The sequence below is a fragment of the Portunus trituberculatus genome, chromosome 24 (genome assembly GCF_017591435.1).
Source record: "Portunus trituberculatus isolate SZX2019 chromosome 24, ASM1759143v1, whole genome shotgun sequence".
NCBI classification, from domain to species: Eukaryota; Metazoa; Arthropoda; class Malacostraca; order Decapoda; family Portunidae; genus Portunus; species Portunus trituberculatus.
The window spans coordinates 19,379,489-19,514,488 of NC_059278.1; the positions used below are offsets into that span (position 1 = coordinate 19,379,489).

At 42.8% G+C, this 135,000-nt stretch overlaps 12 protein-coding genes across 27 annotated transcripts in view; 7 read left to right on the forward strand and 5 right to left on the reverse strand.

The window, feature by feature from the left end:
* The window catches only part of LOC123508131 (phospholipase A2-like), a 38,949-nt gene extending 36,313 nt beyond the window's left edge, over nt 1-2,636 (reverse strand). The window contains exon 1 of the mRNA XM_045261635.1: nt 2,503-2,636. The gene's annotated coding sequence lies outside the window, so the exon portion shown is untranslated. The remainder of the gene's footprint in view (nt 1-2,502) is intronic.
* Nucleotides 2,637-5,293: 2,657 nt separating this feature from the next.
* On the reverse strand, nt 5,294-28,459 carry LOC123508134. Of its 11 annotated transcripts, none has more exons than XM_045261647.1 (7): nt 28,437-28,459; nt 23,138-23,276; nt 19,603-19,676; nt 16,117-16,271; nt 12,302-12,391; nt 8,780-8,890; nt 5,294-6,970 (listed from the first exon to the last, which is right to left on the reverse strand). In XM_045261647.1, exons 2-7 carry the CDS (start codon nt 23,181-23,183, stop codon nt 6,790-6,792), a joined length of 657 nt encoding a protein of 218 aa, XP_045117582.1. In that variant the 5' UTR covers nt 23,184-23,276; nt 28,437-28,459; the 3' UTR covers nt 5,294-6,789. The 11 variants fall into 11 exon arrangements, with proteins under 11 accessions (XP_045117582.1, XP_045117574.1, XP_045117583.1 ...); XM_045261639.1 differs by lacking the exon at nt 28,437-28,459 and adding an exon at nt 26,395-26,603; XM_045261648.1 differs by lacking the exon at nt 28,437-28,459 and adding an exon at nt 26,557-26,579.
* A 2,230-nt stretch (nt 28,460-30,689) lies between these two features.
* LOC123508133 (heat shock 70 kDa protein 4-like) lies at nt 30,690-48,685 on the reverse strand. Of its 2 annotated transcripts, XM_045261636.1 has the most exons (17): nt 48,408-48,684; nt 40,490-40,609; nt 39,659-39,860; nt 39,118-39,315; nt 38,716-38,847; nt 38,454-38,602; nt 37,900-38,155; nt 37,649-37,756; nt 37,239-37,388; nt 37,003-37,128; nt 36,467-36,550; nt 33,215-33,259; nt 32,438-32,602; nt 32,092-32,274; nt 31,649-31,810; nt 31,077-31,250; nt 30,690-30,918 (listed from the first exon to the last, which is right to left on the reverse strand). In XM_045261636.1, the coding sequence occupies exons 1-17, from the start codon at nt 48,512-48,514 to the stop codon at nt 30,769-30,771; spliced, it is 2,511 nt and encodes an 836-aa protein (XP_045117571.1). In that variant the 5' UTR covers nt 48,515-48,684; the 3' UTR covers nt 30,690-30,768. The 2 variants fall into 2 exon arrangements, with proteins under 2 accessions (XP_045117571.1, XP_045117572.1); XM_045261637.1 differs by lacking the exon at nt 33,215-33,259 and having other exon boundaries at nt 48,408-48,685.
* A 2,642-nt stretch (nt 48,686-51,327) lies between these two features.
* Nucleotides 51,328-59,913, forward strand: LOC123508145 (serine/threonine-protein kinase PLK4-like). 3 transcript variants are annotated; one of them, XM_045261669.1, is made up of 13 exons: nt 51,328-51,568; nt 52,393-52,488; nt 53,104-53,314; nt 53,451-53,649; nt 53,900-54,053; nt 54,225-54,523; nt 55,971-57,315; nt 57,498-57,640; nt 57,830-57,945; nt 58,038-58,171; nt 58,323-58,538; nt 58,755-58,934; nt 59,066-59,706. In XM_045261669.1, exons 1-13 carry the CDS (start codon nt 51,533-51,535, stop codon nt 59,294-59,296), a joined length of 3,360 nt encoding a protein of 1,119 aa, XP_045117604.1. In that variant the 5' UTR covers nt 51,328-51,532; the 3' UTR covers nt 59,297-59,706. The 3 variants fall into 3 exon arrangements, with proteins under 3 accessions (XP_045117604.1, XP_045117603.1, XP_045117602.1); XM_045261668.1 differs by having other exon boundaries at nt 51,329-51,568; nt 54,225-54,559; nt 59,069-59,913; XM_045261667.1 differs by having other exon boundaries at nt 51,329-51,568; nt 54,225-54,559.
* A 2,087-nt stretch (nt 59,914-62,000) lies between these two features.
* LOC123508146 lies at nt 62,001-68,254 on the reverse strand. Its single transcript, XM_045261670.1, has 7 exons — nt 68,069-68,254; nt 66,019-66,106; nt 65,752-65,878; nt 65,447-65,568; nt 64,861-65,190; nt 64,488-64,704; nt 62,001-64,122 (listed from the first exon to the last, which is right to left on the reverse strand). Coding segments are annotated over exons 1-7 (1,632 nt in total). The 5' UTR covers nt 68,071-68,254; the 3' UTR covers nt 62,001-63,376.
* Nucleotides 68,255-68,819: 565 nt separating this feature from the next.
* LOC123508430 lies at nt 68,820-78,883 on the forward strand. Its single transcript, XM_045262167.1, has 11 exons — nt 68,820-68,944; nt 69,844-74,053; nt 74,231-74,411; nt 74,545-74,761; nt 74,919-75,074; nt 75,630-75,915; nt 76,332-76,501; nt 76,934-77,025; nt 77,364-77,529; nt 77,737-77,961; nt 78,288-78,883. Exons 2-11 carry the CDS (start codon nt 69,853-69,855, stop codon nt 78,354-78,356), a joined length of 5,763 nt encoding a protein of 1,920 aa, XP_045118102.1. The 5' UTR covers nt 68,820-68,944; nt 69,844-69,852; the 3' UTR covers nt 78,357-78,883.
* Nucleotides 78,884-84,036: 5,153 nt separating this feature from the next.
* On the forward strand, nt 84,037-91,747 carry LOC123508406 (tubulin beta chain-like). The gene is made up of 7 exons (XM_045262144.1): nt 84,037-84,125; nt 86,692-86,800; nt 87,300-87,410; nt 88,635-88,879; nt 89,639-89,946; nt 90,573-90,879; nt 91,521-91,747. Exons 1-7 carry the CDS (start codon nt 84,069-84,071, stop codon nt 91,731-91,733), a joined length of 1,350 nt encoding a protein of 449 aa, XP_045118079.1. The 5' UTR covers nt 84,037-84,068; the 3' UTR covers nt 91,734-91,747.
* Nucleotides 91,748-92,364: 617 nt separating this feature from the next.
* On the reverse strand, nt 92,365-100,198 carry LOC123508407 (trypsin alpha-3-like). The gene is made up of 6 exons (XM_045262145.1): nt 99,837-100,198; nt 99,208-99,400; nt 96,504-96,615; nt 95,161-95,290; nt 94,185-94,327; nt 92,365-93,719 (listed from the first exon to the last, which is right to left on the reverse strand). The coding sequence occupies exons 1-6, from the start codon at nt 99,892-99,894 to the stop codon at nt 93,549-93,551; spliced, it is 807 nt and encodes a 268-aa protein (XP_045118080.1). The 5' UTR covers nt 99,895-100,198; the 3' UTR covers nt 92,365-93,548.
* A 2,864-nt stretch (nt 100,199-103,062) lies between these two features.
* Nucleotides 103,063-104,536, forward strand: LOC123508244 (formin-like protein 15). Of its 2 annotated transcripts, none has more exons than XM_045261803.1 (3): nt 103,063-103,425; nt 103,797-104,004; nt 104,295-104,536. In XM_045261803.1, the coding sequence occupies exons 1-3, from the start codon at nt 103,238-103,240 to the stop codon at nt 104,451-104,453; spliced, it is 555 nt and encodes a 184-aa protein (XP_045117738.1). In that variant the 5' UTR covers nt 103,063-103,237; the 3' UTR covers nt 104,454-104,536. The 2 variants fall into 2 exon arrangements, with proteins under 2 accessions (XP_045117738.1, XP_045117739.1); XM_045261804.1 differs by having other exon boundaries at nt 103,066-103,425; nt 104,298-104,536.
* Nucleotides 104,537-105,674: 1,138 nt separating this feature from the next.
* On the forward strand, nt 105,675-114,221 carry LOC123508156 (ADP-ribosylation factor-like protein 6-interacting protein 1). Of its 2 annotated transcripts, XR_006675874.1 has the most exons (7): nt 105,771-105,806; nt 106,563-106,696; nt 106,828-106,915; nt 107,289-107,438; nt 107,556-107,640; nt 107,967-108,233; nt 108,305-114,221. XR_006675874.1 is itself a non-coding variant. In XM_045261692.1 (6 exons), exons 1-6 carry the CDS (start codon nt 105,786-105,788, stop codon nt 108,116-108,118), a joined length of 630 nt encoding a protein of 209 aa, XP_045117627.1. In that variant the 5' UTR covers nt 105,675-105,785; the 3' UTR covers nt 108,119-114,221. The 2 variants fall into 2 exon arrangements, 1 of the variants encoding a protein (XP_045117627.1); XM_045261692.1 differs by having other exon boundaries at nt 105,675-105,806; nt 107,967-114,221.
* A 2,709-nt stretch (nt 114,222-116,930) lies between these two features.
* On the forward strand, nt 116,931-130,155 carry LOC123508441. The gene is made up of 5 exons (XM_045262181.1): nt 116,931-117,082; nt 118,064-120,678; nt 120,868-121,011; nt 121,255-121,530; nt 124,363-130,155. The coding sequence occupies exons 2-5, from the start codon at nt 118,069-118,071 to the stop codon at nt 126,133-126,135; spliced, it is 4,803 nt and encodes a 1,600-aa protein (XP_045118116.1). The 5' UTR covers nt 116,931-117,082; nt 118,064-118,068; the 3' UTR covers nt 126,136-130,155.
* A 2,412-nt stretch (nt 130,156-132,567) lies between these two features.
* The window catches only part of LOC123508440, a 156,618-nt gene continuing 154,185 nt past the window's right edge, over nt 132,568-135,000 (forward strand). Inside the window, 1 exon segment of the mRNA XM_045262180.1 lies at nt 132,568-133,084. The gene's annotated coding sequence lies outside the window, so the exon portion shown is untranslated.

The window sequence follows — 135,000 nt, forward strand, 5'->3', positions numbered from 1 at the left end:
AGGTAATATAGGAGTTGCTTAGAAAAATGCACACACAATGAAGGTTGAGAAAAAAAAAAAAAAAGTTAGAAAAGGAAAAACAAACTACAGAACAAAGGAGAAGAGGGAAAAAAGGAACATTGTACAACAGACACAAGAAAAAAGAAAGAAAAAGAAGAAAAAAAAGAAATAGAAAAACTAGATACATACAAAAACCAGAAAAGTTAAAGAACAAACAAAATACAAAAAGAAAAAAAAAACGTGCAACCAATAAATAAAATAAATAAATAAAACAAATAATAAAAAGACAAAAAATATGCAAGAAAAACAAATAAAAGAAACAGAGAGAGAGAGAGAGAGAGAGAGAGAGAGAGAGAGAGAGAGAGAGAGAGAGAGAGAGAGAGAGAGAGAGAGAGAGAGAGAGGAAAACACGTAGAATAGAAAAGAAAGGAAAAGAAAGGAAAGGAAAGGAAACGGGGGAAGAGAGAGAGAGAGAGAGAGAGAGAGAGAGAGAGAGAGAGAGAGAGAGAGAGAGAGAGAGAGAGAGAGAGAGAGAGAGAGAGAGAGAGAATACTAGCAAAGAGAAAGGGAAGATGGAGAGGAGAGACAAATACGGTGAAAGCAAACCAGTTAAACTCTAAAACAGCTCCAGGAAGGCTTCAATTAAGAGTCAGCTGATGGAGGTTCAAGATTCGACACCCGTGATACCTGAGGGACCCACAAGCCAGCTTAGTGCAGGGCGAGTATCCTTCCCCAGTGTGAGTTTGGTTTCTTGTCTCTTTTTCCCGTTACTTTTCTTCGTGTTGCTCTTTTATGCTGTTACTTTGTCCTATAGTTGAGTTTCTGCACCACTTGACTCACCCTTTCCTTTCTGAGTCACCCTTTCCTCCTCCCTGATTCACCCTTTCCTCCCTGACTCACCCTTTCCTCCCTGACTAACCTTTTTTACTTGTACTTCCTTATCCACCTTAGTTCTTCTCCCTGACTTCACCCTTTCCTCCTTGACTTCACCCTTTCCTCCCTGACTTCACCCTTTTCCTCCTTGACTTCACCCTTTCCTCCCTGACTTCACCCTTTTCCTCCCTGACTTCACCCTTTTCCTCCCTGACTTCACCCTTTTCCTCCCTGACTTCACCCTTTTCCTCTCTGACTTAATCTAACTCCCCTCTGTCTTTGTCCTGTTGTCTCACTTAACGCAGCATAACCTTCGCCCCTGATTCACCCTTGTCCTCCTCTCTAACTCCCTATTGTCCTCCCTTACTCACCCTCCTCCTCCTGAGTCACCTTTTCCTCCTTGACCCACGCTGTCTTCTTCCTGATCCATCCTTGTCTTTCCTCACCCACTCTTGTCCTTCTTCCTGACCCATCCTTGTCCTCCCTAACCCATCCTTGTCCTCCTCTCTGATCCACTCTTGTCCTCCCTGACCGATTCTTGTCCTCCCTAACCCACACTTGTTCTCCTTGACCCATTCTTGTCCTCCTCCCTGACCTACTACTACTACTACTACTACTACTACTACTACTACTACTACTACTACCAATAAATAATAAATAAAAATAGGAACCAAATTAATGAGACGCGTAAAAACATCATTTCTTTCTCCCTGACTGTAATGAAGCTTCTTTTTCTGGGCAAGTGTTCGAATGAAGCCTGGTGAAGCCTCCTCGCATGGCCTCATTACCCTCCCTTGCCCTATCAAACACTGCCACTTATCTGATTACTTCTTGCCACTCTCTCTCTCTCTCTCTCTCGCGGCACTCAGAGAGAGAGAGAGAGAGAGAGAGAGAGAGAGAGAGAGAGAGAGAGAGAGAGAGAGAGAGAGAGAGAGAGAGAGAGCAAAATTGATAAAAAGAAATCTATTTTACCTTCCTTTCACGTTCTACTTCATTTTATTCTCTTATTTTCACCGTTCAGTTTTTCATTTTTCTCATATTTTCGTCCGCGATCAAAGACACGGACGAGGAAGAAGGATAGGAATGTGTGTGTGTGTGTGTGTGTGTGAGAGAGAGAGAGAGAGAGAGAGAGAGAGAGAGAGAGAGAGAGAGAGAGAGAGAGAGAGAGAGAGAGAGGCGGGTATTGATTGCTACTTCTACAACTCTACGGGTGTGCCTTCCTCACATTTCATTCGCAGTGAACGCGTGTGTGTTTGTGCGTCCCTTCCCCTCACTCACTCACTCTCTCTCTCTCTCTCTCTCTCCTCCGCCACTACGCTCAGCTCGTCCTTCTGTCCTTCCTTCTTTTCTCCTCCTTAGTGAGAACCCCCAGGGCACTACAACGGCATAGACCCCTGCTGGGGAAAGCGTTACAGGGAAGCTCTAATCCCTGTGTGTGTGTGTGTGTGTGTGTGTGTGTGTGTGTAGACTCCCAGCCACCACCGCCACGTTTCATGATTCCTCACATAAAACCAATATGGATTTCTACACTCTACACTTCTCATCTTGCTATATTCTACTTGTGGTGTTGTGCTCCAGCCCGCCCGCCGCCTTCCGCCCCGCCCGCGACACACGCCCGCAGCGGCTTACCTCAGAGGGGATGAGTCAAAGTTGCGAGGAGGCCGCGGGAGAGGGATGCTGGGTGCGCTGGCCCGGTCGGAAGGCCAGTGAGGCGACTAGCTACACGCGAGGCCAGCACACCAGCAGCTCTCCCTCCTTCTCTCCCTCCCCCCTTCTCTCCTCTCCCTCCCTCCCTCCCTCCCTCCTTCTCTCCTTTTCATCTCTTTCAGGAGCAGGGATCTTTTATAGGCGATTGATTGAGTCTCGAAGCCCTGGAGTGTAAGTGTGTGAGCTTTTCTCTCATCCAGTGCAGGTCCAGCTCGCCAAATGCCGTGTGTCGCCAGCAGCACGGGGCGGAGCGGCGGCAAGTGAGCAGGGGCAGTGTCGGGACAGTCAGGACAGGCGCGCTACATTGTGAAAACGAACGAGAAGCTGGAACGAAGGACTGCGGGGATGGGGGAGGGCGCGTGCGTCGCCGTACGGAAAACAAAAGCTTGCGTTGACCCCACAGCAACACTCGAGGGGATGCGTGCCCGTAAGTTAGCGGCGACGAGGTGCGGGCACGCGGCTGACAGCTTAGTAGAGAAGTGTTAAGGGTGAGAGAGTGGAGGAGCAGTGGTGTGTGGGAGGAAGGTTGTGGCGATATTGATCACTGACTGTGTTGAGGGACAAGGAAGGGAAAGCAAGTGCTGACGCTGTGGACAGGTGCACTAAGGGAGGGTGGCGGGGAGGGAAGGGAAGCAGGTTGGTGAGTGAGTGTACGAGTGACAACAGCGATAGGAGAGAGGGAGGGAGGGGTCGTAGATAAATACACTGGTTTTATATAGAATACAAGCAGGTGTGTGGAGGGGAAGGGTGGGAACGGACAGGTGTGCTGGGATGAGATACAGGTGATGAAAAGGGGACGGGAAGGGAGAAATGAAGAGGAAATGAAGCGAAAAACGAACTAAGAACACAATACCGACTTACTCAACACAAAAAACCTGCTAATGTGAGGAGAGAGAGAGAGAGAGAGAGAGAGAGAGAGAGAGAGAGAGAGAGAGAGAGAGAGAGAAAGGGGAAAGAGATGAGGAGGAAGCAGAAAGAAAGGAGAAAATAAAAAAAGTAACATCACGACTTAGCAACACAACGCAACACTGCCAATCACGTCAGAGCAATCACCATGAAAGTGACACACACACACACACACACACACACACACACACACACACACACACACAGACACACAGAAGCACCCTTGGGCGTCCTAAGTAAGACAGAAGCGTAATCTGGATAGGAACCTTTCATCTCGTCGCTGTAAGTCAAGTATAGACCAGCCACTGCGCCGCACGATCCTCCTTAAGACCACCTCCCTGAACCTTCCCGCCACCACCACCACCCAGCGGCTCCTTCACGCAGACACGCCCCGAAGGACAAGCAGAGGGAAAGGGAACGAGGTGGTTTGAAGGACTGAGCTAACAAATGAATACGTGAAATTAACTTTTGAATTTAGTAAGCAGAATAACTCTCTCCTGTTAACGCCTTCAGTAATGGGACGCATTTTTATCTTGAGTTTTGAGTGTGATTAGACGATTTTATTGACATTAAGAAGGGTTTATGAAGGTCAGAAGATTAATGGTCAGTCTTTACTATTTTAACCTTGAGTTTTGGGTGTGATTAGATGATTTTATTGACATTTGGAAGGGTTTATGGAGGTCAGAAGATATATGGCCAGAATCTTCACTATTTTAATTTCCCACATAAGTTTCTGGAGCTGCATAAAAACACCAAATAGTGCGCAGAATGTAAATGGAAACGCGTCATGATACTGAAAGGAATAGTGGTGTTCCTCGCAGACAGATAAGCTAGGAGAGGCGAAGGAGGGAATAGTGAAGGGATAGTTTGAAGTACTGAGCTGACTGAATACGTGTCATTAACTTCTGAACTTACTGATGAGAAATAACACTGTCCTTATGTTTTAATGGAGTTCATCGCAGACACACCAGCGGGAAGGACAAGTGAGCAAGGTTTGAAACGAGCTTATCTCTCTCTCTCTCTCTCTCTCTCTCTCGGCACCATTCAATTCACAAAACACATAGCAGTCAGAGAAATGAGGCTAAGTTATATTCACACCAACTCAATTCTAAACTCGGCCAAAGGAGAGAAACATTCGGCACTTGACACGGGGACACTGCGCCACTCATCAGAAAGGCTGGGCTTGAGGAGACTCGTAGCCGTCAGTCTTGAAGTTAAGTGACGTCAAATCAATTACCTTGAACTTATGACACGAAAGGCGCGACTTTTTGACACTGAAGCTTATGACTCAACAGGGAAGACGCAAAAACTCAACACTCAAATCAACGCACCATTTTTTTTTTTTTTTTTTTGCAGTTTGCCTTTTTCTCCAGGTTTTTTTTTCCAGTGGCCTTTTTTTCCAGTGTGCCTTTTTCCAGTGGGCCTTTTTTCTTAGTGTGCTTTTTTCCTAATGTGCCTTTTTCCAGTGAGCTTTTTTTCCAGTGGGCCTTTTTTCCTAGTGAGTTTTTTTTCCAGTGTGCCATTTTTCAGTGTTTTTTCAGTGGGCCTTTTTTTCCAGCGGACCTTTTCCCAATGGCCCTTTTTTTCCATTGGTACTTTTTTCCCAATGGCCTTTTTTTCAGTGACCTTTTTTTTCATTTTTTGTTGCCCTTGGCCATTCTCCCTTCTTGCGTAGAGAGAGAGAGAGAGAGAGAGAGAGAGAGAGAGAGAGAGAGAGAGAGAGAGAGAGAGAGAGAGGTGGTGGAAAGACGCAACATTATGGCAGTTTAGCTGAAGACAACAAGGAATGTATCATAAACGCACCAAAGAGAAAAGTATATTGTATTATCAGGGAACGGCAAGATCTACATGTATACAGACAAGCCAGTGGTTACACATACAGCTACACCTCTCAATACACATGCACCAGGAGTATACAAGGATATTAGTCTCTATATAGGAATAAGGGCGATACGATACACACTCCCTTACACTGTCTACGTGTGTGTGTGTGTGTGTGTGTGTGTGTGTGTGTGTGTGTGTGTGTGTGTGTGTGTGTGTGTGTGTGTGTGTGTGTGTTCTCCCCCACGTCAAGGGATTTAAGGCACTTGATCTGACAGCCGTGTGTGTGTGTGTGTGTGTGTGTGTGTGTGTGTGTGTGTGTGTGTGTGTGTGTGTGTGTGTGTGTGTGTGTGTGTGTGTGTGTGTGTGTGTTTCCGCGTCTGGCAGGAGGCGGTGAAGAGCTCCTGAGCCACGGGAGACTCTTGACGGAAGGGAATTAAGAGACAGGAAGAGACAGAGAAGACAGCTACACGTACTCTACTACTTAACATAGAGTCATACCGTCAGGCGCAGGGCAGACTGACACCAACACCTCCCTTTCCTTCCCTTCCCTCACGAGACATCAGGAAGCAGCTGTGGCGATGTGTATCAGAGGAGGGTGATGTCACGAGCTGTCATGTATCGGGGCCGAGGGAGGAGAGGGTGCAGAGTGGGATGGCCTCGTATGACCCTTACTGGGATGCCTGGCTTGATCTGGCTTAGGAGACGTGGATATTCGAGGCTTACTGGATGTCACGCTTGCGATCACATCATACCAACGTCACTGGGTCTGTAGATCACTCACTGTCTTGATGGTGTGGTGGGAAATGCTTGTGGGTTGAAGAGGACGAGGAGGTGCTAAAAGAAGGGTACCAGTTAAGGACAAGGACGAGGACGAGGAAGTGGCAGTAAAAGGGTACCAGTAAACGAGGACAAGGACGAGGACAAGGACGAGGAGCTGATGGTAAGAGAAGGGTACCAGTTAAGGACAAGGACGAGGACGAGGAAGTGGCAGTAAAAGAAGGGTACTAGTAAACGAGGACAAGGACGAGGACGAGGACGAGGAGGTGGTGGTAAGAGAAGGGTACTAGTAAACGAGGACAAGGACGAGGACGAGGACGAGGAGGCCAAGTAAGTGATAGAAAGCTTTTGTTATTTCTGCGATTCCTTCAGATGCCATTTGAGACAGAGAAGGATACAATAAGGGGGAGGTTTCAAGACATTCATCCAGTTCTTTTGGCTAACCCTCACGACCATGTTCAGGGACCACCATCTCAATAGACCAATTTTTTTCTCTTTTTTTTTTCACTCGTTTTTGTTGCCCTAGCCCAGTTTTTCCTTCTTACATAAAGAAACAGTGATTGCTAACTCTGGAAATTTGTTTGTCACCTTTGTTATATTATTTGAAGGCCTCTGTTACATCCTTTCATAATATACAATTCAATTACAAGTAAACGAGGAGGAGGACGAGGACGAGGACGAGTTTGTCAAAGGAAGCTTGTGTTATTTCCGCGTTTCCTTTAGATGCCGCTTGAGACAGAGGGCAGAGAGCTTCCCAAGAGAGGCGCCCACCCCGAGGGACAGGATAAAATAGATGTTCATAGTCATGGCGACGAGCATAAGGAGTGTGGAGCCCAGGTAGGTGAGCAGCTGCAACACGCCCACTCCCGCCAAAGCCAAGGATCTGCAAATCAACGCGGGTTACAACACAAGGGCGTGGTCGTGACGCAACACCTTCACACGCTGAAGTTACATAGTTTCATTACAAAAACACTTCAATATATTACTTTTTTTGACAAGCTAAGGATACAGAAGGAAATATTTAGTGTATGAAATGTGGAGGGAGAGAAAAAGTCAGTGAAAAGAACTTGATGGCCAGAGCAGAATAAAAAGATAAGAAACAACATCAGGGAAGAGTCGATCCAAAGGTCAAGCTTCCCGACCTACACTTGACCTGACCTATTCGAGAGACGTGCAGAGATGAGTTTTTTTTTTTTTTTTTTCATGTTAGAGGGAAATCTGGCCAAGGGTAACAAAAACTATGATAAAAAAAAAAGAAGACCTATTAATGATAAACCCCTTCAATACTGAGACGCATTTTTACCATGGATTTTCTTGGGTATGAGTAGATGATTTCATTTGCATTACGGAGGATCTGTGGAGGTCAGGGTCCGTATTCAGAAACGCTCTGCTCTCTCACCACGACTATTATCAAAGACCACAGAGATGATTAGCAGGGTTCTGAAGACTGTTTCTCCACTTAATAATGTAGGAATCTTGTCACTCTGCCTATAGAACCGTAAGAATACCTTGAAAAACTGGTGGAAATTTAAATAGAGCCTTTTGAAATAGTGGAGGTAAAGCACAGAAGTGTTTAAGAATACGAGCCGAGAAGATTAATAGCCACAGTCTTCACTATTTCAATCCCCACATTAGTTTCGGAAGCTGTATATATAGGATGGCCAAAAAGTAACCAGAATGTATATGAAAACACGGCATGGTACTGAAGGGGTCAAGTTGCAGGTTCCCAAAGAGGTCGAAGGAAATGCTGCCAGAAAGGGACTCCCGGGATGGTAAAGGAGTCACATTCAGTCATAAAATATCTTAGAACACTAAACCTCTTCAGTACCATGACGCATTTCCACATTCATTCTGGTTAATATTTTGGTAACTTTATACAGCTTTAGAAACTTATGTGGGGAATTAAAACAGTGAAAACTCTGGCCATTCATCTTCTCACCTCCATAGATCCTTCCTAATGTTAATAAAATATTCTAATGGTGCACAAAATTCATGATAAAAATACGTCCCAGTACTGAAAGGGTTAAAACAACACTCAAAAGTCACGGCAACACTTCAGAAAATTATTACCAACGTTTAAAGAAAAGTACGAAAAAAAATAATAAGACGTGTAAACTTGACATTACTCTTAAGGAAACACTTCAAGGCACTCTCAGCAACACAGCCATGACTCACAGTGGCACTCCAGGAACTTTCATAAATGTACAAAGAACACCATGAAAAAAAAAATAGTAATAATGATAAGAAAATCCTCATCTACTTCACAGAATACCTAACCTAACCTAACCTAACCTAACCAATATCACTGTAAACATTCCCCCTTTCACTTCACTCACTGCGCTGCTCATCTTTACCCATTCAAATCCCCGACACTTTGCATTCTCCTTATTCTTCTTGCTCTTCTTGACCCCTTTAGTACCATGACGCGTTTACATATTCACTCTGCTTTAATATTTGGCGATTTTGTACAGCTTCAGAAACTTATGTGGGAAATTAAAAATAGTAAAGACTTTGGGTATTAATATTCTGATCTTCATAGACCAATTCTAATCATACCCAAAACTCAAGGTAAAAAAAATGCGTCCCAGTAGTGAAGAAGTTAATCAGGAAACTAATATTTGTTGAACTATACGCATAATAAAATGTTTCAAAGTGTTTCGAAGTGTTTCAAGAGTGTCCTCCGCCTTCTTACCTGTACAGACGTGACGAGGAAGGCTTGGTGACGGCAGGGAGGGCATCCGAAGTGGCGTCCACGTCTTGTACATTATGAATAGTGTTGTAGTTCTTCCTCTCGCCGCCAATACTGTCGAGAGAGGAGGTAAAACATAACCATAGTGATCGCGTTGCTGTAAATATATGTCAGAGGGAAATTACTCATGTGAAAGGAAGATAAAAGTGAATAGTTTTGTAGTTAGTTCTTCCTCTCGCTAGCCAAACCGTCAAGAGGAAGCAGAGATGGGATAGAACATAGTGATAGTGTGGTAGTAATAGAGGAAGCTTAGACATGTGAAAATTAACTAGTGGATGAAAGGAAGATAAAAGTGAATAGTTTTGCAGTTAGTTGTTCCTCTCGCTAGCTAGACTGTCAAGAGGAAGCAGAGATGGGATACGACATAGTGATAGTATGGCAGTAAATATGTATTTGAGGAAACTTTAGATATGTGAAAATTAACTAGTGGATAAAAGGAAGATAAAAGTGAATAGTTTTGCAGTTAGTTCTTCCTCTCACAAGCCAGACTGTCAAGAGAACATAAACATAATGATCGTGTTGTAAATATATGTCAAAGGGAAATAAGACATGTGAAAATTAACTAGTGGATGAAAGAAAGACAAAATAATAAATAAGTGTGAAATATTATGAACGGAAATAAAACTATAAAAAAAAAACAGCACACACAGACACACACACACAGAAGAGATAACAAAAGCAAGCAGAAAATTAGTAATAAATAGAAGAAAAAAAATGCAGAATACAATTTATTAGGCAGAAAATAATAACGTAGCTTTCTCTATCGAAGTTAAAAGAACAAAAAAAGGGTGAATGCAATAACGCTTGGAACAGGTAAGGCAGGTAACAGGACACGGGAACACAGGAACACAGGGATGGACATTTAATTAAAGGTGGGGAATGAAAGGTTAGGTGAGGGAGAGCAGGGACACCAAGCAGGGCACCACGGGAACAGAACACCAGCCAGGGAACCAACTCTCAAATGACTTCAACGATATACTTTTAATTGTACCTTTGTCATAATGAAGGTAATCTCATAAAGGAGTATTGCATCTGCATATTCATTGTATTATCTTTAGTGGTGGTGGTGGTGGTGGTGGTGGTGGTGGTGGTGGTGGTGGTGGTGGTGGTGGTGGTGTAGTAGTAGTAGTAGTAGTAGTAGTAGTAGTAGTAGTAGTAGTAGTAGTAGTAGTAGTAGTAGTAGTAGTAACAGCCAATCAGGTATATTAGAGGCGGAACTTAACCTCGTACAGTTGGAGATACACAAACAAATGACAACAACAACAACAACAACAACACTACCTGGCCGCTTGCCGCTACCCCCACGGTATGCACACACCTGAGACACCTGGCCTGGGTCATTAAAAGGTCATTTCCTTGTGACCCTCTGAATCTAAGCCTGGCTGGGTCGAGCACCGATAACAACAGCTGGCGATGACCCGGCCACCGTTATCGTCTCTTCATCGCTCTTCCCTCTTCTATCTTTTCTTTCATCTCTCTTCTTTTCTTCTATTTTCTTATATCTTATTATAATATAGGTATACCATAGTAGTTGTGGTGGTAGTAGTAGTAGTAGTAGTAGTAGTAGTAGTAGTAGTAGTAGTAGTAGTAGTAGTAGTAGTAAGAGATGGTGGTAGTAGTAGTAGTAGTAGTAGTAGTAGTAGTAGTAGTAGTAGTAGTAGTAGTAGTAGTAGTAGTAGTAGTAAAAGCAGCAACAGTACCAGCAGTATCACCACCATTACTTTAATACTACCACTACTACTACTACTACTACTACTACTACTACTACCACCACCACCACCAAAACCTCCACCACCACCACCAACACTACCAACAACAACTATTTCCACACCTCTCTAGTTACACGTACACAAACAACTCCCCCTTCCCCCCTCCTCTCTCTCTCTCTCTCTCTCTCTCTCTCTCTCTCTCTCTCTCACGCCGGGTAGAACATTTCACTGCGTCAATACAAACCACGACAAACGCAGGTCATATTTTCCCTCCTTCTTTTCCTCTCCGGCGCAGAGGAACCATCAGGGAAAGTAAGTTTATTAGAGGCAGGAAATTACTGGCTTGTTATTTCCTTGTTAGCGAGATAATTAAAGTTCGCACGCATCATCCACCCCTGTCCCCCATTACTGCCACCTCCGCCACGCCTCTCTCTCTCTCTCTCTCTCTCTCTCTCTCTCTCTCTCTCTCTCTCTCAAGGTAGATAGATGGTTCGAGATAGATAGATTGATAGATACAGTTATAGTATTAGTTAGATAAATAGATAGATATAGTGTTAGATAAATAAATATATAGACAGATAAATAGATGCATACATACATATACAGACAAATAGATATATAGATAGATAGATTGACTGATGAATCTTTATATAGACAAGGATAAGAATAAAGAAATAGGAAGAGAGAGAGAGAGAGAGAGAGAGAGAGAGAGAGAGAGAGAGAGAGAGAGAGAGAGAGAAACAGGCAGACAGAAACATACATACCAAATCCATACGATAACACACACACACACACACACACACACACACACACACACACACACACACAGAGCCATTATCAGACCCCAGCCATTTCCCAAACACTCAACAGAATGGCCATTTCCGACCCAATCACTGCATGGTGGGGAAGGGGTGGTGGGGATGAGTGGGAAGGGACAGGAGAGGAGGAAGGGGGAGGAAGGAGAGAGAATTCACATGAGATTCGCATTGATGTAACACAGCGCAACAGAGAGAGAGAGAGAGAGAGAGAGAGAGAGAGAGAGAGAGAGAGAGAGAGAGAGAGAGAGAGAGAGACGATTTAAAGGTCGAGAGGAGGAGAAAAATATAAGAGGGCGAGGGAAACACCGCAGGATCACACAAGGCAAGGAAACACAGCAAATGAGGGAAGGATGAGGGGAAGATGAGGGGAAGATGAAAAGATGAGGGAAAAAGATAGAAGAAATATAGAAATAAAAAGAGAATAATCAGAGAGAGAGAGAGAGAGAGAGAGACTAGACACACAGACAAAAGTGAAAGGACGAAGAAAAGAAAGAAGAAAAAAAGGAGAATTGGAGAGGGATAAAAAAAGAGAGAGGAGAGAAGGATGGAGAGGAAATGATGTGCGAAACGAGAGGAATGCAAAATGAGGGAGGAGAAAGTGAGGAAAGAGAGGCAGGGGGGAGGGAAGAAGACTGAGTAATACGAGAGAGAGAGAGAGAGAGAGAGAGAGAGAGAGAGACTGCAGTTGGAAATCGTAGGAGGGAAAGTAATAATAAAAGAGAGAACAGGAAGGAAGGACGGAAGGAAGGAAGGGAAGAAGAAACCAGGAGGGGAGGAGAAGGAAGATAAAGGAAAAATGTGCTCAGAGGAGGGATGAAGGAAGGGATGCATCATGGAGGGAAGGAGGAGGCTAACAGATGCATACCTCAGAACTGGGAACGCAAGACAACAGAAGCATACCTTAGAACCAGGAAAGACAAGTAAACCGAGAACCTTACCTGAGAACCGGTAGCGTTGTACATTGTTTGCAAGCGCAGGAGGAACCACCACTGTTACCGTCTGACATGTACCGTCCCTCGAGGTACCATCTGAAATACACGTGCTTGGTTAGATAGGTAGATAAGTTGATGAGTGCAGGCAGGGTTGCCATATATTAACTATCAGCATTCCGGACATCTTCACTAATACCTGATTTAATATTGGAAAATCGATAAATAATTAAAAAAAATAAATAAATAAAATAAATAAGTAAAATAATAATAATAAAAAAAAAATTACCTTTGCAGCAGAAACAAGGTAACAAGGCCATAAACAAGCAAACAATAATCCAAACTGACGCGGATATCAGCGTAGGTCAGAGAGAAGAGACTGGCGCGCACCGTGAGGCGAGTCAGGCGATGAAGGGAAGGCAATGTAAGGCAATGTAAAGAAAACCAATCTTTACCTTGGTTGGAAGCATCGACTCCATATTTAGTTCTACATATAATAAGACCCTGTAAGTGGACTAACAACTGCCTTAGTGGGCCTTTTTTTTTTTTCTTCACTCTTTTTTTATGCTCTTGGCCAGCTTTCTCTCCTTACATAAAAAAAAGTAATAAATAAATAAAAATCAGTACAAAGATGTAGCAGAAACATCACCCACAGTTTAATAGTATATGCCACGCCACCACACACACACACACACACACACACACACACAAAGGCATCCCTGGCGCCCCGACCCGCCATCCCCCGTCAGCCCCGCCCCTTCACCCAGCAGCCAAGTGATTTAGGGATGTTTTTCGAGTGTTTCGAAGGTGTTTGCAGGTTTTAATGGCTCACTGTGTTGGAGTAGGTGATGGAGGTGGAGGTGGAGGGGTGGGGAGGATTGGGGGAGGGAGTGGAGGGAAGATGGAGGTGGTGAGAAAAGGTGCAAAAAAACTACTTCGGCTCTACATCACGATTTTTTCTCCTTTATTAATGGAGTATGATTTGTTTTTGTATTTTATTTATTGACAGGAATGCAAGTCAAGTTATAATCGGCAATGAGATCGTGTCTTGCTAAGTTTTTTTGTTTCTCGTTGAAATAACACTTTCGGCATTCTATAATTTTCACTTTTTTAATTACCACGCCTAGGATTGTTTTGGTGCTTGATATATGATTAAAAAGACATGAAAAACATGACCCAAGTAATAACATTCCATAAAGTTTAGTCTAACTATTCGTTTTTTCAAATAAAAAAAAATCACAACGGTACCGGAATAAAAAACAAAAATCTTTATACGACGAGGAATCTGCGTTTTCTTTATTTCGTTGGAAAGCAAAAATTTTTCGTATTCAGAAAATGTAACATGATGTAGTGTGGCTGTGCTTTCCCTCTCGACATTATGATGTGTTTGTGACCCCGTTAGTTTGAATACACACCGTTGGTTGGACATCGTTTAGTAAACAATCGACCCGGTAACGTTTTTATATTTTGGTTATTAGTTAAAGTATTTGTCGCGTCTAAAACTGTGGTGCATTCCAGTCTGGGAGCCTTTTTTCTTCTCGCGATTTTCAAAATGAATTACGTACGTAAATAATGAGCCACAGCTGCACCTCAGCTGTGCCTTCCCCTCCAGGTCAGTCCACCAATGTTTGCCTGCACTCTCTATGTATTTTCAGACCCAGAGAGTGAAGCAAAGCCAGAATCAACCCCAAAATAGATTAATAGCCCATTGTTGTGTTAAATAAGGCGATGGTTATGTATATTCCCGTTCAGACCGCCCATTGATTACCATGACCAGGACAAAGACACCGCCCCACCAACTCCCGTCCCTCCCCGTGTCAACTCGTCAACATTTCCTTCAATTCTCAGTGTTTCCCGGGTATTTTCTGATGTTTCCCACCTGAAATGTATAAAGTGGTGATGATAGAAAGAAGAAATGAGGAATGTAAGTGTGTGAGGGAGTGTAGTAATACCAGCGGCAGCAGCAGCAGCAACAGTAGCATTATTATCGTTGTGTGTGCGCACGCCCGCGCCCGTGTGTGTGTGTGTGTGTGTGTGTGTGTGTGTGTGTGTGTGTGTGTGTGTGTGTGTGTGTGTGTGTGTGTGCTATATGACCAAGGAAGAGGCCATCATCACTCCGCGGTGTCTCGCTAGAAGTGAGCTGTGCCTTGAGGCGACCTAGATGTATAATGAGTGGGTGACACTCCGGCGGCCGGCGGCTGTCACTGTCAGGCCGGTGGCAGTGTTCAGACCACAGACACGGACAGGCCGTCTCAACTTACCATTCACACCCTCTGTTAAGGCGGGTTCACACGTGTCACTCTGCAACTGAAATTGCAAGTCTGTAGGTTTCGACTGAATATCGATGCCTAACGACTGACATGTCGGTCTTGTTCAGTTGATTTGCGACTTTGTTTACGTTGTGACGTCACGGAGAAAGGTTTGAAAATGCGGTGTCCAGACGTAAATAAGATTTTGGAGTTAGTGAAGGAAAAAGAGCACATCTGGGACCCTAAAAATGAATTACACGGTAAAAACAAAGCTTACGCAAATCGACATCCGATGAGACAGCTGTCACTCTCCAAGAACTGCTCTCCTCTATGCAGGGTGTTGCTGGAGGTGAGGAGTGAATACTTGTGATTATTTCATTTGATAGCAATCGTCATCGTCACCAGAGGAAGACATCTTGTTGAGTAGCTGTTTGTTTACATTCATTTCCCGCCAACCAGCTAATACTTCCCAGTCGCTATGTGTGAACGTGTTCCGACTAGAAGAGCTCAGTCGATACTTCTAGTGACTTGCAATTTCAGTTGAATATTGACACGTGTGAACCTACCTTTAACCTTTAAGAGAACGGTGTGGTAACTTCACGAGAGAGAGAGAGAGAGAGAGAGAGAGAGAGAGAGAGAGAGAGAGAGAGAGAGAGAGAGAGAAGAGTGTTTGATGTTGTAACCTCACCACCACATCACCAATACAAAAGAAATATTATAATAATGATAATAATAATAATAATAATAATAATAATAATAATAATAATAATAATAGATGAATAAATAAATAAATAAATAAATAAAAATGTTCTGATGTGTTTACGTTAATATTCCTCGCTCCTCCTCCTCTTCCTCTTCTTTCTCCTCCTCCTCCATCACTTCTGTTCTTTATTTTTTTTAACTAAAGGAATCTAAAGCGAAACCAGAGCAGATGCCACCCGGTACACCCTCCCTTTCTCTCCCCACCATTTCAACCTATAGAAATATGACTTTTTAAATAGTAATTGATGGAAGCTGAAATTTCGGACATAAGAGAATTTTCCAACATACCTCTGGACGCAGATTTTAATACGTGAATTGTGGACATGTCTGGGAAAACTCGAACGTATGGCAACCCTAGATAAGTGGATAGGTTAGGTATGTATGCAGACAGTTAAGATTGCGTTTGGTTCATTGTTAGATAGTTAGATAAAAGATTTTAGCTTACTTCTCTACTACTACTACTACTACTACTACTACTACTACTACTACTACTAGTTAGATAAAAGATTTTAGCTTACTTCTCTTACTACTACTACTACTACTACTACTACTACTACTACTACTACTACTACTACTACTGCTGCTGCTGCTGTTGTTAATATTACTTACTACTACCATTACTACTACGACTACCATTACTACCACTACTACTACTACCACTGCTGCTGTTGTTAATATTACTTACTACTACCATTACTACTACGACTACCATTACTACCACTACTACAGATTATCACAACAACAACAACTACTACTACTACTACTACTACTACTACTACTACTACTAACACAACAACTATCACTACTACTCACACAACCAGACGAAGGAGTTCAAGAAGGCAGGCGGTGATGGCGAGAAGGAAGCAGGCAAGGGCGAAGGACGGCGTGTCGGAGGTGGTGAAGGAGGGCAGCAGAAACGCCTCCTTCACGCCGCCGTGCAGCAGAGGAACGTGCAGCATCTCCAGCAGCTGTGAGGGCAAGTAAAGAGACGCTGTGACGCTGTGAGGGTGGAAGTGTGTGAGGGTGGAAGAGTGGAGGGTTTTTGTGGCTGCCAGTGGTAAGGAGCTATGAATAGGGGCGATTTGGATGCTTTAGAGTAAGTAAGTGAGTGAGTGAGTGAGTGAGTGAGTGAATGAAAGGGAGTTGGGCAGATTTTAAAGGGTGTTATGTACAGTAGGATTTGATAATGTTGAGTTTGGTTTAATTTGGTGTAAGTAGAGTTGTCTTAGGTTAAGTGTGTGTGTGTGTGTGTGTGTGTGTGTGTGTGTGTGTGTGTGTGGAAAGCGTTTCGACGAGGTGAGAACACCTGAAAGAATAGCGCTAACTGCTGCCTCAAGTGTTTCAGAGAAATAGTAAAACGATAAATATCTCTCCCCACCCTCTCTCTCTCTCTCTCTCTCTCTCTCTCTCTCTCTCTGCACTTAGTCACTCACACACCTTCAGGGAACTCCACTCAGCCACTTAACCAATTGCACTGTGCTCCCCTTCCTCATTTGCAACACGAACACAACCCTAAGTGGCACGGAACCAATAATAAGGGCAGCGACATTATAACAATATATAAAACAAGATACAGGAAAAGATAACAAGACCCACACTACTTTGGAATCACACTACTTTTATTATTGCTACTACTGTTACTATTGCTTCAACAAGGTATAGGGAAAGATGATAAGACGCACACTGCTTTGGAATCACACTACTATTGCTACTATTACTATTGCTATTACTGTTACTATTGCTTCAACAAGGTATAGGGAAAGATAATAAGACGCACACTGCCTTGGAATTACACTAGTATTGCTATTATTGGTACTGTTACTGTTGCTTCGTTCGTCAGCAAGGCAGCACGTCACTACCCGTCTTACCGTCCCCAGGTCCTAGAAACAAGCTCAGTAATACCAACCTCCCTCACTGGCCATCGAGAACCTGGTTATGTGATGGGTTTTTTCCCTCGCCGTGGCTTGTCTGTTGTCTCCATGCAGCCTATGATAACCATGGGAACCTCTCATACTCTCAGCCAGATGTCCGCGATGTTGTGGCGCCACAACCTACATGAATCAGTCAATCTCATACTTTCACGCACTCTCACCCATTCTCACACGTCTTGTTATTTTTTTTCTTTTCTTTCTTTTTTCCTCTTTATCGTATGCTTCGTTTCACTAGCTAGTCTTCTGTACTTCCTTCCTGTCTCCTCTTCCTCTCTCACTCACGTTGATGGATTAGTGGAAATGACTATACCTGTTCCTGTTTCCTACTCCTCTCCTCCCTCCTCCTCCTATACTTCCTTTCATTAGCTGGCCTCCTGTTCCTCCTTCATGTCTCTTCTTCCTTTCTCTCTCTCAAGTTCTATGGATAATTAACACTATCTCAAGTTCTTGTTATCTATTCATTCCTCCCTCTCTCTCTCTCTCTCTCTCTCTCTCTCTCTCTCTCTCTCTCTCTCTCTCTCTCTCTCTCTCTCTCTCTCTCTCTCATATACTTCCTTTCATTAGCTGGTTTCTTGTTCCTTCCTTCCTATCTCTTTTTCCTTTTCTCTTTTAGATTATATAGATACGTGATTAACTAACGCTATCACCTGCCTGTGTGGCCTTGAAAAACAATCATAATGAGCGAGTGAACCATTTTTTAGGGTATTTTCATGGTTCTAGTGGCAGATTAACAAGATTTTCTTTTTGATACACTTCCATTCATTAGCTGGTTTCCTGTTTCTCCTTCCTATCTCTTTTTCCCTTTCTTTCTCAGGTTATATAGATACGTGTTCAACTAACGCTATCACCTGTCCCTGTTACTTCCTCATCTCTCTCCTCCCCATACATTTCCATTCATTAGCTAGTCAGTTCCTTCTTCCAGTCTCCCTCACGTTAATGAATACGTGGATAACTATATGTCCCTGTTAGCTACTTCTCTCTCTCTCTCCTCCTCGTATACTTCCTTTCTTTAGCTACTCAGTCCTGTCTTGTCTTTCCTTTCTTCCTCGCGTTAATGGATACGCGAATAACTATACCTGTCCGTAACGGAGTCCAGGGTATCGAGACAGGTGGCACGGTGGTACTGGCTGATAACGCTGTCTCCTACACGACCTCACCCACGCGATATGGAGAGGCGGTACTTGAATCTATCTATAGCCAGCGTCTGTTGTTTGATTCTGGCGAGTTTCAATGGGAAAGTGCAACAGCTTAACCTAATTTCATCTACCCTAATCAAACCCTAAGAACTGAGTTAATGACCTTCAGAAACTCATGTAGGGATTAAAATAGTGAAGACTGTGACCATTAATCTTCTGACCTCCATAGACCCTTCCTAAATGCATATAAAATCATCTAATCATGCCCAGAACTCAAGGTAGAAATGCGTCCCAGCACTGAAGGAATTAGGAGCAGAAAATAGATACACTGGAGCAACATCTGCCACTTATTATGACCAGCTACTTGGTATTTGCTAATCACTCAAATACTCTTTATATTTCACCTTTCTTGGGCACAATAAGCTCAAAAAACACAAAGTAAGTACGCTGAACAGATCACGTGATGGATGAGGATGAGAGTATACAACGAACACCCACCAGCCACTGCCACAGCCACTAATCAGGGTATCACAGTCACACGCCCCTCAGTAACCCAACATTTGTCCCGCGCCAAACACTAAGGCGTGTGGCGGTAGAGAGGGAGGTGAGGGAACGTGTGTGTGTGTGTGTGTGTGTGTGTGTGTGTGTGTGTGTGTGTGTGTGTGTGTGTGTGTGTGTGTGTGTGTGTGTGTGTGTGTGTGTGTGTGTGTGTGTGTGTGTGTGTGTGTGTGTGTGTGTGTGTGTGTGTGTGTGTGTGTGTGTGTGTGTGTGTGTGTGTGTGTGTGTGTGCCTGAAGATCAAAATATATTAAAATGTTACACTACGTAGGAAAAACATCAGAAATGGTAATCAAAACATCCTCTCTCTCTCTCTCTCTCTCTCTCTCTCTCTCTCTCTCTCTCTCTCTCTCTCTCTCTCTCTCTCTCTCTCTTTACAAGCCACAAGCCACAAGCGAGAGAGAGAGAGAGAGAGAGAGAGAGAGAGAGAGAGAGAGAGAGAGAGAGATATATATATATATATATATATATATATATATATATATATATATATATATATATATATATATTATATATATATATATATATATATATACGTCCCTTATCACCTGTACTTCCATCTCTATCCTCTAATAATTCACATCTTAGCACCTCCCCTGCATCCTCCTCCCCCCTCCTCCCCTTCCTCCTCCTCCTCCTCCTCCTCCTCCTCCTCCTCCACCTCTTCCTCCTTACCTGGTTGTGTTGCGTGGCAGGCAAACCATCCAGCAGAGAGGACATCGGGTACTCCGCGGCAACACCTGACGGGCCTGTGGGGACACCAGTGTTAACTCTCCCACACGCCCAAAGAAACGACGCTGCTTGTTAACCCCTTCAGTACCATGACGCGTTTCCATATTCACTCTGCTTACTATTTGGTGATTTCATACAGCTTTAGAAACTAAAGTGAGGATTAAAATAGTGAAGACTCTGGCCATTAATCTTCTGACCTCTATAGATCCTTCCTAATGTAAATAAAATTGTCTAATCACACCCAAAACTCATGGTAAAAATGTCCCAGTACTGAGGAGGCTAAGTGTGGAGCAGCGATGTTGATCTTAGTTTTCATATTCACTCTGCTTACTATTTGGTGATTTGGTGATTCAGAAACTAAGGTGGGGATTAAAATAGTGAAGACTGGCCATTAATCTTCTGACCTCTATAGATCCTTCCTAATGTAAATAAAATTGTCTAATCACACCCAAAATTCATGGTAAAAATGTCCCAGTACTGAAGAGGCTAAGTGTGGAGTAGCGATGTTGAAGTTATATTGAGATGTGTGACTTGAGGCACTGAAAGACGTACTGCAGTTGTCAATATTCTTTGAGATTATACGCTAAACTTGCACCAGACAATTACAATACCTTGAGAAGTGGCATCAGTGAAAGGGTTACACCACATGAAACCAAGCTAGGAATTGCTACAACATTTAAACACTCAGCATGGGAAAAATACATAAGAATTACATATCACCATCATCATCATTATCATATTACACGCAACTGTCGTGTCAATACCCACAACAAAAACCTCCATTAACAACATGACGTGATAAGATGAGCAAAGGGAAGGAGAGAAGAGCAGGGGATAAGGGAGAATGGGAAGGAGAAACAGACAAGTATAGGTGTCTCTCTTTCTATATTCCCTGCTGTCCTTTGTTTGTCCCCTGTGTTGTATTATGTCTGTCTAACCATCCTCTCTCTCTCTCTCTCTCTCTCTCTCTCTCTCTCTCTCTCTCTCTTGTGTTTCCTGTGTTCCTTCGTGTTCCCATTGCGAGCTGCTGAGTTAGTGAAGTCAATGAAGTTATATTTACACACACAGCTGTTGATTATGCTGGACCCTTACTTCAGGACACTTGTTGCTTACCTGTCCCCCTCCCACCCACACCTCTTCCCCACACCCCCCACACCCCCATCTCTTCAACTGGTAATTCATCTATTTATTTATTTTTTTTTTTTTTTTTTTTCTGGGGGGGCGAGGTGAGCAGTGGTCGTGTTCGTCAAGCATATTCTTTCCCAGTAATATTTTTTCCTCCACTCTCTCTCTCTCTCTCTCTCTCTCTCTCTCTCTCTCTCTTGCCCATCTAACATATTCTCAGCTTCACGAAGAATTCAAAACACGCAACATTTCAACTCTCTCTCTCTCTCTCTCTCTCTCTCTCTCTCTCTCATGCCGGCAATTTATCACAAGATTAATCACCTAAATTAATTCCAGGCCGGGAAGCACCACGAAATTATACCAAGCGACGCCTTCATTTGTTATCTATCTTCGTATCTGTCGCAATAGCAAGGCGGAGCGGGCGGGCGTGTGTCTATCAGGTGTCTGTCTATCGATCGACGCTTCTCCCTAGTGGGCTGAGAAGGAGAGGTGAAGGGAAATGCCGTGGGAAGGAAGACGAGAAGGGAGAACAGTGAATTGACGATGACACATAGATGACGACGAGGATGAGGATGAGGAGGTAAAGGGGAAATAGAAGGAAGAGAAGGATGAGATATGTGAAAGCAACGACGACTAAGAGGAGGAAGATGATAATGAGGGTGAGAAATGTGACAATGAGGAGGAGGAGGAGGAGGAGGAAGAGGAGGTAGTGGTTGTGGTGTCATGGAAACTCCACCTCACAATTCAAATACATCAACCCCTTCAATACTGAGATGCATTTTTTTTTTTTTTTTTACCTTGAGTTTTAGGTACGATTAGATGGTTTTATTGACATCAGGAAGGGATTATAGAGGTCAAAAGATTAATGGCCACAGTCTTCACTATTTCAACCCCCCACTCAAGTGTCTGAAGCTGTAAAAATCACCAAATAGTAAGCAGAATGAATATGAAAACGCGTCATAGCACTGAAGGGAGTTAGAAGGAACGAGACTCATTTATCTATCCTTACAGGACAGTACAGCACCGCCACGACTCACGATTCAGATTATTGTAGTGAAATGAATAACAAATAATCCTTTTTTCCCTCTTTTATCTCTACATGCAAATTCTTATCGTTTTTTCAGAGTTGCTTCAATGTAAACAGAATAAACAATAAAGGATGACCGTAGCAGGAAGAAATAAGACAGAGTTCATTTATATAGTCTGTTTACACTCGTACATCCCGGTGTGTGTGTGTGTGTGTGTGTGTGTGTGTGTGTGTGTGTGTGTGTGTGTGTGTGTGTGTGTGTGTGTGTGTGTGTGTGTGTGTGTGTGTGTGTGTGTGTGTGTGTGTGTTGAGGTAACCTTCGAAAGAGCAAACTGTACTCTAATAGTCCGGCCTTGAGAGATCGTGACGGGGAAGGCTGTGTGTGTGTGTGTGTGTGTGTGTGTGTGTGTGTGTGTGTGTGTGTGTGTGTGTGTGTGTGTGTGTGTGTGTGTGTGTGTGTGTGTGTGTGTGTGAAATCAAGTGTCGCAAGAGGTGGTGAGGGGGACTGAGGTTCAACGAGTGGTAAAATTGGAGGAAGTGGCTGTGTAGGAAGGTAGATGCATCAAGAGGAGGAGGAGGAGGAGGAGGAGGAGGAGGAAGAAGAAGAGAAGGAAGGCTAGGAGGTACGTATTTCCCCAGACAACACAAGGATGTAATTTTCCAACCCGTCAGATGGGAAGCTATTTTCCTAGTGTCCAGGCATGCCGCCTCCTCCTCCTCCTCCTCCTCCTCCTCCTCCTCCTCCTCCTTCCTACAAGCACCAAGACCTCCACGAACAAAAAAGACAAAATAGGCTCCTACAAGATACCATTTAGAAAAAAAAGACTGCTACACCATCCAAGGAATCCCTTTCTAACAATTTCCTATTCATCTTGTTTGGGGACTGGCACCTCAGTGGATCTTTTCTAACCTAATGTTTGTTGCCCAGTCTTCACTCTTACATAAAAAAAGACCCCACACGAGACAGGCTCTTTATAAAACTTGCTTACCTATTTTTTTCACCTCTCATCTCTCACTCATCAACGTGTCTAATCTTGTTTACATAATGTTCTTTTGAAAGCTTCCTACAGACTCAGCAGCGACAACCTCTTTGATTTCATCCCCCGCTCTGTTTTATCTGGAGTTCGTTTACGTGTCTCCGTGAGCAACACAGACCCGAAGCATACACATAATACAGTCTGTCTCTTTGTATGTATGTCAGCTCCACCTTTCCCTATCGCCATGTGGGAGAATTATGCAGGAATGTAGTGCGGAAAATTTTTATCTGGAGAAACTCATATTCTCTCTCTCTCTCTCTCTCTCTCTCTCTCTCTCTCTCTCTCTTACCTTCATGGTGCGCCGCGTCGTAATAGTCGTGGTCGTGGAGGTCCATGGCTGTCCCGCGACGCTCTGCAGGTGAGGGGGCTGTGGCAGGGAGGGGCGCGGGGCGGGGCAGCTCACTCAGTCACCAGCTCGTTCTCTTCCTCTGCAACAAAACGAAACGCCGGTGAAATAATGCACGTACACACTCAAATCTTGTTCTTGAATCTTAGACTTGAAATTCACCTAAGTAATGATGATGACAATGATAATAATAATAATAATAATAATAATAATAATAATAATAATAATAATAATAATAATAACAACAATAAATAACAACAACAACAACAACAACAACAATAATAATAATAATAATAATAATAATAATAATAGTAGTAATAATAACAATAGTAATAATAATAATAATAATAATAATAATAATAATAATAATAATAATAATAATAATAATAATAATAATTCTCTCAGAGGCATATGCACTTTAATACAAGCGGAACTGGGTGAGAGATAACCACAGACATACCATCAAAAGAATACATTACATTGCAACTCAACTATTTCACATGAAAACCTACACAAACATTAATACACGAGAGATAAACGTATATACAGGATTGAAAAAATATCTTGGTTTCTGGAAGACCACGCTGAACCAGACTGACAGTGCAGAACCAAACACTGAAGGCACGATTAAAAAACTCCTTGTTCTCTCAACACGACAATTTTCCAAGGCCACTGAGACAACTAGCCGGATTTTGAAGAGAGTTCCTTCTTATGATATACCAGAAATCTTGCCAGTCTGTCACCAGAAGCATAAAAAATACTATTAAAAACATCACAATCTTCAACTAGAGCCTTTTGGAAAATAGTGATGGTGAGAGAGCAAAGCATTTCAGAATACAGGCCTAAACAACCCCATACACACGCTGATGGTCACCGCACTACTAACACTGCAAGCTTCACGAGGGTCAGGCAAGCACTAACTTCTGGGGGGAAGCTGGGTCTGTATCTTCCTTGGGCCACTGCCAGTATCCCCACTTCTCCCTCCCCCACCAGCAGGTCAAGCCCGCTACCTGGTGTGACGGAGTCTTCCCCGTGCGCGATGTTTCAACAGGTTTTCTTGCCTGTCCTCAGTCGCCCCTCGTTCTGTTTGCCCCGCCTGCCTTCTTCATTGGTAGGGCTCACGAACGTCATATTTTAATTCAGAGTATGTGCTACAGTGGTATATGACAAAGGAAAAACAATACGGTTCTAATTGATTTACTTTCCAAATAAATAAGAGATCAAATGCAGTATTATTAAGTACACTTTTAGAGGAGAACACAGTAAGTAATGCACTGACTATAGGGTAATCAATGTCCTTCAAGCAACGTATCTTGTGCCACTAACACCACAGTACTTGGTCAAATCCTGTTTGTATCCCTTCTGCAGGATGTGAGTGTCCCTGGCTCAGGCTTGATGCCAAGACGAACAAGGGTGGCAAGGTGAGATGGCTTGCAGGAAGAAACACGAGATATTCACAACTAAATGCCACCCGACTCTGAACTGTGATTAGTCTCACTGACCCCTGGGAGCGAGCACGGGTCACTGGTCAGGACTCAGCAGCCAGCATAGCAACACACGTGGGGATGGGACCATCAAGCAGGAAGACGAGGGTGGGGGGACACACGCCACCCAAGGAGACCACCACCTCCATCACTCAACTAGAACAAAACAACTTCCACTCCGCCTGCGACCCGTCATCACTCCTGCATACCTGTCTAACTCGTCCCAGAGGTTCTTGAATCACCTGTGCGTCCCTAGTGATAACCTGGCTGGCTGGAAGCTGACTGCTCAGAACAACAGAGAGAACGGACTGAGGGAGTACTACTGACAAACTGAGCGCGCACTCACAAAGCACCTGCTTCGAGGGATGCGTGGCTGTGTTCGCCCTCCCATGGGTGTTGCACTGTACAAGGCAGCTACATGGACACCGCCACCCGCAGCCTGGCCTTAGAGAGAATATGTGGTGGGAGAGGCGGGAAAAGAGGAAGGCGACTGCTGCTGCTAGTAAACGTGTACCACCCCCGCCTCAGGCACTATAAGACACGGACTGGTGCGGAAATTGCAGCATCCATACTAAGCAGAAAAAAACACTGCAGCAGCAGCAGTAGTAGTAGTAGTAGTAGTAAACCCAACTATGTAGATCGAGCTTTGGAAATAGAGATAGATGGAATAATGTGGAGTTTACATGTAGAGTGACAGATCTAGTCAAATTTACGGTAAATAAAGACATGTATAGATGCGTGTGAAGTTTGGTATGTGGACGAGCGAAAGGTCTCGACAAATGAAAGGAAACAACAATCGCGGCCATGAGGCAACAATGGAGTCTGCAATCATACTAATGCGAGTCAAGGGAAAAACAGAACATTGCGAGGAATGACGCAGTGATTCTTAACAGCAACCGCAGCGGTAAATATGGTGGTGGCGGACGCGGCGGCGGTGGTGATGGAAGTGGTGGTGAAAAAATATTTACGCTGAGCGGTGAGATCGAGATGATTTATTCGTATTATTGTATTCCTTATTTTCTGCGTTTCTGTCTGATTTAACACAATTATACTTGATTTTATTGTTTGCATTCTTAACTAATTCGTCTCACTGGTTTCTATGTTCTCCAGCAGCCTAACAATCAAGCTTATCACTCTTCTCCCCACGCTCACAACACAGCCTCCCTCCGCCTCGGGAATCATTCTCAGATAAGCCATATAGATCCCCATTCTGAAACCCCCTGCTCTCTCATCACCACTGTTTTCAAAGGCAGGTTTTCAACAGTGTTTCTCCTATCAGTAATGTAGACTATACACATTTTGTCAATTTGTCACTAGAACACTAAAAACACCATTAAAAACTTCAACTAGTCTTAAGAATGTTGTGGAGAGGCGGCGCAGGTGTTTCGGAATGCTGCATGGTCCCATAACATCACGTATGTCCTCTCATTCATGGTATATTATTGTTTAATCCATATTATGATCTACACAGAAGCGTTCGTTGTTCATTAATTAAATAAGACGCCAAAACATATCACGGGAAATTATGCTGCAAAATAAATATAATAAAATTACATAATGATAAGATACAACAACGGATGAGCACAGAATGTAAGACGCCTCAGAATGTACCTTCAGCTACGTGCGTGTGTGTGTGTGTGTGTGTGTGTTATCTCTACCCCACACACAGTGACACAGGGCCTCCTGGTCACCAAAGAAGACAGCTGCCGATCTTACCCGGATACTGAGGCGCGATAGAGTGATCGACTCAGCGACACCAGCGGCACCTGTGACGGCCTTGTGGGTAAGGGAATAGGAGGATGTCTTGGTGTGCACTGTGTTGGTGTGCTGGTGACCGCGCGCCTCGTGTGGTGCACAAACACAAAACACTATACGTACCACCTCCCACCACGTCCTCTCCAGAGTGGAAAGTGAATGCCTCCGTGCGTTCACTCCCAGGAGAATGCCGTTACACTCTGTCAAGCAGGGTGACTAGCCTAACTGAAATGGCATGGATTTAAATGTTGGTCAAACCTTTCACCCATTTAGATAGCAACTGAATGATCCATATTACAGTTTGCAAGTTAGACTATTTTTTTTTTTTTTTTTTACTTATGGTAAGTCATGGAACATTATACACTATCGTCTTGTAACACAGTATAACGCAGCACAAGGTAAATATCTTCACAGTATGATATGTGATGTATGTACTGATGAGATGTATACATGCATGAGAGCAGCAACAGACAGTCAGACACACGCAGGCCGCTGGACCAGCACCGCCACGTTACATCAAACAGGCTCTCCCATCCATCAGCTTGTCAACAAAGGAATATATACAACAAACACGAAAACACGTATAAATTGTAATACCGCCAGACTTACTGTACTATAAATTCATTGTCATCTATCAAGAAGGTCAAGAGAAGTCAGAAAGATCAACAAATAAAATATGAACGGAACCAAACATTTAGGAAAGAAATATGTACACATTTGCCTGATACACAAATCTGCCATAGAGACAACAGTTTACCTAACATGAACTCAAAGTGGAGAACAAAGTGGAAGAAAAACAGCTGATGCGGGTGATGGAGAATGAGGGAGATTGGGTAATATTAATATCACCAGCTGGATATGACTCTCTCTCTCTCTCTCTCTCTCTCTCTCTCTCTCTCTCACATGCCATATCACGCCCGCACCTCACACCTGCATTCACTGCTCGCTAAAACCAACCAAATTCCGCTGCGATGGGAGGCATGCATAAACAACACGGAGGTAATCTCGCAACATTCAACAAGTAGCAGCTCCCGCGATCCCTCCGTTCCTCTGTTCCTCCACCCCGCCCACGCGTGTTAAAGCTTCATTTCCTGCGTGCTATTGTCTTGTAGTATTTCCTTCCTCTTTACGCAACACAGTGATATGTGACACAATTTGCCTTGATAGGGTGCTTTGCTTGTGTTTGCCTGTCCATACGTGGGTGAAAACGATGATAAATTAACTCTTACATTATAGAAAACGAAATATCTCTCTCTCTCTCTCTCTCTCTCTCTCTCTCTCTCTCTCTGCATGTTCGAGGTTATAGTTGCGGGTGGCGAGATTAGTACACGGAGATTAGCCAGTAAACCTTGGTGAATGGCTAACGAGGAATGTTAACTGTAAACCACTCATGCAAACTACGATGCTTGTGCAAGATATTGATTAAGTAGAAGCATTTATATAATTAATTTCACAGTATAATGGTAGATGGTTCGAGTGTTGAATGCAGCCTTCAGTGTTGGAAGTCAAGACCACTTAATGTAGTAGGCTGAGCAACACTCAGATGCGTGTTTTCCCGTATAAGATAACACTGCACAGCCTAGGTATGAGTTTCACCTAACACTGAAAACTGTAGGCTACATCTTCACACTCACCACGTCATGATAAATTTCCTTCTGCCTTGCTTAACATGCTCGTATTTTTCTGAAACCAAACCCACATTCTTACGAATTACTAGTTGTTAAAATCAAGACTAGTAGAATACGCATGATAAGAATGACGTGCGGTGCAGTGAAGGAACCTTACGTGTTCCTTAAACATCGGTGCTGTATACTTCGACTACTTTCAACAGACTCTACTGAGAGTTGTCACAGACGTTTTTTATGATTATAATGAAAGTTCAACAAGGATTGTATACTATCAGCAGAAAAGACACGCATTAGAAGTTCATGTTCATTACTCTTTGTGACGTTTCAGGAGAAAGTCGTGAATACGTTACAACACTTAGAATGGTGTTTACGAACCTTTGATGTGATGAGGCAGAGAACAGCCAGCAAAGCTGGCAGAAGACACCTGTGCTCACTAATCACAGCTTCACAACCACATACCAAGAATCCGACCCACAAGGCCATAAACACTCTCTTCCCCATCCAATAATATGCAGCAACTACTACAATATTATACCATTGCAATATATAATTAACAATAAACACAAAAAGTATTGTAAGCCATCATGTAGTTGAAAATGTTGTCACAGAATACCAATTTAGGCGCCAAATTTAAACTTCTGATGATAGCACTGGCACCTACAGTGATTATGTATAACCCATTATCCTTTACACCTGTCATTGCTTTTCAAGTGCCACATTAAACAATGCAGTTATCTTCCTAAAAAAAATAATAAAAAAAGAAAATAAACAAAAATTAACTTGATGCCAGTCGACTCCATTTGAGTAAGTATAGCGTGCTGCTGAGTGTTGACTGCCGTGAAGGGAAGGAAGGCGGTGTCCAGCAATACAACTCAAACATTGATTAATTGCCAAACAAAACGCAACACATGTATAGAGGGCATTTTTTACATAATTAATTGAACTATCAAATTTTTGTAGTATATACGTTACAACTCGTTTTGAAAATTCTGGTACTTTTACCATTACGATACTTCCACACGTGGGAGTCTGGCAGCTCCTTATGATATGGTACGACCGTACGACTAAATTGTTCCAGTATTAATGCAGATCGCGAGCAGAGATAACTATGGCATGAAAGATTATGGTGAACGTAAAAACCGAATCTGGACACCTAAGCACACATACTGTTCATTACCAGTCTTGTAGTAATAATGACTCCCAATGTTACTTCCCAGTCCACTCCCTTCTACCTGTGTTATACTGCAGATTTGGCAGAGATGCTCACGGCACATTTATGGTGTCCTCCATTACTTTTACATTACTTCCACATTGAACAAATCTTATAGAAAAGGTTGAATCTCTAGAGGTTAGTGTTCATTATAGGCTTTATTTTATCACAGGCTTCAGTGATGTGCATGAGGCAAATTAGATCAACAGGGGACTCTTCAGTGATGACCAGTGACTTGAAACTTGTCACTCACATTAAGTACTACATGTAAAGGCGCAATTGTCATAGTTTATACCAATGAAAGATAGTGGGGTAAAAAAAAAAAAAAAAAAAAAAAAAAAAATCAATCAATCAAAATAATCAAACAAAAATAAATAAAAAAAATGGTGTCCTGCAGTTCTGACTGTAAGAGCATAAATGTTAATGGTATTGTTCTAACTACATTCCACATATTGTAAGTGCATGTTCCTGACAAATCCTGTTTATTTGTTCAGAGTCAAGTTTCACCCAATAATTATTACCCACATTGTATATTATGGGGAGTCAAGTTCCTGGTTGGTCACATCTTAGTAGTCAGGGAAAGAACACACTTTGCAAACTTAAATTCTTAATACTCAGACATTCAGCAAACAACAGAAGCAGATACAGTGGAATGATTGCAGTTGTAGTGCAAGAGGCAGAGCCGCAAACAAGCTAGCTAGGCCACACCAACAGCACAGCAAATTGCCTCAACAAACTAAAGACATTTTATCACATGATCCTGTAATTATTCATGTAACTCAAGTTAATAATGTTTCCACCGATCAATGTTGGTAATAGATGACAATCTGGCTCCACACCTCACCCAGCCTTGTCAAACTCAAGCTTGAAGCTAATAATAAATGATAAAAAATTGTTGTACAACTCAAAAACTTCAATATGAAGTCGAGATCTACTCAGCAGACGGTCTGGTTATTTACAGTAAATATTAATGCTTCCTATGCTGTAAAGAACTGCTTTGCGATCAGTTTTAACAGTAAAGTGCTCCATCTAGACTCAAAACTAAACACTAATCATTTAATAATTCATTAGAAGGGGCACAGTACATCACCTGCTCCTCAACACACACCACATCATAGGTCAGTGATATGATTACCCTGTGCTGTACTATCTGGTCACAAGCTTCTGGAAACATGGAATTGTCAGTATAAAAAATAAATAAATAAATAAAAACACCCGTCACCTGACAATACGGACTAAACATAAAACTCACCGACCCTACTAGATTTGGTGGACCTCAAAATGGGTTTCCTTTCCAAAGTATTGAGTATCAGAAGTACCTTGTTCTGGGGTGCAGCCAAGCACTCCTCTGTTCATTTTGCCTTTGAGGCACCACAACTGAGATGTACATCATTCAAATGAAAAAAAAATTCACATCCTTTAAGGGCTACCAAGTTTATTAAGGATTGGTGATGAAGCTGTTCTGACAAGAGGTGAGATTGCTAGGCTGGAGAAGGTTTAGTCCACATCCATGGGTTCCGGTGGATTATTTGGGGTCTGCTGCGGTTGCTGTTGTTGCTGCTGCTCTTCATCTACCTTGGGGCCATTAGACTGCTCTCCCTCAGCCTTCTTACCTCCCTCCTTATCTGCAGGTGGAGGCTCCTCAACCTGAAATGTGCAGGGAGTTTCCTCAATGTGTGTTTTGACTACTCTGATCCCCACACTCCACACATCATGGCTCATCACAATCTGTTAACTAAAATTCTACATGTTACATTATACAGGATTTTTTAAAACAGGAAATGTAAAAAGGGTATATCACTTACCTTAGGCTTAGGTTTGGGCTTATTCATTATAGGATTGACTAGGGCCTCAAAGGTGCCCTTCTCTGACAAGACCTGTGATGCAGTGACAGGCAAGTCATTATGAAGGGCAGTGGAGCTCACGAGGCCAAGGTGCTTGTCTACCCAGTCTTGTTTCTCTTCAATGGCCTTTTCAACCTGAAAATCAATGTTATGCATCTCAATAACTTGTACTCCGCAATTAATGTTATTCAAGGGTGGGAATGTCAACTGACAACTATTGTACTGCCTGTATTAAAAAGAGCCAAAATAACATGTACCACCAACAAAAAGCACACTGCATCTCCTACTGCTACCTCATTACTGTTAAACAAGTTACAATTACTTCAAGCAAAAATTTAAACTCTTTGCCCTTGAATAATGGATAAATCATAGAAATGTGAGACCATCTGTTACCTTTACAGCTATGAATGTTCATTAAAAAGTGACTGCATTGCATACAACTACTAATATCAGGTTATACATGGGGAGTATCTTGCAGAACAAACTTTTACTATTCATAAAATATACATTAATACAACTGTATGTTGATTTACCTTCTCCACTTGTGCAGCCTCAAGATGGTTGTACTTTTCATCTCCCTGCTTGAAGAGGTCAACAGCCTTACGTATCAACTGGACAGAGCCTGACAGAATCTCAAATGCCCTGGGAAGGTCGTCGCGTTCTCGTTTTCTGGTCTTGATGGGCTCTCCTTGTTTCTGTTGGAATTACCATCATACAGTTACGACTTCAAAGACAAGCATATTCCCTCAAATCTTAATGTGTTGCCAGAGCCTATGGTTATGGGCAGCAAGGAATCAATGGAAGAAATGTTCATGGACATTAATGCAACTTCAAGCAGACTAATTTACACATTAGTTGATGAAAACAGAAGTTCAAGTCTACAATCCTTACTTCCTATCATGTTACCAGTATTCCTTTATTATGATCAAAGTAAAAGTACAGTATAAGGTAATGGAGAGACAAAATCAGCACCTACCTTCAGATCTGCAAGCTTGTCCAAGTAGACTTGTTTTTTACAATCCTCACCCTCTTCATACAGCCAATTTTCTGTGTCCTCAAGCTGGATACTCAACTTATCTCTGTCAGCATCACTAATATACTTTTCTAGTTCGTCGTGGATCTTTCCCCGTATGTCATACACGTATTCTTCTACAGCATTCTGTAAAGAAAGTTGTATTATTCTATTTCAGTAGAATTACAAAAGGCTAACCATGTACATTCCTTCAAAGGTTCTTTTTAATGAGGGCAAACATTTGAATCACAGTATATAGATGTTTGTTCTAAGTTCCATGAATCAAATACAGTATATAATGGTAGCTAACCTTAGCATTAATTCTCTCATTTTCTAGTTTGTCAGCCTGCACCATCTGGGCTTCCCGCTCAACCAGAATGTTAAGATCATTGGGAGTGTGAGCCTTCACCACTTCCTTCACTGGCAGCTCAACTGTCTTCAGGCACTTCTTTCCTTTCTTCTCTCCACTTTCATTCTGAGCATGAATCAACAGCATGGTCAGGTATGCTAAGGGCTAAAAAAATTAATTGACATATCAGTAACACTTGATAAAACAACTATTACAGTCATAACAGATTGTAAGGTTGATGTCAGCCAGCCCTGTCAGTCTTTACAGATCAAGTACTGAGTATTGTAGTGTCGCCTCTATTAATACTGGAATGAGATCCATGGATGAACCCACTAGTAAAGTCAGCATGTACAATAGCATTTAAAGATACAGTCAGCAATGGTCATAGTCAATGATTACATCCTTAATACATGTCACATGTGGTCCATATTCAGAAACACTTTGCACTCACCACATTTTTCAAGGCCACAAAGATAATTAGCAGGGTTTTCAAGAGTGTTTCTCAAATTAATTATCTAGAAATCTTATCAATCTGCCTCTAGAACCATAAAAACTTTAAAAACTAGTGTAAATTTAGATAAAGCCTTTTGAAATATTGGAGGTGAAGCACAGAAGTGTTTGAGAATATGAGCAACAGAGTCATGGTGCTCCAGGCTGAGAGTACAAGCTAACATCATTATCAGCTACAGGTGAGGAGCAGCAGTGTGTGAAAGCATGAAACAGGCTAGGGTGCTGTACCTTTGCTGGTTGTGGTGTTTCTGGAGGCTTCTCTGTGTCCATCTTCTATAGATAAAGGAAAAGGAGGATGTACAATTAGTCAACAAGTAGAGATGTACCGATGCATCGGTATCGGCCCATTTTTTGGGTATCGGTATCGGTTTATTTTATGCCGATACTTCCGATACCTAAAAGGAATTTACTACTTAGTGATATATTCAATATAAGATATTGATGATACCAAATTAATATAATACGGCGTATTAAGTTTCCGTGGTGATTACCGTATGTCATAGAATACTGTTTTCTGTGGTAATAAGCCACCTCTAAATTGGACGTGTATGAAACGCGTATAGGCTGAATCCCGGCATTCTGTCACATGGTCGGTCATGAGTCACCACGCATTCTCACGACTCACTGTCTCTCAGTCAGACGCTGCTCCTCCACCCACACAAAGTTCACACAGGTGAAATGCTTAGGTTTTTGAACTATAATCTAAGAATGTCAAACTTCAGATATTGAGAATCCAATAAAATGATTTTTTTTTTTTTTTTTTTTTTACATTACAAGGGCACTGGCCAAGGGCAAACAAAGTGTTGGAAAAAAAAAATCCCGCTGGTTGCCAGGCCCTGTTAAGAGGAAGTAGAAAGAGAAAACAAAAAATCTAAAAGGAGGGTCCAGTTAACGTAAGAGGTGTCTTGACACTCCTCTTTGAAAGAGTTTAAGTCATAGGCAGGTGGAAATACAGACACAGGTAGAGAGTTCCAGAGTTTACCAGTGTAGGGAATGAAGGAGTGAAGATACTGGTTAACTCTTGCATTAGGAAGATGGACAGAATAGGGATGAGAAGAAGTAGAGAGTCTTGTGCAGCGAGGCCGCAGGAGGGGGAAGGCATGCAGTTAGCAAGTTCAGAAGAGCAGACAGCATGAAAACAGCGGTAGAAGACAGATAAAGATGCAACATTGCGGCGGTGACTTAAAGAATCAAGACAGTCAGTTAGAGGAGAAGAGTTGATAAGACGAAAAGCTTTAGATTCCACCTTGTTTAGTAAAGCTGTGTGTGGATCCCCCAGACATGAGAGCCATACTCCATACACGGGCGGATAAGGCCCTTGTACAGAGCAAGCAGCTGGGAGGGAGAGAAAATGGACGAAGACGCCATAGGACACCTAACTTCTTGGAAGCTGATTTAGCAAGAGTAGAGATGTGAAATTTCCAGTTTAGATTTTTAGTGAAGGATAGACCGAGTGTGTTTAATGTAGAGGAGAGGGAAGTTGAGTGTTATTGAAGAAGAGAGGATAGTTGTCTGGAAGGTTATGTCGAGTAGATAGTTGTAGAAATTGAGTTTTTGAGGCATTGAACAAAACCAGGTTTTCTCTGCCCCAATCAGAAACAAGTGAAAGATCAGAAGTTAGGCGTCCTATAGCATCTCGCCTTGAGTCATTTAATTGTTGTTGGGTTGGGCGTCTGTTGAACGCTGTTGAATAATGCAGGGTGGTATCATCAGCATAGGAGTGGATAGGGCATTGAGTCAGATTTAGGAGATCATTGATGAATAATAGAAAGAGAGTGGGTGATAGGACAGAACCCTGTGGAACACCACTGTTGATAGTTTTAGGGAAGAACAGTGACCGTCTACTACAGCAGCAATAGAACGATCGGAAAGGATTTGGTATATATATATATATATATATATATATATATATATATATATATATATATATATATATATATATATATATATATATATATATATATATATATATATATATATATATATATATATATATATATATATATATATATATATATATATATATATATATATATATATATATATATATATATATATATATATATATATATATATATATATATATTGTATATCAAATATTTTGTTGGATTCTCAATATCTGAAGTTTGACATTCTTAGATTATAGTTCAAAAACATATATATATATTATATATATATATATATATATATGCAAAATATATATATATATATATATATATATATATATATATATATATATATATATATATATATATATATATATATATATATATATATTTAGGCATTTTGCATTATTGTAAATAACAGCATATTCTTATTTGATTTATAATTAACAGTGCTAGTGCTAGCCTTTTCCAAGATATCATACTGGAATAGGTGGAAGCTCGAATTATATATGTATATTAATTTTAATGCAAGTTTAATTTTTGAGTTACTTGTGTTAACCTAAGGATGTAAAAATTCCATAACTAAGAAAGTAACGATTCTGTTTTGTAATCATGTGCATTGTGTATAATTTGTTGCATATTAATTATTTAAGATCATAGCAATACACTAGAAATTTAGAATAAACTAAACTTTTTCTATTTAATTGAAAAGATTAGGTGAAAGCTCATTTTTCTGAATTGGTCTACTAATGTCTAATGAATTAATATCAAAGGATGTCAGATTTAATTAAAGAGAAACATACACATCAAAATGAGTTTCTTTTACTAATATTTTGTGTCTGTTTTATTCTAATAATTTAAAAAATATTTTTGATCGCCAAAATATCGTCAATAAAATTAATAATGAAAATGCACAAGACCAAATGGTCGCTAAAGGAGTAAGAAGTAAGAATTTAAAATAACTGACAAGAATCAGAAGACTGAGAAGACATTCATTCAAATTACTGAGTAATTTACCTTTGCAAATGGCTTCAAAAAGCTTCTAGAATTGCTCCTATTTCACAAACGTTCTCAGGACTTACAAAGCCTCCCATCTGATAACGCTCGCCGTCCACCAACTCATCCTGGTGTCCAGTGCAGTAATCACTATAAGTAGTAGTATCGGTATCGGTAGTATCGGTATCGGCCCAATTGGGTGGTATCGGAATCGGCCTAAATTTTGTTATCGGTACATCTCTATCAACAAGCAATTACCTACTAAGCTAGAGGCAATAGGCTTCCCTTTGGAATAATACTATAAATGCAAACTACTAGGCCTTCTTTATGTTAGGGAATACAAATAAGCTATCTGAATGTAATGTAACACCTTAATATCCATACTGTAAGCTAATTAGAGTCCCATGAAAGCATAACTTAACAGACTAGCATCTTAATAACTGTTTAGAGCTTAAAAGTATGTCATTTCTAGGCCTATACCAATTTGTTGATTAGATCTTGATGAAAGCATCAGCTGTTTTAGATCTGAAGATGCAAAATTTTTCCAAGGCTTGCCATCATTTTTAGTTCGTCAGTATTGTTAATGTACAAATCTTACTTCTTGCTGGCCACCCTCCTCAGGTGGGGCCTGGTTCTCAGATGGCGCCTCCTGGGAGTCATTAGGTCCATCAGCGGCAGGAGCCTTGATAGACACAAAACATAATCATCATTTTGCAAAAGCTCAACACCCTAGTCCCAACACTCCTACACTGTGTCCTTCCCTCAAGTGTTCTTTCCTCCATGACAAAAAATTACTGTATTTGATGGCTTATATATAAGATGTACCTCAGATTGGGCAGATATAGAAAAAAAAAAAAAAAAAAAAAAAAAGGATAAATAGGTAGGTTTAAACTCTGAATATAAACCAAAGACATCACATTTGAAGCCTTCTCTTATTAGGTGTGTGTGTGTGTGTGTGTGTGTGTGTGTGTGTGTGTGTGTGTGTGTGTGTGTGTGTGTGTGTGTGTGTGTGTGTGTGTGTAGCAAGGTTCATTTAGAGACTTTTTTTTTTTAAATGTCTACCTTACAAGCCATCAAATCCAGTACTTATCATTTCTCAACATATAGTTCACATGTGACACAATCCTCTCTTACCTTGTCTGTCTTATCTTCAGTTTCCATGGTCTCTTGGGGCTCCTCCACAGTCTCCTTCTTCTCTGTGAGGGAGGCCGAGGCAATGGTGAACAGTCCGTGAAGGTTGACTCGAACTTTCACCTTAACCTGTGTGGAGATTCAGAGATTATCTTTAGGTAATAAAGCTTTTCATTCACTTATCTGCAAGAATACTGAATGGAGTAAAGGAGATAAAGGTTCCAATGCAGTTTCCTTACCTTCTGGCATTCTCCTTCAGGCCCAGGGTTGACATTCTCAATGGTGTAGTGACCAATGATGGGGTCAGGGAAAATGGATGGCTGGGTGTACTGGGCCTGGAGGGTGAAGGGCTCCCTCCTGAAGAAGGTCAACATCTTTGAGAATGGTACCTGAAACAAAACTTGTGATTTTAGGTACCTTTCATGAATAAAAGCCAAAGGAAAAAAAACTTTTACTGTAGTTCTACATATTAAAGAAGCTAAAAAACTAGAAAATCACAATTGTCTGAGGAAGGATAAAAGTAAAACTGAAAGTTGCAAGGAAAATGTATGGAGTCTTGAGCTAGCAGGGACTCTTCTACTGAGAACACCTATGTGTAGCAAGAGTAGACTGAACCAGAAGACACAACAGCTGCAAAAAGACCATTCACCTGATGGTTCTTGGGGAAGACTTCCATATCTGCCTCCTGTCCTGACTCATCTTGCCACACCAGCTGGATGCTGTATGGCTGCACATCTGTTATGGAAAACTCCCGAACCTGCACATGGGTAGAAAAGTTTGTCATAGTTGTAAAGATCTTGACCCACCTTCCATCAGAATAACACCCACACACAATACTGATATCTGCATTAACAAGTCACACCAATGCTTGAGTTACAAAAGGGTGACAGTAGTGGTTACCTTGAAGGCCGGGGACAGCATAGCACACTGGAGAGCACAACCCCTGGCCACAGCTTCATCCTGGTTGAGTGTGGTGGAGGGAATCTTCTTGAACACCTTTTCTATGAGATGCTTGATGGAAGGAACGCGAGTGGAGCCTCCGACAATCTCTACACTGGTGATGTCATCCACTTTAAGATTAGAGTCGGAGAGACACTGCTGCAGGGTAGTCTCAACACGCCTTAGTATGTGGGAACTCATCTCTTCCACGCTGGTTCTGTGTGAGATTTCCTTACATATTTATCTAGATCACTGATGTCATATTAGATGTTAATACATCTTGATCTCATGCTTGTAGGTCAAACTACAATTCACAAAGACACTATAGCCTTATAATTTGTTAGCCAATTCATTTTGACATCCATATTTCACAGAGCAAGTGAATAATAAGCAGCATGACCTTGGGGTACATCATTAGAAATTAAGGAGAATATAGTTGCATTGAAAATGTTGATGTAATTGTCATAATAATGATGAGGATGAATGTTCTCCAGACAGATATCTCATTTTCTTACCTGTTGAGTTTTCCACTAACATCTTTGTCATCCATGAAGCATTCAATGTTGATTGGAAGATCTGTGGAATTGGCCGACATCTGTTTCTTCAACTTCTCCACCTCAGAGCACAAGCGCACCCAAGCCCGGGGGTTGCTAGAGGCATCAATCTGTAGAGGGAACACTCTCCTGAGTCACAATTCTATGGAAATGAGCACAGAGCCAATACACACACGCAAACACTAAGCCTTCATTCCACCTGGGGTTGTGTGCATCATCTTACCTTGTATCTAGATTTAAATTCGTTGGCAAAATGTTGGGCCATAAGGCGATCAAAGTCCCGCCCTCCAAGATTAGAGTCGGCAGCTGTGGCCAACATCTTGAGCTTTCCCTTGTTGAATGCTACAGCACACACCTGGAAGAGAGATATTCAATAATGCAAACCTCATCCATGTTATATTTATCACCAGTACCCAGAAATAAGCTATATTACTCAACATAAAACTAGCTTATTTTAGATGAATCGTACAGGTCAATGTCATTAGCCTTGTGGTACGTTCTGCATTCATTCATTATCTCCAAATTACTGCCAGCCATGACTTCTAATGCAATCAGTCACAACATGTAGCAAAACCAAGTCTCAAAGTTATCATTAGACAAGAGTTTACAACATTATTTCACTCACCTGAATATTGGCAGCACCACAGTCCACAAACACCACATTCCTGGGCTTCTCCTCAGGTGCTGGCAAGTCTTGCTTATAAATACCATAGCAGAGGGCAACAGCAGTGGTCTCATTGAGAAGACGGAGCACATTAAGGCCAGCAGTGATGGCTGCATCCAGCAGAGCCCTTCGTTCTGCATCCGTGAAGTAGACAGGTACCTGCAGCAACATTTTTATTAGGAGAATTGTGCACTGTGCTAAGTGTTGTGTTGATCAATAACCCAATGAGTGTTTCATAGATTCAATTCTAATTACAATAAGAATACTGACAGTATAATGCTAAAGTTGTACCATAACCACATTAACATACTAAACATTCCTTCTCTTCTGAATTGCTCCTTGTAAGATTATTACAGATGAGAGAGAGAGAGAGAGAGAGAGAGAGAGAGAGAGAGAGAGAGAGAGAGAGAGAGAGAGAGAGAGAGAGAGAGAGAGAGACTATATTGACCAGAATACAGCCTATGACAACAAGTAGCAATAACCATAACAGCTCAACACTCACCCCAATCACTACATCGTTGACCTTGATGCCAAGAGCTTGTTCCGCCGTGTGCTTGAGCTTGGTGAAGAGCATGGCAGTCACCTGGACCGGTGTGAAGGTGTGCTCCTCATTCAGATAGCGCACCACAATGCCCACGCCTCTATCCGGCAACTCTACAGTTCGGTATGGTAAGATAGACACCTCATTTTGGATCTTTGGATCTCTGGAACATAAAACCCCATGTTAGCAAATCATTCTTCAATAGCAACGAGTGATGTGTAGCGTGTATGACTATGAAAGGGTCTATAGGTGGTAAGGTTAAGCTGTGTTCATTCCCAGTCAAGGAGTCTCCAGTGCCCTCCTTTCAATATGTCAAATACAAACATGCATTTGTCAAGGAGTCCCCAGTTCCCTTCTTTCTCAATTCAGTCTGTCAAATACAATCATGCACTTATATCCTTTTAGCAGCCAATACTGTTCTTAATCCCTGAAGCTTGTACAGTATACAAAGAAATGTTTTAATGTTCACCGTCTCCATCCAAAGGTGAAGAAAGTTTCCAGATATGAAGGACATTCAAGTGGTAAAAGTGAAGTCATCTGCTCACAAAACAGCAAAATAAAATCACTCTGATGCAAGGCTAGAGGAGTTAGCTTGGGAAATAACAAATATGGCAGCTCAAAATATCACCCATTACTGAAACTACACTGGGAATGTACAGTTTGTTTGCTGTTTTTCTTCAAATGACCAGCAGCACACACCATGAGGCAATCCTACCACTGCAACACTGACAATTGTAAGGAAGGGAGAGTGAGCACACCACCATTCCCTCTGTTGTTGCTGCTGCTGCTTACCTAAAGTGACGGCCCAATAACCTCTTGAAGCCATGGAGGGTGTTCTTCATGTTTGTGGTCATCTGGTTCTTGGCCGCCACGCCAAGGATACGGTTCTTCTCCCCAAAGGCAACACATGACCTGCAAGAGAAGGCATCAGTGAATCCATGGTGGTGGTGATCGTGATCGTGATCGTGATGATGATGATGATGGTGGTGGTGGTGGTAGTGGTGGTGGTAATAAAGGTTTTTAGTACTTGTGAACTTCATCATCCTAGTAACAGCATCAGGTCACAAGTTCATTATATAAGGAGGGACTAAGAAAAAAAACATTACGGATCAACTTTCATAGCCTGAGTCTGTCCAAGCTAAAAATATTTTTGTACTCATCTTAAAATTAAAGCCCTCTCTCTCTCTCTCTCTCTCTCTCTCTCTCTCTCTCTCTCTCTCTGATGCCCACACAAAGCAATCATTTAAACATTAAAAGATAAACTTATCAGCTGACTCCCGCCTCGTGTTCTAATTATAGCATTATAATGGGCAAAACTAATCCACGAGATGCTAGAACACACACACACACACACACACACACACCAACGATGCCACATAACACAGGAGCGAGGTAAGTTCCCCAAGTGTTGATTTTAGCCACTATTAATCCCGCCACATCTACGGGGAGGGATAAATTTGGCAAGACACACCAGGCACCTCTTCCTTATTTAGTGTCACCTGCCCCTCTCAACCTCTGCAACTTTCTCCCCTTGTACAGCTCTTTCATCCCCCACCCACTAACGCATGTGTACTATGATGGCAGACGCACGCTGGGTCGGGAGGTCATCACTCACCTGCTGCCATAACACGTGTGCTGGTGCTCTGATTACAACCTCACGTGCATCACTACCTGAACAGCATCTACAAGCGGTACACAAGTAATAGTAAATAAACCACTTGTCTCCTCTACCTTCACTCAAGTTGGAAAGGGTCAGGGAGTTTGGTTGGTTTATTTCAGTCCCTCTTGCATCATGGAAATGCAAAGAAAGCAGAATGAAAGCCTTGAGTAATACCACCTGCGCTTGCAAAAACTTTCTAGATGCTTCAGAATATGGGTAGGTGGCAACTCTTAAGACGGTGAGTCAGAGGTATTTGTGAAAGGTCCAACCCCGTGCAGGGTGTATTACTTCTTACAACCGGTATCTGACTAAAAATCCGTCTCCCACCCCACTACTACTACTACTACTACTACTGCCACCCGCCGGCACTATTACATCATAGTAACATTCTCTCTCTCTCTCTGATTCACTAGGGTGCAAGTCAGCTGTCTTCAACTTATCACGCACGAGAAACAAACGCACACTTCGGTCAAGTTGTTTATATTTTCATTTGCTAATGTAATCACAACCTTCTTCTCGCCTACCCCCGCCCCCCTCGTTCCTTCACAACACTCCCCGCTGTCTGGCCCGGAGGCTGACAAATGCCACACATACTACACCTCCATCGCCGCCTTCCTGATCCCTTCCCGCCCCAGCCTTGCCCCAGCCCTCTCTCCCCGCATCGCTGCTTTTGCCGACCCGACCCGTGCCTTGCGACGCTACATATCACTCACCTATGATTACTACACACACACACACACACACACACGAAAGAGGAAGGAAACAGTGTATTTATTATAAGGAGTGTTGTGTGCAAGCAATATTCGCAAATGTTATACAGGACATTATAATTTTCATAGAAGTAAAGCTTGATTCTATCCCGTGAAAAATATGATGCTCTCTCTCTCTCTCTCTCTCTCTCTCTCTCTCTCTCTCTCTCTCTTATCTTGACTGCGTACAGGCAGCGATAATAATGGGCGTGAATGTCCTAACTACTGACAAAGGGGGATCTAATCGCTTGAAGTTAGTGTCAAGTGTGCCGCGGCGGTGAATGGAGAGCTGGACGAGGCGGATGTTGGCAGACACTGGGCTACCTTACACATAACACTTCACATCCTTGCCCACAGTCCCGTAATAATGATGCGAGGGCGGAATGAGAAGGATGATGGAGGTAGAGATAGGTTGGCCGCGTGAGTCAGCATCTGAGTGGTCGTGACGTCACCTCAATACCACTACCACCACCGCCGCGACCACTCTCAAGTTCTAACCTTGTTTGGCTAACCAGTCCAGATCCTTTAACCTAGCTGTCTCCCCTCCTTAACCCTAGCCAACGTGCCACCACCCTCAATTCACTGGCTAATGAGAGAGCGACGCGACAGATAAAAAGATGAACGTGATTATACAAACATTTATGAGTGTTCTGTATTCAGAAAGGCTTTGCTCTCACTAAAACTATTTTCAGACCACAAAGATGATTAGCCGGGTTTTCAGGAATGTTATTTTTCCAGTTAATAATATAGAAATCTTGTCAATCTGCTTCTAGGATCTTAGACACCTTAAAAAAAAAAAAAACGCGTGTAAATTCAAATAAAGCCTTTTGAAATAGCGGCCAGTTCTTACGTAACATCTCAATGGGTCACTCATAATGAACGAGATGGACCAGCACACGCAGAGAAGACCATGCTAACTCGTGTGGCTACAGACGCCTTGATGTCTGCCAGTGAAAAACGCCCCCTAATGTAACAGTCTCGTCCACCAGCTTAGCCGCTCAACCCTGCCAGATGCGTATTGTCTACATGCGTGTGTGTTTTTGTTTTCATCGCCTACGTTAAGAGAACGCATATATTTTACATTAAGCGCGCCCCTCTCACTTCGTCTGGTGAAGGTGAAAACCCACGCGAGGGCCACAACCCAATCTGGCCTTCTCAATGTTGGTGACCCTGCCGCTATCCTCCGCTCTCCGCCCACCTACACGCCGCCAAACACCACCATCGTTCATCAGCCCTGCCCTCGAAACTCGCTCCGAAACAGATAGACGTATACATGTGTGTGTGTGTGTGTGTGTGTGTGTGTGTGTGTGTGTGTGTGTGTGTGGGCGTAAACGGAGACCACGGGAACTACTACTACTACTACTACTACTACTACTACTATGACAAATAATAATAATAATAATAATAACAACAACAACAACAACAATAATAATAATAATAATAATAATAATGATAATAATAAAGTAATAAAATGTAACGATAACTTTGAGATAAGAGTAGTGCCTCGCAACCCTTCAATTAATCAAGTGTAAATCAATATGTTAAAATCACATCTCATTATGCAACCAATCCATATCTACGCTCTAGTCTGTGCACCAGCCTCACCCTGGTCTGATGTGATGCAGTGAGACACCTATCGCTATATAATGCCAGCAGGTGAATCCCACAGTCATTAGTATGCAGAGTGAAAACCAGCAATATCATACAGAGCCAATGTTGCTGACGTGGACACTGTCACCTATGCCACATTACCATGCATGGAGGACTTGTTCACTCCCACCACTGCTGCACCATAACACTCCCTGCTTTAGTTAGTCACCATTCCTACCACTGCCCATGTTCTGAGACTTAGTACACTGTCACCTCCACCACGTTACTATGCAAGGAACAAGACAGATGAAGTCCTACCAACTAATGCAGCACAGCACACCAATCATGTTCTGTACTTCATGAGAATTCACCTCCTAGCATTTCTACCACAGACAACTTTCAGCACTGGCAGGGACACAGTAGGTGAGGCATGTCTCTGCTTAATTAAGAGACACATCACCCTCACACCTTCCATGTACTACCAACAAGTATGGGATGTTACTCCACCTCAGATCTCTTAATACCAACTGCCACGTGGCCTCACTAAACTGTTTACGGGTGTGTTTGTGTGCATAAATAAACAAATAAATAAAAGTGACTCTGCAATTTGGCCAGGTTGCCAAGTAGTGATAAAACAAAGCTTTGAACTCAAACAGATGCACCAGCAGTATTTTTACCACACTAGTGTAGGCATTGTGACAGCTTGGAGCTATATCATTCCATCTGGCCCACAAGGGAAAGCACACCGCCTGCCACCCAACCTCCTCCCGCCCACTCACCACCCAACATGTTCACAGATTGCACCAACTTTCACTTGCTTATCAAACACAAGCCACACTCTTATCTCCATCCTTCCCTCTGTGGTCAGTAGTTCCATGCTTTCATTCATTCATTATGTAATTCACAGCATCAGATCCAACAGAGATAAAACCAAGCTGTCTTCCTCAGTGTGAGGCACAGTGCTCAGCCACAACTGACTGACAAGTCTAAACAAATCTTTTCTTAGATGCTTCTGTCACTACTACAGCTCCTCAGCTAAGCCTCTTCACTTCATTCTTTCCTCTAAACATGCCTTAGAGTTACAAATTGCTACACTTACTTTTAAATCTTAAACACCATGTTCTACATTACATCATAGATAATATATAATTGCAATCAGCACCCTTAAATTTTGCTTACAGAATCTTTCAAAAACAGCACAAGATTTTAAGAAAGCCTCAATTAAGATGACAAGTGCAATTTGTTTCCTCTCCACTCTTGTTTACAGAACCTCTCAAAACAGCACATGATTCTATGAAAGCCTAAAAGTGTCTCCTCTTCACTTCCCCTTACATGAGCTCTTTATAAAGCATGAGATTCTGGGAAGGCCTAAACCTGCTGTTTCCCTATTCATGTGACCACTACCAAGGTGATAGTGACAGGATACCAAAGGGATTTAAAACCAGACAAATGGACATTGGAATTTCACCTGTATAAGAAAACACTCTTCATGGGCTTCCTGTACCTAGGGTCTCTATGTGTTCCCTTTAATGCTACAGTAATGCCATTTGACCAATACCTGACATTGGGCAAAGACAGGACAATGCAAGGAAATCATATGACAAACTATCAAATTTGATGCCTGGATGACTTTAACATCACAAGAAGGGAAAGATCTAGTGGGTATAATATATGCTAGGGTGACACTTCCCTGCTCCTTGGTTTCCTTCTCCAGTGGCATATGAAGTAATAAAAACAATGACCATTTTGATGTGTAGTAATGGTATTCTCATGAAGTAGTCTGGGATGGCAAGAAAGAGGCTGAAGGAGAACACGAGTTTTATGATGTAGAGAAAAGCAGAAAGAAGGAGCTTCACTATTTTCTCCCCTTAGAGAAGATACATCACTGGTGCATCCTGTATCTTATGAAATGATTACCACATAGTACTCTCCTACATATATGACCCATATCTGTGCTCTATCTTATCTCACACCACTGATCTAAAGCCTTATCTTAACACATGGCTTTTACTCTAATGGGAAAGCAACGCTGCCAACACAGTAAGGAACGATGTGATGGCAAATTAACACAGCAAACACAGTAAGAGAGCAATGTAACAGCAAAGAAACACTAAGGTGAAAGTTTAGCATCTACATTTAAATCTACCCTTCTATCAGTGACTCTTACAAATGCCTTCCTTATTCTATGCTATCCTCTTGCTATCCCCCTCAGCCATGTCACCTGGTACCCTCAGAATATGCAATGAATGAAAGTCCTATAACTGTAGCTACTATTGGTTGGGTTCATGACAAGTTCATTTTCTCCCAGTCCCTTGTATGGAAGCTTCCTGAGGATCTGCGTTGTTTTAATTTCTCGAGAGGAAGAGTTCATTTCCTTTAATCTACTTGGTGGTGGGAGTGTCTTACAAGTTTATATGCTTTAAGATCCCTTCACATGAGTTCCCAGCTTTGTTTTAATCAGATGGATGCTTTCTGAAGGTTCACATCCTGGGTACATCAATATGGACACTTCTAAATGATAAAAGATGCCTCAAACTGAATATAATGATTACAAAACACCACTCAATCTACAAGACACCCCAAGACATGCCTATATGTTACTATAAAGGGTTCCTAGAGGTCAATGTCCTATACACTTGAGACAGACACTTCTGCATGACAAAAGACAACATAAAAAGGAAAATAATGACAACAGAACACCACTCAGCCAGCACAAGACACCTCATGATATCCCTGTATTAATAAGATGAAGGTTTTCTAGAGGTTCATGTCCTACACACCTGGGGATGACACTTCACAACTCAGGTGGGAGAGAGAGAGAGAGAGAGAGAGAGAGAGAGAGAGAGAGAGAGAGAGAGAGAGAGAGAGAGCCCAAAGATATGAATAGTTTGAGCTAATCCTCTTCCTTATTACAAGTATGAGAAGTGAAAGGCTGACTCCATCATGTTGTGGGTAGAGATAGATAGATAGATAGATATAGGTAGATATAGATTAATAGATAGATAGATGGATGGAGAGATAACTGTACATGAAGATAATGGAGAAAGAATGGTGTTAAGAGTGATGTGCAGACTGAATTTAAGCTTTCCCTCACTTCATTAACTATTCCCAGCAGCCAGGTAAGCTACAGACTCCATGGCATCTGCACCATTTATGTACCACCTGGCAGGCACAAGACAGGTGGGAGTGTGGGTGTGCATGACTGCCCTGCCCTTACTTACTCTCACACACACACACACACACACACACTATACTATACTGGCAATGATGGTATAGGTGACATGAAATAGTAGCATGAATAGGTAAAAGATAGTAGGTAGCAGGTAGTCACACACACACACACACACACACACACACACACACACACACACACACACACACACACAGTTATATCTTAAACTATAGCACGTAAGAATAACTATATCAATAATCAAAATTAAGAGCACTTTAGGCAGGAAACTATGGTAACGGGTACAGGTGTGTCAAACTGCTTTCCCTCACCACCACCACCAGCACCATCGCATCACATAAGCAAAATAAACATGACACACAAGACAGATTTAAACTATGCATAAACATACTATTAATATCCCCACTACTATATATAACATTAAAAAACATAAAACACGAAATTAACTCACAGCAAAATATACAAGATCGGCTGACTTCGCCCACGTTACTTATCAGCAAACGAATGTACTGAGTGGGTGGAATTAATACAATAACCGGTCGTAAGTATCTCAGGTATCTATTATTATGCAATGTTCCAGTACCTTCCACCGGGTGACCATGTGGGGGGGAGCAGGAAGTGACAATCGATCACGGTTACGCAGGGAAATGGAAATAAAACAGTAATAAGTAACCACTGGGGGGATTACCGATACTGAGACGGCGACTGTTTTCACGAAGCGACACAAAACACGAATTGATGAAGGGGGAGGAAGCGAGGCGAGAGTAGTGTTGTCTGCATGCACCACCCTCTCTCTCTCTCTCTCTCTGAATAACATAACTTCCCTGCATATCTCCACCTTCGATAGCTCTACTTTATAAACACAAACATACGGGTCAGAGTACAGCGACGCATCTCCATGTATACATCTTGCCAAATATTATCCGTATCAACGTTGCATCACGGAAACAAAACGGCGCTGAGGGAATTCCCGGACCAACAACAGACGGAATCACGCAATCACTATTCACCAACGGAGTAAGGAGGACGGTCAAGAAGTAGCCACACGGTGGTTTGAGGATACGACTAAGAGCGTAACTGGAATGAAGTGGATTTGGCTCACGAGTTTGGGGATACACACACACACACACACACACATACACACACGAATAAGTAATACTAGGAAAAGTTATACTAATTGTAATCTGACAAATGTACCACACGAAACTATGAATGATAAAAAAAAAAAAAAAAAAAAATAGCAAGGAAACGGAAAAGAATGATCACCAGAACACAACGTAGTAAACAGCAGCATTCCATGACCTATTAAGGTAATCACGTGACCTATTACATATATGGGCTAGTAAACAGTACATCCCTGGCCTTAAATAGAGCACAGCAATGACGTGTGTTACTGCAATCAGGCTAGTAAATACAGGGAGTCTTAAAAATCAACCAGGAGCGTTAAATAGCCACTTAAGACCCATTCCACATCGGGTAGGTATCTGTGAACCACTAAGTAGTGTTGTGCAGTGGACTTACGGGGTGGAGCGCAGACTGTAATCATTAGCAATGGTCTCAATGCCGCCCTGTCTGGCCACGGCGATGTAACACCCGTCTGTCCCGAAGTCAATGCCAATCACCGACATCTTTCCTCGTGCCTGTTTCTACCCTAGGAGTGGTCGCTGCGGAGTCCGGGAGAGGCTACGGACAGACGTGTTGCTGAGGACACTTCCCAAAGCACACTGCTCAACCTCTCTCTGTTCACTCTCCCTCACTCGCCGCTCATGACACACTGACGAAATTTCTAGAGGACACGCTGGTGCACGAGGCCGGTGAGGCTCAACCACTAGCTGCCCTCGGCGCACACCAACCTTTTATATTTTCTTTTCTGTACGTGTGTGTGGAGGCTTTTATTATTTCTTAACATTTTAACTGTTCTCATATATCTACATGATCTACGTAATGTTTGTTTGTAGCTCTCTTAAGCACTTATTAATGCATGCCAGTCACAGATCAAGTGGTACCTATACGTATCTTACATGGATTTTTGTTTTCTTAACTTCTACATACTTTTACTTTCTATGTTATTATTATATCTTTGTTATATCTTTTTATAAGATAACTAAACATCTTAGATTGTAAAACTAGCTATCCATCAATTAGGAAGAACAGAGAAATATTTTTTTCCAGAAATTTCTACGGTTTCCTACATCCTTCTAGTAAATACCAGAAGGCCGTGGACAAGCTGATGAAATAATTATATGGTTTGATCTATTTATTCCAGGTCCACAGAGAGAGGAAAAAAAAAAAAGACCAGCAGAACACGCCTACTTCCTTAGGTATTATCAAATAAAGCATATATGCAATAAAATATAGATGTGGTAGTACAGTAAGAGTTGCAAGGATGTGAGATCGAGATATTTAATTGGATAAGACATTTCGTTATGATCTCTACCCTTGAACGATTAGTAGTAGTGCTAGAACAAAAACACACCATCTGTATCAATTCTGTTTATTACAAAATCGCAAATCAATATTCGTAGCCAACGATCGAGCGATATATACTTTAAAGTCTCGGAGTTAGTGGAACATGATAAAAGTATGATCTTTTCCTTGTCTTTTGACATATTACTGCGGCTCTTCTATATACATATCAAATACATATTTTTGCACACGCGGACAATAAAGGAAGTGGCTCAAAAAGCTACGGATCCGAGGGAAAATATTTGCTCGATCTATCCCTGAAACCATACATCTCTCCTTGGATCCTTCAGGAAATAAAATACGGTATATAGATTCCCTTGCGCTTAAGATATAATTTATTATTCCTTCTGATTGGAAACGTATGTACGTACCTATTATACATCATAGTTTATGAGCCAAGATAAAGGAAGTTTTATTTTTTTTTTTCATTTGAGATGAGTTCTTCCATTCATTATCATTGTTTTATCAGCACAATAAAGTTATCAATCAGTCAATCAATCAGCCAATCTTCCTTATGCACAAGGCAAAAAAAAAAAAAAAAAAAGATAAATAAGAATAAAACAAGTATATAATAATATTTTTAGACTCCTTCACTTGGCTAATATTCGAAAACAAGTCTCTCTCTCTCTCTCTCTCTCTCTCTCTCTCTCTCTCTCTCTCTCTCTCTCTCTCTCGTATGCTATCCGAGTTACGTGTAAAAGTAATAATAATGATATTGCCAAAAGGTGCTTCCTGTACAGATTTTTAAGTTTTCCTTTTTTGCATTCCCTAGCTTTTTTTTCGTTAATTTCTTTGCTCTCGCCTGAACTCCCTGCATGCAAAATAAATAAAGGAAGGAAGGAAGGACCAGGTAATAACAGTGTTCGCTCCCTTCCCTTTAATTCACTGAAAACTTCAGAACGAGTCTACCTTTTGGCTTCTCTAGCTCCCATTTCCGGTATTTTCTTTTTTGCCCCCTCCCCCTCTCTCTTTCTCTGTTAAAAAATGTAAAAAAATAAAATTAGAAAGAAAAGAGTTTTTTTTTATTATTATTTGCTCTACTAAAACTCCAAAACAAGTCTTAGCTTTTGCATAGTTTTCCTCTCGTACTTTCTGTTTTGTTCTCTCGTTCTATTTTTCCCTTGTATCTCCATGATACTTCAGTGAAATCAAATAAATCAAGTGGTAGTAATTTTCATCCCCTATTTTCTTTAAATTCATTGAAAAACTCCAAATCGAGTCTTCCCTTTTTATTATTCTCTCTCTCTCTCTCTCTCTCTCTCTCTCTCTCTCTCTCTCTCTCTCTCTCTCTCTCTCTTCTACTTGCATTGCTATATTTGCTGTGCTTTATATCCTCCACACATGTAAAAAAGACGAAAGGAGGCTAACAGTCACAAAATTTCATCCCGTTCCCTTGAAATTTGCTGAAAATCCTGAAACGAGTCTTCTTTTCTGATTTCTCTCTCTCTCTCTCTCTCTCTCTGCTAGTTTCATGTTATATATTTGTTGTGCCTTAGATCTCCACACATACAAAAAAATAAATAAATAAAGAGAGTAGGCAAATAGTTACAAAATTCCATTCCTTTCCCTTGAAATTTGTTGAAAATCCTAAAACGAATCTATTTTTTTTTTCCTTTCTGTCTCTCTCTCGCTTTCATTTTTGTATATTCAGTATGCCTCCTCTGCACATGAAAAAAAAAAAAAAATACAGAAGGCCAATAATCATAATATTTCATCCCATTCCCTTGAAATTTGCTGAAAATCCTGAAACGAGTCTTCCTTTTTTTCTCTCTCTCTGCCTCTCCCTTCTATTTTCATGTTTATATATTTACTATACCTTAGATCTCCTCCACACATGAAAAAAAAATGCAATAGAAGTCAAATAATCACAAAATTTCATCCTGTTCCCTTGAAATTTGCTGAAAATCCTAAAACGAGTCTTCCCTTCCCTGCCATCGACCTGTGAACATCCTTCCCATTGGCGGCGCGACTCACCAGGGGACGCGTGAGAGCCAATAGGGACCTCGCATTTCAAGAAAACCTTATTTATCATTGGCCATTCTTACCCAAAACCAGCCAATGGGAAGCCAGAATTCATTGCAGGTGGCAAATACAAAAACATAAACATGGCGAGTCAGTGTGAAGGAGGAAAGCGTCATGGTCCAGGAAATTAGTCGATAACATGCAACAGGTGGACGATAATGAACGGCAGGAGTGTGTTTGGGTGTTCAATAAAGGTAAAGTGACCGGTGGGGCAGTGGGGAGAGGGGAAGGAACACCGGGGAGGAAAGGGAGTCTGTGATGCTTAGGAGGGGAATGGGGAGGAACGAGAGCGAGAGAGAAAGGGATTTACTGAGGCTTAGTGAGAGAAGGAATGCTTAGCAAAAGGAGAGAAGGAAGTCACACAGGCGTTAGGAAGGAGAGGAAGAGGAAAGGGAATCACTGTGATGTGTAGGAGTGGGGAGGAACGAGATAGGAAGGGGTCACTGTGATGTTCAGTGTGGGAGTGGGGAGAATTGCGGAAGCTTAGGGAGAGAAGAGAAGGAAGGCACACAGGCGTTAGGATGGAGAGGGAAGGGATGCTAAGGTTGAGAAGAAACGAGGGAGAAAGGTATACTAAGGAATAGGGAGGGAAGGGATGCTAAGGAAGAGGAGATGAAGGCACTGCTGCTTAGAAAGGGGAGGGAACACGGGAGAGACGAGTCACTGGAAGGCTTAAGAAATGGTGAGAAGGAAGACGGGGAGGAAAGGGACATAGGAGGCATAGGAGAGAGTGCTAAGGGTTAGAGTAACTAGGGAGAGTAGAAAGAGTAAGAGGAAAACAGGAAGGTAAGATGAACAGGATAGGATAAGAGGAACAGAGGAGGGTTAGATGACACTGGGAACACAGAAGAAGGGTAAGAGAACTATAGCAAAGAGGAGAACAGAACTTAACTATTTACTGTCCATATAAATAAGAAATACTAAAACTGAAAACTGTTATGCACTTGTGGTATCATGTATTGACTATAGTGAGTGTGCAGTATGCTGTCGGCTAACCTGAGCTTACCACGCCTTGCAGGACTTTGATGTTGGGGAGCAGCTGGGCAAGGGCGGCTTTGCGACAGTGTACCAGGCGCAATGCTGCAAAACTGGCAGGGATGTGGCTATCAAAAAGGTGTGTCTGAAGAGATTACTTTTGTACTCACTTATTGTTTTTTTTTTAATATAAGAAGACCACTGGCTGACTGATTAGCCAAGGACAACAAAAAGTATGGAGAAGGCCCCACGGAGAATGCCAGTCACCAAAGAGAGGTCAAAAAAGGTCATTCAGTATTAGAGGACTACAGTTTTATGGAAATATTGTTAGCCTACTATTTTTGAGACTGGCTATTTATATCTTGGCAAAAAATAAGATGCTGTTTGAATAATCCCTCTACTTAATGAAAGGCTTAGCAATTAAATTAATGAAGTGGATTACCGGTAATCTCTATCTAACTAAACTTAAACTTAGCTGTCACATGGAAATGCTAATCTTATCTGTCTTCTTCACATGACCTTATTCCCACTGTGTAGTAAGTCAGCCACTCGAGTTAACTTCTTCCATCTATTTCTATTGATTTATTTACTAATGTTATCTCAATATTATTTGTAAATTCTTTGCAGGGAAGTAGAATTAAACAATCAGTTTGAGGCTGCTTTCTCATTATTCAGTCATTAAGGTTGTAAAAAAGTTTAATTTACTTAAGTATAGAAATATTCATATTGTTACCTTAGTTATCTTGTCCTGCAGATTAACAAGAGCCAGATTACAGCCGGAGGGTTGATCAACAGGGTGCGACAGGAGGTGACCATCCACTCCCGTCTATGCCACCCGTCCATCCTGCAGCTGTACACTTTCTTTGAAGACCAGGAGTATGTCTACCTTGTCCTGGAACTGTGTGTCAAGGGCGAGCTGCAGAAACACCTCAAGAACCTTGGCAGAGTCTTGACCGAAGATGAAGGTGAATTGAGGATGTGTTTGTCTGGACCTTCTGTATTTATTGATATTGAATGTTTTGTTGCACTGTTTACACACACACACACACACACACAGTACTGTTTGGTTTCTCATCTTGTCCATACCTTCTCTGTGTCCAGCTCGGGAATACCTGCAGCAGATTGTGGATGGCATGCTGTACCTGCACTCCAAGGCCATCATTCACCGTGACCTGACCCTCTCAAACATCCTCCTTGATGGCCAACAGCAGGTCAAGATTGCTGATTTTGGCCTGGCCACTCAGCTGCAGCGGCCTGATGACCGGCACACCACCATGTGTGGCACTCCAAACTACATCAGGTGGGTATCTTGGGAAGCAGACACTGTGATCCTGTTCTATTGAGAACTTTCAGTTTTTTCCTTCTTGTGCTTTAGAAGCATGTGACACTGACCAATTACTTATCAATTTACATCTTGCTTATTGTGGATATGACAGCAGTGGGCTCCAATTTAAGCCTTTTTTTTTTTTTTTTTTTTTTTTTTCTGTGAAAGTAAATAAGACTTGGTAATTAGTTGGCAATTTTCATGATGGTGCTTGTTAATGGTGCAGTCCTGAGGTGGTGACCCGGAGTTCCCATGGGCTGGAGTCTGATGTGTGGAGTCTGGGATGTATGCTGTTCATCATGCTGGTGGGCCATCCTCCCTTTGATGGCAAGGGCCTCAAGGAGTCTATATTCACCAAGGTTGTCATGGGGGAGTACAAGGTGAGCAAATCTGTAACAGTCCTTCATGTAAATTTGATATGTACCATGTCTATTGCACCTTCATATCTTTCATGTACTATGCCTACTGTACCATCATATCTCTCCTGTACTATGCCTACTGTATCATCATATCTCTCAGTCTTCAGAAATTGAACTGCTATTCCCCTTCAGGTCCCGAGTTATGTGTCAACTGAGGCTCGCTCCCTCATTGCCGATTGCCTCAAGAAGAACCCCAAGGAAAGAATCAAGCTTGATCTGGTCCCAAATCACCCCTTCATGACTGGTGAAGGCAGGACGGATGTATCTCGAGTCTGTGACAGTGGAATGTACACCATGACAACGGTGGCCACCACCCACCACACCAGAGCCCCTCTCGCTGCCATATCGGAGAGTGAGTGGTCAGAGGGGGATGGGGGTGTCCAGCCCTCAGGACACCAGCCATGCAACACACACAGTGAGCCACACCCCAGGTACCCACCATCACCACCTGTCAGAATGAAGTCAAGGTATGATAGTTCTGTGAAGTAACTTTTCCTCCATTAGTTTTATATATCTGTACAGTACCCTCCCGAGTTTCGCGATCCTCGAGTTTAGCGCTTAGTCCTAAATTCTTACCATCCCGAGTTTCGCGCTGCTTTGACAAGTATCGGTCGCGTTTACTTCCGGGCGGCGTCACGTATGCTGCCCCAAGACTCCTGCAGTTGGCTGACTGAGCTGACCACGTGTGCACGCGTCCTTAGCCCTCTTCCACCAGCATCTTGATAGTTCTTATATGCAAGCTAATTAATTGTGATGTCAGGAAATAAAGGAGGCACTGCAGCATGTGGCTCGAAGAAACCTACTTGGCAAAGGAAGCAGGCCAGAGAGGCAGGGTAAGAAGAAAAGACTGTTAAACATGAAGGAAAAAGGCGAAGTGTTGGATAAGCTTGATGCTGGAATGGGACCTGTTGCCGTTGGAAACTTGTTCAACATTAGTGAGTCTACTGTTAGAGGAATAAGAGCGAAACGTGAGGAAATAAAACGTTTCCTGAAAGACGCTCGAGGGAGCTCTGTGATTCAAGTTGCTCACATCACGCATCCTACAAGCAAGTTGATGGTAACAACAGAACACTATTTGAAGAAATATATTGTTGACAAAAATGACCGAAATGTGTGCATATCTTCTGGTAAGGTAAGACAGAAGGCAAGAGAAATATATGCTGCAGTGGCACGTAAGTTAAACATTGACAATCCTCCACCTTTCTCTGCTAGTAATGACTGGTTCTCAAGGTTAAAAAAAAGACACTCGTTCAAGAGGGCACGATGTCTGGGTGAAGCAGCAGACGCATCTACAGAAGAGGTGGAAAGTTTCATTGGTGTCTTGAAACAGATGCCTGAGGATGGCGGTTATGATCTCCGTCAAATATTCAACGCCGATGAAACAAATTTGAAGGCTTTGCGCTAGCGGACCATGCCCCAGAGTGAGATTATGTGCTGTTAGAGTTCTTATTATTTCTTTTCTCTTTTTGTTCTTTTCAATAAAGTGTATATCCCAGTTTTTTTCGTCTTAACAAGAGCATTCTTCACTGAAACTGAATACACCCACCAATTTATCGGTATTTTGAAATAAGGGAGTAAAATGGGTAGGAAAAAAAATCAGCTTCGTCCCAGGCCAGAATGAATAAGCGTTTTTACATTGTTTTCAATACCCCGAGTTTAGCGACCCTCGAGTTTGGCGCTATATCTTAAGAAGAAAGCAAGCGCTAAACTCGGGAGGGTACTGTATGTTGCATATAGAATGAGTTAATGAGTTGTTTGCTTTGTGTGCTTGTTTATATTTGTGTGATCTAGTTGAGAAGCAGTTCCTACAATTATTGCATTTGCTGAGTGTATATTTGTACCATTGTAAGTGACATTTACCATGGTGACTCTTTCCAGCCCGAGGGATCTTCTTCCGCCAAATGCTGGGGTCATTGACAGTCTCAAGAGGAAGTTCACTCCCCTTCCTTCACTGAGGCGAGGAGAGGACTTTGCCTTCCCTCCTCCTTCCCATCCTCTGCCTCCAAGGAAAGAACGGGACGTGTATGAGGAGCGACACCGACAGCACCCTCATCACCACCAGCCTTCAGACACCAGGCACTACTCCTCTAGTTCTTATGATGACAATTCATCACATGGTTTCAGCAGCAGTGCATCCAATACAGCCAGAGACAAACACACTGACCACAGAGGAGCCGGTCACGGTTACGATAAGTCTCGGAAAAAGTCCAGATCTTTGGAGAGAGATATTCTCCCACGGAACATGAGCAGTGTTTCTGGTGGTTACTATAGTGGTGCAGTGCAACGAGGCTACTGTCAAACCAACTACGCCTCCATGGAGTCCACACGTGAGGAGTGCAGCACTCAGCAGAGTCAGTCATCTGAACACACCGGTGAGCCTCTTTATTCTGATGCTTCTCATAGTGGTGCAGCAAGAGGGTCAAGAGACTTGGCACCAGCTGCTGATGGTTGCTGGAGGGAAAACTCTGAGCACAGACACAGTGTAATGTCTAGAGAAAACACAAGTTATGTGTCCAGGAGTCATGACTATTCCCATGAGAGATGGAATGACCCAGCCAAGGAGAGACACGGCCATTCCCGCAGAAGCAGGTCTCTGGAAAAAGTGAGGGAGAGACCCAGTGATACAAGTGGAGGCAGAGTGAGAGAACCTGAGCATCCTAATGCAAGAGACAGGTCAAGGGAGACATACAGGGACAAAACTCACCCATGCTCTCAAAGCTCACACCACAGATCCATCTGTGACTGTAGGGAGCAGCATACGTCAGCATCAGTGTGCAGTGCCAGACGCAGCAGGGCAGACAGTAGAGACAGGGAGGCTAGTTCTGGCTGCAGTCGTGTCTCAAGTAATTCATATCCCAAAGTGACCAAGCCACAGAGCAAGACTCAGAGCTATGGCTTATCCAGTGAGTCTCACAGCAGGATGCTGAATGACATTCCTCCAAAAACAGTCAATAATGAACCCAGGAAGTCAAGCAGCACTCCAGACCCCAGCAACCCTCAGCATCCATCCACACCTAAGAAATCCCCCTCCAGCAACTGTCAAACCCTGAGACAGCAGGTGTCCCCGCTGACCTCCAAAAGATTGAGGAAGGTGCGATACCGCAGCAACAAATACTTTCTGAACATCCTGGAGAATGGGGAGGTGTGTCTGGAGCACCTCAGTGGGCGCCACACCCAGGAGTTAGTGGACGACGTCTGCAGGATCTCCCCAGATGGTCTGAGGGTAAGCTCGCTGCTTGCTATATGTTACATGTTATATGCCAAACACATGTCTATCTGTAAAAACTTCTGTGCTTTTCACATTCCAGGTTACTTTAGATGAGTGAGAGATGGAGGCCATGAGGGAGTAAGGTGACATTGGCATTGGAGATTGAGTGTTTGAAATACTTTTATGTTTTCCACCAGATTGTTATTTACCGGCCCAACGGTGGTTCGGGTGCAGTGCCAGGAGAGTCCCCAGTGCCGCTGCCAGAGGAGGGAGCAGATCTCATATACTCCTATGAAAACCTGCCCTCCAAGTACTGGACCAAGTACAAGGCAGCTGCAAGGTTAGGGTTGCTTCACTCTCTGTCAGCCATCCACACTAGACTAAGCAACACCCGACATTGCTTCTTTATGGAGACATTGCTTGTGAATGAGGGAATCACAGCCCTTTTTAATTTTTGTTTCTTTACAACCCACATACAGCACTAAGATGTGTATCAAGTAAGCCTTTCTCAGAAATTCCATATTTCCAGGTTTGTAAAACTGCTGAGATCAAGAACAACCAAGATCACATACTACAGTGACCAAGCCAAGTTTTACCTCATGGAAAACTCTCCTAATCCAGATTTTGTGGGGCACTTTTACCATGGTGAGGACTCAGGAAACTTCTCATGTTTGTCTCTTACACTTTATCGAAATGTCATGGCTTAAGACCTTGCAATCCTCCCTCTCTTTCCCCAGGCACCAAGATCACCCAGAGTAATAACAGTGTAGTGGTTAGGGAAGCAAGTGGAGCCTCCCATACCAGACAGCTTTCTGCAGCCTCACAGGCCTTTCCTGTCCACCTTCATCCCCTCCTCAAACATTTCAAGGAGGTAATTTTACTTCTACATTTGTTGATGCCTCTTTCCTATTAACATGACTATATCATCCATAGATCTGCTTTGCGATTCATTTCTATATGATTATGTTATGTATACCTACTATGGTTGTATAGTTGCTAGAATATGTAATGTCTCCCTGCAGGTTCAGAGTCACTGCCTCAATATTGAGCAGGTCCTAGATGACCTTGCTCGTAAGACAGAGTTAACTTGTTTCCCTGCCATCATGGGATCCAAGCCACCAGCAGCTTCCTCTCCACCTGTGTCCACCAGAAGCAGAGGTCATCCCACCTATGATAAGGAAAACCTATCCCCTTCTTCCTTGCAGTCTTTCAGGTCTCCACATAATATCATGGCCCAGGTATTGAGTTGTCCACTTTGCTGAGTCACTTGTCCCTAACATCTGCATGAACTCTCTGTAACACGTTAACCTCATATTAAAGAGACCCTCATATTATAGAGTACCTACATGACTACGTTCTGACTGTTTATTCATAAAGAAATGGAGAAATATGTAAATGAGAAGAATGACGAATCCATTCCCCAGTGAGACATACTGACATTATTTTCCTGACAGCTTGGATCATTTGAGGGATCATTGGCAAGCATTCATGTTGGTGGCGCTGGTGGTGGTATGCCTCCAGCTATCCGACTGCCTCTCAACCCTCACTCATCCAATGCCCAGCTTCACCTCTCAGAACAACCCAAGACCTCATCTGTTCGAGTTTATGTCCAAAACATTGGCTGGGCATCAAAGGTGAGAGAAAACTATGACTATTTGCAATGACTTTTTCACGATAGACAATGACGTGCCAAAATATTACATCAGCATTTACTGTATGAAAGTAACAATGTATGGGAATGAAATATAGCTTGCCTTTTTACCAGCAGGGAAGCAGTGGAGAGGTTTTGGTGGAGTACTTAGATGGCAGTCGTGTGCAGGTGAGCAGCAATTCTCCGAAGGTGGTGTTCACAGAAACCTCAGGTGCATCCACCACCTACTCAGTCAAAGACAATCTGCCTCTTGTGCTAAAAGAAAAATTGGCACAAATGGAAACTGTTCTGGACTGCCTGGCTCAGTCTACAGTGCCCAAAGCCTCACATATGGACCACAGATAGCACACAGCACTCTAGTATATTTATTTCTAAAGACTATTTCAAACAGCACTCATGGCATACAAAGTGCTTTACTGACTTGAAATATTGAATATGAAATATTCAAACATTGCACTGCTTTTTTAGGTAAACTTGACTAACAATATGACTGCCATAAAGCTAAACATGCCAACTTCAGTTATGACATTCAGAATACAAGGCATTTATAATGTGAATCTCTTGCTAAGTAAAATGTGACTGGTCTAACATTCTTTTTAGTGTCTTTACATCAAGCCTATGCAGACTGTCTATGATGCCTTTCTCTCTCTCTGTCTCCTGATTGTCATTCTGCTTTTCAGTAAAAAGGATAATTTCTATTGACTATGATATAGCTAATTGAAAAATTCATAAGAATGTGTAATACTTGGTACCTGTACAGCAATTTTGATTGTCATGAACATATTGGAAATGTTATTACTATATTTTCAGTGGATGTTTTTTTTAGTCATTAGTAATTAGTGTTTTCTATTTTAATGTTTATTAAAACTCCTCACCAAGTGTGTATATATAATGTACAGTGTAAATTCTTTATCTACCAACAGGTTTCATTTTTATTTAAAATAAATGCTAAATGCACAAAAGTATTTTGTAATTTCCTGAAAACTCCACACTTCTGCCGTACTCTGTTCACGATCGCTAGAGGCATGAGCCTGGCCTCCTGGTGGATCACATTAGGGATCAACACTGCCCTGCTGCTGGTTTGGCTGGAGGTGTTTACTAGAAAGTGTGCATGTTACAAAGTTAGTTTTTTCACCAGCACATAAACTGTTTGACTTGAGAACATGGAAACCATCCTTCACCATCTTCATTAAATGCCTTATTAATTGAACACAATAGCAAATCAGTAGCACTTGATGAGAAGACAGTGAAAATGTAGACTTGTAAATTTCTGCATAACCGATAGAATAATTTTAGCCTTCTTGGTGTTTAGGGACATCTGGACTGCAAATGTCCAGAGGGGAGGGGGGAAGCATTTGTCCTGGGTGAAGGACTCTAGGGATCAGCATTAACACATGAAGCTTAGATGAACTGTCAATAGGAGAGTCAGGTGTCCAGCAGAATTCATTGAATCACCAAAACAACGTCGAGCCTTCCATCACACCTTAAGACATGGCCACCCAATGAGGAAAGAACCAAGGGCCTGCCAAGCTCCACCTTAAGGGAGGGGCTTGTGCCTCTGGCAATCATGAACAGAGTACTCTCACAGCTATGTAGTATATGTATGTACTTACAGGAACTTGTCAGTAAGACATAAGATATATACCAGACAGGTGAATGAAAGATGACGTTTTTTGTAGTAATTTTAGGCACACAAATACTAACGTAATAACTGGGCTGATCCCTGACACACACATCATGAGAAAATGTGACTACCACTACAACTCGCTATAATGCTAACAACTTAAAAGAGTACAGCAATGGTTGTGAAGGAAGAGACTATGTACAAAGGCTTACATACATAGTATGCAGGTTCTTAAGATAAAAGTTCACAAATGTAAGAACTAACTTAATAAATTGCTCAATGTTATAACCTCTGTAAAATGTGCTTTTTCTTATGGAAAATGCAGATATAATATATTCAAAAGAAACCCATCCCTCCCAACCCCAGCCTGTGACTTGCACTGGCTCCCCCTCACACCCACACTGATTGCTAGCCACAGCCCTCACCCTGACCCACACTCCTTGCAGTAGGAAAAGGCTGAGAGAAATATAGAAATATATGTAAGGATCTGGACAGGAATATATACGAGATACTAGACACAGCACCAATATGATGACTGTAGTGTTCCATCAGCCATGCAACACTGGAGTGAAAAATGAAGTTAAGAGTAATAGCAGCCCTTTTCTGGTGTACAGTGTTTGATGTATTTGTGAGGCAGATCTTAACTGATCTGACCTGATTGTAATGTACACGCACACACACACATCCACACGCCTTGAAGATGACACACACAACTCAAGAAGTTCTCAAAGTTACACATTCATCAGTTCTCTATCTCACTCTCACACTCTTTAAACTGCACACTATTCACCACAAACAAAATTATATTAAAGTACAGACTGTGCTTGGGCTGAGAGTGTGGGGCTGTGAGGGGCTGGTCAGTCTGCACCACAGGACCAACTCTCAGTCTAACCACACCAGTATAAAGGCAACAGTACTTGTTATAACAAAAACATCACAAAAACGAGTACAGTACTGTGAAGGATATTAAAGCCATTACTTAACACTGGGAAATGTTCAAACAAACAAAAAAGAAAAATAACACGTCCCTCAACAACAGAAACTGAGCTCAACACACGATTAGTGAACATCGGGTAATTAAATATATTCCAATTCTGAGATGTAGAGTTAGATAAACATGCAAGGTGCAAGTGTTTCTCCTGCTTATGAAGCCAGGAGGATAAAATAAATATACATTTGGTGCTCAGACAAACAGGCTACTGGTTAATGAACTCAAAAATTATGTACACTGTGAAACTATGTAGCAGGAAGGTGATCTTGTACTCTATCTCTAACTCAACTGTAGTCAACACGTGTCTATAACAAAGCCTGACAGAAAGGAAAGATGGAGTACAAAGGCTGGGTGAAAGGTGACAGACAAGTGAAGACTCTTACAGTTGATGGATGGACTATGTGATCAAGAAATGTGATAAACAAAACTGGTAGTCATTGTAGTAAGCACTATATGGATTAATATAATTCTTAGAATAAACGTACATACAACAAATAATTACATACAAGTTCCACATTTCCACATCCATAACTGCAGTTGGAGTGCCAGAATGGAAGGCAGAAAACATGCCAAAATTATAACCATTAGAAAACATCACATTTTCTATATCCCTCTTCAGTGGCTCTTGGCTGGCAGTGGTCAAACAACCTCTTCACACACTGTGGTGACTTGATGCTGCTGCTTCTCCATACTAGTGTATTAAGCCCCGTAGTAACCACCAAGTAGGCTAACAAACTTATTTTGTTCACCCTTGATGAAACTTTTGAAATATATTCATGTGCAAGACCATATGCTGGCTTATGTGCAAAGATATGTTCAAAACTGTTCTCTTTAAAAATATTCAATGTTCTATTATGAACCAAATAAAAACTAACACACAGAACCAATATCTTCCTGACATGTGGCATCCCTCTTGACTTTCTAGTCCAGCACATTGATATCATTTTATCCCCATTTAACTACGAGCTTTACAACGATAATTTAATCACCAAGTTAATATTCAGGTCTTAAGAGTCCAACATATTAATATAAAGTAGTTACAAATTTAACCAAGATAGGATGAGAAATATGGCAATGACAAACTACCGGGGAAAAGGATCACTACTCGCCTTCCCTCGAGGTGGAGGAGGAGCACCACATGGCTGGAGGCTGCTGGTTCCCGTCTTTTTATTACTACTGAAGAACAATGGGGAAATTGGGATTCCCTAATGGCTGAACACTGGCATTAGTCACAGAGATGGTCATGTCAGATGTCTACCAAATTATTCAACAAAGGTGATCTTTATTGCATTCCTAAGAAGTGGTTTACAAAGTAAAGTAATGGAATTCTATGAGAAAAATACATAATATGAATTAGTAATACAAATACTTCAATATTCACACTGGATTTCTCAAAGGCCGTATAAAATTAAGTATAAAATCTTAATGACAGTCCTATTGACCAGTTATCTACATTTCCTGACACTAAGCATCACTTGAGTTATTAATTTCACCCTCTGATGAGAAATAAAACCTGATTGGTAAGTCCGAGACCTTCAAGAAGCAACAGATAATTTTGTTATCACATAAGTGATGAAAAAATAATACAAATAAATATTTATAAAAAATAATTGCATAAATCAGATCTTTCATGCATCAAAACTTGGCATGAATAACAAGTACAAGTGATTTCTAAGCTCTGTGACAGAGAACCTCACCTGTGACATCCCTACAGGGGGCAACAGCCACCCTCCTGTCAATATAAAACATTTTATGTATATTTTGTTAATTTGCACTGGAATTTGAAGGGAAAAGACAAAGACAAACCTCACTACATGTGCAGACTGGGCTCCATGGATTCTGAGGTGGGTAAGGTGGCGTGTGGATACGTGTAGGACAGCGCTGCAGGATGGGGCGTGGCCTGGCTCATCTCTAGCCGGCGCAGGTAAGTGGGATCTGCGGCTGCCATGTGGTGGGGGAGGTATGCCTGGCTGACGTGCGGCGGCATCACTGTGGGATACGAGTACTCCTGCGGGAGGTACTGGGAGGCAGCGGGCAGCTCGGCTTTCACCAGGTTCTCATGACAGAGTTTAAATGTCTTATCTGCACCAGTAGCCGGGGAGGAGGAGGAGGAAGGGAGGCTGGGTGTGGCTACTGGAGTAGGAGTAGCTGAGTTAGAAGGCTGACCCTGATCACCGGGCCTCACAGCTTTGTCCAGTCTGCTGAAATAAGAAGTGTCCCCGTCTCTTTTGCCATCCTTGTCCTGCTGCTGGCTCTGACCAGAGGCATAGGTTGGTCTTCTTGAGTCTTTGGAGGGCGCCTTCTCTACGGTAACATTTGGTGTCACCATTGGGGGCCCTTTGTCCTTCTCGCGGTCTGCTGACTTCTCAATAGACACCAGGGCCCGCGGAGACTCTGCAAACCTGCTGCGCCTTCTCTGCACTGGATTCCGCTTCGGCAAAATACCCCCAAATTTTTCCTGACTACGGTATATGCGGGATTCTGTGTTGAGCTTGCGCCGGATTGCATTCCTTACTTGTTTTTCATCTATGGCGGGAAAGTTCCGTATTGCATCATCTGTAAGACAAGTGAGATTAGTCCACAGAGGTTCTGATCTGACAGATTCTCCACAGATTTAAAATAACAGTCACATCACTCTTGTATTCTGAACTGACATTATTTCAAATGGCATACAACAAAGAAGTCAATAGTGAAGTTTCTAGCATATACCAAATTCAAGTTACTAACAACATCATATTATTCAAATGTACAAGATGCTTTAGCAATATGAAATATAGAGCACAAATGAATCATAAGAAATGCACACAAGATCAAGGTTTGATAATGAAGCATGACTAGGATAAATAGAGCCACAAAGGAGAGACAGAAGAGTGAGGGTGAGAGCCAAGCACACCCCCATCACTAGCTGGGAGAAGTCTTACGTGTGATGACTCTGATGATGCAGGGGTCGAGCTGGTTCTTGTTGGAGGGTCCTTTGTCTTTGTTGGCAAAACATTCCCCCCCCGTGAGGGAGGAGGAGGCCAACACTTCCACCGGAAAAAAGTACCGAAGGAGGTCGTTGATGTAGCGATTGGCATTGGTGCGACGAAACTTAAAATAATCACTGGCAGGTATGGTTACTCCGCCTCCCAAGTCCAGCTGGATGGGAGGAAATAAGGCTATTTTACTCTGGTGGGATTAATGATAATGATTCTGGCACCACATATCACATTCCTTACAAATCTGTGCCTTAAGTCATAGTTTACAAAATCCACAACTCAAAAATATACTGGGAAAACTCAATAATGCACTGACCATGTCTTCTGAAACTCTGGGCAAGTCAGGTATTGGTGCCGGGACATCATTCGTACAGTCATCGGACATTATTGACGTTATCTTGGGCTTCTTTGGGGTGGTGGTGGTGGCAGGGGTGGAGGTAGTGCTTGCGTGAAGAGGTTGATCATCAAGTTCGCCATCTGAGAAGTTAACCAGTGAAGTTTCCGAGTGGTCCATGTCGTAGGGTCGTTTCCGCTCCGGGCTCACCATGACGTTGGGCTCTAGGGCTCCTGACACCACGGAGCGGTCTGAGGTGGGTATTCCTCCGTTCTCTGCAGCCTCTCGGGCAAACATTCCAAGGCCTCGGATCTGTCAGCAGGGCAGGCAAATGATACACAGACATCTATACAATAAAAAAACATATTCCAAGCTATATTTAATCCATTTTAAATAAAACTGAAGATGAGTTAAAAAGTGAGAAAAAATAATTAATGCCAGCTAAGATGAATAAAATGCTAAGAGCTAAGGCTGACTTCACAGAGCTTGAGACAAAGAGCCACTGAGTGTACCAGCCACCACACTCTCTACAGAACAATATTTTAAAACAGAAGAGCTAATGTCATACCTGCAGGCCTTCAGCAGTCTTGAGCAGACCAGTCAGGGACTCCTGGGGGATGTGGACAACACCTCGGTACATGAAGTCCAGCAGCGCCTCCATGTCTTCACTCTTGACATCCTTCATATACACTGCAGGAACATTACCAAAACACAATGAAGTTATGCACCACATAATTAATTCTAATCTGAATGTGTAGTAATTATGAGGCAGGTATTATCAACTAATTCTCACCTCTACTTTGAATTGATGATAAACAACACATTTCCAAGCATTCCTGAATAAATCTTGATTAGTACAGCATGCTAACTCACCAATAGGGTGCTTGCAGGGATTTGTAGTGAACATCTCCTTGAAGTATTCACTACACATCGACAGAACAAACTTATGGGCAGGGAACAGCTTGCCATCACAAGCCAGCGTGGCGTCTATGAGGGATTCCTGCCGTGAGGATATGTGGGGTCAAATAATTATATATCTCCCTTAGACACTTTATCAACCCAGTGTCTAAATCAAGTATACATACATCAGATAATGATTTACCACAGTATCTGCAACTTGACCAATCACACAAAACTTACCTCCTCTCGTAATGAGAAGAGAAGCTGTGATAAGGTGGTGAGGTGGTTATTCCACCTCAAGGCTATCATCTCCTCATCCGAATTCGTCCTGAAAAAAGTTAAGGACTTAACTAAAGCTTCCTGTATATAGTGAAAGTAGATAAAAGACAAACCAAGAATGGCAGGTGCAGAAGAGGGGAATATACCAGACACTACCACCTCTATCATGTGTTCAGCATGCAATGACAGGTTATCACACAGAAGCAAATCAATCATTCCATGGAGAAATAGAGTAATCCTTCTCAGGTCCCTTAATTAGCAGTCAAAATGCAAGAGGCACCTCCACTTTGGGAGATCCTGAGGAGGGATGGGATAGGACAAGATACAGATACAAGGATGTGATCAGAGGAGCCCAACAGAGAAGACATAGTGACATCATAAGCAGAACGATTAGAAAGAGGTTATGAAAAGGTCAAGAATGTTGGGCATATCTCCATGAGTCAGGAATAAAAGTAGGATGTTAAATCAGTTGTTGTGGGTTGAGGAGGATTGCAAAGTTAAAGGCTAGTATACCAAGATGGTGAGCAAAGTGGAAGGAAAGCCAAAGTTACTGATGAACATTGAAATCTCTAAGAAAGGAGGTACATATCTGCAAAAGGAAGGTTAGGATTCAGAAGATTCAAGAACATGAGGAAGAGATGGAGTTAGGTCATTGCATACATAAATGCAACATCCAACATTGGATTGAAGATGAGGATACAGAAAGTAGGAGAGAAAAAGAGAAGGGGCTACTGACAGGTGCCTCACACATCTGCATTTTGGTGAGGAAAAGATGATGAAGTTAAGTAGAAGAGAGGTGATGTTCCACAGATGTGAAATTAGATCTAAGGCCGTGAATGTTGCAGAAATTGATGAAGGGAAGACTCTTAAGAACAATATTAGAGGAGCAGTCCAACCTGGGCACATTTATGATCTACCCAGCCAGGCACTCTAAGGCTAGTGTAAAGAGTTGCCATAAAATTTTGATTTATTTGAGAAAGGTATGCGTGTGTTAAGTGCATGCTAAGTTGTGAAGGAAGACAGTTGTCCTCAGGGGGCAGGCTGTGACTGTCTCCTTGTGGTGTTGTAAAACAAAGAAAAATGTTCCGTGAGGTCACAGCTTGATTATTTACAAATTCCCAGCACTCTTGATCCAGTGTTTAAGATCTCATTAAGGGTAATTATCATTTCAGCAGATGTCCACTGCCTCTTCCTGGGAAGTGACACTAGCACATTATATCATTTAGCAATCCTCAATGTATCTTTGGGTAGGCCAGCACGCTACAGTCTTGGCAACTCAAATACTATCCAATGGCAAGTCAATGTCAATATTATACAAACACAAATCTTGTCATGTACATTTTTCTTATTTCAAGCACTAAGTGAAATTGAAAATTATTAAAAAAATTTTTAAATATTTCTTTTGGGTGTATAAATCCTTCCACACAGCTAGGAAACTTGTGTACAATTTGGTAAGTGTACTATGAAAAAAAATATATAAAATATTAAAGATATTTCAAATTTAAAACCAAGCTGTACTTAAACAGACTATAATCAGGGAGGAACAATCTCATTTTTTGTATAATCAAACCCAGTCCAAACCTTTGGACAAGCAGTGCCTAGACTGTCATCATCAATCTCCTTATTTGAAGCTGCACTCTGTACTTCCCCCCCACATGACACATTCACGAGGCAAGGAAACAAATTTGACGCCACGTCCTGCCTTAGCCAGGGGCTGCAACATCCCCGCCATGGGGCTGCCCTTGTGACAGCCACTGCTGGGGTCAGCCTGGGCCGAGCCACATCACCTGCCCGCCCACCACCACTACACACTCCCCAGCTACCATCCTGCACGGAGTCCTCCCACACCCCTGCCTCGCGGCTCCATTCATTAAGGGCACAAGAGATTCATATTGGATAAATATTGCATTAAACTGGCGAGCGCCATGACGCCGCCAGGGACGGGAGTGGTCGGGGCGCCAAGACGTGTGTTCTTCACCCCGCCGCCATCAACGCCGCCCTTTACACTCACATGGTTGCCTTCTTGTTCTCTGCCAGCTTGCAGACCCTCAAACTAAGGCGTCAGAGGCCTACAACGAAGGATCCAGCACAAAGATGAACGAGGTGCTGCGCTCCTGGGTTCCTCCACCAATATGTAAACAAATGCCGGGGTGTGCAGGGCTGCCATTGGGCCATTGTGCGCAGGGTCCCTCCCCGCCAGCCAGTCACAACCCGCCCGCCGCACCGCCGCCTTCTTATTGGCCTGCTGTCACCGAGCGCCCCGGGAAGTGTGGCAGTGACGGGGAGGACTAGGGGAGGAGGGGATCACGGGGGGATCTTTACACCTTATGGCAAATTGTACTAATATGTAAATCACCCATGGTCACTTTAATGGCGCTGCACTTATGGGAAATGTTACTTTAAGGACGAAATATCTACTGTCGGGGCTTTCCTGCGGTATATCTGCGTTCGAGTGAGGGCGAAGTTGATATTTTATAGCAATGTGTGTGATGTGTGCATTGTCTTGCTTGTTTGGGGATGAGATTCTTTGTATTGATTTTCTTCTTTCATGTGATCATAGCACGTCAAAAACTCATTACATCAAATAGATTATTCTTTTTTTTCCTTATACCTATCTATTAAACACACACACGTACACACACACAAGGAATGAATACATTACTCAAAATAAATGTATTAACTGACTTTAATATAATAGGAGATATATATCAAGAAAGGTATATATATATATATAAATGTATATATAAGAATCTTGGCGGCCATGAGACCAAACCAAATTCCCGAAACTTTCCCTGATGTTTCGGAGACACTAGACCGGAGCCTCGCGCGCGTCTTGGGGCAAATCTCGTGTTATTTGGCGTAAATGACGTGGATCAAGCTCTAATTAGTAAGTAATCCTCACTTTACAGGGGCAGTGATATCCCTGCCTGCATTAATGGTGGATAGAATGAAGAGAGAGGTGGAAGCGAGCGAGCAGAATAGAAAGAAAGGCCATGCTGGTCACTTTGAGGTTACCCAATTGGGAGGAAATAATGTTATAGGCTGTAGGTTTACTTCCAAACTACCTTTACTACTTGGCCCTACAACTGAACATATGAGTGGTGACACGAATTAGAGACATGTGTAAAAGTAAACGGAAGACAACAGGAGGAGGGCCAAAAGTGTGTCGGTGACAGCAGTCTGATATAGTTTGCTAATATTTGTGGTACACTGACAGACTAGTTTAGGCTTGCTTTCAAATGTGTATCATTGCCTCTCTGTTGTCACCTTATGGTAACATAAAAATGTACTTAATTTTCTTTTCCTCACCGAAACACATGTGTCTGAGGCAACTGACAGTAATCCCTTTTTCTGTTCCCTCCTTCTTTCATTCCAAAGCTGGATGTTGCGTGTATATGCACAATAACTTGACTTGCTCTTGTGTCTACCCTCTTGAATCATACGAGTTTTCCATTTTTTGGCTACAACTTCAGAGTCACTTTCTAACAATTTATCTGTGCTGCCTATCTCTCCATCTAACTCCTCTGACTATAAGAAATTATTTAATTATTTAACTTAAAGAATAGAGCACTTTTTTTCTATCTTTTCGCGGAGATCTTCATCCTTTAATATTTCAATGTTCACCACTAGCTTTGGCTTTCCTCTCCATTCACTGACCATTGTGGTGGGTCATGAATCCATGATAAAGAATGACTTCACCACACAGATCACAATAATATCTCTATCCAATGCCAGATGAAATGGAGCACAAGAGCATATACAATATTTCAATCCTTCTCTCTGTAGGTGCAGAGGATGCCCAGGCTGACAAAAAAGACAAAGGGCATGCCAGAGGGCAGTGGTGCCCCTGGTGGTTTGGCAGAGGCAGGCCACCATGCAGGTCCCTCATACAGGACACGGGCAAAGATGGCAGGCTGGGCACATGGCTCGTGTGTAAGGGAAGGAGTGGGTAGGAAGACGACAAACTCATCAGTGGATGCAGATGGAAATGAGAGTCTTGAAGCAGAGGGTCACGGGAACCAGATGGTGCTGGTGCAGGACCCAAACAGAGTGCGAAGAGTAGTTGGCAATGATTTAATACTGACAGACTGCTCAGGTCATTCTAGAGAGGAGCAGAGTACGTGCAGTTATTTTCAGGATATTCCTTTGATAGACAAGAGGTCTGGTCTCAAAATTTGTCCTCTGCAGCAGTGTTACCAGGATGCAAGGCGAGAGCACAGTCTTGAAGTGCCAGTAAGATGCAGCAGGACAGACAAAGATGCAGAGCAAGGCCAGAGGATTGAAACAACAGGAAAATGTGGGACAGACAATTGCTCTGGTGCTAATGTGGAGAGTGTCAAGGTGCAGCAAACTCCCATCATGACTCTCAGTATTCAGAAAATCAACTCTAGTGATGTATGGATCACCAGGTGTGTTGGCCAGCAGCCAGGGCAGCACCACCAAGGCTTTGGTGATGCAAGGACGTCAAGGACATCCACACTGCTGTCTGTCACAGAGCAGGATATGCCCGTGTCTCGAGTATATAGTGTTGATGATATGAAAGTATCAGATGACAGGAGTCATGCCATTGACTCTACATTGCCTCCACTGCCATCCTTCCGAGATGCCTTCAACCCGCCATACGACATGACGAAAGGTTACGTTGATCTAGTGGTGGAAGGAAAAAATTCATTTGAATCCTCCAGCTGTAGAATGAACAAAAACTCACCAGTTTTTCCTGTCTCTTCTTCATGCACAGTGCCAATGATGTCTGTGAACTCTGTATGTACTGTGCCTGTGTTGCCCATATCCTCTGTATGTCCAGTACCAGAGGTATCTGTGTCTACTGTGTGCACGGCACCTTTTGTCACTAGTGCTTCAGACTGTGTGGATGACAAAGACACCTTGGTGTTGCTACGCAATGCTGCATTTGAGTCCCTGTCAGAAGCAAGGGAAATGGAACCCAACATCTATGTAAGTTACCCAAGAGCACAGTGCAAAGTCACCACAGTCAATAGTGGTTCCAGAGAGATAAGTATCCTCAACAGGCAAGACAGTAGCTTGCATGTAAACAATATTGTTGAGAACTGCATTGTTAGTGATGGTAATGACTCTGTCATTAATGTGATCCATTCAGATTTTAGTCATACAAGTGCACATCAGGTGAACCCCAGCAGTGGGTTGGTCAAGAAAGTGGTGTGGACTGCTCAGAACCCAAGATTTGCTGTCACAAGTATCCTACCAAGTGGCAAAGACTCAGAAGGCTATGTGTATTCCTTGCAGAATGATGAAATAGGAAATAATGTCTGTGCCCCTTTAGATGTGGAGCAAACAGAGTCAGCATTACGAGAGCAAGAGTATTTGTATGTAGAGGCTAATAGCATTGCTCATGTTGATGAGGATTTGAGTAATGATATGTGTCACAGTGAGGCAGACTCAGGCATGCTGGCTCTCGACACTATGGGTTCAAAATATTTAGCTCCTGGCAGAGATACAATTCTTAATGAAAATGAAAGTTATTGTACTTCAGGTGGAACAGAAGATAATTTTGGCACTTCCTGCAGTAAAAGAGTGCACTACACTAAAGGCCAAGATTTTGGGGAGGTAAGACTCCTCTCTCAGGGAGAGAATGTGTCTGCCTTGCCTCCCACACTGGCTGACTTGATGCCTGAGGGTGATGGTGAACTGAATGACTTCACACCCTCAGATCAGGATTACACCTTACTGCCACTCTGGCCATTCAGTGGAGATGAGGGAGGCAATCATGGATCTGAGAATGAAAAGCCACAAGTCTCTGGCAATGTTATGAAAATAACATGCAATGATTCCACCATTGCTTGTCCAAAAACCACAAGCTCTGAAGATGATAATTTCAATGTGGGTGAAATCAATGATCTGCTTGATTCACTCCTCCATGATATCGATAAGGAAAAACAAAGAAGTCATACAGAAATTGAACATCCCTCTTATGAAAGTACAAGTGAAGAAACGACTGAGTATATTTTGAGAGACACCAGCAGAACAAGGCTTGGTGTAGGGTTGGGAGAGAGTGAGTCTTGCCCCAGACCTGTCTTGGCCCACATGGAGAAAGACCCAACTAAGGACATTATTGTGGCATCTGATGCTCTACAATACCCACCCAAGCCCACCCCACAGAGTCTGAAAGGGAACTGCCTGATTCCAAACCACTCCATAGTTGGAAAAGTTCCTCACACTGTATCTTTTAAGACAGTACCAGCTGTTCGGACATCTGCCTCACAGAATGTGGCCTCTGCACACAGGCTCAGTGAGCAGCTCACCACCACCACCACCACCACCACCACCACCACCAAATGGCTACAGTCACAAGAAAGTATCAATTATGTGAAGATATTGCCCAAAAGCTCTTCAAACCGCTGCAGTACAGAGAACCAGATTGAAATGTCATGTCACCATCCGTCAGCACTGCTGTCAGCTCCACAAACCAAAAGTAACTGTCATGTTTCCAATAAGAAGGAGATGGTTTTACCTGTTGGAGAAACTGGCATAAATATAACCATCCCAAAGTGCACTCCTGTCAGCATTGCCTCCTTTGTACTTCCCAAAAACCATGACCAAAGTACCAGAGCAGTCTCTGATCACATGTGGCCAGGAGTGAAGAGCTGTCCAGAGGGAGAGAATGCTATATTGCTTCAAGCCACCAATGCTCCAACCACAGTGAAGGATGAATTGTGCTTAAATGTGAAGAACACAGATATTACCCCAGCAATAACAAAGTTGAACAAGGTGCCCATCTTGGCCTCAGCCACAACAGAGTTAATGCCCCTCTTGTCCTCAGTGCCACTTGTCCTTCTGGCTCCTGTCAGTGAACAGCCTCTCATGATCCATTCCATATCTGAAAGCAGCCTTGTATGCAACAAAAATGCACCTCCAGTAACAAATCATGGAACTCAAGTCACAAGGAAAGCAGGAAGGAAATGTTGCGTTAGAAATGCTGTTGGTCCTTTTGCTATGAAAAGTGAAAAGATAAAGTCTGCCATGTATTTTCCACAAATCAATACAGCATCTGCCTTAGGAAGCAGCAGTGTTGCCTCTTCAAGCACCATACAGACAATGGCTCCTAGTCAAAGGAGTGCAGAGACCAAGACTGTGGCAAATTCACAAAAACACCAGCCAAGAAAGAAACCTTACTCTGATTCCATCAAAACCAAGAAATTGCTACAAGAGGATCTGAAGGCATTGCTTCCAGACTTCTCAGATTCTGTACTCGCCATTCTTGACTTGCCACCAAGGGCCGTCCACCGCGGCTTTTTCTACATGGGGGAAGTGAAGGCACTGCACAACCAGGCACTCAGTATTCAGCTGGAGATGCTTTACAGAGACCATGTTCGTTACTGCACATCAGACACCTGCATAATTTGTGTTGCTTTCTTCGACCAGAAGGCAGCTCTCTCAGAGGCCAAGAGGGAAGTGCATGTACCTGAGAGAGAGAAAACAGGTGACAAGAGGAAGAAGCAATCAAGAGGAAAAGGAAGGAAGAGTTATGACTGTGAGGATGAGGATGAGCTGCTTTTCAGCTCTCCATCCCCACAGCCTCTGAAGAAAAAGAACAATAAATTTGATGAATATGTTCATGAGAAAAATGTTCACTTGAGTAATATTAGGGAAACCAATGAAATACATTTAATTCTACCTGAGAAGAGTAGTCAGGTATGGGGAGAAGCCAGAATGAAGCATTCCAAGTCAGATAGCAATGTTCACAAGTCAGCATCAAGTCAAACTGAAGCCATCAGAGAACACCCTAGATACAGCTTTGATGACTCTTGCCATCCACCTCACTGTCTTTCCTTAACCCCATCAAGAACCTCTACTAGACAAAGCCTGTCACCAACACTCAGGAGGTGGAAGGAGTTGGCTGCCAGGAAGGAAGTGCCTCAGAAAACCAGATATCATACATATTCCCTGAGAAGTGACCATTGGGCCTCACTCACTAGAGCAACTCTCGCTGATTTGAGGTTGAAGCAAAAATTAGATAGAGGTAATGTGTACATTTCCCTGTGGTAATAAAATATTGTGATTTCAGTACATATTTTCTCAGGGTTTGATCTTATTGTTTTGTGCAAAAAAAAAAAAAAATTCCTGGGCGATATAGTTTTGTGGCTTGATTTTTTTTTTTTTTTTTTTTTTTTATTCTGAGAGTTTATTTCCTGGACAGATCACCTGCCTTACAGTGAGGGGCCGGAGGGAGGAGGAGGAGGAGGCAGGACAGTGTGTGACAGTCTCACTCAGGACCCCATCATTGTGGATATTCTCTCCTTCAATGTTGGGACACATGATTTGAGTGGGCAGGGAAAGCCTCCTTGCTGTTCTCAGCTCTATGTTTGCTTCATGGACAGGTAATGTTGCTTGAGCTCACACAAACCTGTGTATAGGGAGTGAAGTAGTAAAATATGAAAATCAGTTTGCAGTTTATGGAATACATTGTTCTGAAACAGAAAAATGAAAATGCACAATATATTTAATTTTCAGAAAGTTGGTATATGTTCTTAACACAAGGAAGGAAGATGTGAGTTACAGTGCAAGGAAATTGTCACCAACAACAAGGAGCAGAGCCAGAGCAATGGTGAAGCTTGAACAGTATTCAGGGAAGAGCCCACCAATACAGGCTGAAGCTGGGCTGCATCCCTTTATCCTCGTTGCCGTGCCCTTCGACTCCCTCCTGTCCTTCAACATCACCTCCAAAACAGTATTTGATTTGAAATGTTATTGTTGAGTATACTTATAGTAAAGGAGGAAAATGGAATATAAACATGTTGCAATGATGAGTAAGAGAGTCTAGTGTCTGAAAGATGATTGATTGAAGTGAATTACTGCATACATCACCTCCTTTGTGACATATGCAGGTGTTGGTGGTGGTGGGCGCCTTGCCTTCCATCTGCCTCATGACTCGGAAGGAAGGCTGCTGGTTGAACCTCCCCAGGAACTATTCAGTGAGCCCCGCTTGCCAGTCTCATCTGGCCCTCACCAAGGCCCTGCTGGCAGTGTTCCCCATGCACCAGGTACTATATGTGATGCAGCTTTGCCCTCACCACTCACTGCATAGCCAACATGAACCACTATGGAGCAAACTCTGACCTGGTATAAGCTTCAATGAATGAAATGCAAAACTTTTTTTTTTTATTTTATTTATTTTTATTTATTTATTTTTATTTATTTATTTATTTATTTTTTTTTTTTAAGGGAAATCTTTTTCTATGGTGTCAAAATGGCTCACTGGTTTTCAGTCTTGTCATGCATTTCATATGCATGCCTAGCAGTTACAGTTTTCCTGATAGTTATTACTGTTATATGTATTATGTTTACCATTAAGTACTTAAATTACCATTGATTTATTAATTTAATTTAATTTTATTTTATTTTTTTACTTTTACATTTTTATTTATCTATTATTTGTATAGCTTTCTCTCTCTCTCTCTCTCTCTCTCTCTCTCTCTCTCTCTCTCTCTCTCTCTCTCTCTCTCTCTCTCTCTCTCTCTCTCTCTCTCTCTCTCTCTCTCTCTCTCTCTCTCTCTCTCTCTCTCTCTCTCTCTCTCTCTCTCTCTCTCTCTTTTCAGCTAGTGCTACAAGACAGGCAGAGTGAGGTCTTGCAGAGGAGCCTGGCCAAGTCCTCTGTGTGGTTCAGACAGATGCTGGAGCGATCTTCTCCTGTCCAGGGCAACCACATCCCCTCATGGGCCCTCCCTTCCCCTGCTGTGCCTTGTGACCCCTACCCCACATCCTTCTTCACCTCCACCACCTTGCCCAGCTCACCATCCTGCACGTCCACCCTTACTTCCAGTTTCACACTCGCCTCCACCTCCACAGGGATGAGGTCAGCCACATCTCCGAGCATCTTCATGAGTAAGTGGTCCTAAGTATTGTCTTAGTAATTCCTTTTTTGTAATTGTACGATTTCTTTAATTTTTCTCTCCTTATCTGGTACACTGCTGTCATGTAAAGAAATTAGGATAACAACAAAATCTTTACATCTTTAGAAAGGTTACTGTTATTTTTATTTTATTGTTCATCCTTCACAGCCATACCAGAAATAGGTCAGTGTGCAGAGGAGTTAAAGTACTGTCTTGCCAGTCAATTCCATTTTGTACACATTTGTCATTTTCTTGTATTGTCATGGGGCATTTTTCACTATGTTGTGCTGAGCCATTCTCCTTCATACTCTAATAAAATGAAATAAATAGACAAAAAAAAGAAATGAAGGTAATATAGATAAAATGTTAATTGTTGTTTTATTTTACTGTTCAGAGTATCCTTTATAGCCATTTCAGAAGCAGGCTGGTGCGAGGAGAATACCCAGCAAGGCACATCACAGCAGTTACAGACCTTGAGTCCCTTTGTGTGTGGTGCAGGAGCCTCCCTTAGCTGCTCTTCAGCCCCCGTCACTGAAGCACCTGTTGTGTCAGCCGTGAAAAACGTCTTACGGGATAAAGTAAGACTTGCTGTTTGTTCTGTAATATGTTAGTAATGTGATTCAATAGGGAATTCACTATTTTGTCTTATATGCCTCAGAAGCTTTGGTCATGATGGAAAGATGGTTTTTTATAGTATTATTTTGGTTATGTATTTATAGTTTTAGATAGAAAGTTTGTTATATCTGTGGATTTGTATGTGAGTTTTATGCTTTACAAAATTTTGAATGACATGTGTGAGTGTGTGAACTACTCTGTGTGGGATTGCCAGGCTGGTGTATGGATAGCTAGATGCACAATTGTGTGGTGATTTAAAACTTGATATATTTTTTGCTGCTGAGATTATTCCATGGCCAGTGTTGTGTTATGCATTGCTTCTCTACTTTCTTTCATGACTGGTATTGTGCTATGCATGGCTTCACTGCTTCCTGCTGGGTGGTGTGTGGCTTTAGTGGTCACTGCATGCCTTGCCCATCAGCCGTCCCTTGCAGTATCCTTCCAATCTCTCTCAGGAAGAAGGCTGCTCCTGTAAGGGATTGTGTCGGTAAGTCTTAGCGTCTTGTAAAGGAAAGATGTATATGACTTGCCTGCCATTCTGTGCTGCTTGCTTTTCAGACTTGGTTTGTGCATTTTGTTCCTTCTAGCTTGTTGCTGTTGCTAAATAATAATAGGTGTGTTCATTTTCATAGTGCTTTTATATCTTAAATTCTTTGCAGTTATGTATGACTCAAACATTTATTTAACATAGTGGAAGATGAGACAAATAGGTAGAGTGTGTTGTGTAGGAAAATGCAGGATGATAGTTTACTTCTAGTCTGCTACACACCAACCCCACTTATACTGACTGTTGGCCCTCACCTGGCTATTTTCACTCACCTTCAGAACAAGAGAGTGTCCCTGTGCCCAGGCAGGTGATGTGTGCCGCCCCAACCTTTCCTGTTTCTGCCAGGACTGTGACAATCCCCTCAATGTGCTGCACACCTTTGGCCTGGATGTGTGTCTGGTTTACAGAGACAAGTGCCTCATGCAGAACATTTATAATTATAATGTGAGTACCAGTGCTTTGTATCAGTTGTAACTAAATTTTCAGTATATTTGCTGTTTTATTTTTATTTATTTTTTTTTATTTAATTTTTTATCATTAATGTCTATGCAGCTGTAATGTGAGTAGCAGTGGTCTTGTTCAGTTATGGGCAATTTTTTTTTCTTTTTACATTTGTCAGTGTTTAAGTGTCCATTGGTGTGTTTCCCACAGCTGGCTGGGCTGTGCACCCTGCTGGTGTCTCCTGTGGTGCTGCCGTGCTGTGGAGCATCACTGGAACTGTTCCGTATCCTCCCTGGCACAGTGGCATGCATGGTGTGCACCACATCCGTCAGCTACTCCTGGTGCAGTCACCACATTCACCTGCAGAGCCTTTGTCCTCGTAACCACTGCATCAAATGTTGGTGCTGCAAGCCTGTCTTCCACACACACTGCCAGGTAAGTCACCACTTCACCTTGTGCTTGTTACTTGATGGCTAAGCCTGGTGGTCTCAATAGAGTTATGGCTTAACAGTTACAGTTTTGTAATCACATACTTAAGCTCAGAAGCTCACAGCCACCACCACCTTAAAAGATGTGCTCTGACATTTTCCTGCACCCAGAATAGATATTGAGATGTTGTAGCTGGGGAGTACTTGGACATTCTCTCATGTCTAGTCTGGACTGGTGATCACACCAGATGTGGGGAAGAAAATGGGTTGCTCTGGTGTTACTCAGTATTTGGGTTTCATCTAATTTAGATTTTTTTTGGTCTGTGTTTGCAGAGGTGTGAGCAGTGCACCAGATCTGTGCTGCAGGGACAGTGTGCAGAGTGTGGCACTGACTCAAAATAAGTAAATTTTTTGTTTGTTTCCTGAAATAGTTCTACAGATTAACATGTTTACTTTGGTTTTCTTACAAGAAAGTTTTTTTTATGTAGTTTATTTAAAACTAATCATCCTTGATACACATATATATGAACATATGTGGGCAAGAATGTAATAACTTGAGGATGAAGTACTGATTGCCAGTACAGAGATGTGAAACTGTTGAGTGAACTGTGGATAGGCAGTGTCAACAACCTTCACCACAGTATTACTTGTCTGTTTAGTGAAGGTCATGTAATGAATCTATTTCTTGTTGATAAGCTAGTGAAACTTGCTTTCCCTCTTAATTTCATGTGATTTTGCAAGGACACTTTCAGTCATTGTGGTGATAAGACTGTAGAAGTGTTTCTTTCCTTATCACTACAAACTATATATATAACATAATTAATTTGTTTCGTGGAATTGGTAAGCACATACTGAATGGATGCATGAATTCTGTAGTCATTAGCTGTAATTCATTCCAACTACCTTCTTGTTTGAGTAAAAAGTAAGCATGTCTTGACTCTTTGTTGTCTTCTTGGCCCACCAAAAGGTTATCTAGGAAACAGACACGTGGGAATGACACAGGTGACGATCATGCTGTGGTAAAACCCAAGCCTGGTAGAAGAAATGCATAGCAAGTAGTGAATTGTGTGGTAGTGTACAAGTGTCAGTCCTTTATCACACACACACACACACACACACACACACACACACACACACACACACACACACACACACACACACACACATATAAACAAAATAATTGGAGAAGTATTGAACTTATTGAGGAACATAAGACACACACACACACACACACACACACACACACACACACACACACAACCCTGGAAAACAGAAGAGAAAGGGGAGACCTATCCCAAGATTGGAAATAATGAGCTCTGAGCTCGTTCCGTAGGGTAACGTCTGGCTGTCTCGTCAGAGACTGCAGCAGATCAAACAGTGAATTACACACACACACACACACACACACACACACACACACACACACACACACACACACACACACACACACACACACACACACGACACGATTCCCGGCCGGGTGGAGATATTTGGGGGTGTCTCCTTTCACGTGTAGCCCCTGTTCACCTAGCAGTGAGTAGGTACGGGATGTAAATTGAGGAGTTGTGACCTTGTTGTCCCGGTGTGTGGTGTGTGCCTGGTCTCAGGCCTATCCGAAGATCGGAAATAATGAGCTCTGAGCTCGTTCCGTAAGGTAACATCTGGCTGTCTCGTCAGAGACTGCAGCAGATCAAACAGTGAAACACACACACACCGCGTAGTGTAGTGGTTAGCACGCTCGATTCACAATCGAAAGGGCCGGGTTCGAGTCCCGGGGCGGCAAGGCAAATGGGCAAGCCTCTTAATGTGTGGCCCTGTTCACCTAGCAGTAAATAGGTACGGGATGTAACTCGAGGGGTTGTGGCCTTGCTTTCCCGGTGTGTGGAGTGTGTTGTGGTCTCGGTCCTACCCGAAGATCGGTCTATGAGCTCTGAGCTCGCTCCGTAATGGGGAAGACTGGCTGGGTGACCAGCAGACGACCGAGGTGAACTACACACACACATACACACACACACACACAGAAAATAGGAAAAAACAGATCTATAGTTTTCTCAGGCTTCTACCTGGTGAGAGTCTTTCCAGTAGTAGATAGACAGTTTTAACCACAATATCATATAACTGTTGAGAGAAGAGAATTCTCTTAAGATATGGGCAGGGATTGGACAGAAAAAGAGTCTTTGTTTTTGTTTATTTATTTGTCTATTTATTTACTCACTATTTGTTATCTATTTGTGTGTGCAGAATTTGTAAACATTATTCATGGAAGTGTGGGAGCCCAATCTGTAGACTTTGGGTGACTCCAGTAACTACTATACTCAGAAGAGGAGGGGAGGGGAGGAGGTGGTGAAGAGTGATGAATGATGGTACTTTGGATGCCTCTGACAACCATTGAAGAAAACTATTAAGACTTTTTCAAAAGAGTAGACCAGGGTTTCTCAACATTATCCTCATTAAGAACCCCCTGATCTTATAAGACCATCTACCTGAACTCCCTATAATCTGCCATTGAACAGAATGTTTATTTAGTGACTGACAAACCCAATATGCAATGATGCCGCAAAGGATATTATTTGATCAACCATCTACCTAAGTACCACTAGAATGTTAATTTAGTAACTGGCACGACCTCAATATGTAATAATACACAAAGAATATGATTAGATCAGCCATCTAATTACCACTGGAAATCTTGTGAACCCCAGGTTGAGAACCCCTTGCTCTAGACCTATTGGCTTTTTACTATCATGTGTCCCTTCAGTTTATATTTTCTGCCTCTCAGCTGCCTTTTGTATTGATATTGTTATTATAATTATTATCTTTATTACACACACACATACACACTCCTCAGTTCAGCTGGTAGCAGTCACCATACCACACCGCATGACCACCACCACCACTATTGCCACACCACACCATCACCTTCACATACCATACCACACCACACCACCACCACCACCACTGCCACACCACACCATAACATACCACACAACACCACACCAGACCACCACACTTGGTATTCTGAGCATCCAATTCCAAACCCTTCCCATCCCACTCCCACACTAGCTGTGGCACCCCACACCCACACCCTCTCCACCAATCACCATCCCACTCCCACTCCTTCCCTCACCCTCTCCACCAATCACCGTCCCGCCCTAGGCCCGCTCCTGCTCTGTCCCACACCAGCCCAGCTCCAGCCCGCTAGGCCCTGCTACCTGTCGCTGCTACAGAAGCAACTATTTAAACTTATTTTCTCAGGTTTTACATGTGTTTGTAGGTGCTTTTGGGACTCTGGTTGTAGGAGGACGTGGAGAAGGAGGAGGTGGAAGGGATAGGTGGAGTGTGAGTGTAAGGAAGGGGGAGACGAAGGAGTCACTTACCAAACGTGTAAAAAAAAAAAACATCTCGGCTTAAGGGTAAGAATATTTCTCATTTATTAGTGGAATTGGCATTATTTTGACATCTGATTTGTTATTAGCAAAGTAAAACAAGTTTTAAACCGCAATAGAATCGAATCTAGCTGTGTTTTTGTTTATCGAAAAAATAACATTAAAGTCACTCCACAGAATAAAACTTTTTTTAATCAACACGCCTAGGATTGTTTTGTTGTTTAATATAACACTTACAAAATATGAAAAACATGACCCAAGTGATAATATTCCATAAAATTTAGTCTACCTATTCGTAATTTTAAATTCAAAAATTTTAACGGTACTAGAATAGAAAACAAAAATCTTTATACGACGAGGAATCTGCGTTTTCTTTATGTAGTTGGAAAGCGAAAATTTTTCGTGTTCAGAAAATGTAACATGATATGGTATGGACGTGCTTTCCTTCTCGACATTACGATGTGTTTGTGACCTCGTTAGTTTGAATACGCACCGTTGGTTGGACATCGTTTTGTAAACAATCGACCCGGTAACGTTTTTATATTTTGGTTATTAGTCAAAGTATTTGTTGCGTCTAAAACTGTGGTGCATTTCAGGCTGGGTGCCTTTTTTCTTCTCGCGATTTTTAAAATGAATTACGTACGTAAATATTGAGCCACAGGAGCACCTCAGCTGTGCCTTCCCCCCAGGTCAGTCCACCAATGTTTGCCTGCACTCTCTTTGTATTTTCAGACCCAGAGAGTGAAGCAAACTCAGAATCAACCCCAAAATAGATAAATAGCCCATTGTTGTGTTAAATAAGGCGATGGTTATGTATATTCCCGTTCAGACCGCTCAGTGTCTACCATGACCCGGACCAATACCCCGCCCCACCAACTCCCCTCCCTCCCCGTGTCGACTCATGAACATTTCCTTCAATTCTCAGTGTTTCATGCTATTGCACGCCTGAAATGCATTAGTATAGTGATAAGAGGAAGAAAATTAATGAAGATTGAAAGTGTGTGAGGGAGTGTGATTATAGTAGTAGTAGTAGTAGTAGTAGTAGTAGGAGCAGCAGCAGCAACAGCAGCAGTGCTATATAGTATCAACAGAGTGTGTGTGTGTGTGTGTGTGTGTGTGTGTGTGTGTGTGTGCGCGCGCGCGTGGTGTCTTCTGCGGAGCGGGCTGCTCAAGTACGTAGGATTACTCTCTCTCTCTCTCTCTCTCTCTCTCTCTCTCTCTCTCTCTCTCTCTCTCTCTCTCTCATCGGCAAAGCTAGTCAGGATGGAATCAACAACTCGCAATGTGTTACGGGAGGGAGTAACTATGTAACAAACATGACCATGACGATTTGGCAGCGTAAAGAACAGGTTTTATATGGAATTACCTGATGTATGGGCGTGTGGGTTGGTTAGTACATCACAATGCACATCCAGAGACTAATAATATTGGGTGTACTTAACTGGAATGTACGCGAGAAGGAGAGAGAGAGGTGAGACGAGTGTACTTCTGTCTTCTACAACTGTTAGAGAGTCACTGGTGAAGATTGACATTCAGGGCTGTCATATATGTTTTGTGAGATTTCCTTAGAACACCGAAAAAAATCTTCAGAAACAGAAAAAATTCCTCAAATCTGAAAATAATGAATTTAAAGGGGTATAGCTTATTCGTACAACAAAACTAAGATTTGCCGAGGTAGGTGACTGTTGTTTGGCCAACAGAAGTATATCATTATGATAAGCATTTGAGAATGATAGCCAATTTGATTTTACACTGTGGAGTTGATATCCCAACCAGAGCAATCACCATCATGTATCAGACCTCTACCAGCTACAGATACAGCAATTTGCAACCAAACTACTCAACAACCCAAGATACCGTCGCTTTCCAACCCCTGACGCCCCACCACCACAACGAGCTGCAGTCCGCCACCACAAGCTTGTCCCACCACCCACCGTTATAAGAGAAGCACCATGCATTCCTACTACTGTCAAATTTATTAATTCCTGATCAACTTCGTTACATATACTGTAGTACTTTAATTCAGATTCATGTTTTTTATTTGCACCTGAAGTATGCAAAATCACTAAAGATTAATTTAACTCTTCCTAACTTCATAATTACACAGCTTTTAATGACCTCTATCAGATATAGTTTTTAACTTTCTGCTGGAGTTCTGACGTTTGCGGAGTTTTGCATACACATACACTAGATTAGACAAATAACAACACTAGTATATGAGACACGTGTGCGGCAGAAAATGAAGTTTGACAGACAGTGAAGAGTGAGTAATGACTGACATAACTGGTAGGCATGTATTCTGAAGACTTAAAAAAGACTATTAAGACAGTTAAGAATTCATTTCATTCATCTCAACACAATTAAGAACACTATATAAGAGACAGGTGTGACAGAAGGGAAGAGCTGGAGCGGGGGGGGATGAAGAGTGAGTAATGAGTGACAACTGGTAGGCAAACAGGCTGTAGTAAGGTGTGAAATGTCACCTGCGCGTAGTACAGCTAGTACACGTAGTGTATATATATATATATATATATATATATATATATATATATATATATATATATATATATATATATATATATATATATATATATATATATATATTTAAATCTAAGGTAATTTTCATCATCATCTAAGGTAATTCTGAAAATCTACTCTAACGCGTCCTGGAAGTGTGTCATTCTGTGCGTCAACCTCACGGGAGCCACGCCACCGCCGCTCGCTCGCCATGAGGGAGATTGTTCACATACAGGTCGGGCAGTGTGGCAACCAGATTGGCTCCAAGGTACTTACAACACTGCGATATGGAATTCACAACTTAAGAGTATATTCTAAAACACCTCTGCGTCGTACCACCACCACTTTCAAGACATAATACTGAAATACGACCTTGCAAATTTTTTAACTGTTCTAGTGACATGTTAACAAGTTTTATACAATATTAAAAAGAGAAACACTCATGAAAACTGGCGAATAATCTCTGTGGCCTCTCAAAATAGTTGTGGTGAGAAAGCAAAGGGTTTCTGCGTGAAGCCCCATGAAAGCAATGCATCGACAAAAAGAAGGGGATTAATAAGAATAGATTTTGCTATTTCAGGGCAGTATAGTGTCAGGAGGTGGCTGTAGAATAAGAAAAAGGTGTGTCAGATTAGTTCACGGAAAGGTGTGCCAAATAGCAGCGAAATAAATGCATCACTTGAGACATTTGATTTTAGTGCAGTGTGACGACTTGGTCTGATACGCTTTGCTCTCTCACCACTCTAGTTTTCAAAGGCCACAGCAATGATTAGCCCGCGGTTCTTAATCCCTTCAGTACTGGGACACATTTTTACCTTGATACTTGTCTACCATTAGACCAGATTATTGACATTAAGAAGGGTCTATGGAGGTCAGAAGATTAATGGCCACAGTCTTCACTATTTTAATCCCCACATAAGTTTCTGAAGCTGTAAAAAAAATCACCATGTAGTAAGCAGAATGAATATGGAAAATGGGTTAAGAGTGTCTCTCCTATTAGTAATGCAGAAATCTTGTTGATATGTCACTGGAACCATTAAAAAGACAATTTAGATAAGTGTAGCTTTATGTACAGTAGAACTTGGTGAACGTGGAGGAGATGCGGCACAAGTATTTCAGAATATGCTCCGAAGATATGCAATTGCTTAAGTTGCAAGGTAGAATACAGCTGTCTGTTTTAATGTCCAGTGAGTCAAACATAAAGGTATAAACTGTTGCTGTATTGACTTCTAAATCATTTACTTATCTATTTATCCAATTATTTATTAAGTGTGTGTGTGTGTGTGTGTGTGTGTGTGTGTGTGTGTGTGTGTGTGTGTGTATGTGTGTGTTTGTGTGTGCCAGTGTGTGTGTGTGTGTGCCAGTGTGTGTGTGTGTGTGTGTGTGTGTGTGTGTGTTTAACGTAGTACACTTTGTCAGTCACCACAGCAGTGTTCTAAAGCTCATGTTTTGTAGTGATGGAGAGAGACAGATGATTTATAGAATCCACCATTGCTTGATGCGTAAATATTGCACCATGTGAACACAAACACAAACGCTTACTGTGACTACGATCGGGAGATACTCAATCACAATGTGCTCCAGTGGAAGGTCCCAGAGTGTTCACAGGTGTTTACTGGCATAACGTGGATTCTTTATCATCAGAGGGTAAAAAACACCTATGAAAAACTAACTATTGATCTGGCTAGCCTCAGCAAACAGTCCTTACATCCCAGCGATTCTTTACTGCACTGTTCTTCGCACAACTATATGTAAATATAAACTTGTGTCTAGAAGTTCTTTGTTCTCGTCTCTACTGTTTTTAAAGGCCACAGAGATGATTACCGGGGTTCTGAAGTGTTTTTTTTTTTTTCCTGTAATGATGTAGAAATCTTAATCTATCACTTAAATCGTAAAAGTAACTCTAGAAAGTCGTTTAGCTTCAACTAGAACCTTTTGAAAACAAGGACAGTATTAAGAAACGGTTTGATCTCTCACCAAGACTATTTTTCAAGGCCAGAGAGATGATTAGCGAGATTTTCAAGAGTGTTTTCCCGTTAATGATGTAGAAATCTCGTCATTTTGCCTCTAGAGTCGCCTTAAAAACAATCGTGTAAATGTAAATAAAATCTTTTGAAATAGTGGAGGTGAAAATTCGAGCTTAACCCCTTCAGTACTGGGACGCATTTTTACCTTGAGATTTGTGTACGATTAGACCATTTTACTAACATTAGGAAAGGTCTTTGGAGGTCAGAAGATTAATGGCCAGAGTCTTCACTATTTCAATCCCTCACATAAGTTTCTGAAGCTGTATAGAATCACCAAATAGTAACCAGAATGAATATGGAAACGCGCCCTGGTATAAGGAGTGTTAAGTCGGGCGTTGAGGTATTTCATGAAAGGTTCCCGAATACTTGATCTAGCAATATACCGAAGTGGTGCATTGGTGTACTGTCTGATTTTAAGTGGGTCATTTTCCCTTAGTTACTGCGGTTACTACAACTAAAGTGTGTGTTAGTGGGCCGTCAAGTGTGTGTGTGTGTGTGTGTGTGTGTATGTGTGTGTGCCATTGCCTGCACAGGTCACGAGGTTGTCAAGGAGAAATGAACAACAAAGAACTTTTTTCTGTGAGCAACACACACACACACACACACACACACACACACACACACACACACACACACACACAGAGAGAGAGAGAGAGAGAGAGAGAGAGAGAGAGAGTTTACATAAAGCGCGTATGTGTATTTGGGAGAGCTTGGATAACCGTCTCTTCTTCATCCCCCCCCCCTTCTCTCTCCACCCTCACCCCACCCTCTCTCTCTCTCTCTCTCTCTCTCTCTCTCTCTCTCTAGTTTTGGGAGGTGATCAGTGACGAGCATGGTATCCTTCCTGATGGAATATACCAAGGAACACATGAACTTCAGCTGGAAAGGATCAATGTTTACTACAGCGAAGCCCAGGGTAAGTGTGTGTGTATGTGTGTGTGTGTGTGTACCAGTGTGTTTGGGAGGGTCGATGGGTGGGAACTGCGGTGTGTTTGTGTTTCTCTCTCTCTCTCTCTCTCTCTCTCTCTCTCTCTCTCTCTCTCTCAACATGCATTTGCTGGTGGACTATTGATTATACTATTCTCTCTCTTCCCCCCTTTTCACGCCTTCCCCTCTTTTCCCCAGTCCCCCCCATATCTCTCTCTCTCTCTCTCTCTCTCTCTCTCTCTCTCTCTCTCTCTCTCTCCAACCATTGTAGTCCCTGTCACGCCAAATATAGTTTCCTTATAAAATTTCACAGACAAAAAATGATGATGATGATGATGATTAGCAAAGCCCCTTCAATGGTAGTCATAATGGTAGTGGTTACAATGATGACATACACCTCCCACCTTACTCCCTTTCTCATTCACTTCCGTATGGTGGCGGTGGTGCTGGTGGGGATGGTGCTGGTGGCGGCGACGTACGTGGTCCAGGAGGGAAATTCGTGCCCCGTGCCGTGCTAGTGGACCTGGAACCCGGCACTATGGACTCAATCAGGTCTTCAACTTACGGGCAGTTCTTCAAACCCTACAACTTTTGCTTCGGTAAGTGGCTTGCTGTGAACGTCTGTGGCCATGTTCTTGTAGTAGGCTGGTTCACGAGACTGCCCTTTTCCACTAGATAGGGTGACTGTTTCGGCGAGTGAGTAAGTGGCTTGCTACGAACGTCTGTGGTCATGTTCCTGTAGTAGGCTGGTTCATGAGACTGTTCCTTTCCACTAGAGGCTGACTTTGTTTCGGTGAGTAAGTGCCAGCTATTCTTTGCTTAATGAAATGAGGTGTCATGGTGTTATGGTGTAGCCCACAAGTCTGTTTCTTTCCGCTGGGGCCGACGATGTCTGTGTGTGTGTGTGTGTGTGTGTGTGTGTGTGTGTCAGCTATTCTTTGCTTAAATGAGGTGTTATGGTGTTATGTTGCGGCCCACTAGACTGTTCCTTTCCACTGGGGCAGACGATGTGTGTGTGTGTGTGTTTTGTTTAGGCCACTTCGTGTTGGGTAAAGTGTGTAAGGACTGCATCGACACGCACTTTCGTTCCTTATCTCAACTGCGAAAAGATTTTAGTGGAAGTGATTCTGATTTTCAAGACTTTCTCTCTAAGTATATATAGAGGAGAACAGACAAGAGTATTACCTATAAGAAGAGAAGATAATCCCTACATCCTTGATCTATCTATCTCCCTGCAGAGAGAAGACCAAAAGAAAAATAACGCTATCTACGTAAGAAACACTATATTCCTTCACCCTTACTCTGTTCACTTTCCTTCAGTCGGGACTAGCGCACGAAAGAATCAAAAGGCATGAATGAAGATTAACCCCTTCAGTACTGGGATGTATTTTTTACCATGAGTTTTGAGTATGATTAGTTGATTTTATTTATATTAGGAAGGGTCTATGGGGGTCATAAGCTTAACCCCTTCAGTATCAGGACGCGTTTCCATTTTCATTTTGCTTACTATTTGGCGACTTTATTTAGCTTCAGAAACTTATTTGGGGGGATCAGAATAGTTAAGACTGTGGCCATTAATCTTCTGATCTCCATACACTCTTTCTAATGTCAATAAAATGGTCTAATTGTACACAAATCTCATGGTAAAAATGTGTCCCAGTACTGAAAGGGTTAATAGTTAGAATCTTTACTATTTCAGTCCCCACATAAGTTTCTGAAGCTGTATAAAATCACCAAATTGTAAAGTAGAATAAATATGAAAACGTGTCATGGTATTGAAGGGGTTAATGGAGTTTTCAATGGTGTAATCCTTCCCATCCCAGGCCAAAGTGGTGCAGGGAACAACTGGGCCAAGGGACACTACACAGAGGGCGCCGAGCTGGTGGACAATGTGATCGACGTGGTGAGGAAAGAGGCCGAGGAGTGTGACTGCTTGCAAGGGTTCCAGCTGAAGCACTCGCTGGGGGGCGGCACGGGCTCTGGTATGGGCACACTCCTCATTTCCAAGATCCGAGAGGAGTACCCCGACAGGATCATGAACACCTTCTCTGTCATGCCCAGTCCCAAGGTGAGTTTGAGGCGCAGGACCAGTACAGGGAACGTGAAGGGTGCTTGTGTTAACCCTTTCAATACTGGGACATTTTTTTACCTTGAAATTTGTTTACGATTTGACCATTTTCTAGACACTAGGACGGTCTATGGAGATCAGAAGATTAATGGCCACAGTCTTCATTATTCTTATCCACCACATGAGTTTCTGAAGCTGTATAAAATCACCAAATAGTAACCAGAATTAATATGGAAACACGTCATGGTGCTGAACGGGTTAAGGGACTTGAGGACAAAAATATGGTAGCTATCAACTTGTTTACTTCTGATTGGTTTTATCTCTCTGTGTCTTACCATTCTTTTCTTCGAGGGATTTTGGTCTAGACTCTAGAGTCTAAAGCAGCGAAACTGGGAAAAATGCCCAATGAGACTTCCAATTGCTCTAGACGATAATTTGAGGAAAGCAAGATCAAATATTAGGTATTTCGTTTGAAAAGGCTTCAGGCCAAACTACGCTATTTATTTATTGATTCATTTATTCAATTGTCTATTTGTTTACGTTTTATTTGTATTATGTATCTATTTACTCGATTATTTTTTGTTTTTGCTAGAGGAAATATACAAACAGGCAGGGAGTTCTTACATCCTCACATCCTTTGAACAAGACCAAGGTTACTATCCATCACAGAACACTTGCAACACTAACCTTCCATCACCAAGCACTACAGTAACAGCTGCACCGCCACCGCTAACACCTGCTGCCTGGTTGCCGCTGCAGGTATCAGACACTGTGGTGGAGCCGTACAATGCAACCCTCTCCGTGCACCAGCTGGTCGAAAACACAGACGAAACTTACTGCATTGACAACGAGGCGCTTTACGACATCTGCTTCAGGACGTTAAAGCTCGCTACTCCGACCTACGGCGACCTCAATCACCTGGTGTCACTCACGGTCTCCGGCATTACCACCTGCTTGAGATTTCCAGGTCAACTCAACGCCGACCTTCGCAAGCTGGCCGTCAACATGGTGCCCTTCCCCAGACTCCACTTCTTCATGCCTGGCTTCGCGCCGCTCACTGCTCGCGGGTAAAGGCTAAGGAAGACTTTTAGAGGTTGAATGAGTGACGGGAGTGAGTGAGGAAGTTTAGTACAGGTTAGGTTACGTTAGGTTAAGTTTTTTTTTTTTATGTAAAGGTAAAGCTGGCTAAGGGCAACAAAAAACGAAAAAAAAGGCCAAGTCAGTTGTCAGTTCCCTTGCTGATCCGAGAGTTGGCCATAAAAAATAATTAAATGAATGAATAAATAAAATAAAATAATAATTATAATAAAAAAGGGATAAATGTCTTGACTATTGGGGTAATCAGGATCTGGTGAAGTAAAGCCCATATTCTCTCACTACGACTATTTTCAAAGGCCACAGAGATGATTATCCGAGTTTTCAAGAGTGTTTATCCTGTTAATAATGTAGGAATCTTGTTAATCTGTCACTATATCCATAAAAAAAACATCTCTACAAATCTGTATTACTTTAACTGATGCTGGTAATCTTGACTACGACCTCAAAAACACTTCTAGTTGAAGTTACACGGGGTTTTACTAAGGGTGTTTTTATGGTTCTAGTGACAGATTATCGTGACATATGATTCTTTATGCCTTCCTCTCTCTAACTTCCTAAACCTTCTCTTCCTCCATCTCCTTTTCCTTCCTCGCAGCAACCAGCAATTCCTGAACCTATCCGTGCCTGAGCTAGCCACGCAGATGTTCGACATAAGGAACATGATGGCAGCCTGCAACCCCAAGCATGGCCGCTACCTGACTGTGGCCGCCGTGTTCCGAGGCCGCATGTCCATGAAGGAGGTGGACGAGCAGATGCTGAAGATGCAGAACAAAAACTCGTCAGCTTTCGTGGAGTGGATCCCTAATAACGTGAAGACTGCCGTGTGTGACATTCCCCCACGAGGCCTCAAGATGTCAGGAACCTTTATCGGAAACTCCACCGCTGTCCAAGATTTGTTTAAAGTAAGTATTGGCGAGTACAGATGATGAGAGGGATGAAGAGACGGAGGAAAGGACGAAGGTAAAGGAAAAGGAGGGGACAAGGGAGGAAGGAAGAGGGAAAGGAGGACAGGATTTGTTTAATGTATGTATAGGCGAGTGGAGAGGACACGAAAAGGATTAAGGGAGAGAGGAAAGGAGGAAGGTGTTGAGGAAAAGAAGACGAAAAGGAATGAATAAAGAGAGAAAGAAGGATGAAAGGGGGATGGGAAAAGGGAGGGATCATTAAGAGAGGAAGGAAGAGGGAGGAGAGAGGGAAACGGATACACAGTTGATATAAAACAGTCACAAGTCTATCATTGCATCAAACTTCTACAAAACACATCACTTTAGACTCTGCACACGGCTTGAGAAGACATGGAGACGAAGAGTTGTGAGAAGAGGAGAGAGAGAGAGAGAAAAAAAATAGAAAAACAGAACAGCAAGCGCTAAAGAATAAAAAAAAAAAAAAAATAGATAAAGCACTAAATCACATAAGGAAACACAACACTTAACCGTTCATACATGCACCAACGCACCCACTTTCGTCTTCCTCTACCTACAATACCACACGAGTTCCTTCCTGCTCAAGCCTCTCCACCTGACAGCCTCTTCGTTCTCCACAGCGCATCTCGGAGCAGTTCACGGCCATGTTCAAGCGTAAGGCGTTCCTCCACTGGTACACGGGCGAGGGCATGGACGAGATGGAGTTCACGGAGGCGGAGAGCAACATGAATGACCTGGTGAGCGAGTATCAGCAGTACCAGGAGGCAGGAGTGGATGACGACGAATACGATGAATACGAGGAGAATGGCAGTGCTGAATACGACTATCAGTAAAAATATGCTCATAATAAACGTGTTATAATCCATAAAATGAGGTTCAGTCGCTCACAGTAAGGCGAAATAAAAGTCCCTTAGTCACATAGCCTCTCGCACTTCCATAATATACGGAAATTGGAGTACTTAATATAATTTCAACAGAAGAATGAATACCTACGCCATATTTATGGGTTCACCTGAAGGCCTGACGGATTCTTGCAGCTTCTCTCAGTTTCTCATGTTTTGATGTAGTTCCCCGTCTAGTTCCCTCGCTTTCTGTGACGAACAAGCTCTAGAAAGTTTAACCCCCTTCAGTACCATAACGCGCTTTCATATTCCTTCTGGTTGCTATTTGGTGATTTTAAACAGTCTCAAAAACGTATGTGGGGATTAAAATAGTGAGGACTGTGGCCATTAATCTTCTGACCTCCATAGACCCTTCCTAATGTCAATAAAATCGTCTCATCACACCCAAAACTCAAAGTAGAAATGCGTCCCAGTACAACAAGGTTAAAGATACACTCGTTTTGCTGCATGCGTATCCACAGACACCTTAACCATCCAAGCTAACGCAAGAGTTTTAATAGCTGTTCATCACCGCGTGTTTCACTACCATTGTTTCTGCAGAGGAACATAAAAGAATAGTCGGTTTCAGTGGTTCAGTTTATTATGGCAAGTGTCTTAATTCAATAACGGTTCCCTGATGTTTCTCTCTATTGTTCTCCTTTTGGTTCTCTTTCCTCCCCTTCTCTTAAATGAGTTGAATATTACTGGTGTTTCTTAAGATGCAAACCCTGAAACCCATATGCAGAAGGAGACGAGTGTTGCATACCACATCAACACAAAGTGGTGATGACGACACTGTGGAAGTATTAGCCAAACAAATGGTCTTGAATGACAGTTTATTATAGCCCTGAGCCGTTTGTGATGCGTAGTTAGCCAAGTCGATCTCGTGAAGCAGGGAACACTGAAACACAACTCATCACAAAAGCAGCCAGTGTGTAGTATAAACCATATCGTGTGTGAGTCTACAGCAGCTTCCCTTCATCTGCTGCTGTCAGGTCCGTATTCTGAATCTTTGCTCTCTCACCATCACTGCTTCCCAAAGGCTCTAGCTGAAGAGACTCGTGTTTTTAAGAGAGTTTTTATGATTCTGGCGATGGATTGGCAAAATTTCTACTTTATTAAAAGGAAAAACTGTCTTGAAAACTCGGCTAATCGTCTCTGTGGCCTTGGAGAATTGTTGTGGTTAGAGAGCAAGTCAACTGTAAATACGGGCTTGATCAGTCTCACCTTCGCTGATTGATGGAGGTGAGTGAGGTCTTTACAAACCATACGTACGTATATCATTTTCTTACACATACTAGCCTATATTTCGAACAGCACAGAGGTAATTATGTGGCGAAGGGAGTCCATAGAGAGGCAGGCCGTTGGAGTCAGGAGAAGGGAAGGAGAGCAAACAATGGTGGAAAAGATGGGCGTTACTTGTACGAGTCTTAGCTATTCTGAAACTCTTCGGTACCGCATCTCGACCACTCTCACAAGGCTCTAGTTGAAGTTACACCAATTTTCAGGGAAGTTTTTTATATTCTGATAAAGTAACGAGGTTTTTACGCAATCAATAAAAAGAATACCCGTGAGAACCCAGCCAGTGTCATATCAGTAACCTCTGAAAATAGTCGTGATAAAAGAGCAAAACGTTCAGGAATATAGAAGAGCTCTGACCAAGGACAACAAATGTGTGAAAAGTCCACTGAAGGCGTCAATTGAGAAAGCGGTATAAGAAAACTTGGTACGAGTATATGGTAGTCATAAGCCGAGGAGTTCCAGACATCAGCAAGTGCAGGCCCCGATTTTCTTCTTGATCCAGGGCAGGTAGTGGGCCACGTTCACATACGCTCCGGGTTTGTTAGGGAGGCCGCAGCCGACACCGTAGCTGGTGATGCCAATCTGTGCCCAGCGCCCGTCTGACCTCTGAACCAACAAGGGACCGCCGCTGTCACCCTGCGGAACACCATTACAAATAAATATATAGGGCTGTATTCTTAAACTCTTAAATTTACGTGGTGAGAGAGCAAAGTGTTTCTCAATAGGGGCCATAACAGTGTGTGTGTGATTCACCTCGGTCGTCTGCTGGTCACCCAGCAAGTCTTCCCCATTACGGAGCGAGCTCAGAGCTCATAGACCGATCTTCGGGTAGGACTGAGACCACATCAACACAACACACACCGGGAAAGGGAGGCCACAACCCCTCGAGTTACATCCCGTATCTATTTACTGCTAAGTGAACAGGGACCACACATTAAGAGGCTTGCCCATTTGCCTAGCCGCTTACCGGGATTCGAACCCTGCCCTCTCGATTGTGAGTCGAGCGCGCTAACCACTACACTACGCGGTGTGTGTGTGTGTGTGTGTGTGTGTGTGTGTGTGTGTGTGTGTGTGTGTGTGTGTGTGAGGCGTGACGCGTACCTGACAGGTGTCCTTTTTGGGAGTCAAGGCGCAGATGATCTTGCTGGTGTCACTGGGTAGCTGCTCCATCAGTGACGTGCACTTCTTGGTGGAGATCACGTCCAGGGCCACCTCCTGCAGCGTGTTCGTCATTGTCTCCTCCTCTGAAAGAGGGAAGGGACAGGAATGCGTACACGAAACATGGTGATATATACAGAGAGAGAGAGAGAGAGAGAGAGAGAGAGAGATGCGGTGGTAATGTACGTACGTCAAACATCCTTCCGACAAAGGGAACACTATTTGTGAGGATGATAGTAAAACAAATGGTTTGTTATAATACTCATAAATAACCTGATGACAGAGGGAGATAAAGAATTAAGGAATGGTTGATAAGAGCCACAGAGGTGATCACGAACCTAGCCAACCCTGTGAGGTACGAGTATGAAGGCATCGTTAGCAGTACAACGGAGATAGAAAGATAGCACTTCCTACTTACAATTAATAACTACATGACAAAGGAAAAAGAAGGAAAGGATACAGCTTCAGGAAAGGTGATGATATTGTACTACCTAACCAACACTGTGTCATAGGATCGTGCAGTTAGCAATGCAGCAGAAACAACATTAAATTCAGTATTCAAATCGAGCAAAGTAGAGTGGAGCCTTAATTCCTTCAGTACTGGGACGCATCTCTAACCTTGAGTTTTGGGTGTGATTAGACCATTCTATTGACATTAGGAAGGTTCTATGGAGGTCAGAAGATTAATGGTCAAAGTCTTCACTATTCTAATCCCTACATAAGTTTTTGAATCTGTATATAGAATCACCAAATAGTAAGCAGAATGAATAAAAAAAAAAAAAAAAACGCGTCCTGATACTGAAGGGGTTAAAGCAGACATAGTGAGTTAAAGAACAAAAAATAAATAGTAAGGGATACAAAGAAAAATTAATAAATGAAAAGAAAAAAAATGAATAAATAGATGATACTTTTCACTGACCAGTCACCTTGCCCCAGCCGGTAGCCACAGCCAAGCCGCCGTACGGGATATCGCGGCCCCGCCCCAGACAGATGGGCTTCAGCTTGGGGTCTATTTCCTCTGACAAACGTATGAGAGCGATGTCATCTCCCTGTGAGTAAAGACCATCCTCAAACACTTCTGTCCTGCACCTCCATTACTTAAAGGTGTGTGTGTGTGTGTGTGTGTGTGTGTGTGTGTGTGTGTGTGTGTGTGTGTGTGTGTGTGTGTGTGTAATTTTTCACTGTTTGATCTGCTGCAGTCTCTGACGAGACAGCCAGACGTTACCCTACGGAACGAGCTCAGAGCTCATTATTTCCGATCTTCGGATAGGCCTGAGACCAGGCACACACCACACACCGGGACAACAAGGTCACAACTCCTCGGTGTGTGTGTGTGTGTGTGTGTGTGTGTGTGTGTGTGTGTGTGTGTGTGTGTGTGTGTGTGTGTGTGTGTGTGTGTGTGTGTGTGTGTGTGTGTGTGTGTGTGTGTGTGTGTGTGTGTGTGTGTGTGTGTGTGTGTGTGTGTGTGTGTGTGTGTGTGTGTGTGTGTGTGTGTGTGTGTGTGTGTGTGTGTGTGTGTGTGTGTGTGTGTGAAGGGGTGAAGCGACAGGACACATCAGACACATCACACATTTGTTTTACAATCTTAGGGAGCCACGTGTGCGAAATAAGTTATATATATGTATATATATATATATATATATATATATATATATATATATATATATATATATATATATATATATATATATATATATATATATATATATATATATATATATATATATATATATATATATATATATATATATATATATATATATATATATATATATATATATATATATATATATATATATATATATATATATATATATATATATATATATATATATATATATATATATATATATATATATATATATATATATATATATATATATATATATATATATATATATATATATATATATATATATATATATATATATATATATATATATATATATATATATATATATATATATATATATATATATATATATATATATATATATACACACACACACACACACACACACACACACACACACACACACACACACACACACACACACAGAGAGAGAGAGAGAGAGAGAGAGAGAGAGAGAGAGAGAGAGAGAGAGATAAGTAGGTGAAGGAAGAGTGAGAAGCATGTCTTTGGGGAAGATGGGGCAGGAAGGAAAATTTCGAGGGGAAGAGGAAGAAGGCGAGGGAGTACCAGCCAAAAGCCGACTGTACTCCTCAGTCACGGTATAGATTATAAAGGGTGACTGTCCTTACCTGAGTGGGGGTCTTGAACTTCTCGTGGTAAAAGACGCGATCAGAGTGAAGCTCGTAAGTCCTGTTGCTGAAGACTGAACCTCCCATCACTACCACGCTGGAGGCTCGCGTTCTCAGGGGAAAAGAAATAACATCAGCTAATAAAGGAGAGAGAGAGAGAGAGAGAGAGAGAGAGAGAGAGAGAGAGAGAGAGAGAGAGAGAGAGAGAGAGAGAGAGAGAGAGAGAGAGAGAGAGAGAGAGAGAGAGATCAAAGACATCCCTACCCTTCTGCTACTACCACTACTACCACTATCACTACCACTACAACTACCACTACAACTACGACTACCTTTACCACTACCACTACCACTACCACTATCACTACCACTACGACTACCTCTACCACTACCACTACAACTGCGACTACCTCTACCACTACCATTACCACTATTACTACAGTACAAACGCGGGTCGTGAGGTGCAGGGAGATGTACAAACATTATCACACCTCATAAACTTAATTCGAAATATGCGTGTTCATAGTTTGATATACACCTGTACACCGCTTCCTAGGATCTAGCTTCGAGCCCATAAACGCTTTGCTCTCTCACTGTCCATGATTATTTGTTCTCTCGCTTTTCACGACTATTTTCAAAGGCCATGCAGAGAAATTATTAACTGCATGTGTTTTCAAGGTTTCTCCTGTTAATGCCTTCAGTGCTATGACGCGTTTTCATATTCATTTTGTTTGCTATTTTGTGGTTTTATACAGCTTTCAGAAACTTATGTGGCTATTGAAATAGTGAAGACAGTGGCCATTAATCTTCTAACCTCCATAGATCCTTCCTAATGTCAATAAAATGGTCTAATCTTACATTAATCTCAAAGTAAAAATGTATCCCAGTACTGAAGGAGTTAATAATGCAGAAAACCCTTGTCATGTCAACTATGAGGCTTTTGAAAGTAGTGCAAGTGTGGGCAGAAATTTTCCAGAATAGGTTCCCAGTAGAAGTAACGGGTTCAAGTTTGGTAAAGGAAGAATAAAATGATATACCAAATTCTGATTACTTTCCTCTTTTTTTTCTGTAAATTGTAGGATTTCATGACATTTTCTTTTCTCTTATTGCAGATGAAAAGAAAAACTTTGCTATTGTTGAAAAGGGATAAGTATTTCAGTTGTGAGGCTTTTTTGTAACTATATATCCGTGTGTGTGTAAAAAAGACATACTATTCTGAAATAGAGTGGCAGATGAGTGGAACGAACTCAACAATTAGAATTATCAGAGACGAGTCAATGGGGAGTTTTGAAAGATTAGATAAATGTACTCGTGTAGATAGGGATGATAGTAAATATGCATATACGTTTTATACGGAACTGTCACGCTAATGATAGCTTCCCTTATTATTTATGGTCTACGTTCCTGTATTCCAAACAGTGAGACCATTTATCCATATCATATGTCAGACTAAAATATAATATAGAAGTGTGGACCTGTGTGTACTACGATGTTGAACAGTACAAAATGGTTACCACACAGTCCCATGACCTGAGGCGTGTGTGTGTGTGTGTGTGTGTGTGTGTGTGTGTGTGTGTGTGTGTGTGTGTAAGCGACAATGAGACTCTAACATTGTAAGCGTGTGTGTGTGTGTGTGTGTGTGTGTGTGTGTGTGTGTGTGTGTGTGTAAGCGACAATGAGACTCTAACATTGTAAGCGTGTGTGTGTGTGTGTGTGTGTGTGTGTGTGTGTGTAAACGACAATGAAACACTACCATTGTAAGTGAGTGTGTGTGTGAGCGACAACGAGACACTAGCATTGTAATTGATTGAGTTATGTCGCCGCGGCAGCAGAATGACACACAAACCCCGGGCAGGATTACCACAGCTTGTGAGTCACGGCGTGAGTGGCTCCTGCAGAGAATGACTCTTCTTCAGCGGAGACTCAGCTGTGCTCCACGCATGTATTCAATCATATTATACATATAATGCATTCCAACAACACACAGAGTGAAGCCCGCTGCGTGGATGATGGAACTGTCAATGAAGATGGTGAAAAGGTTATCACTGTCCCGTGTCGCACATCCACTATAGTGACTATTCAGTCAAAAGGTTGTAGTTAAAATTACACCAGTTTTTAAGAGTGTCCTTTTATGGTTCTAGCGAGAGACTAACAATATTTCCACAATATCAGCAGAACAGGCACTCTTGAGAACCGGTTTATTATCTCCGCGTCCTCTGAAAACAATCATAGTAAGAGAGCAGAGCGTTTTTGAACATTTACACGAAACTACAATGAAAACTCTCCACTTGTAGATACACGGGTTATTAAGGTTATTTTCACAGCTCAAATTATTTTACGTTTCAAGTGACATAACAAGACTTCACTACTATTAACAGAACAAAACTCTTGAGAAGTTGAGAACCGGGTCAATGATCTCTGTGGCCTTTGAAAACAGTTGTGGTGATCGAGAACGCCAAGCGTTTCGTAACACGTGGCCAAGCTCCGTAATCAGAAACGCTTTGCTCTGTTACCATGACAATTTTCTAAGGGAACGGACACAACTATCCGGGTTTTCATGACAGTTTCTTCTTTCAATTAAGTAGAAATTTTGCCAAATCATCACCAGAATCATAAAAATACCCTTAAAAACACGAGTATCTTCAACTAGAGTCCTTATAAAGCAGTGATGGTGAGAGTCAAGCTTTTTTAACACGTGACTACTTACTTGCCCTTCCCGATGAAGCAGTGGGCAGCGGTCAGCACCCATTGCTTCTTGATGATGGAGCCGCCGCAGGTGTTCATAAGGTTACCTATCATAGTCAGCACCCTCACATGGAAAGGAAACTCCCCAGGTGATGCATCTTCCCCATTGATTATCCTCAGCCCAGTCACCGTGATGGGCAGCTCGCCACACTCACCTGGGGAAATACAACTTCTTTTTTCCAGCGCCATTGTAGAATATTCCGATATTTGGAAGTAGAGAGAGTGCTGAGGGGTGAGTGCTGAGTGGTGAATTATAAGTGCATTAGTTATGGTGGGAAAATAACACTTTTTTTAGCGCAGTTGTATTTGTGAGTAAATTTTGATGTTTGGAAGCGTAAGTCTGAGGGGTGAGTGTTGCCTTATTAGTGCAATGGACCAGATGGCAGCTCGCTATAAAGTTTGGTGCTTACTGAGAAAAGTGCAGACTACATGACCGTGTGCTCAGAAGAAAGTACAAATTTGGTGCGTGAGTTTGAGTATGCTATCCAACGATTAGAAAAAAAATAAATAAATAAAGTAAATAAACGAAAAGAATTAATAGACTATCGCATCAAATGAGCCAAACGCAGAAATAAACTTTGATTTGTTCACATTTTCCGCATTCCTCCTCCTTTTCTTTCTCTGTCTCTGTCTCGGCGAGAGGAGGCATGGCGGCGGTGGTGGCGATGCTGTTTGTCACTCCCTCTGTTATATTCTCCTCAGGTGGCTGTGGGGAGGCGTGAGGCTCCCTTGGTACGTATGGTGGTATGTTTGGTGAGTTACTCGTATCTGTAAGGACGTCAGGCAGTCAGTTGATAGTTCCATCCTTGTTTATCCCCCTAATGGAGATTCGACACTTAAAATGAATAAGTGAGTTGACATTTCTTCGTTTGTTTAGCCACTAATGGAGATACACGTCACTCCAGGATACCAGATAGTTAGTTCACAAGCCCTTAACGAAGACACAATTCACTCATAACACTGTCGCGCTGAGTGTCTGCTCTGTGTCTGGAAGGAAGATGCAACACATATATGGGCCATTACAAGCCCATAACAGTAACAGCGGATTGTAAATGTGAAGGTATTAACGTTATCGTAATCCACAATCAGTCTGTCATTCAGTCAATCAGTAAGTCACCTGAAAAAAAAATTAATAAATAATAAGATACCAGCTGCCTATATAGCTGACCGCCAAATTAGTTTCTCTTTGAATTCCTGAAAATAAATCTATGGAAATAAGAGGGCGATTTTTTTCTCCAGGCAAGAGGTGTGCTGGGTGGCGTGGAGTGGGCGGGTTGCTGGCGATGGCGAGTCGAGGAGTGGAGGCGTGCAGGATTTGAGGAAGGTGGGGCGTGGTCACGTCTTGCCAGGGACGCGTGAGAGCTGTGGGATGACAAAAATGCAAAGGATCATAGTAATAATAATGACAATAACGTCCTTTCTGTTATGCATGTTACATGTGTGTGTGTGTCTAATATATATATATATATATATATATATATATATATATATATATATATATATATATATATATATATATATATATATATATATATATATATATATATATATATATATATATATATATATATATATATATATATATATATATATATATATATATATATATATATATATATATATATATATATATATATATATATATATATATATATATATATATATATATATATATATATATATATATATATATATATATATATATATATATATATATATATATATATATATATATATATATATATATATATATATATATATATATATATATATATATATATATATATATATATATATATATATATATATATATATATATATATATATATATATATATATATATATATATATATATATATATATATATATATATATATATATATATATATATATATATATATATATATATATATATATATATATATATATATATATATATATATATATATATATATATATATATATATATATATATATATATATATATACACTACACGCATACATACATATATGAATAGTCAATGCATAAATACATACATACAGTACACGCAAGGAAGAGGAAGCGAATATACACACAAAGCTCAAAGCACCTGTGCATCATGGATAACAAATCTTCCGTATGGAACATGTGTGTGTGCGTGTTTCACTGTTGATTTGCTGCAGTCTCTGACGAGACAGCCAGACGTTACCCTACGGAACGAGCTCAGAGCTCATTATTTCCGATCTTCGGATAGGCCTGAGACCAGGCACACACCACACACAGGGACAACAAGGTCACAACTCCTCGATTTACATCCCGTACCTACTCACTGCTAGGTGAACAGGGGCTACACGTGAAAGGAGACACACCCAAATATCTCCACCCGGCCGGGGAATCGAACCCCGGTCCTCTGGCTTGTGAAGCCAGCGCTCTAACCACTGAGCTTAGTGAGCTACCGGGCGTGTGTGTGTGTGTGTGTGTGTGTGTGTGTGTGTGTGTGTGTGTGTGTGTGCATGCGTGTGCGTGTTAACTATAAACGTGTCACTGCACTGTTTTGTTGCAGACACCTAAATTCATTATGTATATATTGCAGTGTGTGCAGATGTGTCAATCTGTATGTATTTTGTGTGTGTGTGTGTGTGTGTGTCTGTGTGTCTGTGTGTGTGTGTGTGTGTGTGTGTGTGTGTGTGTGTGTGTGTGTGTGTGTGTGTGTGTGTGTGTGTGTGTGTGTGTGTGTGTGTGTGTGTGTCTCACGTTTCATCGTTGCGTGACTATTTTGTTGTCAGGTTCACTTGCATCTACACTCTACAGTAATGCAAGTTAAGGTGTTAGGTGTTACTATTATCTAGTTTTAGTTTACCCGTTTGACACGAGTACTGAGAGGTTTCCCCTGCACGCTTGCCATGGTCCTGTGAAGAGTTGCCGGCACCGCATCACACCCCGTGACTAGCCAGCCCTGTATAATCCTGGCCACCGCACCACCACCATCATCACCACTAATGTCATAATCCATGTCACGACTCTTGGTGATTCAGCAGCACACAATATCACCACCACCAGCACCGCCGGGGCTTCTACCACCGTCACCGCAACTACCACGGGCAAACTGTTTCCCCGCGCGCCCTTTTCTCGCGTGAACAACAACACCTGCGCCGCCCAGGTGGTTGGAACGATTGGATCTCCTCTACATCATGAAAAGTTAATGCGCCTCCTGTCACACGACATGACGAATGCCTCACGTACCTATAAAACTACTATCACTCTTCCTTTATTTTAGCTGCTTCTCAAGAGTTATGCCTTGGTTATGGGAGTCTTCTTTTTTTTCTACTGTTGTTTGTTTCACTGCTGTCATGCAAACGTTCAAGAGGCAACAGAATAGTGCAAGGTTGTCTAACATCATATACTAAGTAGCAAGGCATAGTGAAGGTATCGCGTTCCACACCAAGCTCAAATATCAAAAAGATTCAGGATATAATAGAAGATAATACAATGTTTCGCAGTAGAATGGAAATTCAATCTCATAGTATAAAATGTGCCACGTCTCGTCCAACAGATGTGTTTCAATATGTTCAGTGTTTTCCGCCGAATCATAAAACTAAGGCACTTAACTGAGTGTTTAAATATAAAACATTCCAATGTTTTGCATATAAATCAGCTTAATCTCTTTACTGAAATTCGTACCGTTACCGATTTATCCCCCATAGCCATAGATAAGACCCTCCCCTCAAAGATCCAACACCTGTTAACGTCCCCATACTCACACAGGTGACAGAGTAACGAGTGCGAGCAGAAAGGCGGAAATAATCGAGATACACATTTTGGGAAACCTCTCACTCTAAAGACCGAATGGTAGGCTGGAGACGCGATCAAGTAGTTGTGGTGTCTTTACACTCGGCCACCAGAGGACGTGTATAGTCAGCTTGGTATACTGTCCAGTGGTGTCAAGGCAGGTTCAAGCAAGGAGACTTCTACAGCAAGGTTATATAGTTGTTGTCCCTGGTGCACTATCATCATGTGTTTTCCCGATTCTTCCTCCTCCCGGCCACGAGGCGCGACCGCCAGCAAAGTCTCTGATGTGGCATTCACTGAGATGGCGGCTGTGGCAGCTTTGATGGCGTTCCTGGTGGTGGTTTTGGTGGTATTGGTGTTAGCGTACGTCATCCAGCGGCTGCTCAAGTGTAGTCGCTCTCAGGAGGGCAGGTGAGCGTGGTAAGAGAGGTTGTCTCGTGACTGTGTGTGGCAACTATGAGACTTGCGGTCATGCATGCAGAGGTGCATTAATTGTATATATGGTGTCGTAACAGTATTCATATCGGAAATGAGCTGTTTTGCAAGTTTCTTTCAGGAGTGAACCACCAAGTTTTCTGCTTCTAATTCAATAGTCTGTAGGTACTGTGCATCGTAGTAACGCCACTAATAGAACCAAGATTATCATACACCTTAGCATAACACTGCTGCATTTCGTTTCCTTCCGAAAGAAAAAAAAAAAAAAGTGCTTGCAACAAGCTACAATTTGATCAGTGACCGCTGTGAGTCGCTGGTCGATGAATCGTATTTCCTTGCCCCTGCAGAGTGGTGACAGATCCTTCTTCCCGGCGAGCCAGGGGACGAGGCGGCCAAGGACGACCACCGGAGCTGCTGGAAGTCCATAGCCGTCGCATCAGCCTGGTCACCCCGCTCGCGGCGTTCCATGAGGCCATCCGCTGCCGCACGCCTCCGCCCCGCTACTCAGAAGTGGGCGGCTCTCTGCCCTCCTACACCTCGGCGTTCAAAGACTTGGTGAGGCAGGTGTTACTCTCGGCTCCCGTCACAGTCCCACCTGCATGCGGGGAGGGAGGGTGGAGTACCGGTGATGCTTCAGGCCAGGCAGGGTCATGATTGGCAGGTGTTGGTTTTACTGTCTCTTGAATGGTAGTTATTTTCTCTGTTCTCTTTTGACTTGTTCCTGTTGTGAAATAACAAAATGAGAGAGAGAGAGAGAGAGAGAGAGAGAGAGAGAGAGAGAGAAATTTCTTTGCTACCTTTGAAATTGGTTATGAAAAATGTCAAAATTCCTTTCTAATTCCCAGCAGAGTGGTTCCCTGGGAGGCGGGGTGAGAGTGGTACAGGGCCTCGCTGCTGCTGACGATTCTGTCTTCCTCTCGCCGGGGACAATTTCTCCTCCTCCTCCTCCGCCTCCGCCGCCGCCGCCTTCGCCTCCCCAAGGACCGCATCGCCACCGCCTCTGACCACACTTGCATTTATTTGTCGTTTATTTTGTACTTTTAAACTTAGTGTGAGTACTTCAGTAATATATTCAGCACCATCGTCATAACCGTTTTTCACTCCTGACCACATTTGTATTTATTGTCCACGTGAGTCATTAGCTCAGTATGAAACAAGAAACTCATTATGTCCTTGGTACCCTTGCCCTCACCAGTATTGTATCCCTTGGTTCAGTGAATACAGCTCTCTCTCTCTCTCTCTCTCTCTCTCTCTCTCTCTCTCTCTTATGTATTCAGAAAGTCTTTGTTCTCTCTCCGCGACTATTTTCAGCGTCCTGAGTATTAGTCAAGTTGTCAAGACTGTCCTGATAAGGATCTAAAAATATAGTCTGATTAATCTGCCTTTAGAACTGTAAAACATTCTTAAAAATCCGCATAGCTTCAACTAAAGTGTTTTCAGTTATGAAAACCGGAGGTCCAGTGCAATAGTATTTCAGAATAACTCTCTCTCTCTCTCTCTCTCTCTCTCTCTCTCTCTCTCTCTCTCTCTCTCTCTCTCTCAGCTAAGTTCTACCAGTGACGCAACTAGTAAGCAGTTTGAAGCCCATCTGATCACGTTTCAGGCCTTCCCTTGTAAGGAATGTGAAACCGCTCAGGAAAAGAACCCCTCTCCTCTGCTCTCGCCAAGGCACGCACTCTCATATCACCTCTAGACTACTATACGTGAATGAGACGAAGCACAGAACTAGGCTTATTTTTGTCAGTAAACGAGAGTGTTTTTGATACTCTCAACAATACCGATGCCATACTTCTTCATCCAAGCCATTTGTCATGAATAATGTGGAGAGATGCGCATGGGTTGTCTGAAGCACTGTTGCCAACTCTGCGGGGTTTCTGTATGTGTGTGTGTGTGTGTGTGTGTGTGTGTGTGATAGATTTCTTTTATTGGGTTATTCGTGTATTGTTACAGTATTATATAGACAACAATCAGAACAGAGAGGAAAGCGAACATAATATTATAAAGATAAATAAAGGTTACAGCAAATTAACCTTCAACTAAACGCTGTATGTGTCTCTCTCTCTCTCTCTCTTGCTTGTACTTCGACTTGGGATGCATATTACCTTGCTATTAGAAATTCAAATATTCCTGAGTTCTATATGCATAACTCTCTCTCTCTCTCTCTCTCTCTCTCTCTCTCTCTCTCTCTGTTGATGTAACGCCTCTCTACTGTATCTGTTGGTCAGAGTGAGGGATTAGGGAGGAAGGGGAGGCAGGGGAAGCAGCAGCAGCAGCAGCAGGAGTTGGCAGCAGCGCATGTCAGTCTCAGTTCTCAGGATCAGTTGTAAACAAACACGATGGAGGCCAATCCCAGCCAGGTAACGTTTTCTTTACGCCTTTATTCCTCAGCTCCACAGGTTTAATTCCTCACTCCACTACTTGGGCGAGAATCAGGGAGGTGTGGGGGTCATATTCCAGACAGTGGTGGTGGAAAACAAGGGCTGGAAAGGGTAACGATGAGCTTGTTTTATGAGTGGTTATGAGATGGATGAAACGCCATTGAAGGTTTTTTTTTTTTTTTTTTTCTCTCAGTAACGGCTCTTTATTCATTGTACTGTCGCCTTTCTCTAGGACAAGCAATCACAGGCACTTGTAACACCGGGCTTGTGTTTTGAGTCAGCTTATGAGATGGATGAAACGCGTTTAAGTTATTGTTATTTTTTTCGGTATTTGTTCCTTATACACTGCACTGTCGCCTCTCTCTAGGACAATCAATCTCAGGGACTTGGGGTAAATGTTGCTTTTCTCGCCCATCTCAATCAGGGAGACTTTTTTTTTCCTTTATGTGTGTGTGTCTGTGTGAGTGAAGCCTTAACCATTTCAGTACTGGGACGCATTTTTACCTTGAGTTTTTGGTGTGATTAGACGATTTTATTTGCATTATAAAGGGACTATGGAGATCAGAAGATTAATGGCCAAAGTCTTCATTATTTGAATCCCCACATAAGTTTCAGAAGCTATGTAAAATCACCAATTAGTGAGCAGAATGAATATATGTCTTGGTACTGAAGAGGTTAAGGTCTTCACCCCTACCCTCCCTTAAAGACAGTAACCTAGCCTAACCTAACCCTCAGGAGCGGCGAGTGAAGACCCTACGACGGGAGCTGGAGGGCTGGCGGGAGGTGCTGTGTGCCCTCCACTCAGTGCTCATTTGGGAGAAGCACTTCTTCCCGGCCATCTCCGTCTCTGCTGTCACCTTCCTCTTCCTGTGAGATCTTACTTGTGTTGTTTGTTGGCTGTTAAGTGAGTGAAGGGTGTGGGCATTTGTTTCTCTAATATGGGTACTTAAGGTGCTTCTGTAGTGACAAGTAATGCCACTTCTTGCTCGCCTTATTTCAGGATCATCTGGTACATTGAGCCGTCAATGCTCACACTGCTCTCCATCCTTGGCATCATCATTACCTTGTGTGACTACTTGGTTCCTCAGGTCAGTCTCTTGTGTGGCCATGTATCACTAGTCAACACACTGTCACACATTACATACATATTTCAAGACATTTGCCCCAGACTTTTGGGTAACTCTATTGATCTTTAAGGGAACTGACAATCAAGTGGGTCTTTGTTTTCCTTTGCCATCTTCCCCTCTTGCATAAAAAAATAAAACACACACATCATTAACTATGACTTTCTCCTTTGCTTTTACCCAGTAGAGACCAATAGAATTTTGTACTTTTAATGAGTGGCTACTGTTATCCATTGGGATGCTGACCAGGGCTTGTTAAATGTCTTGGGTGATGTGACTTGTACGAATAACATTACTGTCGTCATTATTGTTGCATTACTGGTGATGTTGTCCGCAGGTGGTGCCATGGGTGGTTGGTGCACACTACTGGACTGGAGCACATGAGCGAAAATATGAGCAGATCATCACCTCCATTGCCTCCCTATTCTGTCTGGCCTCCTCCATGTCACAGACGCTCACCTCCATGAAGGAATCAAAGCCCAGAACTGTGAGTGTGTGCAGCTAACTGGTGTCAGAACCGAGTGTGTTGAGTGAACTGTGATGTATTGGTGTATGTGTCTTAATGTGCTCCCTCTGTCATTCTGTGTTTTCTTCTCATTGGCAGTACTTTGTGGTGGTGACAGGCAGCCTTCTGTTCTTTGCATGGATTGGAAGCAACATCAACAATCTCTTCCTCACATATCTCATTGGTGAGTTGTGCATGTGTAGACCAGAATATTCCAGTGCGTTGGTGGGTGTGCCCATAGCTGTGGTTAGTGCGGGAATGAGAGGGATTGGTGAATACTTCAAAGACAGAGAAGCTTTGGTGTGATTAATATTACAAGTATTCCATTGTTATCAGGCTTTGAAATAGTCCTGAATATAAGTGCTAAAACCCTCTATGTATTGTAGTCTAATATAAGATAGTTTTGCTGATTTGTGCCTCTAATTACCTCAAAATTACTCCGTCTTTCAGTATGATATTTTTTGCTGATTTGTGTCTCTAATTACCACATAATTACTCCCTGTGTTTCAGTGGTGTTCCTGGTGCTGCTTCCTGGCCTGAAACACCAAGGCATCATCAAGAAGTACTTTTCCACCATCATCAAAGCTGTATCCAGCATCCTGAAGGGCCCTGCTACAACCAAAGGGGAAGGCAGTGATGGGGAGTCCAAGAAGAAGGAGTGAGTGTGTCTGTCTGTCTGTCTGTGCTCCATCAGCTTTGTCAATCAGACACAGATAAAGAGTTGGACCTGCTGGTATTGTGTGTGTGTGTGTGTGTGTGTGTGTGTGTGTGTGTGTGATGGAATCTTGAAAGTGGTAAGACAGACTTTCTTTCATATGGAGGAGCAAGGAGTGTGAAGTAAGGTTTAGTGTGTGTGTGTGTGTGTGTGTGTTTGTGAGTGTGAGTGTGTATCTTCTTGAGGCTTTACTTTCATTGACAAGCAGATGTGAGGAGTAGGAGGAGTGGTTAAGTTAGCAAGAAACACTGCTGCATGGTGGAATGCAGCTCATATTTCATATAATGCTCCTAATGCAACAAATTTTGCAGTAACTTGGCTTCAGCTCCATATTTCTTGCATTTGCACTGTATTTTTAACCTGTGGGAATCATATGCAAGAATGTTAAAGATATATGCTTTTATTTTATTCTTTTTAATTTATGCTGACCTTATCTTTCTATGATATGCAATTGGTAGTATGCTGTGAACAAAGGCATGGTAGGATGTTGAGGCCATAGGCTGTACGAAGCACCTTTTTATTTCACTAGCAGGTCAACATTAGGAGAAGGACACTGAGAGCAACCTTTTGTTCTCCAGTGCCATTTGTTGATGTTTCCCGGTGTGCTCTATTTCTCCCAGTGAGCTTTAAAGTCTTAGGTTTGCAAGGCATTATTAGAAATACAGCAAAGTTGAAATACAGGTATAGTTTTCATGAAAGCAACATCATCTCTTGATTATGACTTCTATTACCACAAGCACTGGTCTTCATCTCTGCAAGGAAGTGACATGTGCTGTACAGATAACTGATTGACTGTTACTGGATCAGGCAAGCTGGTGTTCAAAGGGAGAACTGAATCAGGGGTGAGGGTAGGAGTGGTGACACAGCTCTTCCCCTTAAGTTGGTTTTGTCTCAGTGGTCAGTGGCCGTGGCTGTGAAGTCATCGTATTGAGAGTATGTAAGCTTGTCTTTCTCTCTGATGGCTTGAGGTCTGTTGCCTTCATTGTATATCCATAAGGGAACAGTTATTGGGTGGAAAAAATGTATCTTGTGTCTTGGCCGGAACAGGAATAGTCAAGATAAAATGTTAGGTTTTTTATATGCATTTTCCTTGCTAATCTTTGCAATTGAGGAGTTGAAATAATTGGATGAAATTTGTAATTTTCAATATTTTTTCTAAGATTAAGTAAGTTTCATTGAATGGTATTGGTAGCATAAAAGAAGCAAGTAGCAGGTATGGTCAGTCACTTGAGTACATCAGAACATGTGAAGCACAAATATTTTTTGATAGTGTGTGCTAAATGAAAGTGGAGTGTAGCTGTGTTTGGTCTGTCAGGGATGTATATTGTCCAGCCAAGATATACCCAAAACCAACCTTACCCACTGCAATTATGGTAGTTCCTGGATGTCAACTCTTGGAAGGTTAAGAAGAGGATAAAGAAATGGGTCTTCTCATTTGTGGCATGTGTTAAGAGCAGTAACTGTCTCCTGTTTAGCTCTGTGGCTTCCATGTTCAGAGAGGATTTTGGTGTGTAAAAAGGGCCTCACCATGCATCTGTGTTTGCCGAGTGATTGTGTGTTGCTTCATGCCTCAGACACGAGGAAATAGTTTTGTTTTGGTGTCCAGTCTTCAGTGGATGGATAACTTTGTCACAGCAAAAGTACCATCACTCTCTCAAGAAGCATTCACTGTCAGACAGGCACAGTTGCATGGTAGTGCCTTAAGGGACCACATCTGTGAAAGCAGGTTCTCCATGTTTGTGTCATAAGATGTTGTGCTCTCTTGCTTCATGCCTTTATTGTCTTAGCCTAACAGTTTGAATCATTGTAGGTGTTCCTAGGTCTTGTTAGAGACACTTTAGATGTATAGTTTGTAAGCTATCTTCTGTTGGTACAGTAATGTGAAGTACACAAATCAGATGGCATTATGTGCAAAGCATTTTGGCAGTTCTATATTGATGTAAGCACTGGAGTAGCTGGCTAGAAGTTATTTGTATAATATGTATTCTGCAGCAATGTGAGTGAAGCTAAAGCAACCACTACCTGTGAGGCTCATCCACTCACACCTGACTCTTGTGAGGCAGTGCATTATGGGAGGCAGCCATGACAGCCAAAACATTGGCTTAGACTCAATAGAAATTAATGCTCTAATGTTATAGATAACTGTATAGCTAACACTAATAAGTGATCGTAACACCCAAGTAAACATGGATTGGTCTTCACCAGTCTTCTAATGAATTAGAATGTACAGTGGAATGACTTTCATAATTGAGACATCATTCCATTCTGGCCAGTTGTTGAAAGGGATTTGGAGTGCCTAGATTAACTTAATCTGAGTTCTTCTCCTTGCTTGTCACAAGATGAGTAGACAAGTGTGGTGATTCAGTACAGAGGTACAAAATGCATGGTCATTGATTGTGTAGATGTGTGAATTCAAACTCCATCCTTGCTGGAGTAGATTTATCAATGATACAGAACTCATATGAGTGATTTGTAAGCCAGACTTGTAAGAAACATTCGTGGCCACCACACTTGCCCATTAATTGTGTGACAATGCCTTAACATTGAATGATTCCTATAAACAAAATGATTCAGAATTCACAAAACTAAATAGATGCCTAGTCTTCACTGTGTCCGTGCCAAAAACTGCCCAGCTAACACAATACATGAGTGGGGGCAGGCCAGCCATGTGCAGGGATGAGCTTCAGGTTGGGTTGTTGTGCTGATCAGGTCACACAATAAGTTTATGAGTCACTGCTATAGTGTAAAGTTTTTTATATATTATTTTAGTAGCTTTATAAGACTATAGAATTGTTACCAAGATAATATTCTTTACTTGAATACTATACCTATCTTTGATGTTGATATTACAGTAAACCCGCAGTACATCAATCTATCAACGGGAAAACCACTGACAGTAAAGGCAAAGACTAAGGAAATACAGCGGTTGGATTCTTCCTGACCTCGCTCCAAACACACACACACACACATACCAAACTTTGTTTGGTATATGAGAAGAAAGTTCAGTACACCAAAATGAACCTCAAATAATATTGTTTGGTAATTCAATCACTATATAAATCATACATTATATACTTTATTTTGATATAAACAAAACAACAAATCTTATGGATTGCTACACATGCATGTGTGCAGCGGTGGGTGAGTGTGGTGTGCACTCACCACCACCACCTCCACCCTACACTCCCCTTTCCCTTCCCACCCTCACTCACTCCCTGCTGCCGCCACCGCTGACCAAATGTTCTGCCTCATTTACCAAAATAAACCAGATAGACGGTCAGTGGGCCAAGCTACATTTGATGAGTGCTACATTTGACATGATAGTGTTTGATGTAACGAGGGTTTACTCTGTACTCTAGTAGATAGTGGATTTGATATATTTTATGTCAATAATGTGTATGGATGTGTGTATGTTGAATTTTGAATCATTATTTTAAGTGTGAAAGAGCTCCAGGGATGTACTATAAGTCCACCAAGATTTAGGCATCAGTAAGACTGGCTGCTGGTCTTGTTTAAGTAAGCAGATGCCAGATGGCTGCTTTGTATGTGGCAGTGTAGTTTTTGTACTCCTGCTGCCAGTACTGCTTTCCCAGAGTATCGTATTTATGTCATTGTTTTATTATTAGGTAAGCTGCTTGGTGTGTGTGTGTGTGTGTGTGTGTGTGTGTGTGTGTGTGTGTGTGCGTGTGTGTGTATAAGCAGCTTTACATGGATCTATTTCCTTATTACGCTGTGATGGAAGTCTTTCTCCCAACCTTAAATGTTACTGTTATATTCTTGCCTTTTGTGTAGAATTATTACTTGATTTCCCGGTGTCCTGTTGTACAAATTGTATGTAGGAACGCCTTAGGCCGGTTTATTTGTAAGATGTGAGGACACAAGATGTGTTCTTCCTCTCGTATCAGCAAATTTGTTGTTGTGTTCAGTTCCTGAGACTTAAATCTGCTTACTGTGTGCCTTAATTTAATTTTCGTCAGTATGCTATGTTTATTAAACCACCTGAAAGCTTTTGTTCACTATTGATTTACTGGTAATGATGGCAGGTCAGAGTGAAAGAGGTAGAAAAGGACATTTCAAAATTTAATTCCCTGGTGAAAGGTGCAGAAGTGCTGAGAATGTGGCTTCAGGCTCATCCTCCTTTGTTCATTTGCGTACCTTGCTGATGCCATGAGCTGTATGTATGTCTTTCTGACACTTGGAGAGGCAGCTTGTGTGTCTCTGGAGTGTGAGGTGTGCAGGCAGCTTGTGTGCTCACTTTGAACAAGAAACGAAAACCACTGTGATCTAAAGTAACTGAAAAAAAAAAAAAAAATGGATAGGGCAGACCAGCCAGCCATTTTTGCTTGTGTCCCTTACATGTATAACTTTTTTTAAGACTTTGTATATTGCTATGATACAACTTATCCTTGTGAGAAAGAAAGAGGTGTTGCTACAGTTTGTTTTCTGTGATGGTGCAGTGACCATCTTTGTTAGTGGCTGTCTGTGTGGCTTCATGAAACCATGTGGACACTTTTCAGCACATGTCCTCATCCTAACACCAGTAGCAGTGTCCACCACACCACCACACCTCCTTTCCTCTAGCTTCAATCACCACTCCTATGTGATGCATTAGATGACTACAGGGGACATACTATTGTAGTAGATCTTAAGGAGTAAGCACTGTCACCCATTCCACTAATATACTTACCTTTGAAAATTCAGGGCTTCATTTATCTGGTGAAAATTATTTAAAAATTTATCCTTTATAATTATATGACTAGGCATCCTCTGGTGTATTTATATTGTATGCCACGTTTGTCTGTACCACGCTGTATGATTGTATCTTTGTAGAAGACACATTGACTCATGCATTGATGTTATTGATGTAGATTTATGTTATATTTGAGTAAACAAAAACAAGAGGTGGAGGAAAGATAGTGTCTGAAGAGGTGAGGTGAAAATGTGGATTAGTAACATCATCATAGTGGATAAAAATGATAAATGAGCAGGAAGACAGTAGGAGAGACAACTCAGACAGAAGCAGAGGAAAAATTACTATTTCCCTGTACTGTATTCCATCAAGTGATAGTCTCTGAGGAAAACCTGTATGTACTTGAAACATGAGGAAGTGACAGTACTGAAGTCTTGGGTGTGCTATCCTGCTTCCCTCCCTCACCAAAGGTCATTACATAAAAGGAAACAATCTCAGGTCACAACTATATGCACTATAAATCTGTTTAATCCTCGCATTGAAGGCTTTATATACCCAGTGTGTTGTATCCCCAGTAAATCTGCTAACATCTAAACTCTTATCGTTTCCATCAAAGTTTAGGAACATCCAATTGAATTCCCAATCTTAACTATCTCAAAATGTATGTATTATATTACTGTCTGTCCTACCTTGGGATTATTGAGTGTTATATCCCAAATCTGCCCACTACATCACATGCAGTCTTATACATTGGAAATTCAGCCTCAATGCCACATGGTCACTATAGCAAAACCAAAATGTACTGACCCATAAGGTGAGACCGATAACCCTTACGACACTGCCATATATCACTCTTTACTTTAAGGAAAACAGAGTAACAGTTCTTTGTTAAATGAAGAACTGTTACTCTTTTCTTTGAAGTAATGAGTGATACATGACAGTGTCGTAAGGATTATTGGTCTCACCTTATTGGTCAACACATTTTGGTTTTGCTATAGTCAGCTTGGTGGTCCAGGGCAAGGCAGTGCATGAAGGGCCACACCTCCCAGGCCAGACTACTGTTCCTCCACCCATATGCTATGCTGTTTTTGGCTGTGGCGGTGAGAAAGTGTCCATATTTTGCTAGTCAGTTCTTCACAGGGAGCTCTGTTCATGAAGTATATATATATTTACATCTTTTTGTAGTAAGGCAGTGGGGACAAAAGTATCTATATATATATATTTGCATCATGTATATACTATTGCTATTTTATTTTTCCTCTTTTTTTTCACTAGTAGCTCAGTGTATTTTTCCTCCCCATGTGCATTGTGTGGGCGTGATGGTCATGTAATAAATAAATGCATGCACTTCTGAGGGTAATACCATTGTTTTATTGTTTTCATCTTCCCTTTGTCTCTTCCTCCTCACTGCACACACTCCACGAACAGAAAAAAAAGGGAGCTGCAACAACCATTCAGGTCTGCAAGTGCCAAGAATGGAAGGAAGATGTAAATACTCAGTTACAAGCCGACCATTTAACCCTTATTCCTCTCTCTCTCTCTCTCTCTTCACTTATTATGTCTAGCTATACAGTGAACACAATAATTATATAGATGTAGGAAGTCTGGTAGACAGCCCATATATAACCATGGGTTATTGGGCATGAACTTAAAACTCTCTCTCTCTCTCTCTCTCTAGGGACAGAATATGCTGTACAATGAATGTAACATACACACGTACATGCGCGCGCTCGCGTAGTGTAGTGGTTAACACACTCGGCTCACAACCGAGAAGGTTTGCGTTCGAGTTCCGGGCGCGGCGAGGCAAATGGGCTAGCCTGTTCACCTAGCAGTAAATAGGCACGGGATGTAACTCAAAGGGTTGTGGCCACACTTTCCCGGTGTGTGGAGTGTGTTGCGGTCTCAGTCCTACCCAAGATCAGTCTATGAGCTCTGAGCTCGCTCCGTAATGGGGAAGGCTGGCTGGATGACCAGCAGACGACCTTGGTGAATTACACACACACACACACACACACACACACAGCCACGGGTGTGATGTATGCATATTGGTGATTAACCCTTAAGTGTCACCTCCAACTGGCGACACCAGCACACAAGGCTGCTCACAAGTTTTTCTATTCATCTCGGAATGATGGAATTTTACTGCTTGCCCTTTGGTGTCAGTACTAATTGCGCCACTTAAGTAGTATTGCAGTGCACTTGTTCGCATGCACTGTAAGTTTTATTTGCTGAATTTCTTTGTTTCATTTTATTTCGGCAACATGTTCATGTATGCAAAGGGCTGGTCGATATACCATGAAGCTGTGTTATGATACAAGCATATTTATTAACAGCAACAATGGCGAGACAAAAATAAAGTGACTCTCTATATATGTAATTTCAACAGTGGTGGTGGTGGTGGTTTAGAGTTTGGGTGTTCCAATATGGCAGCCGGCGGTATTGTCAATTACAGGGCATAGGTACTCTATGTTTCGGTGTTTTTTCGTCTGGAACAATATCATGCCTGGACAACATGGGCGTATCATGTCCATTTTATGTTTTGAGTAAAATATTTTTGTATGTTAGCATGAATCAAGCTTATCAGATGATGCCAACCATGGAACATTCATCAGCTGATTCTATTGTTTATGCGGTCAATGAAGCCTTTTTACTGCATTGTTTCTTTTTCTTCTTTACTATTTTCGTTTATCAATAAACACCAAAAGACATATGATATCTACAAAATGTATGATGAAACTCTCAGATGTTCTGTGGTTGATAGAATGTTCGGTAATTTTCATAATCTGCTGAAAACATTAGTATGTTTATATCCTAATTTGATTTCTTGATGCACGGGAAGAATTCATACACTTCAAATTGAAGTTACTATTATTGAATATAATGTCTGAACCATGAACCACAACATCTTAAAATAATAACAGTGTTAGAATGTTAGGAAAGCAACTGTAGACGGTGATTGAGAAGGTATGGCACCTGTGTGACGGTCTTTATTGGTCAGCTGAGGTGGTGGTGGGCTGGTGGCAATCACCTTGGGGCAGCAGACATTCGCCTCTGCGCCGCACCTCATTACATTCAAAAGTCTTTATTCGAAGCTACACCCGTTTTCAAGGATATTTTTTACGGTTTTGATGATAGAACAGAGAAAACTTAGTAGTAGTAGTAGTTTAATGCCTCAAAAGCCAAATTTCTCCATTTATCTCCCGTAATCGTCACAACCTCTCAGACAAATATATAACGCCCCTCTTCTTCTTCACTGAATATCCTCGATCTGTCTTTAATTGCAATCTAAACTGGAAAATTCAAATTTCATCTCCTGCTAAAACAGCTTCTATGATGTGATGCGTTATAATGCCTCTCAACTAGATTTTCTGATCCCTCTCCCAACTGCGCTTGCCCTCCCACTTATGGAGTAGTACTCTTCTCATGTATGGGATGACTCCACGCTCTGCTTTATTAGATAGGCTGGAATTAAAAGTTTTTCGTCTGATCAATTCCTCTCCTCTGACTGACTGACTTCAGCGTCTTTCTCACTGCCGCAATGTTTCATCTCTTGCTATCTTCTATCACTATTTTCATACCAACTGGTCTTCTGATCTTGCTAACTGTATGCCTCCCCTCTTCTTGCGGCCTTGCTGCACAAGGTTTATTTCTTTTTCCTCTCACCTCTATTCTGTCCAACTCTCAAATGCAAGAGTTAACCAGTACTCTCAATCATCAATCATTCACACTTTTCTCTGGTACATTTTGGAACTCTCTACCTGCTTCTGTATTGCCATCCTCCTATGACTTGAACTCATTTACCTAAGATGAAGGTTTCAAAACATTTTTATTCCTGTCTTTGGCTAACTAACTCTCTCGGACCTGCAGAGGGACTGCCAACTTGAATGGACCTTTTTTGTTTACCCTTTCTGTTACTCTTGGCCAGTTTTCCCCTCTTACATACAAAAACCCTAATCCTATCATTATGATCCAAGCTGCTAATGATGATCGTGACGACAACAGATGCTGCTTATGATGATGACGACCCCCTGACCTCCCTCACCACGACCCCAGGAGCTGATGGTGACGCTGATGGTTCTCCCAGCTGGTGGTGTTGGTGGTCAAAGCGCCCGCCATCTTAAGGGAAGTGACAAAGGTGGTGTGGCGGTCCTGTCCTCCTCTCCACCCCTGCCATGGCCATTTTCTAGCCGCCCTACCGTCACCCAGGCCGCGGCGCCCTAGGTGAGGCTTTCCCCTGCTGTCTAGTTGCAGGCTGACGGGGGTGTAGGGCCCGAGATGAGGCAAAAAGCGGAGGAGAGTAATCAGGTGTGCGCTGGTGGTGTCAATACCTTGGTCTGGGCAGCAATGTTCAGTCAATTGGGTCACTTTTAGGTGCCCCAGGTCCCTCGGGCAGCTTAGGGTTCTAATGTGGTGCCCGTGTGGGTAGTGTGAGGGCGTACAGGGCCAGGGAAGTGTGAGGAAAAGGTACAAGTTAAAGGTGTATTGATTGTGTCTTGGTTCCTCAACATGGTGACCTCTGGCAACTGACTTGAAGCTGGTCTGTGGCATTTAAGTGACAAATACTGGAGGTAGGCGGCCCTGTGCACCCTGGGATTGTGGCGAGGAGCTCAGGGCACAGGGTAGGGAACACACACCAACGCACACCTCTCCTGGGGCCATATATTTCACGATGCACTTGTTGCTTGCAAATGGCTGAACACAAAGGAAGGCTGTGACCCCTCGCGTTTTTTGGCACCAAATTGTGACTCTTCCCATGTATATGGCCCTCCATGGTGAGGGCCACGGGGGCACCACACACACACGCACTCGGGCATCAAATATTGGCGGTGATAGTGGTGCAGATTCATTGAACTTTCATTGTCTTTGGTATGTTCCTTTTTTTGTGGGTGGGTGCTCACACTTGATATGCCTTGAGTGTGTGAGTGTGGCTGCTTGTTTGGTGTGTGCCCGGGGTCTGCCCACCCTGCAGCACCCAAGTGGTAGGTGTGGTGGCAGCAAGGCCGTGGTGTTGCATAATTAAGCCAGGTGTGAGGCTACTCATCAGGACTGACTTTGCTCACAGGCATCTTGGAGGTTATCTTAGTGATGCTGATGGTGTTCATTAATGTACCATTGTAATGGTCTTAGTAGAAGTAGTAGTAGTAGTTGTAAGAAGAGAAGGAGGAAGTGTGGTTTTATGCATCAAGATTTTTTGTGTTTCAGGCACAATGACAGGGGAAGAGGGTGGTGGTGGGTCTGGGGTGAGTGTGTCGGCCATGTGCTTGGTATGTGGCACCAACCAGGCCAACCTCACCCAGCACCTGTCCCTTCACACCAAGGAGGAGATCATCCGGGCTGTCACCCATGGCCAACCACTGCCTGAGCTGGCCACCCGGAGGTCGGGGCCAGGCCGTCCCCGGAAGATAGCCATCCCACCTACTCCCCTGGCCACTGTGGCTCCTCTCTCCCTGCGCCCTCCCACCAGCCAGCCACAGCTGCTGCTCACTGGCAGCCAGGCCCAGCAGGCCCCCGTGACGGCCACCATGGCTCCCACACCCCAAGTTGCCCCGGCACCACAGCCGGCAGCCTCGCAGCCCGTCAGGCTGAGCTCCATTGCACCCTTGATCCAGCCATCCCGAAATGCCATGCCCTTGACCCCTAACCCAGTTCAACCCAACACTCCAGCTCCTGCAGGGAACTACCTCCTCATAGGCAACAACATGTTTCCAGCAGGCAGTGTGATATCCAATAACCTTCAGCTGGGGAGTAGTGGGGTGAGCTACATTATCCCTAGCTCAGGAGGTCTTGTGCTGGCTGCAACTGCCCCCCCTACAAGCCAGACCGTGTTGGTACAGCCCCCTAACACGGCTCCCCCACCCCCAATGCAAGTGAAGCAACCCCCTGCTGCTGCCCCTCCTATGGCTACATTGCCTGGTGGCATCTACAATGGTGTGACCTGCAGGCCACCTCGACCTGTGCAGTCTGACGGCTCCCTATGCATGTTTGAGGGACCAGCTGCCCCAGTACAAAATGAGGCCCACACACCAGCCACAGATGCCGTGTGGCAGAAGCCAGCAGGAGTCAGCATCTCTCAGCCAGTGGATGGCAGTAACCCCCTGCGAATGAAGGTTGAGGGAGAGCCGCCATCCCACCGAGCCACAATAAATATTGGCAAGAACATCAGTATCTCCCTGCCTCGGGAGCTGGTGGGCCAGAGGGAGAAGCTCAAGGACATCATCAACCAGGAGCTGGTCCGAGCCCTGTTGATGAATGAGGCCAAGAAGGGCCGTGCTCCCGACGGTGGCCAGCCCTCCACAAGTGACGCTACCAGGAAGACGCTCTACTTTCCTGCCAAGATGGAGGATGAGGAGGTGGTAACTGTGGGTCAGGATTTCTGCCAGGAAGACATGGTGATGGATGAAGATGACCAGTACTGTGAGGAGGAGGACCCACTGGCCTCTGACCCACTCTCAGCCACACCTCACTCTGGAGGTAGTTCTGTTGGATCACTCGGCAACTCCAAAGTTCCCTCTCCAGGCAGCAGTGTCACTGTTGAACCCAGCCTGAATGGAAGCTTTGTTTCCCACGAGAGCGGTGTGACTACCTACCGCACTGAGGGGGCCATGGATGTGGTCTTTACCGAGCGGAACCACTGTGGCCAGACCTCGGCTGGCCCAGGGCCCTCCCTTGTTGTATCCAGCAGTAATGAAGGCTGTGAAAGGGGCAGTGCCAGACAACATTTCCTGGTGAGCAGTGGGCATGAGATGGGGGAGGAGGTGTGTCATGGGAGGCCAGACAAGCGAAGTGATGCAGCTGAATCAGAAACTTTGCCAAACAGTAGTATTTCTGTAACTCAGGGTGAGTTAGGTCAGGCTGCAGCAACTCCCATCACCACATCAACTTTGAGCCATCCTGTAAAGAGGGATCAGGCAGGAGAGGGAGGGGAACAGCCCATGAGTTTCTTGGCAGCAGAGCGCACCCTCAATAGTTTGCTGGGAGCAGCAGGTCTGCAGGAAATGGTGTATGTGGAGGAGCAGGTGCTTGGGGCTGTTGAGGAAGTCTTCTCTGGAGGTCCTCCTGTCTCCACTGCAACAGCCATGCCAAGTGCAAGTTCTTCAGACACCAGTGACCAAAAGGCACTGCAGCGACGGCTTGGCCACTCCTATGCCTCAGGTGTTGGGGATCCTCTGTCACAGCTGCCGCCAACCTCCTACAGGGACAACACTCAGGACAAGGAGCAGCAGGATGTCAAGTGTAAATATGAAGTGTCAGGTGTGCAAAGCCAGACGGCCTCCAGTGTGGGCCAGATGGCAGGGCCAGCGGCAGCGGTGGCAGCAGCAGTGGCATCCACGGCGTACGAGTCACAACACAAGGACAGCACTCAGGGCAAGAAGCACGAGGTGAAGTGCAAGTATGAGGTGGGTGGTTCCTCTAGCCAGATGAGCTCCAGCATGGATCACGTGGCCACAGGAAGCAGTGCAGGGTACGAGACACACACCAGCCACCACCACCAGCACCACCACCACCACCACCACCACCAGCACCAGCACCACCAGCACCACCAGCAGGGCACTCTGGACCTGGCCAGTAGCCACTCCATCAGCAGCAAGGAGGAGATCTTGATGCAGGAGGAGATTGATGAGGAGGAGGAAGAGCTGGTGGATGACCCCAGCCTGGTGGTGGACAGCCTGACAGGGGGCGCCATCTTCCCGGATGACCAGATGTTTGAACGGGAGATGGGCGGCCAGCAGGGCGAGGAGGTGATGTCACTCAAGGCATCGGAGACCCTTGCCGACAGTGACAGCGAGCGTGCCACTCCACACGAGGAACTCTCTGAGGTAAGGACATTGTAGTAATTTCTCATGCATTATAATTCTTATCTTGTTACTTTTTTTGCTGCGTTACTGACACAACAATGAGTTTTTTTCCTTCCCTCCTAAAGAGAAAGGAAATCCCATGGTTTATAATCTCTACCATTGAGTAAAGCTGGTGGAAAACAGGAGTGTAATTGTTCTCCATTTGTGCAGCTGATGTTCTACGACCGGAGCTGCATGTTTGCCGGGGAACCTGGGCCAGCCAACCTGTCCCCCCGCACCTACCCCACCATGGACTCCTCAGCCTACCACTCCCTTGCTCCAGCCATGATCTCTCCCATGGACTCTTCTGTGCAGGTCAGGCTTCTCTCTCTCTCTCTCTCTCTCTCTCTCTCTCTCTCTCTCTCTCTCTCTCTCTCTCTCTCTCTCTCTCTCTCTCTCTCTCTCTCGTGCATTTCAAAAGAAAAAGGAAGTTGATATATGTTTTCTTATTTGGCGGTGTAATTTTGAGTTTGCACAATCATGGTGAGTGTTGTTGGGGAGAATTGTGCCTTGCTAGCAGGAGGAATGACCACTTAGCGACATGGGTCTCACACACAGATGGAGCGTACAGACTCAGGAACACTGCCCAGCTTAGGGGAGGGCAGCTCAGGAAGTGGAGTGGTGGAGCTCACCTCGGAGACCACCATGCACATCACCTCTGACCAGTGCTGCACTGTCATGCCAGGGGAGGGCATGGTCATCAGCCAGCTGTTCCCCGTGCCCTACAGTGAGGCAGCCACCACTCTGGCGTCATCTGCCACGGCCATGGCCACACCAACCACCAGCAAGGTGTCATTCTCTGGCATGATAGAAGACTCAAAACTGGATAGCAAGGTAAGGCGCTCTGTTCCACTGTGTTCCTTCTTGCTATGTGTAAAACAAAGACCAAGAGTGTCTGGTAAACTTTTCTGAGTGTCAAGTCTACCTTTCCTAGTGAAGGGATGTGTGTTAGTGGTGAGTAACCTGATGCTAGCCAACTTGTGTAGAGATGGCGGCTTTTCCTGCTTTCCCTACAGTTTTGGCTGGGTGCAGCAGTTCTCTTGCCCTCGAGGCTTTCGTTACGAAGGTCTCAGAGGTGGAGGCTGAGTTCCATCGAAGGATCTCGGAGGTGCAGGATGAGATTTGAGTGTGAATCTCTGACCTACAAGCTGAGTGCTGCTGGGAGATCTCAGCACCTGACGGAGGGTTGGGCCCTGCAGTCACCTTACCTAGTAAGGTGATGCAGGGACAGGAGGGGTGGTGGGTTGTGTCTAAGGGTTGCAAGAGGAGGAAGGTTCTCAGGGCACCTCACCTCGTGGAGATGAGGAATCCCTTCAGTGTGGTGGAGGAGGAGGTGGACGGGATGAGAAGAGACAAGGAGAGGAAGGAGGGGGCAGACGCCGTTTCCCTGCCCCAAGGTAGGTTGCTGATTGTTGATGATAGTCAGGTTAGACATTTAGATTGTGTGTTTTGTGCCGGGTATAAGAAGTGTAGGACGAGGATATTTTTACCGGGGCCGGGGATACATGAGGTAGCAACAAGGCTGAACATGTGCTTGGGAGAAGATTGGACCAAACCCATTGTTTTCCTCAGCCAAGGAGGGAATGGCCTTTGTATGGTCAGGAGTGAGGAGTTGTTCTGTAGGTTTAGCAAACCTTTGGTTAAGCTTAAGAACAAGGGTGGGATCCTGGTGGTGTGCGATGTTTTGCCAAGGAGGGGACGGGAGGTGAATGGCTGTCCAGAATGGAGGTGAGGGAGAGAAAGCTGGGTCAGGGAGGTGGTGTGAGGTGTGAAGATGGACAATGGGAGGGAAATGACAGAGGGGTGTGGTCTGAAGAAATATGTAGAAAACAAACATGTTTAAAGGCAGCTAATGGAGAGCTGGTTAGTTCTGGTGAGGAGATTAGTAAAATTTTGAATGAGTTCTTTTTTAACTGTCTTCACCCAGGAAAACATTCAGGAAATTCGAGATTGCTAACTGATTATTAGATCAGGGAAGATTGAGAAGCTGACAGATATACACATAACTAAGAAGACGATAGAACAGGAGATAGATCAGCTAAAAAAATTCAAGCCACAAAAACCTGATGAAACATACTTAAGAGTGCCTAAAAAGGTCATCAGTGAGAAGTTAGCGTTGGTCTTTAGGATGTCGCTAGAGTCAGGTGAGGTACAGATAATGTGGAGATGAGTCAATGTTGTACCATTATTTAAGAAAGGAGATAAAACATCTAATAATAGACTTGTTAGCTTAATTTCAATTGTAGATAAATTACTGGAATCAATAGTAGCAAAAAACATTAGGTAGGGAGCATCTAGACAAACACAACTTGGTAAATCTCTCTCAGCATGGCTTTTATGAGGGGAACACTGTGTCTGACAGACTTGTTGAGTTTTATTAGTAAAGTTTATGAGGCGGTAGAACTGATAATGGTGATAATTCTGACACCCTATACCTAGATTTCAGTTAAGCATTTGATAAGGTACCACACCAGAGGCTCTTTAGAAAGGTTAAGGTGCATGGAATAGAGGAAGAATATTAAGCTGGATCAAGTTGTGGTTAGGCAATAGGTGACAGAGGGATCAGTTTTAGGGCCATTATTATTTCTAATATATATTAATGATTTGAATAGTGGAATTAGTAGTGATATTTGTAAATTTGCAGATGACACGAAGATAGGTAGATTGATGAGGTCAGATTTGGATGCTATTGCCTTGAAGGCAGATTTAGATAGAATGAATGAATGGATAGACAGATGGCAAATACTGTTCAACATTAACAAAGTACTTATCGTAGGTAGAGGAAATCCACACAATAGATGCACAATGAACAATGAGGCCCTTGTAGGTTTAGAACATGAAAAAGATTTAGGTGTTATAGTTAGGTCCAACCATGGTCTAAGAAAGCAATGCATAGAGGCTAGCAGTAAGGCAAATAGGATACTAGGATTGATTTTTAGGAGTGTTAAAGAAGTGCCGAAATAATATTAGGATTACATTTGGCGCTGGTCAGACCGTATTTAGAGTAGATTATGTGTGGTACAATTCTGGTCTCCACATTATAGGAAGAATATAGGTCTGTTAGAATCAGTGCAAAAGAGGATGTCTAAAAAGATACAGGGGATGTGTGATATTCCCTATTAAGTGAGATTGAAGAAAGTAAACTCACATTCTTTAGAGAGATGTAGGTTAAGAGGGGACCTGATAGAAGTATTCAAGTAGTAAAGTGATTACAACAAGAACTTGAGCAAAGTTGTTAGGATCAGTAACGAGGACAGAACCAGAAATAATGGGTTTAAGCTTGAGGAATTCAGGTTTATAAAAGAAATGGGGAAGAACTGGTGCTCTAACAGAGTGGTTGACGAATGGAATGGACTCAGTAATCATGTGGTTAGTGCTGAGTCAATAAGGAACTTTAAAAAGAAGATTGGATAAATTTATGGTTGGGGATGATAGATGGAATTGAATAGCTTTGCTCATACAGGGACTACCATGTGTAGGCCTGACAGCCTCTTGCACCTTCCCTCATTTTCTTATGTCCATAAGTGTCTCATAGCTGAGTATGATTTAGGATTGGTAGGTAGAAGGAATGGAGATGTGTCATTTATTACAAGCAGGCCACAAAAGAAAGATGCAAGATGAAGCATAGCTGGTATGAGTGCCCTTACTATGTCTTTCTCTTGCTAGATCACATTGCTGGAGAGCAGCTGCAGTAGCAGCAGCAGCAGCAGCTGTAGCAACAGCAGCCCCAGTGGTAGCAGTAGCAACATCAACAGTGGCTTCACCCGGCAGCCTTCTCCGGTCCCATCCACCTCTGGGCTGCAGGGGCCATCCAACCTCAAGTCTGTGAAGGAGGACGAAGACTACGAGCTTGAATACGAGTCTGACTGTTACGGAGACAGTGACTCGGACTCTGGGGTGGCCAATCGCAGTCCTCTGGACCTGGACCACTGGAAGTGCATTGTATGCAACAAGATGTTCAAAAGCCTAAAGGAGAAGCTGCTACATGCCGGGCAGCACTCCCCCTGTGCCGAGGCCATGGAGAAGTCTGGTGCAATCCGCAGTGCCACAGAGGCCAAGTCCCTGCAGGATGACGTCAATCGGGATGCCGTGGAGGAGGCGGCAGCGCTGGTCGTCCTGAAGTGCAAGGAAGAAATGACTGCTCTCCAGGAGGAGACTCGCTCCATGCTGGAATCTTTTGCCACAAACGGAGAGTACAAGTGTCCCGAGTGCACTCTGTGTTTCTCCTCGGCGGAGATGCTGTTTGAGCACCGCAAGGCAGTCTTCAAGTCGAGGGTGACCTGCCAGGTGTGCCACATGGTGTTCAAGAAGCGGCACGCCAAAATAAAGCACATGAAGACTCACACCGTGGATGACCTCAAGTGCCTCATTTGCAACCGTACGTATCCAAACCGCTACTCGTGGTCACAGCACCAGCTGTTCCACATGGGCCTGGTGCTCTTTGAGTGTAAGGAATGCGGCCGCAGGTTCCAGCGGAAGTCGGAGTTGGAGGTGCACATGCGCACTCACACAGGGGAGCGACCCTACAGCTGTGCTTCCTGCAAGAGTGCCTTCACCACCCGGCAGGCACTCAAGCGGCACCTGGTGACCCACATGGACGGCCAAGAGGTGGACTGTGATGTGTGCCACAAGACGTACAAGAACATAGTGTGCCTCAACAAACACCGCCTCAAGGCACACTCCAAGAACAAGGGCAAGGCCAAGGTGCGGAGGGATTACATGTGCTCCACCTGCAACGAGGTGTTCCCCTCCTCCAAGAAGCTCGCCTGGCACCGAGAGACACACGAGCGCTGGCCCAAGAAGTGCCAGCACTGCGGCGAGTGCTTCGTGCACCAGTCCAGCCTCACCAAACACATCCGGCACAAGCACGACCCTCACCACCAGACGCCTGACGGCAAGACGGAGAACAACGCCACCTGTCCTGTCTGCCGCAAGGTATTCAAGAAGTCGTCGCTGGTGCTGCACCTCCGCACCCACACTGGTGTCAAGCCCTTCCAGTGCAACATCTGCAACAGAAGCTTTGCTGTCAAGTGCAACTTGGAGGCCCACAAGTGGGTCCACATGGGTGTCCGGGACCGCCCCCACAAGTGCAGGCTGTGCGAGCGCAGCTTCCACCGACAGAAGGATCTGGATGCACACATCCGCAGCCACAAGAACATCCGACCCTTCACTTGCAACGAGTGCGGTAAGTCCTTCATTCATAAAAATAATCTGCAGCTACACGTGCGCGAGCACTCGGGTGAAAAGCAGCACAAGTGCATGTTTTGTGGGAAGGCTTTCTTCAGGAAATACAACCTGGACAACCACGTCCGGATCCACACGGGGGAGACGCCCTATGAGTGCACCATCTGCCGCAAGGATTTCACCCAGAAGAGTAACTACAATGTTCACATGAAGGCATTCCACATTGAGAGGCATGCTGTTCATGAAGAATTATAAAGTTAGGAGTAATAATTGTACAAATATCTAGTTGCTTTTTATAAATTTTTATGGACATGGAAAAGGAAGAGAGCACCTTAGGGAAAGGCCAGGTTTTAAATGATTTATTTTTCTAAAAATGTATGATTTCATTAGTCTTAAAAATTATGGCATGGCAGAGAGTCACAGAGTGGTCATTTATCTGGATGGTGATGAAAGTGAGTTAGTTGGCTGAGAGAGTTTACACTGAAAAGAAAAGTGAGTCTTGAAAAAAATTATGCAAGAATCTAAATTTTAGAGTGGTCTCCAGCAGCATGATTATCACAGGCATGTCAATAAGTTTTCAATGTTGACAGCTGCCACAGTAACCAGCACATATCTGGTCAGCTTTGTTCCTCATTGAGGCCGCACCATACCAGTGTGTTTCTGAGAAGAGTCTTCACTCAACGATGGGGAAGACTATGACAACTCCATGTTCCTTTGAGAGGCAGTGTGTCGGTGGAATAGTGCAACTTTCCCAGACATTGTAGGAAGCTGTATAATCAGAAATATCCTTGTGTGCAAGTGTTGGGTCTTCTTGTGTCACTGCCATCTGCAAGCTGCACACCAAGGCACCTGTTTTCCCCCGTGGTCTTGTGCCTACTTCACAGGCCTGGGCAGTAAGCTCTCGACAACTGTGCTAAATTTGAGTGGTGGTATGATGCTATTAGTCTTTCACCATTGGTAGATGTGCTGCTGTAATGTGAAGATTATTCCTAGGATCACAAAGTTCCCAAGAATTTATAATCATGTATCATAATGGCAGAGTATCCTGCTTCTTTCAAAAACTGCCCCAGAGTTTTATTATTTTATTCAGATATTATTCTTTTTAAGGAGTAAATTTGCTGCCTGTCTTTATTTATGTACAATTTCTTTTAAGTTTTTAAGACTGCAAATGCACAGATGGTAAACAATTGGACTGGTTGACGCGGAGGGCGAGGGTGGGGCAGCCGTTGCCGTGTCTCTCCCTCCGCTTCATGAAAGTTTGTTAGGATAGTGGAAAGCTCCACACTATTCAAGTGATTTTATTCAATTCGCTTTATTTATTCCATCTTTTTATTTTGTTATTTTATAATTATTTATTTTTATTTTATTATTTTCAACAATTTTACTGGTTAATTAGGGCCACTGGAAGAAAGGGGCCATTTAATTGTGCAATTGGAAAAAGGCTAATTATTTTTTCAACGCACCGCATATTTTATGAATGACCTCTAAATGTATCCATCGGTGTGACCTCTGAGTGCCTGTTGCCGGTGAGGGTGTGTGTGCTCGTGCTTACAAAGGCCGGACACAGAGTTGGCCACACCACCCCCAGGACTCGCCGTGAAAGCCGCGTTGTCATAAGAGGCGAATGGCAATACAGTGTGATGTAGTTAGTGAGCTCATAGGATTTTTTTACCGTGTCTGTAATTCTTAAGCTACCCATTTTTGTATAGTGTGGCTAAAATTTCTTCTCTCTCTCTCTCTCTCTCTCTCTCTCTCTCTCTCTCTCTCTCTCTCTCTCTCTCTCTCTCTCTCTCTCTCTCTCTCTCTCTCTCTCTCTCTCTCTCTCTCTCTCTCTCTCCCTGTGTGATCAATTAGTGCAGAGAGTGAAATGTGATGTGTGTGTAGCAATGTTTGGAAGACATACTCATCAATTCATTACCGTTCAATTATTTTCACTTTTTTCTTTATCTTATCATTTCAATTTATTTTTTTTTTTCATGATGCATATCTTGTGTTGTGTGATTAGGTGTCCTGTCTTCATTATTTCCCACCTTCTCCTTGTTTTGCCACTTCTAAACACGAGTCCTCGCAGGGAATGTGTTCTTCAGCTCTTTGTTAGCTTTCTTACTATGGCTGCTGTTGCTGCTGCTACCACCACCACCACCACCACCACCGCTGCATTGCTGACATATCATGACAGACAAAACCTAAAACCTACCTTGATAGATTCTGTAATGTGCCACCTTGGCATTGAATTAGATGAAGAGATGAGGTAAAAAGTTTTCCTGGATGGCTGGGAATACTTGAGAAGCTCATGGTAATGTGATGGTCATAATGTTTTTAATTCTGTATTTAATCTTCATTGTAGTCAATGTAGCATGTGTCAGTAGGGATCAGTAGCAGCAGTAGCAGCAGCAGCAGCAGCAGCCAGGTGAAGGCTGAGCAAGACATGTAGACAGCTGCCTTCCTTCCTTAGCCATTAACTTAGGAAGTGAGGGTGGCTGGCTGTCAGACTGGAGGCCGCCACTGGAAGGCCATGATCTCCAGTTCCTTCCATAAAGGTGCAAATTGCAATAGAGTACATACTGTATATATTGTCTGAGAAGCATTGGAGGACCTTGTATCTTGATGGAATTGAAATGTGTATTTTATAACAAGGAAAACATTATTCTATAGCAAAGTAAAGGATAAGGTGACATTTTTCTGTTTGTGTTATTGGTTTGTAATTCATATGTTGTTGATTTGCATGGAAGCCACTTGAAGTCATGCAGCGCTTTCAGAGACAACGCTACTGAGGCGTTAGTGCAATATAGAGACAAGAGTGTGTACCTGGAGTCGCAGTGAGGGTGAAACATGTTTGTTGCTGTGGGTGTCGTAGCATTTAAGTGCGAGTGTCGCCTCACTGGATGGTTCCTCGCGTGAAACTGCCACGTACCATATTTATTTAGTTACCCGAACACACCCATTCTTCCCTCCCCTATCTTCCATACCTCCCCCATGCTTCCTGTCCCCCTCAAGTGATGTGCATTTCATGATATCTTTGTGACTGACAATACCCATTGCACTGGGGACCTTGTTAAGAGCTGGCGGTGGCATGTTCCTTACTTTTGTAGTGGCACTGACCCTGCGGCCTCTTGGACTCCTACACCCTCCTTGCCCAGCGTGACCCTGCTTGTGGCCTGGCGTGTTAGTGTTAGTTACCAGCCAGCGGTCGGAGATTAAAGTGCCACTCATAACTAGAAATGTAGAGTCGGACAAAGTGAATGGAGAAAAGACTGTGTGTCTGGAAGGAAAATGGTGTTGTGTTATAGAAACCAGAGCTTTGGGAACATAACAAGCACCAGCTCTGTAAATTTCAAAGTGCCAAAAAGGAAAAGAATGAAAGAATGGGCAGTTTTTATTGAGAGTGATTTGTGCAGCCGACTGACCGCTTAGGCGCTCATCCCTTCTGCTACTCCCACCGGCAGTCACCGCTGTGAAGGGGTCAGTCTGCCATGGAGTGTGGCTCATGTGGGGCCACAGTGAAGCTGGTGGCGCTTTTATAGATGCTTTTCTGTCTGTCTGTAGGAATAATGGACTAGCCTAAGCTTTTTATACTCACAGTATTGTATGGTCGTGTGTCGTCTCCTTAATACTCCATCTGTCGTATGGGGTGCTCGGGACAAGAAAACCTGTAAATGTGGACCATTCAGTCTTATATTATTTATTATCATTACTACTTTTGTAAGAGGTCGTTGAGTGTGCAGTTGCATAGCAAAAGTGCAAATAGAGCAGACTAATGCACCACCGGACAGTGATGGAAGATATTTATCGTGCATTTTTGTTTTGTTCATGCCGAGTCCTTTCGTTCAAGACCCCACAGTGCGGTGCGCCACCATTTGGTCAGAAGATGGGAGCCTCTTTTTGTTGTGAGGGTGACCCTGCTTTCGTCGTAAGTGTTAATTGTTACTTTACGATAATCTCGCCTTTCTGTTTTTGCTCCCTCCATCCCACACTACACATTTTTCTTGGCGAGACGTCTTGTATTTCGCCTCCGTCACATTCGTTAACGAGTGTTGCAGATTCCTCCTGTCCCTCCTTCCCATCCCTGATCCACCTGTCTCTTCCCTTCCACCCTCTGCTGTAACTCCACCTGTGTTTTGTTATGTAGGATGTATGTTACCAGTCTTAGGGCTACTTAAATGTGTAGCTTTATTTATAACCTTGTAAGCTTTAAATTTAATGTATGCTTGTCAAGAAATAGTGTGGAAGTTTTATGTAACCCAGTAGATAGAAATTATAGTTTAAGAAATTGTGTGGGCTGTTTTATTTGAATCCATGAATTTAGTGTTTTGGTGCTATGGAGGCTGAAATAATGAAAGATTGACACTGGAGATGGCTTGATGTAAGAAAAATATCTGCAAGTTGATATATATATATATATATATATATATATATATATATATATATATATATATATATATATATATATATATATATATATATATATATTCACTTATAATTATTTGTTTGTTTATGGATGAAGGGGACATTGACAAGAGCAACAAAAATGACTACCTAAATAGGTAAAGTCCCTCAGGTGCCAGCCCCATACAAAGACGGAAGCGGCCAACACCTTAAAAGGTTTCATGTCAAGAAGTGGAAATACTGAAGCAGTTAAAGAATTCCAGAGAAAGGAATGAATAATCGTGAATATTATTAAGTCCGATTAAAAAAAAGTCACAGGCGATCTGTGGCGTCCCTACGTGATCTGTAATGCTTTAATTCCTAAACGTTTGGCCGTCTATGCAAAGACGAGAAAGTGGAGGAATGTATCAGCACAGGAATGGATTGCTCAAGAAGTTTGGCTTAGAAATGAGTGATGAATAATAGGAAGACAGCGCTCTGCAGCATCACGCAACTTATCTGTACTCTTCGAGACAGCTTCCAAATTCTCCTCAGGTCTTGCACCTCTTACTTTTTTTTTTTTTTTTTTACGGTAAGGCCTATAGCGCCTGTAGGCACACTTGAAGAGTGTATTGGAAGCGCTGTTCAGCTTCCGCCCATTAGTGGCGCAGGCAATTTTATTTATAGTGGTACCCATATTAGGGCCCATATCACCGCCCAAGCTCATCTTGAGTGTAACCACCTAGAAGCTGGGTATCATGGTGATATGTAGGTAACTTTAAACCACTCGACAAATGGCAAAGTGTTTTAAGGCTGTACGTGGTGGGATTCGAACATAGGCGTGGACGTCTGCCCGATCCCACGCTCACCACCTTATCCACTATGGCTATGCCACCGCCTCCCTATGGATGGCTGTTATGACATCCATGTTCTTCCTCCGGAGATAATTATTGAAGCTGTTTGTGCTGTACAGGATCATTTTCAGCACAATGAGTCTGATGAGAAAAAAAAAAAAAATCACCAATACTCGCGACTATCTGAATATGTTTTGGGATTCGCATTCCTAGTCAGTGGACGTAATAGAGACAAAAATATATTATATTGACGATAAAACACGTGCAGTCACATAGATTGAAATATGGTAAGTAATATGGTATGAGTAACGCAGCAGGTATCATGCATGAAAAAAATAAATAAATAAAAAATGCCTGTCTGATAGGCGAGCTGGGCACGGCAGAGAGGGTCAGTCAGAATGACCCTCGCCTGGCCAGCTGCTGATCCCGCTGCCACACGTCTCTAGATCTTGATGCTCGCCAACCTTGCTGACCCTCAGGCCTCTGCTCGCTGCTTTTTGTCGCCTGTCAGCCGCTGTTCGCTCCTCACAGAAATAAAAGAGGCCGGGATATGTTCTCGTTCCTCGACCTTGCTTGTCGCGCGCTTATAGCAGCAGTGCATGGAGAGCCTCAGAGGCTACATGTGCTGCCATTATTATTTTTGATTGATATAATATGAATGTTTGTTTCTATTATTGATATTGAAAAGAAGCCAAGAAGTAATAGACGATTAAGAAAGAAAAAAAAATCAAATGATTAAAAGTAAAATTTTCGGGTTATTTCTCTTTCAAGTTATGCTTCTATTCCTCATCAGTCATCGCTAACGGTAATGCGGGATGCTGGAACAAGCTGGGGCGCTAGGAGCTTGTTAGGCTGGGAGCATTGGGTCGAGTAATGTGTGTTACAAAAGAGGTCGGCAATCAACAAAATCAAGCAAAAAAAAAAAAAAAAAAAAAAAATGAAAATCATGAACTAGGTACACCTTTGACGCGGGCGCTCTACGTCTACGTTGCCAGCACCAAAGGTGCTATTTATTTTTGTGCGACGGAAAAGAGGTAAAAACAAATGAATTGATTACATGTATTACCAGAAAAAAGAAAAAAAAAAGTCTGGTAGTATATCTCACTATTAACTATTTCGATTTTTTCTTTCAATAGAACTTGGCTAATCACATGACATCAGATGTCCATCATTACGTGCAGTGTGCATACTTTGCGTAGGGAAGTATCAGTGCGGTGACCTCTGTATGGCATCAGCAGTTCTCAGGCCTGATGGTTCTCGCGACTGACACCGCCCGCCGGCGTCCACTTGCCACAAGACATTTAAACTTCAACGCGTTCCCGCCACAATAACACTAATCTCGCAACGTTGCAGGTGCGGTTATATTTTCTCCTACCTTTGCTTGTCTTATCGCGGGTGTGTGTGGACTTGTGTGTGTCTCCGGGAAGGCACAGCTCTTGGTGATTGAAGTGAGGGTGTGGCTGACTGATTGTGGACAAACCCGAAGGCTGGACGCGGCCCGAGTTTCGGACGCCGGGCACCTGTTTGTCCGAGTCAGTATGCTACGAGTGACAACCTCAGCCTTCCAGGACTCCTCTTACTAAACGCTCAACACCCGCAGTGGCACAATAGTCAGGGCGTGCTTTGCCCAGGTGACAAGTATTTGATATATTCACCTGCTGTGAGTGATGGAGAAATGTAGGTGAGAGGAAGGAAAGAGGTGAGAGGCTGGCGGCGCGGGCAGGGAGTGAGCAGCAGACAGCCGCCAGCCAGTCAGTGCGAAGCCTTGGTGGCGGGAGGTTGACCCTCACTGTGACTCGCCGCGGCCAAGGAAACACGTGATGTATGGTGTTTAGTGCAGTGACGGTGGTGAATGGTGAACAAAACTAAGACACAAGCTTCTGCAGCTCAACGGTGCTTCATTGTGGAAGTAAAACCTTGTAAAAAAAAAAAAAAAATTGACGGAAACAGACCCACGCTGGCCAAAGATTCACCAAGGCTGTGAGGTAAGTGGGACAAACACACACACACACACACAGGTACAAGATTACAAGCACAGGTGTAAGGTGGAGGTGGTGTTTGGATGTGGGTCTTGGTGTGCTTGTAAGAGGGTGTGTGTGTGTGTGTGTGTGTGTGTGTGTGTGTGTGTGTGTGTCGGGTTAGGTGAGCACAATGCACTTTGGGCGAAGCTATTGACCGCAGGGTAGGGCTGATTGGAGACTGATGCAGTGTGTGTGTGTGTGTGTGTTCGTTTTGTAGTTGATTATTTCTTCTATTTACTTTTACCTTTTACTTACTCTGTTATTCTCGGCGGAAACAAAAACAAATGATGCGATATAGATATGAAATAAACAAAATAATGATAAATAACCAGAAACACGACTATCTTGAAATAACCCATAATGAAACGAAAAAAAATACACGATAAGAAAACAATGATAGATTTAGATACAGATGCAGCGATGGACGAAAATAATAGTGCTGAAGATGCGATGAGATAGACTACAAGTGATGGTGAGGATGACGTAGTGATGATGGCTGGCCGGTGGTGAGCTTTGCGGTGACACGTGGGAAAACTTATAGGTGTTAGCATGTAGAGTACCGTTGTAGGGGAAGGCAGGGATGGTGTTGCAGGTAGAGGCGTGGGACAGGCAGTGAGTGGTGGTTGTGGTGGTCGGGTTTAATTAAGAACGTTGCTTCGTAGAGCCAAGTTTGTTTTGGTTAGAAATGACGAGTATCAATTCTTTATAGTTTTTTGCGTTTTTCTCTGTAATTATCTGTTTTCTCTTGTTTTTCTTTATACAAAAGCAACTTCAGCATTCACTTTACATGTATAATTACTTGTGGGGTGGCCAGAATAACGGCCTGCCACGCTGGGGAACTGCTAAACTAAAGGATACGATTTCAAAGTCCACACATCGCTAAACACAGAAGGGCCACTCCTCACAAACGTTCCTCAGCTAATCTTTCAACTCCAGTGGAAGTCAATGAAGTTTTGAAGCGCGTCTCCATAATCCCAGTGATAGCATAACAAAAACACTCAATGTAAAAAGAGTAAAAAAAAAAGTCACCTATGAAAGCCCATCTGATCATCCCCGTGGCTTTTGAAAAGAGATAAGGAGTTTTAAATACTTGGTTCTGTATTGACGGTGGTGGTGGTGGTGGTGGTGTACACAAGCGTAGTGGTAGTGGTGGAACCGGTGGTGGGTGTTGGTGGGGGTGAGGGCGACGGTTACAAGTCTTCCCTGGGGTGGTGCAGGGGCGGGAGGGGAAGAGATGGTGGAGAGAAGCGGATGGGAGGACGACAAGGAGTAGAGAGAGAGAGAGAGAGAGAGAGAGAGAGAGAGAGAGAGAGAGAGAAGGGTGTGGGGTGAGAAGGGGGAGAATGAAGGAAGGAGTGATGATTATGTTCTGTAAAAAATATATGATGAGTTTGTTCGTAGGCAGTGTATTAGATTTTGTGTGAGTGTTTTTGATTTAATATGATTGCAAATAATAATAATAATAATAATAATAATAATAATAATTATAATAGTAATAATAATGTTTGTTAATGAACTGAAGAAGAGTTTAACGTGTTGGTGAGCCATCAAAGTTACGACTAGCTACTACTACTACTACTACTACTACTACTACTAGCTACTACTATTTTAATTTGAATTCACTGGTATATGTTTGCATTTGAGTAATAGTTTCTACTGCATGTAAATTTAAACGTTATTCTCTCTCTCTCTCTCTCTCTCTCTCTCTCTCTCTCTCTCTCTCTCTCTCTCTCTCTCTCTCTCTCTCTCTCTCTCTCTCTCTCTCTCTCTCTCTCTCTCTCTCTCTCTCCATCCTTCTTTTCGGCTCTGAAAGTAGGTAGGCTCTTAACAGGAAGCTTGAGACAGGTTAATTATCGTCTAACGTGTGTGTGTGTGTGTGT

Bases quoted from the DNA above. Each gene is read 5' to 3' on its own strand.
- LOC123508145 (XM_045261667.1), top strand. From the start codon at position 51,533: ATGAACGGCAGGAGTGTGTTTGGGTGTTCAATAAAG. The intron at 53,650-53,899 runs GTGGGTATCTTG...TTAATGGTGCAG, and splicing joins GGCACTCCAAACTACATCAG to TCCTGAGGTGGTGACCCGGA. The intron at 54,560-55,970 runs GTATGATAGTTC...GACTCTTTCCAG, and splicing joins CCTGTCAGAATGAAGTCAAG to CCCGAGGGATCTTCTTCCGC.
- LOC123508430 (XM_045262167.1), top strand. From the start codon at position 69,853: ATGCCCAGGCTGACAAAAAAGACAAAGGGCATGCCAGAGGGCAGTGGT. The intron at 74,054-74,230 runs GTAATGTGTACA...TTTCCTGGACAG, and splicing joins GAAGCAAAAATTAGATAGAG to ATCACCTGCCTTACAGTGAG. The intron at 77,962-78,287 runs GTAAGTCACCAC...CTGTGTTTGCAG, and splicing joins TCTTCCACACACACTGCCAG to AGGTGTGAGCAGTGCACCAG.
- LOC123508244 (XM_045261803.1), top strand. From the start codon at position 103,238: ATGTGTTTTCCCGATTCTTCCTCCTCCCGGCCACGAGGCGCGACCGCC. The intron at 103,426-103,796 runs GTGAGCGTGGTA...TTGCCCCTGCAG, and splicing joins AGTCGCTCTCAGGAGGGCAG to AGTGGTGACAGATCCTTCTT. The intron at 104,005-104,294 runs GTGAGGCAGGTG...TCTAATTCCCAG, and splicing joins CCTCGGCGTTCAAAGACTTG to CAGAGTGGTTCCCTGGGAGG.
- LOC123508441 (XM_045262181.1), top strand. From the start codon at position 118,069: ATGACAGGGGAAGAGGGTGGTGGTGGGTCTGGGGTGAGTGTGTCGGCC. The intron at 120,679-120,867 runs GTAAGGACATTG...CCATTTGTGCAG, and splicing joins CACACGAGGAACTCTCTGAG to CTGATGTTCTACGACCGGAG. The intron at 121,012-121,254 runs GTCAGGCTTCTC...TCTCACACACAG, and splicing joins CCATGGACTCTTCTGTGCAG to ATGGAGCGTACAGACTCAGG.
- LOC123508134 (XM_045261647.1), bottom strand. From the start codon at position 23,183: ATGGACCTCCACGACCACGACTATTACGACGCGGCGCACCATGAAG. The intron at 19,677-23,137 runs GTAAGAGAGAGA...GTGTCCCCACAG, and splicing joins CGACGCGGCGCACCATGAAG to GCCCGTCAGGTGTTGCCGCG. The intron at 6,971-8,779 runs GTAAGAAGGCGG...GTTGATTTGCAG, and splicing joins TCCTCGTCACGTCTGTACAG to ATCCTTGGCTTTGGCGGGAG.
- LOC123508156 (XM_045261692.1), top strand. From the start codon at position 105,786: ATGGAGGCCAATCCCAGCCAG. The intron at 105,807-106,562 runs GTAACGTTTTCT...CCTAACCCTCAG, and splicing joins TGGAGGCCAATCCCAGCCAG to GAGCGGCGAGTGAAGACCCT. The intron at 107,439-107,555 runs GTGAGTGTGTGC...TCTCATTGGCAG, and splicing joins AGGAATCAAAGCCCAGAACT to TACTTTGTGGTGGTGACAGG.
- LOC123508406 (XM_045262144.1), top strand. From the start codon at position 84,069: ATGAGGGAGATTGTTCACATACAGGTCGGGCAGTGTGGCAACCAGATT. The intron at 86,801-87,299 runs GTAAGTGTGTGT...TACGTGGTCCAG, and splicing joins TTACTACAGCGAAGCCCAGG to GAGGGAAATTCGTGCCCCGT. The intron at 87,411-88,634 runs GTAAGTGGCTTG...TTCCCATCCCAG, and splicing joins ACCCTACAACTTTTGCTTCG to GCCAAAGTGGTGCAGGGAAC.
- LOC123508146 (XM_045261670.1), bottom strand. The intron at 65,879-66,018 runs GTAAGTTTTGTG...TCCTCACGGCAG, and splicing joins TCTTCTCATTACGAGAGGAG to GAATCCCTCATAGACGCCAC. The intron at 64,123-64,487 runs GTAAGACTTCTC...CTTGTCTTACAG, and splicing joins CATCATCAGAGTCATCACAC to ATGATGCAATACGGAACTTT.
- LOC123508407 (XM_045262145.1), bottom strand. From the start codon at position 99,894: ATGCCTCCTCTCGCCGAGACAGAGACAGAGAAAGAAAAGGAGGAGGAA. The intron at 96,616-99,207 runs GTAAGTAGTCAC...TTTTCCCCTGAG, and splicing joins TGCTTCATCGGGAAGGGCAA to AACGCGAGCCTCCAGCGTGG. The intron at 95,291-96,503 runs GTAAGGACAGTC...CTTTACTCACAG, and splicing joins AGTTCAAGACCCCCACTCAG to GGAGATGACATCGCTCTCAT.
- LOC123508133 (XM_045261636.1), bottom strand. From the start codon at position 48,514: ATGTCGGTGATTGGCATTGACTTCGGGACAGACGGGTGTTACATCGCC. The intron at 38,603-38,715 runs GTAAGATGATGC...TTCCCTCTACAG, and splicing joins AATTTAAATCTAGATACAAG to ATTGATGCCTCTAGCAACCC. The intron at 31,811-32,091 runs GTAGGTGCTGAT...TAATTCCAACAG, and splicing joins ACAAGCTTGCAGATCTGAAG to AAACAAGGAGAGCCCATCAA.